The sequence below is a fragment of the Dipodomys spectabilis genome, unplaced genomic scaffold, assembly GCF_019054845.1.
Source record: "Dipodomys spectabilis isolate Male_0828 unplaced genomic scaffold, ASM1905484v1 ptg000499l, whole genome shotgun sequence".
Lineage (NCBI taxonomy): Eukaryota > Metazoa > Chordata > Mammalia > Rodentia > Heteromyidae > Dipodomys > Dipodomys spectabilis.
Window position 1 is genome coordinate 3,001,020 of NW_024871176.1, and position 141,764 is coordinate 3,142,783.

The 141,764-nt window shown below is 52.1% G+C and overlaps 2 protein-coding genes across 2 annotated transcripts; one reads left to right on the top strand and one right to left on the bottom strand.

The window, feature by feature from the left end:
- Positions 1 to 16,701: 16,701 nt before the first annotated feature.
- Positions 16,702 to 55,579, bottom strand: Rnft2 (ring finger protein, transmembrane 2). Its single transcript, XM_042669613.1, has 11 exons — positions 55,541 to 55,579; positions 53,814 to 53,982; positions 53,244 to 53,302; positions 48,806 to 49,272; positions 46,885 to 46,961; positions 45,081 to 45,181; positions 42,791 to 42,944; positions 21,920 to 22,069; positions 19,966 to 20,031; positions 19,745 to 19,846; positions 16,702 to 17,000 (listed from the first exon to the last, which is right to left on the bottom strand). The coding sequence occupies exons 2-11, from the start codon at positions 53,835 to 53,837 to the stop codon at positions 16,866 to 16,868; spliced, it is 1,335 nt and encodes a 444-aa protein (XP_042525547.1). The 5' UTR covers positions 53,838 to 53,982; positions 55,541 to 55,579; the 3' UTR covers positions 16,702 to 16,865.
- A 325-nt stretch (positions 55,580 to 55,904) lies between these two features.
- On the top strand, positions 55,905 to 70,502 carry Spring1 (SREBF pathway regulator in golgi 1). Its single transcript, XM_042669578.1, has 5 exons — positions 55,905 to 56,081; positions 65,758 to 65,914; positions 66,281 to 66,432; positions 66,677 to 66,790; positions 68,251 to 70,502. Exons 1-5 carry the CDS (start codon positions 55,971 to 55,973, stop codon positions 68,332 to 68,334), a joined length of 618 nt encoding a protein of 205 aa, XP_042525512.1. The 5' UTR covers positions 55,905 to 55,970; the 3' UTR covers positions 68,335 to 70,502.
- Positions 70,503 to 141,764: the final 71,262 nt, after the last annotated feature.

Consider the following 141,764-nt stretch of genomic DNA (forward strand, 5'->3'; position numbering starts at 1 on the left):
CCAACTCCAGAAGGCAGGCAGGAGAGAAGGGTAGACCACTGAAAAGTGTGTGTGGGGGGGGGCTCCGCTGGGTGCAGGGTGCTCCACACTTTGGGGGGGGATGGGACTGCTCCGGTGTCTCTAGGGAGGCTGGGTCCCCTCGGACATGTCCAGGGTGAGCTTAGCTATATGCAGAACTGGCAGCTCCAACCATGTTGTTGTCAGAAGTCATTATTCTAAAAAAAAATAAAAGAACTCCAAGCCCGAGACTCAGTTTTCCCTTACGTAAAATGGGGACAATGACCATAGGAAGTAACTGCGAGGTGCGGCTTACCGGTGTGACCGTGTTCCTGAGGCAGTTAACCTTCTACCACAGCCATGGCTGGCAACCCCACGCCGCTCCTTCCCGGCTGCCCACCTGCAGAGTGAGTGCCAGGCAGGTTAGCCTGGCGGAACGTGAGGTTAGGGATCCAAAGAAACCGATTTAAGGGCACAGCCATGGGCTGGGGAAGGGGGCTCAGTGGTAGGAGCTGGGGAGGCCCTGGTTCAAGTGGAGGGGGGGATATGTTCAGCATTTGGGGCTCTGTGAGCTGCAGGAGAAAGCAAAATCCCCCTGCCCGTGCCCTGTCTGGTTCTCAGGACCCTCCATTGTGAGAATTTAGGGTCATTCTTATGATTTGAAAGGGGAAACTGAGTCATCCCAAAATCAGAACTGGAATCCTTTCTAGCCCTGAGGATAGGAAGCATTCCATTCCCACTCCACACCCCTTCCTACCCCCCCCCCCCCAGGATTTGGGAGATGCAAGAATGGGGAGGGGGGGAAAGATTTGTGGTAGCCTGCCCAGGTGGTGGGGGCTGGGGGTATATAATAAATTCTTGCACTCCTGAGCTTCCCTTTCAAACACTGCCTGGGGGAAGGGGCAGGGTTGGTAACCAGTCACAGCTCCAAGATACCAGAGGGGAACAAAAGAGGCTTTATAGCTATCCCAGGCAGTTGGAGACGAGGGGAGGGAGGAGGGAGGAGGGTGACCTGGGAGGGGGTGGGGAAGAGAGAAAATGGAGCCTTGGAATCTCTCTGGGCCAGGGGGCCAGAGGGCCAGAGGTAGGAGGGGACCTTCCTTGGAAGCTGGAGGAGAGAAAGGGGGATGCTGTACACTCCCCCCCCCCCCCCCAGAGGACAGGCGGTCAGCATAAGGAAGATAATGGACCAGCAGGAGTCTGCTTTAATGAATTAATGACAGGCTGGCCCACCAGCCCGGCTTGCTAACTGGTTCTTGGTAGGTACTTGGGGGATTCAGTGGTTAAACCTGGAGGTGCATCTCCTCCTCCCCCCCCCCCCTCCAGGCTGCCCTTCCAGCCTGCTGCACTCGGGCCAGGCTTGCCGCGGAGCCCAACTTCAGCTTGGCAAGGGAGGGAGGCAGACAGCTGCTAGGGAGGAACTCTGGGAAGCAGCCTTCTGACACATGGCCTCTGTCTGGAGTCATCTCTCCTCTAGAGAGTGTGTGTGTGTGTGTGTGAGAGAGAGAGAGAGAGAGAGAGGCCACAAGTGCTCAAGTGGCTGAGCTGTGTGTGCAGGAACAGCTTCATGGAGAGATAATTAAGTGTATCCTAGAGGACCAGGCGCTGGTGGCTCACGCCTGTAATCCCAGCTACTCAAGAAGTCGAGATCTGAGGATAGTGGTTCAAAGCCAGCCCAGGCAGGAAAGTCCATGAGACCCTTATCTCCAATGAACTACCAAAAAAAACTGCAAGTGGAACTGTGGCTCAAAGTGGTAAAGCACCAGCCTTCAGCAAAAGAGCTTAGGGAATGAGCCCAGGCCCTGAATTCAAGTCCCAGGACCGATTTAAAAAAAAAAAAAAAAAATCCCAGAGGCTGGTCAGGAAGATCTGGGGATCACATCACCAGCCCTATTTTTTGCTGGTTAATTTGGAACTGAAGTCTCTTACAGACTTTTCTGCCTGGGCTGGCTTCAAACCATGGTCCTCTACATCTCAGCCTCCTGGGTGGCTAGGATTACAGGTGTGATCAATGGGTGCCTGGCTCTTGAATTCACCTGCTAATATTCCGTTATTATTAATAATACCCCATATGTCAGCTATTCATTGTTGAGTGCTACTCTGTGGAAGGTGCTGTAGATACCGGAAGTGCCAACAAAAGTCTTTGCTGTTGGAGAACCCGTATTTTACTGAGAAGAGAACCCCAGGATGAACGAAAGATTAATCACAGCTTGTTCTGGTTACTATACTTTACTCTGTGAGGAATTACTCCAAAACTTTCTGTGGTATTAGGGATTGAACTCAGAGCTTTGAACTGTACCACTTGAGCTATGCTCACGTTTTGAATGACTTCAAACCATAGTGGCTTCAGACAACTATTTCATTAATGCATACTATGGGTTGGGCATCTGGTCAGGGCTTAGTGGAGGTTGTGGGACTGGGGCTCTGGCTGAGGGTCTGACTTTGATGCGGGAGACATCCTTCAGAGCCTCCTCTTGTAGTTTGGGCTTCCTTACATGGCATGGCATCCCTGGGACTAGCTTCTGACATGGTGATTCAGAGCTCTGAGCAAGTGACCTGGGAACCCCATAGAAGCCGCATGGCCTTCCTGAGCTAGCTTTTGTAACAGCAAGTCACCAACCAGCCCAGATTCCAGGGGGACAAATTAGATGCCACCCCATGTGGAGTGACAAGGTGCTAGAAGATCATAGGAGGTAGCCCTTGGTGGCCCTATTCCCTGGTGACTTGCTTGTCATTTGGTGCCTAAGTATGTACTAGAAACCTGTTAGTTTTCAGCCTTGCTGGACACTCAGTGTCTGAACAGCAATGGGTTCAGTGCTAACTGTGATGAATGCTATATTTGACGGTGTTTGGCTAATTTAACTTAGCACAGAGATCATTTGAGAAAGGCTAATAGCATGCACATAGATAATGTGCAGAGTGCCTGTTTGCAGTGCAAAATGGCCAGAGAAGGCCATTTTGGCAAAAGGGCCCACATCTAAATATGTATTATTATTATTTCTTCTTCTTCCTCCTCTTCCCCTCCTCCTCCTCCTTCTCCTCCTCCTCCTCTTCCTACTCCTCTGTGTGCAAGGTGGGGAGTATGAGGGGGGTCCCCGGGCTTGAACTCAGTGCCTGGGCGTTATCCTTGAGCTTTTGCTCAAGACTAGTTAGTGCTCTACCACTTGACCAATCTTTACTGCTGACTTTTGGGTGGTTAACTGGAGATAATAGTCTCGCAGACTTTACTGCCTGGGCTTGGTTTGAACTGTGATCTTTAGATCTCACTCCTGAGTAGCAGAAACTATAGGGCTTTGAGACTGACTTTTCTCACACCCCAGGAAGGGAAGCAGGCTGAAGGCTGGCGTGCAGGGGCCTTCATTTTTCCATTTTCCTCTATTGAGTATCACTTCTGTGAATAACAAGAGCAAAAGAGGTTGGGTTTTTTTTTTCCACATTAAAAATGGGGTCTCTTAAAGGGAATGCTAAGATTCTTGTCCACCGGGGAAAAAGAGGAAGACTCTGGTGGGAGGTCCAAGCTGGCAGCTTCCCGCTTGCCTTGGGGCCTAGGCACCCCCTCCCTACTCCAGGACACAGTGCTCAGGTCTCACCCTCTGCCTGCATCCTCCCCCTATCCTCCTGCGCATTGTGGGTGGAGTGTGCAAACAGGACTTTTCCCAAGGCGGGTCAGGAACATCTCTAGTTGTGAGCTGCGGTGTGTGTCAGCATCTTGCTCTTTACCGCTTTGAGGCAGTTCATCCCAGCAGCTCTTGGCAGGTGGTAGACTTTGGGTTCTGAGTAATTTTAAATTTCTGCTTATAAAACAAGCAAAAAACAACAGCAACCTAAAACAAACAAGAAAATACTACAAGCCAGCCGGGCACGGGTGGCTCACGCCTGTAATCCTAGTTACTAAGGAGGCTGAGATCTGAGGATCAAGGTGCAAAGCCAGCCCAGCAAAGTCCCGGGAGACTCTTATCGCCAATAAACTACCAAAAAAAAGAAGAAGAAGAAGCAGCTGGAAGCAGAGCTGTGTCTCAAGTGATACAGCTCTAGCCTTGAGCAAAAGCAGCTCAGGGACAGTGCCCAGACCCAGAGTTCAAGCCCTAGGACCAACACCGAAACAACTACTACAACAAAAACTACATACACACCTGCTAAAAAATATTAAAAATTATGGAGAAGTATATAAAAACCGATGGTGCTCTATAATTCTGTCCCCATCCCCCAGAGCATAACAATAGCAACAGTAGTAACAAATGCACACCTAACCATGTGTCAGGGCTTCTACATGGCCCGCCTGTGGAAATACATCTTGTCTTTCCCTCAACACTAGAGAGTGGCACTGTTACTCCTTCTTTCCAAAGAAACCAAAGCCCAGAGAGGCTGAATACCTAACCCAAAGTCACACAGCTTTTAAGCGCTTGAATCAGAATTCCAATTTTGGCATGTAGCTTTGGAGTCGGCACTCATAACCATGCATGCTACATATCTTGTCTCTGCCTAAAAATATCATCTGCTGGTATTATCTATCTTTCATCTATCATCTATCCATTATCAATGCATTCATCTGTCATCTGAATTTATCGAGTCTGCCTATCCAGTCGATCTACCTACCTGACTACCTAAAATCTGTATCTATCATCCATTATCTCTATCATCAATCCATTCATCACCTATCATTCATATCTATTTACTGTCTGTTATCTATCATCAAACCATCCACTCACCCATCATCTGAATTTATCTAAATTTTATCATCCATCCATCATTAATATCTATCATCCATTCATCCAACCATCCACCATATCTATCCATCCATCCATCTATCGGTCCATCATTTATGTATTTGCTGGTACAGTTTGAACTAAGAGCCTTGTTCATGGCTTGCTCATGGCTGGTGCTCTACCATTTGAGCCATACTTCCAGTTCTGCTTTTTGCTGGGTTGTCTTAGAGATGGATTCTCATGGACTGTCTTGCTCCCTCTGGCTTCTGTGATTCTCTAGATCCCAGGATCAGTAATCAGCTAGTATTACAAGTAAGATTCCATTGGTATCTGGCTTAAGTGTAGCTCAAACTAATGCAGCTGGGTTCTCCACCAATGAAAATTTGTGGCCAGAGACTAATGAGGCGAGATTTTTATTTTAGTTGATTTTAGGGCTTGTGAATAACAGAACGGAGTGTGTTTCTCAATTATTGAATGAGGACTCAGTATTGTTTAGCAGCAGAGGCAGCCCCAGGGCGGTGCGGGACTCTCACTGAGCTGTGTGGGGTAGAGGCCGCAGGGAGGGCGGCAGGTTCTGGAGGGCTTTCTTTAGTCACTGGTTCTCATCCCCACGGCTGCCGGATACTGACGACAACAGGGACCTTGTGTCTGTGACTCATCTTTTTCGTGAAGTCAGAGGTTAGTGTCCCAGCTAGAGGCAGAGGGTGTCCTCAGGCTGAGTCACCAGAGGATAGTTTAGTGCAGGTGCCAGGACAGAGGTGTAAGCAGAGTCAGGACAGGAACTATGGGCAGGGAGCAGGGGCCAGGGGAAGGGGGCTGGGGTGGGAGTGGGGGGCAATCTGTGAGCAGCAGGAAGACAGACAGGAAGTAAATATTCAGGATCTTGCTTTCCATTGGCCAAACCCAACAGGAAGTTGGAGGCCAGAGGACTCAGGTGGCTTTTACTAGTTAGATCCTGGTCTTTTTCAAGCAGAAAGTAATAAAGTAACTTCTCTCCCACCTTCTCTCCCACACTTCGTTCTTATATCACCAGTCCAGTGGGGAATGTGTTTAATCTCCTGGTAACTTGTAACCATAAGATCTACCCTTCATGGTATACAACTCAATAGTTGTTGTTTTTTTTCTGTATACTTACAGAGTTGTTTGGTTTTTTTTTTTGTCTCATTATTAAATCTGGAACATTTTTGTTGCTGGAAAAGTAACTCTGGACCCATGAACAGTCTCTGCACTGTTCTGAGGAACTGTACTTTCTCTGAAGACTTAACTATGTAGAATTTCACACCCATGGAATCTGACAATATACATACAGCCTTCCCTACTGGCCTTCGATCACCTAGTATAATGTTGCCAAGGTTTAACCATCTTGGAACAAGAACCGTTAATAACATGGTTCTTTTTTTTTTCTTTTTTGGTCGGCCATGGGGCTTGAACTCTGGGCTTGAGTGCTATCCCTGTACTCTTCAGCTCAAGGAGAGTGCTCTACCGCTTGATCCATAGCACCACTTCCGGTTTTCTGGTGGTTCATTGGCGATAAGAATCTCATGGACTTTCCTGCCCAGGCTGGTTTTGAACCATGATCTTCAGATCTCAGCTTCCTGTGCAGCTAGGATTACAGGTGTGAGCCACCGGCCCCCAGCATACATGGTTCTTTTTTTTTTTTTGGTCGGTGGTGGGGCTTGAACTCTGGGCTTGGGCGCTGTCCCTGTGCTCTTCAGCTCAAGGCGAGCGCTTGAGCCACAGTGCCACTTCCACAGGGTTCTTTTTTATGGCCCAATAATATTCCATTGTATAGACAGACCACATTGCGTTTATCTCTTCATCTGGTGATGGACATTTGAAGCACTTCTGAGTCATGCTGTTGTGTGGCTGCATGTTTTCAGTGCTTTGGGGTGGGAGAGGGAAATTCTCTTTTCTATTCCCCATGGAGAGCCTCATCTCATCCTGGCCACCTTCCTGATAATCCTTCAGGAGCCTCTCCTGACTCCCGCCTGAGCTGCCTTTTCCCTAGATTGCACCTGCTCTTCATGCTAGATCTACTTTCAGTTTCTTCCCATCTCTCTTTCTTTGGTGGTCCCTGAGCCCCTCGAGGTCAAACTTCATGGCTTTGGCTCTGTAGCACCAAGTGCTGGTGCTTGTGCATGAATGAATGATGATTGATGAGTGATCAATGAGCAAATGAATGAGCAACCGAAAGCAAGCAGAGATGGCCAGCTCTGCTCCACACATCGACCCATAGGGTGAATTGATGAAGGCACTCCATCGCATGCCTGTCTGCTTAACCTATAATCTATCGATTGGTTGATCTATCTCGTCTATATGTGTACTTAGTCTACCTATTCTAGCTATCTATTCACCTGGTCCACCTAATCTATCTAATCCCTATGTATCTATCTCTAAAATAATCTATCCAGCCAGCCACCATCTGAACCTATCATCTTATCTATCCATCTCTTATCTCAATCTACCATCTATATCCACCATCTATATCTATCATCTTTTCTCTATTGTCTCTCTCTCTCTCTCTTCTATGCATCCATTCTTCATGTGTCTATCATCTATCTACTTACCAGTCTTATCTATCCCTTTGGTCTATCTAGTCTTATCTCCCTACCTGTCTGTCTAATCTAGCTTTGGTGTTGGAAAAGGCATCCCGTATTGAGAGCTCACTAGGCGAGCACTCTACCATTGAGCCACATCCTTCAGCCTTGAGTTTTGCTTTTGTTACTCTCAGGAGATACTGATGTAAACATTCAGATTTGCAAACAGAGTACTCCGTGTGTGTGTGTGCGCACACGCATGCACGTATGTGTGTGTGTGTGTGTGCATGCGTGCGCTTGTGCAGGTACAGAGCTTCTGGGGATGGGTGGGGAAGACCGCTGAGCCTAGCTTTGGGGAGAAGCTTTTGTCCAAATCTCAGAGCTTTGCCATAGCCCCTCCCTGCTCCCCCTCGTGCTCCCGCAGCCCCCAGCCCCTGCGCTGACGTCACCCCCGCAGCAGCTGTGTGCACTGACCGAAATACAAATCTCTATTTCTGCAGGTTGGCGAAACGCTGTGTCCTTGGAGAAAGCTGGTTCCCGTTTTCCTGAGGGGGAGCCCAGAGCTTGAAAAGGCCACGGCTGGCACTTCAGGAAGGAAGTGGAGTTAAGGACAAGCACTGGAGCTGACAGTAGAAACACAGCCGGGCCCCGGGGAAGCCCTCGGGCGCGCCAGCTGCAGAAACCGCCATCCCCAGGCGATTTCCATATAGCTCTATATATACAAAACAAGAACTAAAATGACGAATATTCCATATCAGTGCATGCTGCGGAGGACGCGGTCCCTGCCCTTCTACACCTTGTCATGTGGACTCTGGTACTCTCTAATGTGGGGGCTCCAGAAGACAGCTGCCCACTGCTGTGCACCCCGGAAACTCAGAGACAGCACCAAACAGCTGGGGCAGGAAGAGGTTAACACTACAAAAAGCAAGGTAGAAAGAAAAAGAAAGCAAGGACTTGGGGAGCCAATTTTGCAGGGGCTTTTGGGGATACCTCCAGTTCTTCTGGCCTCTCTCTCTCTCTCTCTCTCTGAGTCCCTGTCTAGATGAATCTCTAAATCCCACTGCCACAGCTGGAGAAATGGGATGGCTTTTCTTTTCTTCCTTTTCCTACCAATCTGGTGGTGTCTCTGGTGCTGTACTTCCATTTTGCCGGTGCTAAAGCAAGTCTCACCTGGCACTGCCGTGGTCTTGGGATGCCAGACATGACGTTCCAGAGGACCAGAGAGAATTTTCTGTGTTGCTGTTTTGGATCTTGTTTTAAAGCGACAAGTTACAAAAAAAAAGGAAAAAAAAGTGCCACTCCAAGAGTCTCTTCTCTTTCTCCATGTGGGGGGCAAATGCCTAGTTTGGGGAAGCAAACCTTGGGGCCTGGGAGAGAGGAGGTCAGGGCATAGCTTGCCATAGGTGGGGGTAGAAAGCTGGCCTCACTGGTGACTTGGCTGTGGTCTCCTCCACCCCACAGCAGTATCCTGGGGGTTCAGCCCCTGCCCCCCGCCACTCCCTTAGGGCATTTCAGGGTTTAGGTTTTATAGCTGAAGGGGCCAACAAATGGCGATTTATAAGCAAGGGGCTGTCCAGGGAGGAAGCAGGTCATTTACATGGAATGTACCAGCATCTCACTGATTGTAAGGATAAGCTACTATTTTCAGAAGTTTCTAGAAGGGCTAAAACTTAAAAAAAAAAAAAAAAAGATGTGTGTGCTGAACTGTGACTTAGCTGCAAAGATTGTACAAGGAGCAGCCATTATCATTTATTATTATTATTATTATTATTATTATTATTACTGTTACTATGATTGCTTTCCTTCTTAGAAACCCAATGAAACAGGTATTATTCCTAATTGGGCAGACAGAATGTCATGCCCACTCCCCATCCTCCTCCCATCCAAAAGAGAATCCTCCCTCCCTCTCTTCTTCCCTCCTTTCCTTCCTTCCTTCCTTCCTTCCTTCCTTCCTTCCTTCCTTCCTTCCTTCCTTCCTTCCTTCCTTCCCTCCTTCCCACCCTCCCTCCCTCCCTCCCTCCTTCCTGTGGTTAATTAGAGATGAGTCTCTTGGATTTGTCTGTATCGGCTGGCCTTGAACCATGATCCTCAGATCTCAGCCAGCTGAGTAACTAGGGTTATTAGCTTGAGCCACCAGCGCCTGGCTGGCTGCTTTTCTCAGTGGACTTTTAAAAGCAAAGCCCAACCCAGATGTGCTGAGGGCAAGGTAGTCTCTGGTTTTACACCCCTGGGGTGAAGCTCAGCAGAGCAGGTAAGAACCTTGAGACATCCCCTTCCCCCCACAGTTGAGGACGGTAGGGGCTGAGATGATGGTCACCCAGCCAGGAGCGCAGAGGGGCAGAGAGGCCACTGCCTTACCATAGTCTCTTGTACGTAGACCTTTCCCAGCCAGAGACAGGGTTGTGCTTGCTCCTGGGTCTTCCACTGGGGATGTTTTGTTTTTGAAATGTCTTAAAATGAGAGTTTCTGCTTCTTTAAGGATGCACCTTCAAGGTCCCAGTGGGGGATGCAAGGACCCTCCTGGGGCAGGGTTAAAGGTCTGCCTGGCCTTTCCCCTGGAGGATGCACACACCCCATGCTGGGGCTGCCATTTCAAAGCGTTTCCCATTGTGGAGAACATGGAGGGGGGTGCCCCTGGCTCCCCAGGAGGAGCTTTGCAGCCTAGTCCTATGTACATATTCTCATGTATTATTAGGAACAGTGAGTCTATCGACTCCTGGCCTTTCTGTACACGTCCTTGAGTGCAGTTCTCTAATGCCCCGATTTTTGATAGAAGGGGGTGTTTTTAATGCTTGGGTTTTTTTAAATATGAGATTTGACTTCTTGATGGACATTTTATTAGGAAATTGAAGCATGAGCTACGTGCATAAAGGGTCTCACCGTCTCCTGTTTCATTACTTGGATTGATTGCATGAGACAGTGGGAAGGAATCTTCATTGTTGTTACTTTTGAGAGAGAGAGAGAGCACGTACATGTGCGCTGGTCCTGAGACTTGAACTCAGGACTGGGACACTTTAGCTTTTGTGCTCAAGGCTGGTGCTCTACCACTTGAGCCACACCTCCACTTCTGGCAATTTGCTGGTTAATTAGAGATAGCAGTCCTTCAGATGTGTCTGCCAGGGCTAGGTTCAAACTGTGGTCCTCAGAGCTCAGCCTCCTGAGTAGCTATGATTACAGATGTGAGACAATGAAGCCTGACTATTGCTGTTTGTAATATTTCCACAGTGTGCCAGAGTCTGGCATTAGTCCTCACTTTATCCTTTGCTTTCTCCCCTCTGCAAGGGAGCACTGATTTTTTATTCCCTTCTCTGCAGAGCGTCTATGGTGTGTGTATGGGGAGATTTAGAGAAAGGCTTTGAAGTAAAGTTAAAAAATGACTTTGTATCAGGTTTCAGCAGACAGGCTGTGTGTGTGTGTGTGTGTGTGTGTGTGTGTGTGTGTGTGTGTGTGTGTGTGTCCGTCCGTGCAAAGCCAAGAGGCCTCTGAGATCACCACTTAGGTAGCTTGCTGCATAATGAGGTGAGAGGCGTCTGCCTCCTCCTGGTTCCTGATGGTGCTGTTTGCGGGGCGTAGGGGGTTTCCGGGAGCCAAAGAGACTGAGGTCCCATGGGCTTCCAGATGAGATCCATTTCCTTCTGGAAGCCTCTCCCTTTCCTTTCCTCCTCTCTCTGTCCCCTAGGAGCAAATAAGAGCTCCTTTGCAAATTTGGGGTTCCGTTTGTACTTCCTTTGTGATAGGTGGACAAGTTGGGGAGTCTGTGAGCGCTGCTGGCTGCTGTCCTTGGTCCTTAGACAACTCCTGTCTCCAGTCTGTCCTTCATTGTCATGCCAGATGCTCTTTTCTACTTCTTCCCCGGGTCTCATTTGATTTCCTTTCTATTTTGATGGGAGGAAAATGGTGATTTAAACAATATTGTTCTAGAATAATGAACAGTGCGTGGTTTATGCAATTTATACAGCTGAGCTCATGTGCTCCTAGGATCTTAGTGTATTTCTGGCAGCGACTAAATATTCCTCTCCTTCTCTGGGAAACTGGGGGCATCCTTGCATCCTTACTTCCTGCATTTTTGGGGGGGGACACTTAGGTCACCAGGGTGGACTTTGTCAGTGTCCACCTGGTGTTAGAAGCTGCAGGGAGCAGATCCTGGGTTTTGTCTTTTGGAGTGAATGCCACCCAAGAGATGATCCTTTCTCATGATTTTCTTTGTTCAGCTGGGGTCCGGAGTTGGTTTGGGAGGTGAGGGGGGGCAGGCTGATCCCTCTGTGGACAGAAGACGTTGATGTCAAAGTGTCATTTTTAAAGCTTAACCTGGAAGTTTAATTTTTGTCCTCCATTCCTTCACCACCGATTTGTTGAGTATGGTTTACCACGTGACAGGTTTAGAATCTCATCTCAGGAGAGACTCACTTATGGGTCATGGCGGGATACTACAGCTTGGAACCAGACAATGGGAAAGGACCCTCTCCAGTCATTTCTTAGATTTTTCTACCCCTGTGGCCCCCCAAACCTTGCTGGCAGAGGGTGTACAGTATTTACCACATGCCCTGTGATCAGGTGAAGATGGTTACACAGCTGATGCTCTCCACTTACTCTCAACATGAAGACTGGACCTCCTGGCTTTCTAGAGTGGTCAGAACTCTCTGGGATGGGGTGCTCACTGTCGCACAGCATTGTGGGAAGTGTCCTTTCTCTTCCCAACCGACTGACCACGCCCACTCACACTGGTAGTACTGTCTGGTCAGAAAACTGAGCCCAGAGAGGTCAAGCAGCCTCATGAGAGGTCACCTAGACCCAGAAGTGGCTACGTCCACGTTCGCATTCAACCCCACTGACTGCCAGGTGGGCATACTGAATCTCTCTGTGAGATGAACCCAGGGTAGTTCAAGGGCAAGCACCCCCTAGTTCATGCACTAAGTTCAGCAAGGGGATGGGAAGCCTGGTTGGCCCACTGGCAAGTTTCTTGTTTGGGGGTGCTTGAAAGCAGGCTGGTTTGAGGGTGGGGTGGGGATTTCATGGACTCATTTCTTATTCTTTGTCTTCCTGTTTTCCATAAGATCGGGGACAGGGTGCTTCATTTGCAAACGGCTTCCTAGGTTACAGGAAGCTGAAGTTTTTCTTTCTTCCCTCCCTTCGGCCCGGTCCCCTCCTCTGGGTGCCAGTGCATTCCCACCAAGGTCTTTTTGCATGATCACAACAGGGAACCGTGTGTGGGGCGCGACAGGATGTCTGGGGGGGAGGGGGGACTCAGGCTCCTCATGGCGAGGCAGGGTGTGAGGGGACATTTCTGGTCAGGGTTTCTACATTGTTGGTTCCTTGTGCTCTTTTGTAAATGGAATTTCATACCGTGGAGATGCTTTGTACATATTTGTAATGATTTTATTAAAAAAACAAACAAACTGGTTGTGCACTTCTAGCCAAAGGTGCCTGTGTGTTCATTTCCTTTTTGCAAGTTTGGGGTTCTGAGCCTGCCCCACAGAAGGTCCATGCTTCGGGGCCACACCCTTCTCTTTCTTCCTAAAATCCAAGGGGCCCTCCCAAGGAGTGGTATGGCTGAAGTAGGTTTGGGAAACCTGCCCAACAATTCAAATTCATCACATAGTGTACGCACAGCCTCCTGCAGCAGGCCAGCAGGGGTAGATCACAACTACAGACCAGTGGCCACTCTGGCTTGGGTTCTTGGGTGTTTGGTCAGAGATGTTTCAGGAATCCAGGTGCCAGGTTCTTCCAGAGAGTGGTGGTTTGCAGGGAAGATGCCTTTTTATGAGGCCTGGCCCTTCTCCACGCTCAGAAGTCCACATGGCTTAAAAGGGCTGACTCTATCCTGCCCGCTCAACTCAATCCCCAACTCCAGGGTTTAACACTTGGCCCAGGTCTGGCCAGTGCTCCATACCTCACAGGCTAAGATCAGGGACTAACGAATGTGATTCAGTCTTAGGACTCTTTGCTGAGGTTAAGCTGGTAAAGTTCGAGTTGCTAGGGCCATCTTAACCATTACATGAGCCCAACTGTATCACAGGGAAACAGAACTGAGGATAGAGATGTGGTTCTTTTATTTTTGCTGCTGTTGTTGGTTGTGGGGATTGAACTCAGGGCCCGGACACTATCCCTGAGCTCTTTTTGCTCAAGGCTACTGCCCTACCACTGAGTCACAGCTCCACTTCTGGTTTTTTGGTGGTTAAGAGTCTCATAGATTTTCCTACCCAGGCTGGCTTTGAAATGTGATCCTCAGATCTTAGCCTCCTGAGTAGCTAAGATTGTGCTACCAGTGCCCAGCTAGAGACATGGTTCTTTATCACCACTGCAGCTCCTGAATGTGCCCCTTCCTGAAGCCTTTTCCTAAAGTCCTTTTTATTATTTCGTTTTACTTTGACAGTCCTGAGGTTTGAACCCAAGACCCTGCATGTGTGAGACAGATGCACCTTCCCTCACTTGAGCTAAACCCTCCCTTTTGCTTTATTTTCTTATTTTGCTTTATTTTTACCCAGGACCAGCCTGCCTCAAGTCCCCCATGTATCTGGGATCACAGATATGTCTCACCAAACCTACCTTATTTGTTGAAAAGGGGTCTTGTGCCAGGTGTTGGTGGCTCACGCCTGTGACCCTAGCTTCTTAGAAGGCTGAGATCTGAGGATTGTGGTTCCCAGCCAGGGAAGTTCGTGAGACTCTTATCTCTAACCACCAAAATAAAAGCCAGAAGTGGCGCTGTGGCTCAAGGGGTAGAGTGCTAGCCTTGAGTAAGAGCAGCTGAGGGACAGGGCCCAGTCCCTGAATTCAAGCCACAGGACCAGCACACAAAAGAAAAAAGAAAAGCGGTCTTGTGAACTTTTCCCCCAGGGCTTGCCTCCAATAGTAACTCTTCCAATCTCCATTTTCTGAGGAGCTGAGACTACAGGTGTGAGTTAACCATGCCAGGTCTTAACATCTTTTATACGCTTACACCATATTTGAGTGCGTTATGTGGTTTTTGTGGCTGGTGTTATCATGTTACCCAGAGGTATAAACTGTGACCCTCCTCAGACTTCCGGTATAGCTGAGATGACATACATATGCCACCACATCTGTTTTTTGTTTTTTGCCAGTCCTGGGGCTTGAACTCAGGGCCTAGGCACTGTCCCTGAGCCTCTCTCTGCTCTAGGCTAGCACTCTACTGCCTGAGCCACAGTGTAACTTCTGGGTAATGAGGAATGGAACTCAGGCTAGGCAAGCCACCTTCCCAGCCCCACAGCTGGCTTGTCATTGATTCAGATGGGGCCAAGGCTGGCCTTGGCAAAAGTTCTCCTGATTTCTAACTCCAGAGAAGCTAGGATTATAGATGTAAGCCACCATGCTTAGCTGTCTGTTGTTTCCTAAGGCAGTGTCTTGCTATGTAGTCCAGGTTGGCCTGGCCTACTTTAGCCTCTCAAGGGCTGGGACACCTGGTGGCCACCAGGCTCGGCTTGGACAGGCCCAGTCCTGAGGACTTGTTGGAACGGAGATCATAAAACAGTGGGTTGGTTTATAACAGATGACCTGCACTGCACAGGAGACGGGAACCTTCTTCGTCAGGCCCCTGACTGCTTTTACACATAAGCAGCCTCACTGTTTGGAAAACTCTGCTTTAGCCACTGCTCCCAGTGGGGCAGATGTAAAATCTTCCCACCCAGCAGCAAATCTCCACGTGGGACATTCCCTAAGCACAGGGAAGAAAATAATCCACTCTTCACCTAAACCACCCCGCCTGTCTGCAGGGGCCCACAGTATCAGAAACATGGCACTCAACATTTCTGCAAAATGTTGGAAGAATTTTATGTTGGTAGCATGGGTACACCTGGCAGAGCTATGGTTGGATTCATCCGTAACATAGATTTTTAGTGTCCCCGATTCCCGCCCATAAGATGCTAGACTTTTTTTTTTCTACCCCTGTAGTGGTTGAGTGTAGGTAGAGTAGCTTCCTAAAGTTACTCAGAGTTTGGGATCAGGATTTCCAATGAACTGCTCTGGCCCCATCCCATAATGATACTTCCGAGCCTTTCCCAGCTTCCGTTTCTTAGGGCTCTGACATCACCTGCAATTACAGATGTTCCAGCTGCTTCCCTTTGGCTCTCTATCCCGGCAGAGAAGGAGCAGCCACACATTTCCCTCTGCTTCTCTTCCCGCTTGATTGGCCAGGCAAGTGGGGCTAACTCAGCTGTCGCCATGGTAACAGAGCTTTGGAGGATGCTGAGCTGCCTTAGATGATGTCTCGCTGGGTACCAGGAAACAGCCGCCGATGTCCAGCCAGGGATGGACTCTTGGAGTGGTGGCACCCTGAGTCTGTTGTGGGGGGAGTGTAGCAGCAAGCCTTCAAGCCCTCTGTTTCCCTCCAGGACTTTCACGCTGATTGGCTTATGAGTCTCCAGGATTGCTTTCACTGTGATGTCACCTGTACCAACCCATTGTGTGAGGCTGGCAGTAGAGCTGGGTGGGGGAGGGGAGGGCAGGCAGGATTCCAGTGGTTTCTCTGTGGTCACCTATGTGGTGTCAGCCCAGATGTCCAAGCCAAGAGTTTTACGGGCCCCAGGCTTCAGCTGTGTGCACACAGACGGTGCCTTTAGTTCTGAAGGCTGCCAGGGGGCACGGCCATGTCTAGAGGGCCCGGTGACCGGTCTGCGACTTGAGTGATGGGGAGGAACAAAATTCAAGCAGGAGAGCAGAGAGGACGAAGAGAGCCTGGGGAAGGCCCAGCAGAACACTCAACACTGGGCCCACACTGACTTAACTAGAGAAAAACGTCAAGATCGCCTTTTGCACTTTTCTTTTTTCTCTGCTGGTCTGGGGCTTGAATTCGGGGCCTGGGTGCTCTCCTTTAGGTTTTTCACTGAAGGTTAGTGCTTTACCACTTGCGCCACTTCCAGCATTTTGGTGGTTAGCTGCAGGTAAGAGTCTCACAGACTCTCCAGCCCAGGCTGACTGTGATCCACGATCAACACGTCTCAGCCTCCCGAGTCTCTAGGATTACAGGTGTGAGCCGCCAGTACTTTGAGCAAGCCAGGCCTGCTGGCCACAATGCTGGCATCAACAGCACGAAGTGGAAACTCCATCCGCAGTGCCAGCGGGGGGTGGTGGAGGGACCCCGACTGAGCTGCAGCATCACAAACTCTGTGCCTCAGTTTCCCCTCCCCTACAGACAGGAGATCCAGGACGTCTCCACCGCAGGGCTGCAGTGAAGATGGCTGCAAGTCCTCCAGGCAGGATGCTTGATGCCAGCCTGGCACACCCCGGGCCTTGGCACCTGCCGTTATCCTAGCTGGATGCGGGGGCCCAGTGTTTGTATGTTGGGGTATGTGGCAGTCACTGTCAGCTGCTGGGCAGGGCTGGGAGCCATCAACCTCTGGGCCATGCCTTGACTATAGTGCTGAGTACTTAGGTACTAGGTGCTAGCACCTAGCGCCTATGTGATAAGTCTGCATATTCCCGAGCCTGGACTTGGAGGGGAGGGGCGACCTACCTGGGGTGTCCGGTGAGGAAGGCTGGGTCATTGTGCCATGGATCCAGAGAGGGGCAGGTGAAGGCTAGCAGGTTGGGGGCCCGGAGGGCCGGGTGGTGTGAGGCTGGGGCCAGGGCGTGAGGGCTGGACGTCTGCCTAGATGGCTCGCGCGCATCAGCTCTAGTACACTTGGAAGTGTGCTGACGTGGCCCCGTCTTTCCAGCAGCGAAGTGTGTCCACGGCCACGGAGCGGCAGAGCGGGCAGGAGCGCTCGCGGTCCAGCCACAGGCACAGACACTCTTCACAGAACACGTGCTGAGGGGACAGCAGGGGGCGGGGCCCAATGGAGGAGCTGGGCACGGCAGCCACAAGACAGACACATTACCCCTGTCCTCTTGGAGCTGGGGAGACTCCTGGCCACAGCTGAGAGCCACAGTTAAGTGGCCCACTGAAAAGGCAGGGAAGGGCGCCTGGGAGAACAGCATGAGACAGTGGCATTTTGGATGTATCTGGAAGAAGTGTAGGAGGAAGAGTGTGACTGGCAGAGGGCATTGCACGTGCAAAGGCCCTGAGGCTGGTGTGTGCATGTGTGTGCGTGCTGCAGGACCAGCAGGGAGAACTCTCTTGAGCTGGAGGGGATGGAAAGAGGGCAGGTCAGAGGGCTGATGGGAGATGCTGATTTCAGGGCCTAGTGAGCCACTATGGGGTCTGGAGTCTCGTGAACAGTGGTGATGGGGTTTGGGGCCTTTGACAAAACCACCATCAAGGTCCCACTAGGGGAATCTGAGCCCGAATGAGGACTAAAGCAGGGATTTTCTCTTCCACCTTCACAACTGTTCTGTGAGCCCTAAAATCTTCCAAAATTAAAAGCTTATTTTCTATTTTTGAGGGGGTCTGGGCACAGTGGGTTACCCCCGTAATCCTTTCCCTTCCCTTTATCCCTCCTCCCTCCTTTCTTCCTCCCCTCCATTCTCCCCTCCAGACCCCATGTAGACTTCACCTAATTAATTTTTGTTGTTGTTGGTTGTGGGGCTTGAACGCTGGGCCTGGGCGCTGTCCCTCAGCCTCTTTGTGCTCAAGGCTAGTGCCCTACCACTTGAGCCACAGCACCACTTCTGGTTTTTGAGTGGCTAATTGGAGATAAGAGTCTCAGACACTTTTCTGCCCAGGCTGGCTTCGAACTGCAATCCTCAGATCTCAGCCTCCTGAGTAGCTAGGATGACAGGCGTGAGCCGCCAGTGCCCAGCTCTTATTCATTTTTCAAATGTCCTCTCCTTGTTTCAGGACCCAAACCAAGTCCACTCAGTATGTTTAACTGTCATAGATCCTTCCTCTCCTTTAGGAATTTTGACTCATGCAAATAGATTGTCAATTTAAAACAAATAAAATGGGGGGGGGGGAACCCAAATGATAGAGGAACTCCTCTAAACCCCCCTGGACAGCAATAGCAAGAATTTTTTTTTCTGATACTCCAAGAGGCCTCTACCTCCCGGCCTACCTTTGGAGGAGGGGAGAGGAGCCTTCTGCCTCTTCATCCCTTCTGGAATCCAGGCTGAGGCCTCCCCAGCCTGCAGCTCATCATCACGCTCCACCCGGTCCCTGGGGATGCCGGCATGACTCTCTCCCACCCAGCACTTAGCGGGCTGCCTTGTCTCATAGTTATTTATGTGTGTCTGTCTCCCCAGGAGACCAGGAGTTTGCACAGCATGTGTGTGTGTGTTCCTTGCCTCTCTGCCCTTCATAGGTGCTTTGACACAAGGAGCATTTTCTTAAATTGACACCTAGCCCCCAAGTCAGGAGGAAGAAGAGGGGGAGGAGGAGGAGGAGGAGGAGGAGGAAGTGCGTGTGTGTGTAGGTGTGTGTGTGATGGCATTAAGGAATGAAAAGGGATTGACTAGCAACAGTGCTACTCTGGATTGGTGAGACTCAGGACAATGAAAACACATGGTGTGCAGGGCACCCGTGGCTCACGCCTGTCATCCTAGCTACTCAGGAGGCTGAGATCTGAGGATCACGGTTCAAAGCCAGCCTGGGCAGGAAAGTCTGTGAGACTCTAATCTCCAATAAACCACCAGAAAACTGGAAGTGGTGCTGTGGCACAAGTGGTAGAGCGCTAACCTTGAGCTGAAGAGCTGAGGGACAGCGCCCAGGCCCAGAGTTCAGGACCCAGAACGGACCAAAAAAAAGGAAACAAAGAAAACACATAGTGATAATAAATAAACGGATAACAAGTATTACTCCAGCCAGGTCTTTGGTGAAAATGAGTTAAAACTAAATCCTAAAAAGATAAAAATTGCAGCCGGACGCTGGTGGCTCACGCCTGTCATCCTAGCTACTCAGGAGGCTGAGATCTGAGGATCGTGGTTCAAAGCCAGCCCGGGCAGGAGAGACCGTGAGACTCCTATCTCCAATAAACCACCAGAAAACCGGAAGTGGCGCTGTGGCTCAAGTGGTAGAGCGCTTGCCTTAGCTGAAGGACAGCGCCCAGGCCCAGAGTTCAAGCCCCACAGCCGACCAAAAAAAAAGATAAAAATTGCATCTTTCTAGGTCATCTCACTGAGCTGCCATTATAGCTCTGTGAAGTATGTAGGACTCTTTATCATATGTATTTTGTAGATTAGCGGTGGAGGATGGGTGATCCCCCCCACCCCACACACACACTAGGGACAAGCATGCTTCAGGGGCCTGGGGATGCTACTCAGAGGGTACAAAAATATTTTGCTCCTCCAAATAAAAGAATGGGATTCACACCCAGGAGGGTCTCACACCATAACTGAAGTTGGCATTTCTGCATTTTACTGATGACACTGAGGCTCAGAGACAGGAAGTTCCTTGCTCAACAACCCCCCACCCCATCCCAAGCTGGAAGAAGCCTTGAGCTGAGATGTGAAACCTGGGTCTGGCTGACTCCAGTCGTAACCCACACCACAGTCTGGAAGCTTGGTCATGGGAAAGGCTTCTTTCCTCGAGTGATCTCAGGGCCTCTGAGGGTCTTTCCTGAGGGCCTCCACCCATGCCGTGCCCCCCCAACCCCCGCACCCTCCCCTGCACCTGCTCACCTGACACAAGAGAATCAGAGGCTCTCGGAACTCCGCCTGGCAGATGGCGCAGATGTCCCCAGCTTCCGTGCACTGCTGCCCCGTGGCTCGGACCCCGTAGTTCTGTTTGGGAAGAGGGCAGGAGAGGAGAGCACAGGGATGAGCCATGCGGGGATTGGGAGGCTCAGGGATGCCTCCCGGAACAGTGGGATAAGGAAGGAGACCTCCTGAAGCCAACTCACCTGGGAGGTGCAGAGAAGCCTCAGCGCCTTCCTCACTCCGCCCACACGGCCACAGATGTCAAATGACTGGAAGGAGAGTGGAACGATGGCCGAAAGAAAGGTTGCTCAGCATCTGCTACCCCAGAACTATCTCTTTGATAGATTTCACCTCTTTGGGACTCAGAACATTTTCCAGGAAATTTTGCCCCCCTTTGCACTTCTTTTGCTTGGCTTTTGTCTTGCTTCCCAATTTCAACAGTCTCCCATGTTACCAAAGACAGGCAGCTGATAAATGGTATATATATGGCCTTCTCCTCTTTCCATGCCCCAGGTGGGCACTGCTAATTGATCGCAGCACCCACCCAGCATGCCAGTGGATCAGAAACATGGAGCAGGTCATCCAGTAGGATAAAACCTTCCTGGTGACCTGCTGGGAGGAAGGAAAGATAACACATGCACTCCCCCAGGATCCTCTAAAGAACAAATAAAAAAAGAAGAGAATGAGTTTGTTTTTTCTTTTTTTTAGGGGGGAAGGGAGAGTGACAAGATCTCTGCCTTGTTCTGATGATGAAAGGAAAGGTACTAATTACTGACTTGAGGTGTTAAAATGTAAGCTGGGTACCAGTGGCTCAAGCATGTAATCCTAGCTACTCAGGAAGCTGATTCAGAAAGGAAAGTCCATGAGACTCATCTCCAATAAACTACTCAGAAAAAAGCCAGAAGTGGCGCTGAGGCTCAAGTGGTAGAGCACTAGCCTTGAGTTCTATCACCACCACCACCAACAAAAAAAAAGCAATGATGTAGGGAACACAGTGGATGAACCTAAAGATGTTACGCTACATCAGAGAAGCCAGACACAAAAGAATTATCTCTTGCAAGGTTCCACTGACATGAGAGATTCAGACAGAGTATGTAAACACACAGGGACAGGAAGTAGATCTGTGGTATCTAGGGGCTGGGGTAGGGAAGTGTTGGAATGGGGGAGGGCTGCTTTTTGGTTACAAGGGTGCTCTCCCTCCCTCCCTCCATCCTCCCCTCCCTCTCTCCCTTCCTCCTTCCCTCCCTCCCTTCCTTCTTCCTTCCTTCCTTCCTTCCTTCCTCATCCTGGGACTTGAACCCAGGACCTAGGTGCTGTTCCTCAGCTTTTTTTTTTTTTTTTTGGTCCGGTAGTGGGGCCTGAACTCTGGGCCTGGGCGCTGTCCCTCAGCTCTTCAGCTCAAGGCTAGTGCTCTACCACTTGAGCCACAGCACCACTTCCAGCTTTTTTCTTTTTGCTTATGTGGTGCTGAGGAATCGAACCCAGGGCCTCAGGCATGCAAGGCAAGTGCTCTACCACTGAGCCACCTTCCCAGCCCTGTCCCTCAGCTTTTATGCACAAGGCTAATGCTCTACCACTGGAGCCACAGTTCTCCTTCCAGCTTTTTGTGGTTAATTAGAGATAAGAGTCCCAAGGATTTTCCTGTCCCTCCTGGGTTGGCTTTGAACCATGATCCTCAGACATCAGCCCCTTGGATAGCTAGGATTACAGGTGTGAACCATGCAGGCACAAGGTTTCTTTTGGGGGCCAGTGAAAAATGTCTTGAAACCAGATAGTGGTAGTAGTCCCCAAACTAAACTAGATCCACGAAATGCCACTGAATGGCACTTCAAGATCACCAGTGGTTAATTTTATGCTGTGTGATTTTCACCTCAATTTAAATATAGAAGAGAACCAGGCATGATGGCACACGTGTGTCATCCCAACTACTGGGGAGGCATAAATGGGAGGATGGAGATATGAGGCCAGTTTAGGCAAAAGTGAGAGACCCTATCTGAAAAACAAATGCAAAAAGAGCTGTGGTTGGATGTGGCTCAAGTGGCCGAGCACTTACTTGGCCTAGCTCGTATAAAGACCTGAGTTCAGCAACTTCTGCGTGCAACCAAAATTACTATCAGGGTTCATCCAAGTTCCCAGCACCCTCTGGGGCTGCCTCACCTTGCAGAGACTGTAGAGGACAATGAGGACACCTCCCAGGAAGTAGCTATTGGAGGAGTCATCGCCCATGATGTACTTGTACCACAGCTGGATGGGGACAAGTGAGCGGAACAGCTGGCTCAGCTCTTCAATGACCAGATAGAACTTTCCCTGTGGACACACAAAGAGCATCCATTATTATTAGCAGTAAAGACCCAAGGGACAGAGCTTGGGAGGGGGCAGGGGAGGGGCCGGGCAATAATGACATTCTAGGTCACAGGCAGGCCATTAATCAGCTTGGGAAAGCACTCAGGCCAGCTTTAATGGGGCCTGCTCTAGCCAGGGAGACACGGCCCCTGGCCAAGGCCCTCACCCCTAATGCCCACCAGCTGAGAAGATCAAGAAGCAAGGACTGGGTTATACAGAGAGAGGGAGACATGACACTCTGCCCTGGGGCTGGCATGTGGTTACAATCTGTTGTTTCTTCTTTGTTGGCACTAACATCTATCATCGTAGTGGGGTCTTCTTCCTTTTCCTCCTCCTTTTTATTTCTTTTTTGTGTGTGGTTCAAGGGTTTGAACTCCCTAAGCAGAAGCTCTACCACTTGGACCATGCCCCCCCCCCAGCCTTTTTTGCTTTAGTAGTTTCTCCGGTAGTGCCTCATGCTTTTGCCTGGACTACGATCCTCCTACTTTCACTTCCTGAGTAGCAGGATTACAGGTGAGTGCTTCTCCAAGTCACATGAGGTGAAGACCATCCCTACCTTCCCCATAGGGGCCTAGGTCGGAGGACACTGGAAGCAGGGGGGACCAGGCCTAGAGACTGATGGCAGGAAGATGCCCACACTGCTCTAGCTCCATCACCCACTGCCCAAGACAAGGCATGGTGATGCCATCACACTAACTTGGAGCTTCACCCAGACCAGAGCTTCACTCTTCTCAGGTGGCCTGATTGTGAGATCAGTGTCCTCGTCTACAGAAAGGAAACCCTATGGGGCTGTTCTGGGATTACTAAAGAAATTAGACAAGAAAAGCACCCAACATTGCGCTGAGCCTTTGTTGCCCTGGGCAACTAACGCCTATAAGCTTTGTTGGAAAGACAGAGCTGAAAGTAACACTGCCCGCTCCTGTAGTCTAATAAAAGTAGACAGAAGCCTACCTTGTAACCCCACAATTCCTCTCTGAGGAGCTGCCGCAGGAGAAATGAAAAAATATACATGTCCACATGGACCCAAAATGTTCTTAGCATCTTTACTCACAAAATCCCTCCACTGGAAACTGTGCAAATGCTGGTCTATGGGGGGATGAGTAAATGAAGGCTGGCCATATTGATAGACTACAGCACAGCTCAGCCATAACAACCAACAAATGGCTGAGATTTGCAACACGGGTGAATCTCACAGACATGACACTGAATCATGTAATTCTGGTTTGTATAAAGCTCCAAGGGTTGGTCACGCTGACCTGGAGTGCTGGAGACCAGATGGTGGAAAGAATTCTGGGAAATGATAGGGGCATTTCTATCATCAGTCGCAACAGTGGTTGTGTATATATGTGTGTATGTGAACAAACATTTATCCAAACTCACTGAAACATATGCTCCAAGCCTGAACATTTTGTTAAGACTTTATTATTAAATAAAGCTGATTAAAACAAACAAACTTACAATCTGATCTCAGGAATTCACAGACTTAAAAATGTGAATCGCAGCTGGATGCCTGTAATCTTAGCTACTCAGGAGGCTGAGATTTGAGGATTGCAGATCAAAGACAGCCCAGACAGGAAAAAATCTATAAGACTGGCCCTGGGTTTGATTCCTCAGCACCATATAAGCAGAAAAAAAAAACCCAGAAGTGGTGCTGTGGCTCAAATGGTAGAGCGTTAACCTTGAACTAAAGAGCTGAGGAACAGTGCCCAGGCCCAGAGTTCAGGCACCATGACCGACACCAAAAAATAAAATAAAATAAAAAAAAGGTTATACAAATATACACATTCATCAAACAGTTGGTGTGTGGCCCTGGAAGGAAATGGTATAACCATCCCTTCATATCCATTTTGGTGCCTGGGCTCAGGCCACTCTGATGACAACTGCTTGATGCACATGCATCCACAGCTGCTGAGCACCAAGGAAGGGTGTGCAGTCAGGCACTCACCTCCAACCTTGTAACTGCTGGGCTAACTCTCCATAGAGGTCATGGTTTCCCAAAGGGCCTTCTCTTCCCCTCCAGACCAATCAGTCCCTCAGCCCCAGTAAACATCCCCTGTAGGTACACTGTGGATTTCATTTAGAATTTGCAGAAGGCACAGGTGATGGCACAACGGAGATGTGGGAGATGGCTGCCATATTGGTTTCACTCCACTAGTGAGGTGATGGATATGGGCCCAATGGTTCAGCAGCTCTGTGGACAGCAACACTGTCCACATACTGGTGGCCAGCTCCCAAAAGCTCTGTAGAATACTTTCTTTACCTAGATCTCTCAGTCTCATGCTCTTTGCTTCCTTCATGTCTCCCAAATTGCTTTCACCCAGGATCTTCCAACATAAATGGGTTTTGTCACCCCTCCCAGAATTCAATGCACCTGAAAACCTTGCTTCATTTTCCCCTTTTCCATCCATTCCTCCACCCCCTTGTCCATCCACCTACCCATCCATCTATCCATCCATCCACCCACCCACCCACCATCCACTTTTCTATCCATCCATTCATCTCTCCATCCATCCATCCAACCATTCATCCACCCATCCATCCACCCAGCCATCCACTTATCCATCCATTCATCCATCCACGTATTTACTCATCCACTCACCCATTCACTCATCTACTTGTCTGTCCATCTATCCATCCATCTATCCACACACCCAACCACCCAGGTATCCACCTCTCTCTCTCTCTCTCTCTCTCTTCACCCATCTTTCCTTCCTTCCTCCCTCCCTTCCTTTTCATCCAGTCAGTCTGCCTCCCTCTCCTCCTTTCTCTTCCTTTAGAGCATTTCTCACAATATTTTAGAGCTACCTTAGCCTTTGTCTCTCCCACTGCATTGTGACTCTACACAGGCAAGGCCCTTTGGTTCTGGGTCCCTCTTTAGAAGACTCTGTCCTCATCACCCTTGCCAACGTCTTCAAGTTTGCTGACAGCAAAAGAGAGTCGGAACTCAGAAGAGAGAACTCCACTTGATAAGCAAGCACTGATGCCACAGAGAAGAAAAGAAAAGGAGTGAGTGCGATGGCACCGTGTTCAAAGTAGCAATTAGCTGCTGGGGCGGGGCTGGCCACTCAGGGGAGATGAAACCACTGGGGGAAAGCTGGGCATATCCCAGTGGAACCATCTCTCCCTAATTAAGCACTTTTATAATTCCAGGTTTCTTAAGCATGTTATTTCTGACGACCACCAAATGGAACGTGCGGTTCCTCTGGGGTGTCAGAAAACAAGGAAGCGATGGGAGCGGAGCCGCCCGGTTTCCCTGTCACTGCCAAGGGGGAACCATAGCAATTGTTATGAGCCTGGCTGGGGCACGGGAGGTGTCAGGGCTTGGATTCCAATAGAGGGGGTGGCACCAGGCAGATTCTATTCTGACTTCCTCTCTGCCAGGATGGGGGGGGGGGACAAAAAGCCTGGGAAACAATGGGCGGGCCAGGGGAGGGAGATGGGGATGCTAAGAAGAAGAAACAAGGGGGAGGAGGGGGGACTTTCTGAGTAGAATGCCCCCACCGTGGAGCGCCAAGCTCTGGGGTGGGGAGGGAGGAAGGACAGATAGAGCAGAATACTGGTTAGCAGCTCTTACGAATGAAGAAGATAGAGACGAAAGGACTTTTGCTCTGGGTCCAGATGGGCATTGCTGATTTAGTTCTCTGAGCTTCTGGTTCTTCATCTCAGCCTCCTGAGTAGCTAGGATTACAGGTGGAGCCACCAGTGTCCAGCCCTGATTATTCTTTTTGACATAGGTCTCACAAACTTCTGCCAGGACTGGTCCAAGTCTTTTAGCTTTAGGTTATTTTTCAGATAGGGTCTTATGCTTTTTGTCAAGATGATCCTTGAGCCATGATCATCTTATGGAGTTCTGCATAGCTTGGATGACAGGAATGTCCCCACCCAGCTTCTTGGTTGAGATGGAGTGTTCCTAAGTTTTTGCCTGGGCTGGCCCCTACTGATGATCTTCTTCCTAATTTCTGTCCCTAAGTAAGTTGACTGTAGGCATGAGCCACTGTGCACAGCCTCTTTATAATCTCCAAAAATGTAAGAGATGCTGAATCTAAAACACTTGAAAAAAAATTTTTTTGGGGGGGAATAATACTGGGATTTTGAACTTGGGATCTCACGAACAAGTGCTTTACCATTTGAACCACAACCCCAGCCTTTCTTGCTTTATTTTTCAGATAATGTCCTATACTTTTGTCAGGGCTGGCCTCAGACTATGCTCCTTCTATCTGTGCCTCCCAGTAGCTGGGATTATAGGTGGATGCTACCATGCCTGGCCTAGGTTTGAGTTCTGATTTCACTTCCTAGCTCCTTAGGGCAAGTTACTTGCTGTGGCCTTTTTTTTTTAATTTTGCCATGGGTAAAATGGCAATGGGAGTTTAAGTTCCCAGGGCTGCTGGGGGGTTGCGGGGCGGGGGGGGGGGGGGGGAGGGATGAATGAGCTAATGCCTGCAGAGCCTGGAGTTCAGCACCTGGCACATGGTAAGGACTCTGTAAGCACCAGCTGTGGCGCTGTGAGCAGTCTGGCAAGTATAAAATATCCTCCTGACGAATTGAATTAAGCTGCTTGGAGGGGATGGCAGAGACCCAAGGAGGCAGAGCAGGAGACAAGTGATTCTTATGTCATTGTGGATGATATAAAAATCATGTTCAAAATGTGGTCTTTGGGATCAGGGGTGGCTGTGCTTCCCTTGTGCTCTGTGGCCCTGGACATGCTGTTCTCCTTCTCTGGACCCCCGTGTTCCATTCTCAGGGCTGACCCACAGAGACAGGCTAGCCTAGGCTTCTACACACTCTACAACCACCCACGGGTGTCACTTTGGGGCTGTGAATGACAGAAGCTGGCTTGAAGCGGCTTTGGTGAAGAAGTAAATGTCTCTGGGTTGCACAACTAGAAAGACAAGGGGTCCAGGAGCTAGGACAAAGTAAACATCTCTGTTTCTCCTCTTCAACCCCTCTCAGCTCCCACTGTCTCTGCTCTTGCTTCTGGGTAAGTTTCATCACCCCAGCCAAGGAGAGCCGGTTCTCTGCGGACGATGTTGGTCATCACCAGAAGGATGGCTCAGCAGTTTGTGTGCTAGGCACTGACTTGTTTTCCTAGGGAGGTGGCCTGCGGGGCCTAGGGGGCCACAGCTGACAGTGCCCTTGGGATGAAACAGCCCCAGTATCGTATAGACCTCTGGGGGGTGGGGGGGGAAGACTGAGCCCTGAGCTAGGGGCCAGCAACCTAGAGCAGCTAGAGAATAAGGAAGCACCCCTGAGAGGAATCAGACATGAGAAGGCTGGGGAGGGCTACAGGGGAAAAGGGGAGGAAGAGACAACAGGGGGAAACTGGCCTGATAGAAAAGGGCCCCAGGAATGAAAGACCAGGAGAAAAGGGAAGAAAAGGGGGTGGAGGGGGGAAATAGAAGAAAGCAACTTAGTCCTTCTTTATCCTTTCCCTCCTTCCTTTCATCTTGAATGAAGGGTCTTGTCATGTGTCCCAGGCTGGCCTTGAACTTTCCATCCTCTTGCCTTAGCCTCCCAAGTGCTGGGATTACAAGTGTGCAGCACTATACTGGATGAAAGCAAGTTTCTTAAGCATATATTATGGGCCAGGGATTGTACATCCAGTATTCCTCTGGGTAGTGGGGGAGAGGTGGTTATGACCAATTCACACTTCTCAGATGAGAGCTAGAGGCAGGAAATGGAGGAACAGACTGGGAGAGACTAAGCCAATGAGGGGTCTGTGAATGGTAAGAGAAGAAACTAACAGAAAGAGAGAATAAGGGCTGTGTGGTGACATTTCTGTTGGACACCATGCTGTCCCTAACTCTGACCACCTAAGGAGATGAACACTTATTAGCACTATTCATGGGTTAGGAAAGAGATTCAGAGAGGCAAAGTTGTGAGAACTGGAGAGCTAGGATTAAAATCCTGTCTGATTTCTCATCTGGTTTGCAGCCAGTGTGAAGAAGAGAGAAAAGGAGACCCTGGGAGACACAGGTGAGATGCAAGGCAAGAGAAAGAAAAGATACTAAGGTATGGGGATAGAGGGAGAATTGAAGAGGGTTGATTTAAAAAAAATCACAGGTACCTTTTTGTGAGGATGTTGGAAAAGTGGCAGGAGGGGGAGGTGGGGGGAAGGAGTCTTGTGGGAAATGTTCCTCATCATTGATGCCTACCATAGTAGTAGCCCATTCTGTGTGATTTTTGTTGTTGTAGGGCTTGAACTTGGGGCCTGGGCACTGTCCCTGAGCTCTCTTGCTCAAGGCTTACAAGGTTTGAGCTCAAGGTCTTGCACTTTCAAGGTAACCATTTTCTACCACTTAAATCACACCCTCAGTCCTTTTGCTTTTTTTTTTTTTTTCCCCTCAGATAAGGGCTTGAGCTTTTACAAACTGGGGCCAGATTTGGATTCTGATCCTTCTATCTTCACTTCCTAAGTAGCTGGGATTGTAAACACACACTACCACACCAGGTGAGTTTTGGTCGGTTTCAGTTGTGGAGTTTGGATGCTGGGCCTGGATGCTGTCCCTGAGCTCTTTAGCTCAAGGTGAGCGCTCTACCACTTTGAGCCACAGCACCACTTCCAGTTTTCTGGTGGTTCATTGGAGATAAGAGTCTCACAGACTTTCTTGTCTGAGCTGGCCTTAAACCTCTGATCTCAGCCTCCAGAGTGGCAAGGATTACAGGCATGAACAACTGAAATGTGGCTAAATCAGAACTGAAAATCTAAAATACACAGGGAATTTCAAAGTCTTAGAAAAATGACAGCAATAAAGAAGATGCTCATTAAGTGTTTTATAAAAGAGAAGTTGAAATTATTTTGCACCTATTAGGCTTAGGTATACTGTTTTTTCTAAAAAAAAAAAATAACGTCACCTGTCTCCTGTCCACTTGTTTCCTGGGACGGTTAGAAAGTTGAAGCATGTCCACGTGGCTCTTAGGAAATTTGCTGGGACAGTGCTGTTGCTGCCTTGATCGGGGAGGGTGCGTACATACGTTGAACCAGAGCACTTTACAGTATATATACTGCAATTCCAGGATGGACAGGTCTGGATGGATCGGTGCGGCTTGGCAGGGACTTGGGCTGAGAGGGCGGCAGGGAGGCGGGGCTGGCGGCCGCGTGTTGCCAGGCAACGGGCGCTGTCGATGACGTCACCGGTCGGCGGCGGCCCATCGATCCCTCTCTGGGCGGCGCGGGAGGGCCGGGCCGCCTGCCTGCCTGCCTGCCTCCTCCTTCTTCCTCCTCCCTCCTCCCTCCTCCCCCGGGCCTGGATGAGATCACCGTGGCGGGCGGCCTGCTGTCCCCACGCTCCCGAACAAATCGACTCCTCGGCGAGCGCCGGTATGTCATGATCTCATGGCCCCGCGGGACGGCGCCGGCCGATGAGGTCATAGCTCCGCGCCCGGCCGCGCCGCGCCGCGCGCGGCTGAGTCCGGCCCTCGGGCCCCGCGCCCCGCGCCCCGCGCCCCGCGGTCGGCGTCCGCCACAGGCCGAGCTGCCGTGGCCGGTCCCCGGACGCGTCTCCGCCATCCCGTCCGCCCGCTCCGTGTCCTCCGGGTCACCCCGGACCGCGGGGCCCGTGGGACGTCACAGTCGCGGGGAAGAAGCGGGTTCGGAGCCCGACGTCACAGAGGAGGGAACCGAGGCTGGGGTGGGGCGCCACCCTCGGGAGGGCACCCCAGACCTCTCACCCGTTGGTTGGGGATCCCACAATCGTGGGAAAAGGTGAGGTTCCACGGGGCAAGGCCACCGGCCAGGCGTGACTGAGGCCACCTTCCCGTCCGTGCGGTTCAACGGCTCGCTGCAGAGCGGGGGTTCGAACCCAGCTCTACCTGATCAGACACAGGCTATTACTCCAGTCCACCTTCTTCAGGAAGGAACCGTCTATTCTCCTTTCTCTTCCCCTCCCTCAGACCAGCCATCCACAGCAGAGGGGTTTGCAGCTCTCCGCAGGTGCCAGCCCCAGGTGCTGCTAAGGAAGAGGCCAGGGCTCAGGAAGCACCGAATCGCTAGCCTGAGGCTGGAGTTATTACCAAGCCCCAAACGCATCGGTACAGGTTTCAGTCAACAAGTGTCCACACAGCAAGTCTTGGTGCAGGTGCAGCACGCAAGGGAGACCCCTCTGGTGCCTGCTCAGAGCCTTGCCCTTGTGTTGGTTACAGTGCCAACAGGCTTGACAGTTGCTTAGCCATCCTTGCTTGGGAACAGAAAAGGAGAAGGCAAGAAGAAGTTAAATATGGAGGGGAGAAGTTAAACAGGCCTATGCCTGCTCTGTTCTTGAAGCAGCAGGAGACATGAAAACTACAGAGGAACAGGAAAGAACAGTAGCCACATTCCCAGCTTTCTTTTGGGCATAGGGAGTTGGGAAAGGGATGGAACGTGTGTGTGTGTGTGTGTGTGTGTGTGCACGCAAGTGGTTTTGAAGGCATTAGTGCTGCTCTCCTTTTCAAGCTGGGTGCCTGAGTAATTATATACATCAATACCTTACACCTGTTATTTATAAAAAGCGACAAACTGGAAATATGCTCACCTACTTCCTAAACTGGCTATAAGAACCACAGGAGGAGCCGGGCGCTGGTGGCTCACGCCTGTAATCCTAGCTACTCAGGAGGCTGAGATCTGAGGATCGCGGTTCAAAGCCAGCCCAGGCAGGAGAGACCGTGAGACTCCTATCTCCAATAAACCACCACAAAACCGGAAGTGGCGCTGTAGCTCAAGTGGTAGAGTGCTCGCCTTGAGCTGAAGAGCTGAGGGACAGCGCCCAGGCCCAGAGTTCAAGCCCCACGACCGACCAAAAAAAAAAAAAAAAGAACCACAGGAGGCTGGGGTAAATGATGACCTCCATCTGTAGCTAACAGAAACAGATTCAGTTTTAGAGAAGTTCGTGGCACTGGCTAACGGCAAAGTTGGGATCTGAACCCACAGCCTCATGATAACTGGATCCCCAGTTATCAAGTCTTTAGCCGGTGTGTGACAAGCATGTCAACTCATCCCCCTCCTCACTTCCCTACAGAAGTCCTTATTCTGTTCTTCCATATTCCACACCAGCATGAGGAGATGGCCATAAAACAGGCCAACAGGTAATACTGGACCCTCGTGCTGTGCCCCTACCTCCACCCCAGGGACCAGCTGGCACCTCTGACTCCAAAGCTGAGCTGAGGCCCTGCAGGAGTTGCCAGGCTGTGCACCGCCTGTTCACTGGCCACAGCTCCCTGGATCTGAGAGCCTCAGCCCTGTGGCCAGGAATGGCAGCCCACGTGCCCCAGCAACTGCACCAGGAGCTTCCTCACCCCAGGGCCTTGTTCCGCATGACCCAGGGGAAGTGTAATTAGATGATGTTGATGATGAAGCCTGCGGTGGCCTGGGGCCTCTTCTCTTCCCTTTGTCCCTGTCCCAGCTGGGCGGATGCACCTACATGTCCCCATGCCAGCTACAAGCTTAGGAACAAATGCTCAGAGCTGGATCTTAAAGCGAGAGGACTCAAGGGGTAATGTTCAAGGGCTAGAGACAGGAGCACAGGAGCAGAGGTGGTCTGAAGCCCATGGCTTCGATCTAGATACCTGTAGCTCACATGTGGGCCAATTGCAGGTCTGTCTGCTGGAAAGGTGGCCTTGCCCAAGTCACATCACCTCTTGGCCTCAGTTTCCTCATCTGTATGGGGGAGGATACAGGAAGTTGTATCCTAACTACTGATCATACGCGTGTCCTGATCCCTAGAACCCATGAATGTGTGCAGACAGATGAGTTACATTACATGGAAAAATTGTATGCATGTGCAGATGTAAGTGTAGGGTCTTGAAATAGGAGGTGGTTCTCAATAATGCACAGAGGGAGGCAAGAGGCCAGAGCAAAAGAGATGATGTGAAAACAGGAACTTAGATGGATTTGAAGATGGAAGAAGGGCCCATTAGCCAAGGAATGGTGGCTAGCTATAGGAAATGGAGTGGCAAGACTAATTTTCCCCCAGAGCCTCTGGAAGGGACCATCCCACTGATTTTGGACTGGTGAACCCCAAAACTGTAAAAATACACCAGTGTTGTTTGAAAGCATGGAGTTTGTGTCATTTGGTATACAAGTCATGAGGAACCAACACAGAAGAAATGGTTTCCAGTGACAGTCTAATGTCCTGAATGGCCTGGACACACAACTACAGAAGACCAGAAGGTACTGCCAGGGGTGAGAGTAGCCCATGCTCCCCTACCACGAGAGAGAATTTGCAAAGCATAGTGCAAAACAAAAACATCCGGCCCTTGTTTAAAAATTCAAGATGGCGCCAGCAGAGCATTAAACCAAATGCACAGGTCAGCCCAGGCCTACACACAGCAGAACTGGAAGCTGTTGTCTCCAAATCAACAGACCCTGTCTGCTCTAGAACATCCCCTCCCCCAGACTTTTGCAATGCTCTCCTATTTGCAACATACATGGTTTGAGTTCCTACTATGTGCCTTACCCCATGCTAGGGAATACAATGAAGTATGTGAAATAATCTAGTTTGTGTTCTCACCACGTTTGAAGCTTAGTGAGGGAGACAAGTCATAACACAGTCACAACGGGAGAGGGGTGTGGGGGGGGGGGGGCACATGACATCATCCCATCCTGCCTGAGCCCAGGCCTCTCTAAACAGGAAGCTGAGGGCCATTGGGTGACTCGAGGCCAGCCAGATGGGGCTGGGGTAGGAAGATGGTGTTTCAGGCAGAGAAAACAGCTAGTACCAAGGCCCTGAGCCAAAGAATGAATAGATGATCTGGGGTGAGAGGAGGGGTAAGAGATTTTTCTTAGCATGTGGCAACTGGTAGATGGTAGGTCTGGTTGGAAAGAAGAGGCTAGGCAGGAGTTCAAAAGCTGCATAGATTGCTGGGCACCAGTGCCTCATGCCTGTAATCCTTGCTACTTGGGAGGCTAAGGACAGGAGGATGTGGTTCAACACCAGGCAGAAAAGTTAAGCCATAGCAGGGCACAGGGGCATACATTTGTCATCCTAAACTAAGTGGGAGGTGAGACTGGAAAATCGTGGGCAGAAAGTCTGTGCAGGGTGCATTATGGGTAGACCCAAGCCTTGGGGCCTGTGGCAACCAGGTCCAGTCTACAGATCACTAAAGAATCTCACCTGCTCCGCCCCCTGAGATGTATTGAACAATGTGACACTGTGGAGAATTTGGGGCTTTTTTCAGATGAGGGATACGTAACTGCTAAAGTCTACCTGTAAATAGTCCCAAACCTGAAAAAACAATGCGAAGAAGCTCTGGTCCCAGGAACTTTGGGCAGCAGATCTGTAGCCAGTTGATCAGCCACACAGAGACAGGAGTCAACAGAGGCCATGCCTGACTTCACTCAGCTCAGTGACAGCAGGATTCTGGCCAGGCTGCCCAAGGCCCTGGCCAGGACTGGGCACAGGGCGAGGTCTCTAGTGTGGCCACACTGGCCCCACCATAGCTAGGCCTGCTGCCCTTCCACATGGGCTAGCCACATACAATGGACTCTGCAATGGTCTCTGGCCCACTTCTGCAGGAGGGATTGTGGAAGATTCTAGAAGATCCTCAGGCTTTGCAGAAGCATTGCACCTCTAAGCAGCTCTAAGATACCTCAGAGTAGAAGTGGAAGGGCCTGGTCCCCTGCCCTGCGCCTCTCCGCTTTCCGGAGCACATGAACATTGAGTCTGGTTTCATGCAGGCTCAGGGGTAGCAGGGATGGGCCCTGGGCGCCATTCACTCCCCATGTCCAGTGCTGAGCTCTGACTGTGCCCAGCGCTGTGCCCCTGCATGCCTAGTTCAGGGTAGGTGGGGCTTGATCAGGTGCTGGCGATGGTCAGCAAAGAGAGGAGATGCACCCAGAGCAGCTGAGTTAGTCCTGCTCCCAGGTATCCAGCTATTCCTAAGGAGGAGAGGCCTTCCATGGGGAAGGAAGGCCACCGAGCCTGGGTGCTGAGCCTGGGTGACCACGGCCAGCACACAGCCCGGCCCACTCTCCTGACAGTGACCACTGGAGCTGGTAAAAGGTGTCATCTTTCAACCTGGAAATCCATTTCCAAAGGCCCTGTGTATGGGGTGGGGGGAGGTGCTGGGGAGGGGGCTATGCAGGAGAAAAAAACATAAATAGCTGCTGGGTTCCTAATTCCCCCCAAGGAGGCCTGGCTGCCCCTCCCTCATGCTGAGTAGTTGCCATTAAAAACAAACAGTATCATTTGGTTCAATATAAAATGAATTAAAGGAAATTAAACTGCAGGGGCCATGTGGTAGGCCTTGTCTTCCATTGTCTGGGGTCGCTTTTCATCTTCCCTAGCCAGGAACAAGGACTTGGGGGGGGGGGGTTGCGGTGGAGCAAGCAGGACTGGATAGATAAACAAAGCAACCAGGCAGGTCACCCCCCTCCCCACACACACACACACCAGCAGGGAGGCTGGGGTAACTCCCAGGTGCTGCTGGGCCCTGTCGCTGTTGTGTCCCTTGGTGGCAGAATGTAGCCTTTGACAGTCTCCAAGGGAACAGAGTAAAGGGAAAAAAAATACAACAAAGCAAAACAATAACAAAAATGGATGGGCAGGCCATGGAAACAGAAGAGTGGCTGCTGGCAGCAGAGGGAGGAGGCTGTGGATCCCAGGAGGCTAGGATGAGGGTTGGGGGTGCTTTCTGACTGCTCCCCCGGTTATACAGAGCCACAGTGGCTGGCAGGGGACAGGTGGGGACACGCAGTAGGGTGCAGGGGTGAGTGAACGCAGACCTGTCATCCTAGCTGCTCAGGAGGCTGAGATCTGAGGATCAAGGTTCGAAGCCAGCCTGAGCAGAAAAATCCTCGAGACTCTTATCTCCACTTAACAACAAAAAGAAGTAGATCTGTGGCTCAGGTGGTAGGGCCTTTAAGTGGAAAAAAGCTGAGTGAGAGCCCAAGACCCTGAGTTCAAGCCCCAGTACCAGAAAAAGAGTGTGGATTCAGGAACTTAGGTTATAAGAAGACTGACAGTTTCCTTGTGAAGGAAGGAATTCTGCTCACAAAATCACTTACCCAGGAACTACAGCCCCTGCCAGCCCCTGCAATCATATAAGTTTTTAAGTCCTTGAAATCCTTCTTCATGAACACACATCACAGGAATTCTCCCCCCGGAGAATCTGCCTGATCCAGGGACTCGGAGAGACATGCCCGCTGCCCATGCCGGGCATGCAAAAAGCCAACAGCCAAGGAGAGAGACGCTGGGCATTATGGGAACAGTGGAGGGGAGGACCAAACATCCATCCTGAGCCTTCGTCTTTATAATGTCCACCTGGGAGACAAAGGGCTTCAAAGGGATGCTAAGAACTGAAAGCAAGGCATGGGCAATGCGTAATAGCTCAATGTATTTGAAAAAGAAATGTCCGGGAGCACAAGAATGCTGGTGACATTCCATCCATGTCTGGATGGCTAGGTTGGAGGAACACTGGAGCAATGTGCACAGGTGTTTATTGTACTCTTCCTACTGGTAAAATGGTACAAACAGAAGCTGGGTCACACTTCACAGGGCTGGGCACTGGATGAATAAACCTTGGCGTCTTACATGGCACCTAACGAGCAAACTGAGAAGCGGAGCAAGGTGTATTAATAAAGATGAGTGTGTGCCTTCCAGTCTTACCCAGGGAACTCTTACTCAGGGCTGGGCGCCACCCGACCCTTCCTGGCTCACCAGGTTGGGGTAGGGGCTGAGTTGTGCATTTCTAACAGGTCACCAGCAGAGGTCGCCAGACCAGAGACCACTTTGGAGCATGGTGGATGCACACCAACCTCAAAACTACAGTTGTGTCACAAAATAGTGTACTGCCCATATCGTTCATTTGCTATACACAAAAAAAAGCAATTCCTTATCTTGTTTAAAGACATATATCTGTACTACAGAATACCTCTAGGCTGGGCAGGAAAGAACAAGCTTTGCCTCTAGGGTAGAAGAGAAGATTAATCCCCAAATCCCACTTTAATTTCCCCAGGCCCTAAAGGAGACAAGAGTTTCCTGGAATCCTTTGCTGTTGGGCAGAGCCTCCTGATCCAGTCTCAGCCAATGAGGAACAAGGATATACTCTTGTAATATTCCCTGCTACCCCAAACTTATCAAGCAAGTGTGAATAAAGTTTTATTGGCACACAGTCACAGGTGCTCTACTGCTGCTGAAACAAGCCTCTAGCCATGTTTTACATTGGTTATTTTTTGAGACAGTCTTACTTCCTGACAGGGTGTGCAAATGGAGAGAGATTTTTTTTTTTTTTTGCTTCCTGTTGCAGCTGGATGGCTGCACACCCAGCTTTTTTTTTTTTTTGGGGGGGGGGGTCTGGTCGTGGGGCCTGAAACTCTGGGCCTGGGCACTGTCCCTCAGCTCTTCAGCTCAAGGCTAGTGCTCTACCACTTGAGCCACAGCGCCACTTCCAGCTTTTTTTTTTTTCTTTTTGCGTATGTGGTGCTGAGGAATCGAACCGAGGGCCTCAGGCATGCAAGGCAAGCGCTCTACCACTGAGCCACCTTCCCAGCCCCATACACCCAGCTTTTTCCATTGACACGAAGCCCCCTCTTTCTCAGACTTCCATGTAGATAGGATTATAGGCATGCTGTGCCCAACTGTGGGTTGAGAAGGGGGTCTTGTTAACGCTTCTGAGCTGGCCTCAAATTACAATCCTCCCTATCTCAGCCTCCCAAGTAGCTAGGATTACAGATGTGAGTCACCAGTAGCTACTTGTTATCCTGTTTCTCATCAACCCATTGGGTTGGGTTTGAACTCTGCCATCCACACACACACGGTGGTCCTTAAGAAATGGCTCAGATGGCCAGCCGCTCACTTAGTTGGGCGATATGAGTGAACAAGACTTGCAAAATGCCTGATGAACTTCCGGGACACTACCTGGAGCCCCTGGGGACAGCAAGTGCAAAGGTCCCGAGAGAGTATAGGTGAGGAGAGGGGAGAGGGGGTATAGAAGACAGACCCACCAACCCCCAGGATGCAGGAACTGCATCGGAATGAAAGACCAGGCAGCTCAGGACGCTGGGCCAGGGTGACAGCTGGGGTTGAAGTTGAAGACCAGTGGCTGCCATCTTGAAGCTACTTGGATGTCCAGTAAGCTTTGACTTTCTCTCAGGTGACCTAGGCTCTGGAATTCCTAGCAGACCTTCCCAAGCCCAGATGATGCCGGTGGGAGGGATACTGAGAAAGGAAGGAAATGAAGAGATTCTCAAGAGTCCCCCGCCAAGATGGCTCACTTAGCCTCACCCGTCCACACCATCAAAAGTAGGCCAAATACCAAAGCTCTTCTAAGATCAGCATTAGAATATTAAAATCCAGCCCACCCACTCAGCGGGTGGTGTGCAAGCCCAGCAAGGAACATCTGTGCTGAGAGCCATTAAGAGCCCTGACAGATGTGCATCTTCCCCCTCCAGTCCTTCCCCAGTGGCCCATGAAAACCCATTCCTTTCTCTCTCCCAGACAAGGATGGATGAGGATGCCGAGGAGCCCTCAGACAGGCGAGGCACAGCTCTGGACCTTTCCCCAGCCTGTAATTTATCTTGGGGGGGGGGGGGTGGGGGTGGACTATTCACATCCCTTTTTTTCTGGCTGGATTACGTGCTGACCTGGCACATTAATCTCTCTGAATAAGATAATCATCAAAAGAAGGCGCTGGACGGTTGCCAGAGAGACATTAATAACTGTCACCCACACCTCCAAAGTGTTGGGAAGGGGTGTCAAGGCCCGCCTCTGCCTCCCCATCCCCAGTGCTGCCATTTAAAGATGGAAGATAAGGTCGCTCCAGCCTGGACTTGGGGATTTTGTATAGATGACATCGGGGGGGCTAGGAGGGGGAACTTGTCTCCTAAGTCACCTCTGTGAAGTTCTCTAAACACACTGAGGGAGCTCACCTGGGAAAGGGGATGGCCTAGGGACTCAGAAAAGGAATCTGATTCAGGAGTCTAACTTCCTGGGTTCAATTCCTGGCATGACCACTTGATAGCTGTGTGATCTGGAGTTACTTCCTTAACCTCTCAGTGCCTGGGATTCTCCTACTGAGACTGTAAAAGGTTTCAGCCTCTTTGGAAAGCACTTTGGCCATTCCTCCAAGCATTAAATAGAATTACCATGAGAACTGTTCTCAGAGAGACACTAGAACACAAAATGGCTGAGATCTGAGGATCAAGGTTCCAAACCAGCCCAGGCAGACAAACTTAAGAGATGCTTATCTCCAGTTAACCAGCAAAAAGTCAGAAATGGAGGTGTGGCTCAGTGGTAGGGCATCAGCTTTGAGCAAAAAAGCTAAGAAGGAGTGAAAGGCCCTGAGATCAAGCCGTAGTACCAACACACACACACACACACACAATAATACAGTTATGAGGTGCAAACAGTCCAAATGGCTACACAATAGTGGTCAGCCCACAGAATGGACTAGAAGTCACCACTGGAAGGAAGGAATGACAGGCCCATCCATGCCAGAGAATGGATAAACTTGAAGCCATTTATCCACAGGACTGGATGCCACGTGAGGGGCAGAAGGCTGATTGGTGGTTACCAGGGGCTGGTGGGTGGGGCCTGGGGGTGGGAGGGGATAGGGGTGGTGTGTATGTGTCAAAGTGGGTGGAACCTGTAGGGACTCCACATGTCCCATTTCCTTGGAGGTGATGGAACTCTGTAGAGGTGATGGCTGTCTAGGACTGTCAATGTACAAAATGCCATGGAACAATATGCTTTAAAATGATTAATGGCTCATTGTATATTCTATGACTTTTACCTCAATTAAAAAAAAAGATAAGTGCTCTTGCCTTTCAAGGCTGATACAGAAGGAAATGAGCTAGTGGGGGAGCCAAGCCCGCAGGCAGGGCTGGCACCGCTCAGGCTGATCCTGGCCGCCTGCGGTGGGCACCGCGTGGTCTGTATTCTGTGCCCCAACTTACTTTGGTCTCTTCTCTGTAGAGAGGTCAGCAGCATCCAGCCCCCAGTGACGGGTGAGATTAAAGCGGTCACACATACCACGGGGACAGGAACTTCTGTCTGCTCTGTTCACTGAGGCATCCCCAAGGCCTTCAGCACAGCTGGCCCATGGATGGCCGGTAGCAAATGTTTTCTTGAACATAGGACCTGGCTCCTGGCAGTTGCTCAGAAATATTCAGCTGTGGTTATTACTATTAGCTTGGCCACAAGCTATTTCTGGGAGTCCTACATGCACAGAGATGTGAGAGCTACTTTCTTTGTTTACACATTTCTGTTTTTTGGGGTTTTTTGTTGTTGTTGTTGTTGGGCCTGAGTCTTGAACTCAGCGGGCTGAGTGCTATCCCTGAGCCTCTTTGTGCTCAAGACTTAGGGCTCTACCACTTGAGCCACATCGCCACTTCTAGCTTTTTCTGAGTAGTTTATAAGAGTCTCATGGACTTTTTTGCCCAGACTAGCTTTGAACTGTCTTCCTCAGATCTCAGCCTCCCAGGTTAGGATTACAGGTGTGAGCTGCCAACATCTGGCCACACATTTCTATTTTTATGCTAGATTTGTTTGGACATTGGCACAGAAGAGGATTGACCTGAATTGATCATGGAATCTAAATGCTCACCCTGCTATAGGAGGAAGTAGGAGAGTCATTACCACTGGCTAGACCTTCCATCCATCCACCCATCCACCCACCCATCTTCTTACCATCCACCTATCCATCCATGCATCCACTTATCCATCTACCCATCCATCTATTCATCTTCCATCTATACATCCACCCATCGACCCATCCATCCATCCATCCACTGAGTTCTTCCTTCTGTCCCTCCCTCTCCATTCATTCATCCAGATACCCTCTTCAGGCTCTTTCTGCCTTCTACTTTGATGGACCCTAGGCTGACCAAGGTGTGAGTGGGTTTAAGAAGCTAGGGTGGCTTGGTGCCAGTAGCTCATGCCTATAATCCTAGCTGCTCACGAGGCTGAGATCTGAGGATCAAAGTTCCAAGCCAGCTGGGCAGCCAAGGCAGGAAAGTCCCTGAGATCCTTATCTCCAATTCACCACCACAAAAACCTGTGAGTGAGTAGAGTTGTGACTCCAATGGTAGAGCATCAACCTTGAGGGGGAAAAGCTGACAGTGCCCAGGTCCTGAATCTAAACCCCAGAAACACACACACACACACACACACACACACACACACACACACAGAGCTAGGGTGGTGTGGCCTGGAATGGGTGGGTAGGGTGTGGTTAACAGACCTGGATAGAAAACTGCTGAGATGGGACTCCTGTGCTCATAGAAACACGGCCCCTCAAGTCAGTGCTAACCTCAGGAACTGGGAACATACCCCACACCAGGCTAAAGAGGACTTTGCCAGCAAAGGGGAGAGAACCCAGAATCATCCAGGAGGCCTCGTATCCTCTCAGCCTCCATCAAAGTGAAAGGTCGGAGAGCCAGAGTCAGAGAAGGAGGAGCAAGGCCAGAAGCAGGGGAGAGAGCGGAGGGCCCAGGACGCAGCCTGCTGCTGCCTCTGCAGGTGGAGGACGGAACACAGTGCTGCAATACTCCAACCTGAATTCCGTGGAACTCCTGTGTGACTTCCCACCTCTAGAACTATAAGAAAATCAATCCCTCTTGCTTTAAACCGCTGAGGTTTGTCATCTGGTCACGGGCAACCACAGGAGTCAAATTCAGCAGAGGAATCAATAGCGGGTCTCCCTTCTCATTCTCTTCCCATGGGCTGGCGACCACCGGGCAGCATGGAGCCCACTGATGAAATCTCTCACAGGCCAGACAGGGGGAGGAAGACGGGCAGAAGGATGGGCAAGGTGGGGACCTCCAGCGGTGAAGATGTTGCCCCCATTGTATAGATGCAGCAGCCGAGGCTCAGACAGGCTAGATCGCTCATCCAAGGCTAGGAAGCGGGCCAGTGCCTGCTAGGCAGGATTAAATAGTGTCCATACTGGCTGAGCATCCCTATTCCAAACTCCTGAATGCTCTGACAGGAAGACACGGCGGGGCGGGAGGGGGCGGGGAAGAGGGGCGGTAAGGAGTCCATACCGGACCCAACCTCAAGCAACCAGGCACAATCGAAAAGCAGGTGTGCCCATATCTCTATTTTGAGTCACCTTCAGGCCATGAGTATGAGGTGCCTATCAAACACGAATGAATGAGTTCTGTATTTAGACTTGGGTCTCAGCCTTCCTACAGTCTCACCATGTATGTATAAGTATTCCAGACTCTGATACTCTTCTGGCCCATGCATTTTGGATCGGGGATACTCAACTTGTGCTATGAGAGTCACCCACTGTGGATGCTGTCTGGTTCCTACAAGGTTAGTATCTCACGGAAAGAGGGATTATTTCCATCTGTTGCCAGATGAGGGGAGATTTTGTTTGTCTATACACAGCCAGAAGGGAAAGCTAGCTGAGCTGAGAATGAGGGTAAAGCTTTGCCTTTGGGCTGTGGTTTCATCTAAGAAAGCCTCGACATTTTCAGATTTTTGAGCCAGGTGCTGGTGACTCATGCCTGCCATCCTAGCTATTCGGGAGGCTGAGATCTGAGGATCCCAGTTGAAAGCCAGCCTGGGCAAGGAAGGCCGAGAGACTCTTATCTCCAATTAACTACCTGAAAACAGGAAGCAGAACTATGTCTCAAAGTGCTAGCCTTGAGCAAGAATGCTTGGGGACAATGTCCAGGCCCTGTGTTCAAGCCCTAGGACTACCACTGTCACCACCACCAACAACAAACATTTGCCTCAGTCAGATCAGATCAAAGCACATAGGGAGGGGAGAAACCATTCCAGAGATGACCCTAGCTGATAGGCTGGGTCAGCCGTCACTCAAAACTGATGGTCAATTCCAACCTGCAATTTTGCCAAGCAAAGCCTGGGACAAAGGCTGAGATTTCTGGATTTGAAAGACAGCTGGTTTAGTTTGTTTGTTTGTTTGTTTTGTGCAATGGAATGTAGGGGTCTTTTTTTTTTTTTTTCCGGTCGTGGGGCCTGAACTCTGGGCCTGGGCACTGTCCCTCAGCTCTTCAGCTCAAGGCGAGCGCTCTACCACTTGAGCCACACCGCCACTTCCGGCTTTTTTCTTTTTGCTTATGTGGTGCTGAGGAATGGAACCCAGGGCCTCGAGCATGCAAGGCAAGCGCTCTACCACTGAGCCACCTTCCCAGCCCTGTAGGGGTCTTTACAAGTCCTTTAGTCCATCCACCTCTATCCAGGTTCCAGTCACGTTACTGCACAGGGGCACAGATGATCTTTATTCCAACCATATTCCCATAACTCCCCAAGATCTCTTTATCCCAACATACTTCCTTACTGTACACTGCAAAGCATGTCCGCTACCACTTCTCCTCCTGTGACCATGGCAGACAGCACTAGTCCATCACAGAGTCCTTTCCTGATGGGTCTCAAGACCCTTTTTACAAGATGAGTTCCTAGAAACCACTGAAAGTCAAAAGCTATGATGGCTACCCTTTCCTGTGAGAAGCAGGATGCAGGACATGCCACCTGCTTTTCTCCTCCCCCAGGTGACACTGAGATTAAAACCCCATCCAGGGAGGCTTTTGGATGGGGTAACTTAGGAAGTGTATCCAGAAGGTGAAGGTGTGAGCAGAGGTGGCAAAGACAAAGAGCCAAGCAAGGGATAAGAGAGGTGACCGGTGCTTGTGGCTGGGCCTCTGCTCTTGCTCATTCTTTCCTCCTCTAGAAGGCGCGCAGACTCCTCCCCCTCCCCACCCCCCACTCCCAAACCCCTGCACAATTGATGTGCTGGAGCTTGTCCTACCCTAGACTTGATGGCCAGGATGATCTTGGGTAGGGCCACCACGAGGCACTTCAGGGCGATGGTGAGGTACTTGAGCACAAAGTCCGCGATCCCCACGATCCACAGCAGGTCGAAGAAGTCCAGGGTCTCCAGGTTGGGCTTCAGGAAGATGAGGCTGGGGGGGGAGAATAGGGGGAGGGGAGTCAAATGGCTCACTTAGATCAGGGCCCACAGGTGAGGAGTTATTTCCATAGGGTCTTCTGCTAGACGGGGCTGGGGAGGGGAGGTGCTCGAAGGACCTCCATGAGACTGGAGACGAAGTGGAGACTCCCACTGGACAGTGGAAATGAAGCTACCAGCCACTCCACCCTGTCCTGCAAAGACAGGCAGGGAAGTGCAAGGGAATGTGTACAAAGCCCCACAGGTATGAAGGGAGGAGGGTGGATGCAAACTCAGGCTCCCAGAGTGCAATGCGCCCTGTCCATCAATCCCTGCCGAGCTGCAAGTCTATGACACCTGGCCGTCACAGGGAGAGTGGAAGGAAGTCCACACTCAACCTGTTTTCCTACCCACTGAGCAGTAGGTTCATTTCCATCTGAAGTACTCCGTGCTTTCACGGTCTGATATATTTTATTATTGGTTTTGCTTCGCGGGTGGCAACACCGCCAATAATTATAGTGATTAATCCTATAATAATACTCATTATGATACTACGATACGGTAAACGTGGGCTGTTTTCCCCAGTGTTTTCACGTATATTGTGACAATTAGCTTAACCTGTCCAGGTGGATGGGTAAGAATGAAGCTCAGGTTGGTTGTACCAGTGTGGTGCCAAGGGTGTGAAGCCAGCCAGTGCCATCAGGAAGGGACTCTGAATGGATGACCAAACTTCACATCCCGGGGAGATCAAGGTCATGGTTAATGGCTGCTTCCGTGTCTGAGTCACCTTAGGAAGGTGCAGTGGTTTAGATGTGGCTTTGTCTGTCACTCTTGGGTTCCTGAATTGGAAGCTTGCTCCTCCTCCCTGTGGTGCTGAGGGGGGCAGGGCTTAGTGGAGGTTATTTGCCCCTTCTCCCTCCTACCTCACCATGTGATCTCTCTCTTCTTCATGCTTCTCTTCCATGATGCCATCTGCAATACGGTCCTCACTAGAACTAGGCCAAGACCAGTGCCATGTTCTTGACTCTCTAGAACTGGGAGCTAGACAAACCCTTTTATCTTCCTAAAGTACCAAACCTCAGGTATTTCATTACGGTGTCAGGAAAACAGTCAGACAGATCCAAAGGGGACTTCTTGAAGTCTGATTCCAGAGCGTGAAGTGGGGCTAGCACTACCCTGCTGGTCCCCAGGAGGGCAAAGTAAGATAAAAGCTGTTGGCATCACCCACAGACCCACTGTGTACTAATGGCCTGAGAGAGGGGCAGAGCTCAGCTTGTTTGCATTTCTTTCACGTTGTTAGGTGTTCTCTTCTCTCTCTCTCTCTCTCTCTCTCTCTCACACACACTCTGTCTCTGTCTCTGTCTCCCTCCCTCCCCCCCCCCCCCCCCGTCTCTCTGCTGCCAATTTGAGTCAGCCCTGGTTTGCTGAGGGCACTGAGGTCTGAGCCTGGGAATATGATCATACCCAGAAAATGGCACAAGCGGGAAATTCACCCGAACTGCTGAGAAACTCCACCTCTTATGCCCTCTACCACGACCTTGATGTCTGGACCATGCGACTAATGTAGGGTGTGAGGTGTGTTGATGCTGTGGGCCAGCTCCCAAGACTGCTTTTATGGGGTAGCTGCAGAAAGCATCAGAACTACCGACTCCCCAAGTCCGCTGTCAAAACAGGCGGACGTGATATGAAAACCTGTCTCAAGATTTTCTTTCTTTCTTTATTTCCCTTCCTTCCTTCCTTCCTTCCTTCCTTCCTTCCTTCCTTCCTTCCTTCCTTCCTTCCTTCCTTCCTTCCTTCCTTCCCCCCCTCTTTCCTCCCTCCTTCCTTCCTTAATTCCTTCTTCAAAAAAAGCCTCAAAATCTAAAACACTTCCCTGGTCCACTGCTTTTTGGATAAGGGGCTGTGAGCTGTAGACTCTTGGGCCCAGCATCAATGACAGCTATTTTCGTTTTCTTCAATGTAACAATTAATCATGCATGCTTAGATAGGTGGCTTGCCCTGTGTTTCTCCTAGAGATGGCTATTGTAGGCATGTGGGTAGTAGCAGGAGGGTGGAATGGGAAGGTTACAACAGGACACTGCTGGTGCCTGGTCTTTGATAGATACCTTGTATACCCCAAGTTGAACCAGCACCCCATTCTGCCATTGCTCACCTATTATAGAGCTGTTGGGAGCTGAACGTGTAGAGCACGTACAGAGTGTTTCCTGCCAGAAAGGCCACGATCCACAGGATGACCAGCACAGACCTCTTCTCCTGGAGGCAAAGCAAGAGAAACATGAGATGCTGAGATGCTCAAGTGATCTAAGCTGGAACATTCTAGAATGTTCTGGAAACTTCACTGTCTCAGAGTTCTAGAGGAAGCAAGGCAGATGGTGAAGAGGAAGGCACTAGCGTCTTCTCATTCCTGTGGAACCTAAGAAGTGGGGGCTGTCACAAAAATACCCCCTAACCCACCCCAGTCCTGCTCCTTCTGGTTTGGAAAACCATCTAGAAAGGTAGAGAATTTGTGGTTTGGTGCTAGATGTCCTGGCTTTATATCCTTGATATGCACCTGACACAAGCTGGTAAATCTGTTTGCATTTCCCTTCCCTCATCTGTAAAATGGGTATGTTGTATATCTCTGTATAGACATAGTGGACACACAATGCTTTGAAGAGCACCTGACACTTGCTAAGTAAGTGTCAGCTTCTACCTGTAAGCAGTCTCTCCTGTCTTCTCTGCACTTCTGGCTGTTTTGGTAGTTAATTGGAGATAAGAGTGTCACAGACTTTCCTGTCCAGGGTTGGCTTCAAAGCATGCTCCTCAGATCTCAGCCTCCTGAGTAGCTAGGATGACAGGTGTGGGCCACTGGTGCCCAGCTCTTTTTTTGTTGTTGTTCTCCTCAGCAATCCTGGGATTATTTTCCTGGTCCCCCTGCTCAATGCTTGGCCACCCAGCCAGGATTAGAATCCAATGTAACGCATGGCTGAGAAAGCCCTGGGTGGGGACAGCCTGCATCCCATTCTCCAGCTCCGATCCTGTTGAATATAGAAACCTCAGCTTGCTGCTTTTCAGCAGCTTCTGGGCCCAAGAGCCATCCTAGGAGATGGCCCAGGTGGGTGCAGACAGGGTGTGTTCCTGTCTGGGTGCAGGGGGGGGGGGGGACACAGGGTGGGATTGGCAGACCCCTCTGCCATCCATTTTCCATAGCTCAGCCTCTTCCTGGACAGGGCTGGGTGCATTGCAGGAACAGGATGAGGTCATAATTTTCTCAGGAAAACATCCCTGAGGTTTCAGGAAGTGCTCCAGACCCTGTCTCAGAGGCAGCCTGGCACTGCTGCTAGGAGGTTTCCAGACAGTGGACGAAACCCTATGTATCTCCATTGCCCATTATTCCAGGAGGCCAATGACTGCAGGAATCATCTCCAACCAACAACTTCATTCACATGGCAGCCTTTCACACCATACATAATAGATCCCACTTTGATACCTCACAAATCCAAACCAAAGGTGGGACTGATAGAATGAGGCCAAGTGTGGTGGTACACATCTCTAATCCCAGCTAGGTGTGGGGGTGGAGATAGGAGGATCACAGTTCCAGGCCAGCCCAGGAAAAAATTAATAAGACCCTATTTCAAAAACAGATCGGAGGGCTGGGAAGGTGGCTTAGTGGTAGAGTGCTTGCCTAGCATGCATGCAGCCCTGGGTTCGATTCCTCAGTACCACATAAACAGGAAAAGCCGGAAGTGATGCTGTGGCTCAAGTGGTAGAGTGCTTGCCTTGAACACAGTCCTTAAGGACAGTACTCAGGCCCTGAGTTCAAGCCTCAGGACTGGCAAAAAATGAAAAAAAAAAAAAAAAAGACAAGGAAGCCGGTTCTCCCAGAGGGAGCATGGCCATGGCAGGCACCCTGATCTTTGTCTGGAGACCCCCTTCAGGCTGGGAAGTAATAAACAGCTAAGTGTGGAGTGACTCACCTTCAAAGAGACCTGCTCCCGGAGCGTGGAGTTGGCATAGGCGAAGGTGCTGGCCATCCCAATGCACACAGCGATGCCTGCGGACAGAAGAGCCCCCCAGGGCCCATCAGACACCCTCAGGTGCCCTCAGAGTGGGAGGGGAGGGAAGCATCTCAGCTCTGCAGGGTCTGGGGCCATGTGAGCCATTTAGACCCAGGGACAGGATTTAGGGTCCCTATAGAGATATTTTATAACACCAGATAAAGAGCATGCACTGTACAGTTGGGCAAGACCAGACTTTGAGTCCTGGCTCTGCCACCTCCACAGCGTGAGCCTGGGCACGTCGCCGCACCTCTCTGGGCCTCTTCCCTCGTCTATGAAGGGATGGAATCATAACAGCACTTATCTTGAATGCACAGTGGAAAGTAATCGCTAGCATTTAGGATGGCTGAGATTACAGGTATGCACCACCATGCCCAGCCAGATCCTTCTTGTGCCTTCGTGGTCGGTTTGGCCATAGAAGGTAGAGGCACGCCAGGATTTTTCTAGGTCTACTCCAGAAAGGTCTATGTGCAAATGTTTCAGAACTAGTAACCCCATAGTCCTTTTTCCTGCTTTTTTCTTTGGTGTAAAAAACAAACAAACAAAAAACAATGGGCTGGGAAGGTGGCTCAGTGGTAGAGCTCTTGCCTTGCACGCTTGAGGCCCTAGGTTCGATTCCTCAGCACCACATAAGCAGAATAAAAAGAAGCCAGAAGTGGTGTTGTGGCTCAAGTGGTAGAGTGCTAGCCTTGAGCTGAAGAGCTGAGAGTTCAGGCTCCACAACTGGACCCCCCCAAAAAATGAAAAAAAGCAAGAAAAACAAAAAAAGTATAAAAATAAAAAAACTGGAGCTGGTGACTCACACCTGTCATGCTAGTTACTCAGAGGCTGAGATCTGAGGCTCATAGTTCGAAGCCAGCCTGGGCAGGAAAGTCCATGAGACTCTTATCCCCAATAAACCATCAGAAGACTGGAAATGGAGCTGTGGCTCAAATAGTAGAGCACTAGCCTTGAGCACAAAAGCTCAAGGACAGCGACCAGGCCATGGGTTCAAGACCCTCGACTGACAAAAAATTTAAAAAAAAAATCAATATACTAAAACTAACAGTGCACACTTGAACTGGCACTTTGCTGTTTCAGACACTGACCTAGATGTACATGAGCTCACGTTTAACCTTGCTATGATCCATGACAAACAACTTCATCTGCATGGAGGGCCAGTTCTAGAACCCCCTTTGGATACTAAAACACTGCAGCTGGATGCCCAAGCCCCAGATGAAGGTCCTGGATGTCAGATGGGTGGTATTTGCATGGATCCTACACACACTTGGCCTTCAATCACCTCTGGGTAACTTTGAGTGCTGAGTTATGCAAATGTTATGCAAATCATCATTACTACACTGTGGAGAAAGCAAGGAAAGCAAACAAGAGTCTGTGCATCCTTAGAACTGTAGTAATTTTTTTTCACACTGTATTTTCCCCCAGTGGCGAGTTCGATTCACAAAGGCTGAAACCTGCAGATAAGGCGAGCTGACTCGTGCGCTATCTGAACCCCCAATTTGCAGGTGCTGGCACAAGAGTCTAGAGCGGGGACAGCCTGCAGGCAGCCAGCATCCGTCAGCTAGGAAGGGCAGAGTGGGCTCAATCCCAGCCTAGCAGCTGGAGCTCCTCCCCAGCCCACCTCCCAGACTGGATGGACAAGAATGCAAGGGACCAGAGAAGCAAAGTCACTTGCCTCAAGTCACACAGCTCCTGGTGCAGAGTTTCAACAGGGAATCACCTAGGATCCCACAGCTTTGGGTATTTTGCAAGTGACCTTCCGGGGAGGCCCGTGGGAGGAGACCCTCCTCCTTCCCCTACCTCCCCCGTGCCCCCCCCCCCCAATGTCCCAGGGACTCACCGAGCTTATGCTGGAAGCACAGCTTGGCCAGCAGGATGAGGATGAAGGGCAGGCCCTTCTGCAGCCAGCACACCATGGCCTTCAGCTCGGATAGCGCCGGGGCGGGTGTGCCGGGCTGCTCGTCGGCCCCCTCGTCCCCGTGTCCGCGGGTGTCCCCCACGCGCTGCAGCAGGGAGCTGCGGTGCCCGTGGTGGAAGTGGAGGGGCTGGCGGTGGTGGTAGGGGCCGCCCTCCCCTGCGCGGCCACCCCCGTCCTCCCGGTCCCGGGGCGCGGGCATCGGGATGAACACGTCCCCGCCACCTGTGGCCGAGCCCAGCACCAGGCCGGCCGGGAAGGGTCCGGCGGGGAGGCCACCACCGGCCAGGCCGGAGAAGAGAGCAGGAGGGGAGGCCGGCTCTGCCTTCAGGCCCTCGAACACACCTCCCTCATCCACGCTGGCCTCCGGGCTGAGCGGCTGGCTGCGGCCTCTGTGGGAGACAAGGCCGCAGGGTTGGGGTCGGTGGGGGGAGGCAGGGGCTTTGACACTGGACAAGGTCATCCCCAGCCTCCACGGGACAGGGGGATCGGAAAGGACAAATGGACACATGTGCCTGGCATGGGAGGGCCTTGCCAAGACAGCCCGTTCACCACCAGGCCTTCGTCACCCTTCACCCAGCTTGTGAGACTGTGTTTAGGTAACAGAGAATGGATGAATGGCCAGGCGCTGGTGGCTGGCGTCTGCAATCTTAGCTAACTCAGGAACTGAGATCCAGAGGATCATAGCTCCAAGCCAGCCAGGGCAGAAAAGGCCAAGAGACTTGCTTCCATGCTCCACCCGCCCCAGGATGCCATCCACTTGGCACCCAGAACATGCTCACTAGAAGCTGTCTGAAAGAAGGAAAGAATGGCTACGTTAATGCTCTGATAAGGACTGCAACTGGCAAGCAGGAATGGTTTCACCTGGTATTTTCCAAACTTGTTTGACCACAGAATTCTCTTCCTTCCCTCCCTCCCTCTCTCCCTCCCTCCCTCCCTCTCTCTTTCTTTTTGCCATGCCTGGGCACTATCCCTGAGGTTTTTCTGTTCAAGGCTAGTGCTGTATCACTTTGAGCCACAGCGCCACTTCTGCTTTGTTAGTGGTTCATTGGAGAAAATAGTTTTATGGATTTTCCTGCCTGGGCTGGCTTTGAACCACGATCCTCAGCTCTCAGCCTCCTGAACAGCTAGGATTACAGGCGTGAGCCACCAGTGCACAGTGGTGCAGAGAGGGAAGACCCTCTCAACACAGCAAGGAGACATATTGCTCTGAAGAACCCCAGGGTTGTTTTCCCACTGGGCCCCAGAGTGTGTGATCATAAACCTGGTGAATGTGGATGGGACCCTGGCTTCCCTGTCCCCGCACTGAGCCCCACCTCTGCTAACTCCAAAAGCCTAGGATATGTGTGGTCTTCCTCCCTGGGGTTCTGGGGTTACTGACTGATCACAGCAAAGGTATTGACAATAGATACCAGGGCTAGGAGCTTCCAGGGCCCTTGCTTTTTCTGTCCTGGGGGGCAGAGGCCTAAGCTGGAAAGCAGAAGTCCTGCCCATGCAGTTCACATGCACAACCCCCACCTCCCTATGGAACCCTGGAAAGCCACCAGCCCCCCCCCCCCCCCCCCCGCCAGGAGTACATTAGTACTCCAAGTTCACAGGCCTCTGAGGCAATCCAGTGTGACTAGGGAAAATCCAACCCACCAATGGCTTTTTATAGCTGTCCCTGAGTGTCTCCCATACATACACAGCAGGACTTTAGCCTAAATAAGGAGTATTCCTTGGAGGTGGGGGTGGGGGGTGGGTAGATGCCGTACTTCCCATTTAACCACTTCAGGGCTACAGCGGACGCAGCCCAGTAGATCTGCCCAGAGAAGAGGCAGCTAAAATGTGCTGTGTAAATGGACAGCTTTGGTGTGACGGATGAATGGGTGCTCAAATCTCTGCTTTGCCACTGCCTGTCTGTGTGACTTTGGGTAAGTGTCTTCCCCTCTCTGAACCTGTTTGTCATTTGTAAAATGGGGTTAAAAACAGTCCTGATCTCAGCCTGGTGCCTCAGTAGCTCAGGCCTGTAATCCTAGCTATTCAGGAGGCTAAAATCCAAGGATGGCAATTAACTACCAAAAAATGGAAATGGCATTGTGGCTTAAAGTGGTAGAGCGCTAGTTTTGAGCACAAAGGCTCAGGAACAGTGCCCAGACCCTGAGATCAAGCCCGAGGATGGGGGAGGGGAGGAGGGGGGATAAAAAGCATGGTGCTGCATTTGGTGAGGGCTTCTTGTTGAGTCGTAACATGGCAAAGGGAATCCCATGGCAAGATAAAGCAAGTGCTAGCTTGGTTCTCTTCTTAGAAAGCCACTAATAGGTCTGCACCCAGCCCGAGAGCTGCTGGACACCCTGAACAGGAGGTGTGGGGGTCACACCTGCACTGTGGAGGAGGTTCTGGGGTGGGAGATATGCAGGACCTGAGAACAAGGACTCCAGGGTTTAAATACATAGAGACAAAACCTAGCTCCTGACTGCTTCACTGCAGGTCTTTTTAAATTCTATGTTTGTCTATTTGGCATCCATCCATCCATCCATCCATCCATCCATCCATCCGTCCATCATGGGTCTAAATGTGTAGCCAAACTTGTCTAACCACTCACCGCACAATCCAGGGTTTATTATTATTATTATTGTTATTAATTTCTGTCAGTCATGGGGCTTGAACTTAGGGCCTGAGCACTGTCCCTGAGCTCTTTTGCTCAAGGCTAGTGCTGTACCACTTTGAGCCACAGCGCCACTTCTGGTTTTTGAGTGGTTAATTGGTCTTTTCTGCCCAGGCTAGCTTTGAATCTTGATCCTCAAATCTCAGCCTCCTAGGTAGCTAGGATTACAGGGATGGGCCACTGGTGCCTGGCTTATTATTTTTAAATTATTTTATTTGCGTGGTACTGAGGAATTGAACCCAGGGTTTCATGCATGTTAGGCAAGCACTCTGCCACTAAGCCACCTTCCCAGTCCAACCCAGGGTTTTATGTAACCCCTACATAAGCATCATCCACGTAGCCAATGTCTCCTGGGCCTTCAATCTCCCAGGGCTAGGAACCAAACAGCTAGGGATGACTCAGAGAGCTTAACAGGCATTGTTCAAACCAGCCAATCCTCAGCTACTTCCTGCCTGGTCTTTCCATGAAAGATGGTGGTCTAGGTTCTCCTCCCTTCTTTCTCCAAGTGGCTCTGTGCTGGGTGATGCCACACTCCCCTTGCCACATGGACACAGCAAGAAAATAGTCTACAAACCAAGAACATGGTTAAGGGCATGGCTCCAGTGGTCGAACGCCTGGCTTAGCAAGTGCAAAGCTCTGAGTTCAAATCCCAGTATCACCGAATCATAACAATAAAAATCAGAAAGAGCTCTGGCTAGACTCTGAATCTGCGAGGATCTTGACCTCGGATTTTCCATCCTCCAGAATGGCAAGAAATAAATGTTCATTAGGTCAATGAACATTTATGGCATTTTTGTTATAGCAGCAAACACAGACTAAGACATGCCTGTAAATTAAAATCCCACAGGCTGGTCCTGGGGCTTGAACTCAGGGCCTGGGCACTGTCCCTGAGCTCAAGGCTAGCACTTTGCTCAAGGCTAGCGCTCTACCACTTGAGCCACAGTGCTACTTCTGGCTTTTTCTGAGTAGTTTATTGGAGATAAGAGTCTCATGGACTCTTCTGCTTAGGTTGGTTTCAAACTACGATCCTCAGATTTCAGCCTTCTGAGTAGCTAGGATTACAGGCATGAGCCACCGGTTCTTGATACAATGAGTCAGGCTGATCACCCAGCCCAGGAGGCTTGAGGACAATGTATACAAGCACTAGCTGGCTACTCCATGCATGCTGAGCATTTCATTCCAGGCCTATACTTTGTGCTATGGGTAGGCTGTACTCTGAGTGCCCTGCCCATCAGTAAAGGTCCACCAGTAAAGGCTCTTTCCCTGGGTGGTGGTATTGGGAGGTGCCATGGGCCTTTAAGAGACGGGACCTCATGGGACATCCTTAGGTCTTTAGGGACACACCCTCCAGGCTTTCCTCTTTCTTTCTGCCCGGTTTTGAGATGCAGTCACTTCTTTCCAAACATGCATCTGCCATTGTCATCCACGTCAGAAGAGGATACCACTGCTGAGCCTGTGCTATGCCTTTCAGACTCTTGGCCTTCCCAACTTTGAGCTAAGTAAAACTTCTCTCTCTATAAAGTCAGCTGCCTCCAGTATTCTTTTGTAGGAACACAAAGTTGACTAATACACTCTACAGATTGTACAGTCTCTAACTGGATCTTAGTGATCCCAACCATGTAATGGAGAGGCAGGTATTTGTGGAGATCAGTTTGGGGCTGCCCTTCACCACCCAGAGTCCAGGGCTCTCAGCTGACCACATGGAGAGACGCCTACCTTTCAGGAGGGATGTTGTCCGTGTTACTGCTGTGCCGCCTCTGCATTTTCCTCAACACCTGAAAGCCAACACATGCCTAAGTCACATCTCCCAACACTCCCACTGCCTGTCACATTACCACAGCAACCCAAAACAAGCCCCGCACCTGCCTTACATCCCTAGTGCTTGGTGGCATTTTCCAAACCATGGTTCTATCTCTTCTGCCACTCAATCCTCAATTCTCTCATTTACAAAGAGTTGTCACTCCCTTTCATAGATCATGATGCTGGGGCCTAGAGGTAGAAGAGGGCCTCGTGAAGAAGGCCCAGGCAATGAACTAGGGAGCAGGGAGGTGCTGGGTGTGAGGCAATGTGCAGTAGACTAGTAATTAGGAGACACAGAGTCTGGACAGATGCTATTGCTCACTTGCTGTGTGTCTTTGGACAAGTCAGCAACCTCTCAGTGGCATCCACTTCCTCCATGTGTTTCATGAAAGGGAATGCAGGGGTGAAGCCCAAAGTTTGCTTCCTCCATCTCTCAGATTCAATCACGTGAGAATGAAAGTGTGAATTCTCATGGAGACACATTACCTGGTTCACTGTTAGGAGCCACATGGGTTTCAGCACTCCATGTTGCTGATACCTCAAGCAGACATGACGTTCAGGGCTCTACTGGATCCCAAAGACAGCAGGCCTTCCAGCCTCTTCCTCGGTGCAGGGAGCTTACCAGAGACCCCAAGCTGTGTGTGGTACAGACCACCTGGGTCAATAGAGCACGGCATGTCAAGAATCTCATTAATACATCCGAAGAATCACTGTAATTACAAATAGATCATTCCATCTGCTCAACGTCTCTGGGTGGCCTTGTAGTGATCCTTCTTAGATGTTCTTTTGAAGGATTATGATCTGAATGGATTTCGTTCTATTACCAAACTGGGAAATATGGAAAATATGTTTTAGACTTTCCAATGGCTCCCCACGGAAACCAGAGTAAAACCCAAACTCTGTCCACAGCCCACAGCTTCTGCCTGATGGTGCATCACCCACTTTACCCTCATTTTCATCCACTCTCCTTCTATGACTCCCCTCCAGCCACAATGGCCTCTCTGTTTCTTTAACACGTCAGTATGTCTCTGCTCAGGACCTTTGCATTTGTTTGTTCCTGCTCCCTGTAATGTTTTTTTCCCTTCTGAATCAGGTCAAATGTTACCTCCTCCTAGAGGCCTTTTTCCCAGTCAAGCTCTTGATGTCTTCTCCTATAGCCCTTTTTTTATTCCTTCACAACACTTATGGGTTATTCACAAGTATGCTTATTTATTTGTGACCTACCCTACCACTGAATACAAATGACAAATTAAAAACAAGGATTCTGTCTATCCAGTTCCTCCATGTCTGAGCATACAGAACCTTGCCTTGCACAGACAGCAAGTATTCAACGATTCAATAAGGAAACACATCTATGCATCTCCCAATTTCCTTTCCCTAGATCTCTTGTTCTCTCCCCCAGAAAGAAATAAAGGCCATATATTTCTCGTGAATGGGTCTGGCCACCTGGAATATTTTCTGTACAGGACCACCAATGTTATCTGGTAGCTCAAGACACCACAACTGACCATTGAACAGCTTACTAATCCTGACTAGTCTTAGGGCCATCGAATGGAGACAACTTGCCAGCTGAGAGTCTTTTCTCTTCCAGAAAATTAGCTAAGAAATGAGTCTGAGGCATTGTCTTCATCATTAGGCATGTGGGTGGTGTGTGGGTGTGTCTCATCCCCTTCCTATATAAAAGCAAACCCATTGCCTGGATATTTTTCAAAGAACTCACAATCTGGCTTAATAATCCCTCTCTCCACGGTCTCCATCATTTACAATTCTTTGGGGGAAACAAAATGCAGGATCCTGACATTTCCATCCACAAACCGGACACAATGACCTGAATCAAATGCCCACGACTCTGTCGCAGGCCCTGCATTATTCTTCCAATATAAAATCCTGGGATATATACATAATATATATATATATATAACATATTATATATACAATGCAGAATGCATCTGGATAATTGCATGGGCCGTCTTTCAACCCTAGTCTCCCCACGGAGGACCACAGGGAGACCCGTGGTCCGGGGTCCCCGGGCCGCTACGTGATGGCAGCGCAAAGCCCGCGGGGAGCATCTCCCGCAGACAGGTGCACTTGGGATCCGACGCCGCGAGCGCTTCCCGTCCGTGCAACCAGCACAGCATGCAAAACGCCTTAGAACGGCCACGACAGGACCCTGAGGGGCCACACCGAGGGGGGATACCGCGTTCTCATTTTACCTGCCGGGACAATCCAGCAATCACAGCCGCATCATTCACCTCCGGCCTAGCCAATCACCGGCCGGGCCGCGACAGCACGTGACTCCCGAGTACTTCCGGCCTCCCGCTGGGTTGAGGTCAGGTTTGCCCTGCCGGAGGCTGGGACCCGGCCACGCTCCGTCCCGCCCCTTTTCTCAAGATTCAACCAATAGGAAGTCGCCTCTTTTGAAGACCCAATCGAGAAGAGGTCTGGAGGTAAGAGCGGGGGGAGGGAGTGATGACGCAACCGGAGCGGAGGCGGGGCTGGGGCTCGAGGCGCGTCACGTGGGGCGGCGCGCGCCGGCTGCCGGGAGCTGGCGGGGCTGCGCGTCGTCCGTCCGGGCGCGGCGTGGAGGGCTGAGGCGCGGCGCGCGGGAGGCGTGCGGGGCCATGCCGCGGGGTGGGCGCCGGGATGGTGAACCTGGCGGCCATGGTGTGGCGCCGGCTGCTGCGGAAGCGGTGGGTGCTCGCGCTGGTCTTCGGGCTCTCGCTCGTCTACTTCCTCAGCAGCACCTTCAAGCAGGTCAGTGAATGGCCGCCGGGGGTCGGGACGCGCCGGGGGACCCTGCCCGACCCGCTGGGCCCGGGCCTGGAAGGCGTTGCTAGGCCCAGGCACAGCTGGGACTCGAACCCGCGACCTCGGGCCCTCCGGGAGCGCTCATCCTGAGTCTCGGAGCCGCCCGCTGTTTACCTTGGCGGGGCGCTCGGGTGTTCCCGTCCGCCCGGGCCGCTCGCATCTCCGCTCTCCCCGCCCTGCGGTTCTCCTGCACCTGGACGTTGGCACCCCGAAGTTGGTTCAGAAGCCCCGACTTCAGGAAAAGGGAGCGCCGAAACTCCCCGACCCGTTCCGGGGAGCCCCAGGGGAAGCCTTGGTGTTACCGTTGGGCGGATGGCGTTTTCGGAGGTTTTCATCCTCGAGGTCAAGTTTGCAAATACATGAGCCTGGCGCCGGTGGCTCGCTCACACCCGTGATCCTAACTTCTCCGGAGGCTGAGATCGTAGGATCGCGGTTCGAAGTCAGCCCCGGGCAGAAAAGTCCCGGTGAGACTCTTCCCATCAGTAAACCACCAGAAAACCAGAAGTGGAGCTGTGGCGCAAAGTGGTAGAGCGCTAGCATTGAATAGAGCTCAGGGACGGTGCCCAGGCCCTGAGTGCAAACTCCATACTAACCAAGAGAGAGAGAGAGAGAGAATCGAGAAGAATGCAAATAAAAACACCCTTAGTTGAAGCAGATTGTGGGGGACTTTATGGGAAGGAGACTGGATTGTGTCCGCCTTGGACAGACGGAGGCCCAGTGTTGATGAGCGAGAGGGGGAGGGAATGTGAACAATCATGTGACGTCTGCTCTGAGTCCTGGGCACCACTTCTGGATCATGACATGGGCTGGACCTCCATCCTCTGGCCTCCTCTCTGCCTTCTCTGTGTGACCTCTAGCAGGGTCAATAACCAGCACAAGCTGTTCATTTCCCAATTTGTATCTCAGGCCTAACCTGGCTAGAATGCCTCCGATTCTCCTACTTACTTACTTGATTTTCTGTTCCTCAAAACTTTTTGAGGGTGAACTTGTGCGATTTGCTTTCTTACCTGTGATGATAAGTGTATTCCTCATGTTGTGCAACCATCACTCTCACCTCAGCAGCTCCGAGATTTCTTCTTCATGCCAGACCTCACCCAGTTCACAGCCACTCCCAGTTCCTTCCCTCCCCAGCCCCTGGCAGCCAGCCAGCCAGCCTTCTGCTATCTCTTGATGTGTTTGGGTTTCATTCTTGGTCAAAACACAACCCCTGCCTCGGTGCACCCTCTTTGTGGTGCTGCAGATGGGATGGGACCCAGGGCCTTGTGCAGTCTGGACAAGTGCGCTAGCATTTTCATCCCCAGCATTTAAGTGTGTGTGTGTGTGTGTGTGTGTGTGTGTGTGTGTGTGTGTGTTGTTTTGTTTTTTTGTTGTTTATGTCAGTCCTGAGGCTTGAACTCAGGGCCTGGGCACTGTTGTTGAGCTACTTTTGCTAAGGCTAGCGCTCTACCACTTGAGGCACAGCGCCACTTCTGGCTTTTTCTGCTTATGTGGTACTGAGGAATCGAACCCAGGGCTTCATGCATGCTAGGCCCCACTTGAAATTTTTTGAGATGAGGTTTCACTATGTATCTCAGGCTGGTGTGGAACTTAACCATGTAGCCTAGGCTGGTGTTGGGCTCTCCTACCTTTGCCTCCTTAGTGCTGGGATTGCAGGTGAGCACCACGATGCTGGGTGAAAGCAGAGTTCTTGATTCTCCTTTGGCTTGTTCTTTCCTAGTCTGCCCAGTCTAAGTGGCACTATTACTTGTCACTGGATAGTTCAAATCACAGGTATGTAATTCTTTTCTTTGTATCATTCCATTTACAAAACATTGGCTGAGTCTCTGCAGGGTATCCTGTTATCTGTTCATTTCTCCTGCGTGTCTCCTGCTGTCCCCCTGGGCCAGGCCAGTGTCATCTCTTGTCTGGACTGTTGCCATAGCCCAACAGATCTCTGGTTTCCTTTCTTGTCCCACAGCCTGTTTCCTACCTACCAGCAGCATCTGATTAGGAGCATGGTACTGCCCCAGGTATAATTCTTTGCTTATTGGGTACTCAGATAAAACTCCAGATTGCATTCTGATATCTGTTTGTTTTGGTTTTTTTGTCAGTTTAGGTCAGGCTAACTGACCGTAACTGTTGACTCAGCCATACTTAGTGACTCGATGCACATTCCTTGCCCATAAACTTGCTTTATAGTAGGAACCACTAACTGAACACATTTCTTGTTTATTTGTCTCGCTCACCCCATTTTTTAATTTTCTTGAAAACAGAAACCTGTGTGTCTTATTCATAGACCCTCCCGGCCCCTGAGTACTGCCAGGACCTTCCCAGGGACCAAAGGAGTGTCTTTTCATGGGTTGACTTTTCTCTTTTTCTCCTCAATCTGCCATGCTCCAGTGAATTTTCCATTCCTGGCTCTGACACTACCAACTCTGCCCTGTGCTACAATCATGTTTTAAGAACTTCAGCACACCACCTTTATGTTATGACTGTCTTTTTCCACTCATGATCCATAACTAATGTTTCTGGGTGATGGTGGTAGAATGATTGGGAGGCCCCTAAAACTGTTGTCAAAATTCTTGCTTTGTAAATTTCTCTGGATCTAATTCCTCTCCAGCAGGAAGCAGTGGTCTGTGACCCTACTGTGTGTATCATTGCTCAGACAGGTCGTTTTCCTCATTAGATGACTGAATTCAATCATGACAGCATTGAAGCAAATGCAGGGCTCTTTTAAAAGTCCTTGAGACTTTATCTCAGTGCAAGAACTGGGTGTGGTGTTTACACACCTGTAATCCCAGCTATAGCAGGAAGCAGAAAATAGGTGGACTGTGGTCTAGGAATGCATCTGGGCAAGAAGCGGGTCCCTATCTCAAAAATATTCAGGACAAAAAAAAGTACTGGAGGTGTGATTCAAATGGTAGAATACTTGCCTAAGCAAGCATGAAGCCCTGAGCTTGTACTTTAGTACCGCTACCACAAAAGAAGACGGAGGAGGAGGGAGAGGAGGAAGGAAGGAAGGAAAAGAAGGACGGAAGAAAAGCAAAATTAAATGTGATATTGACTTGAGCAAGAAGAGCACTTGGCGGTTTCAAGCTGACCTGGCAGCTTTTCCAGGGAGTACCACAGAAACCTGAGAGAATAGGCCAGAAACTATAGTTGTTCAGATTTGGCCACATGGAAGATAATTGCCTGGAGACTACTGAAGAGAGCTTGTTGCTTTACAGAAACATCTGACATTACTTGTTGGCAAAGGTAAAATTCAAGCTTTCAAGTGAAAATTAGAATTTTGAAAAAAGTACTTGCTATTCCAAGTGTGTTAACTTTCCAACACACAAAGGCTTTTTCATTAGATCCCTGGTGGTATTAACAAATGTGACTTTTTTTTTTTTATAATATGTAATGAAAAGGTGTCCACATGTGGCTAATTTGCATAAGACCTGTTCACAGTGTAAGACAAATTCGTGGATTTTACTGTAACAGTGCAGGGAAAAGTCAATGACATGGTTTCAGGTCTACATTCTGAACTGTTTGGTAAGCTTTATTGAGACAATTCATACTTGTATAATTGTATTAACTCACCTGTTGTTTACCACTCGTTAGTTTTAAGAAATTCACAGTTGGCTGGCTACCTCCACAGTCAAGCATTAGATAGAACACCATGATGGGCTTTCTAACTCTCCCCCCCTCCCCCCCCCCAGCTCTAAACAGTTGCACCTGTTGCTGGTGGTTTGTGCATTTCAGGTATTGGATATAGAGTGGAGTCATGTATTTGTGGTCTTTAATGACTGATTAGTTTCTCATGCTTTGGGGATTCAACCAGGCATTGAATAATCAGAACTATTGTTTGTCTGTCTGTTGTGAGGCTTGAACTGGGGGCCAGGTGTTGTTCCTGAGCTATTTCACTCAAGGCTAGTGCTCTACCGCTTTAAGCCACAGATCCACTTCTAGTTTTCTGGTGTAATTGGAGGTAAGAGTCTCGTGGACTTTCCTGCTTGGACTGGCTTCCAGTTGCCTTCAGATCTCAGCCTCATGAGTAGCTAAGATTACAGATGTGAGTCACTGGCACCCCCAGATCAGAACTTTTACGTCTGGCCCAGTTGTGAGCATCTACCGTGTTCTGTGCACTCATCACAATGAACGTTTGGTGGGTTCCAGGTTCTGTGTGCCCACATTTTTGTTCCTCTTGAGTCCATAACTGAAGGTGGACTTGCTAGGTCAGTAGTTAAAGCTCCTTAGCTTTTTGAGGAACTGCGGAACTGTTTTCTCTAGGCTTTCATTGTTTGTAGTGACCGTGTAAGAATTCACATCTGTAGCTTTTGGTGTTCAATGTAGCGAATATCATTCACCACTATGGATGTTACAGTGTCTCCCTACCCAGCCCCATCGCTGCAGGACTGGGGCTTCCGCCCCTGTCTCAACCCAGACAGCAGAGAGGACAGACCGAGTGCAAGGCCACCCGCCTTTTCTCACTAAGTTGTTTTTGGAAAGCCATATATATATATTTTCACACACAAAAAAATGTGCTAACAGCCTGTGCTGGTGGCTAAAGCCTATAATCCTAGCTATTCAAGAGGCTGAGATCTGAGGGTCCTGGTTCAAAGCCAGCCCAGACAAGAAAGGCCTCCAATTAACCACCAGGAAATCAGAAGTGGCACTGTGGCTCAAAGTGGTAGAGCACTAGCATTGAGTGACAGAGCTTAGGGACAGCGCCCAGTTCCTGAGTTCAAGCCCCACAACCAACCAAAAAAAAGGGGTAACATAGCAGAAGTTCAGTATCATTTTTCAGTGAACAAAAGCTTGATTTAAGGTACTTTTAACAATTGATGTTTTGATTTTTTTCATAGGGTAAACATCTAACATCTATAGTCCTAAGTCACCTAAGCACACATAAGGGTCAGTAGTGTGCAAGCTTAAGAAGGCTGGGTCCAAAGTGTGGCCTGTGCTGACTGAGGGCTCATGCCTGCCCTTGTCTTTGCCAGAGACTGTTAGACTTCAGTCTTGGTCATCTGCCACCCCAATTACCCCCAGCTTCGTGCCTTCCCAGCTTGGGTCACCTGCGTGGGAGTTGGGGGTTGGAGCACACCAGTAGGGCGGGGGAGGGGGGGGGGAGTGTTGTCCTTGGTGGAGAAGAGACCATAAGAGCTTGGAAGCTGCCTTAGTTCTGTTTCCTTTAGAGGAGACAGGAGTTCATGCTGCAGCTTTTGCCTTGGGAATAGTTGCTTAGCCTCTGCTGCCTGGATTCCTTTTTCTTTGGTTTTCCTGTTAATGAATGCATTAGGGGATAATTGGGATTGTTAGAGGTGGAGCAGGAGAGGTGAGGCTGGTGGGAATGCCTTTGGGGAAAGGGCTGGGCTTGGGGAATGGCGCTGGTACCTAGGGTGTGGAGGGACACCTGTAGGCCAGGCAGGGTGCTAGATGTTGAATGTTGGAGACAGAGTCTGGAAACAAGCCTGCCCTCTTGCGTGCCTGGGAAGAAGACAATAAAAACAAGGTGATTTCAGATATGATTTATGATACAAACGGAACAACCCAGGATGACGTCATGGAGTGAGACCTCCAGGGTTGAAGAGGGAGAGTCCTGGCTAGCCTCTCCTCTCCTTTAGCCAGTGTCTTCCAGCACTCCCCTGGGGGCAGCTCAGGGCTGTTTGCATATCTCCGGAAAGCTTGAAAGTCATTATGTATGTAAATTGGTGCCCACTTAGATCTTGCCTCAAGTGAATTGTTGTAAATCCTGAGAGAGAGTTGCTAATCTGACTTGTTGCTTTATTTTTGCTCTGATTTCCAGGGGAAGCATGTGAAGGAGGCCAGGGACTGGTCACCCTGCTAGATTCCTCCAGCCAGCTTTCCTTCTGTGTGTCTTCACATAGTTGAGCCATGGTGCTTCTTCCCTGTCACTGAGAGTGCTTTGATTTTCCTACCTAGAATTGTCTAGCATCAGGCCAGCGCTTTTATTGCCTCCATATTTGGGGCGGGGGGGTGGAAGCGGAGAGGCTGGGGGACTTATAGTACTTTGAGTGGCGGCCGTGTCTGGTGCTTTTCTGCTCACACACCACACAAGGACGTTTATTGCCTTTGAACCTGATAGTGACCCTGGAAAATATACAGCCTGGTTACCAATGCACCTCTATAAATCTAGGTCCTTGGGCAAGCATCATTCCAGTGTCTCCTCACAGAGTTCTGCTCCTTTGTCCCCCACTGCCCCTTCCATGTGGGTGCCCCCCAGCATCTGCCAACACTGATTTGTGTGCATGCATCCTGGCTGCAGCTGCTGAGTGCTCTTGACCTGGCCAAGAGAACCAGACCACCTTTGTCTCTGTCCTTAGCACTTTGCAAAAATCCCATGCCGTTGAATGCACACACTTCACCTGGATGGTAAAAAAGGGAACATTTAGAGGTCCCCTCTGGTGGAGGAATATCCTCAGCTTTCCCTATACTCTGCCAGCCAGGTGGGTACATCAGAGGCACCTAGGCCTTGTGCCCTTGGGGAGGCGCATTTTAACCTCTTTCTGAGAGCCAGCGTACTGTCCTCTGATGATCTCTGTACCTAGTAGTCTATAGGTATTAATTTGTCCACAGTAGCATTCACAGCTCAGCTGAGTTCACAGCTCAGCTTGATTCTGCAGTTAGCTGATCCAATCCCAGTGGAGCAGTGAGGAGGCATTTACAGGTAGTTAGGCAGTGGACACCTAAGTGATTTGTCTCCATTTCCCAGATGGTGTGTTCAGCGCCTCTCCTGGCGCTGAGGACCGACTGCACATGTTGTTTTTGAATCACTGTCCTATGCCAGCTAGTGCCACTCTGTCTTGAAGAGAGACGGAAAGAGGGCAGAGTAGAAATTAAAGGATGGTTTTGCATTTAGCAAAGAAGGGGTTGTGATAGATTTGTAATCATTGTTACTTAAGTGCTGATAGTAATACAAATGCTAAGTAAAACTTTCGGGAAGTTATCTGGTATTATCTGGCATTTAACTCTTTCTTACAAATTGTCTAAGAGAATTTTTTAAAGGCGTACATTTAGTTGCAGTCCCACCTATGGTGCGGAAACCTGGGGCCTACTGTTGCTGAGTGGGGTATGCTTATTAAGTCATGGCCCATCAGCCCCACAGGCTAGTCTGCAGTCCTGAAAACATGAGGATCTAGGTCATGGGAGTGTCAAGAAGGACTGAATGTAACAACACCTTTAATTTGTGGTATAAACATGAGAAGTTAATATGCAAAAGCGTTTGTAGGTAATTTCTGTCTTCAGTGTTAGTAATCATGCTTCTTATTTTAAATAAACTTTCTTTGTTGTTGTTTTTTAACACTGGGACTCAAACTTTTTGACTCTTTACTCTCATTGGTGCTTACCCCTGAGCTACATTTCTAACCCCTGTATTTTGGGACAATTATAATTTTACAGAAATGTTACAAGGATGGTAGATTACCTGTAGAGTCTACAGTATAGACCCTTCACTTCGTTTCTCCTATTGATAATAGCAAGCATGGCTTTTTGTTGTTGTTGCATTTATGCTAAATTAAGGATATTTAGAAAATGATTAAAGATAATTTTTTCTTTTGGTGGGGCTGGGGTTTGAGCTCAGGACCTGTGCTTGCCAAGCATATGTTTTACTGCTGAATCGTGCCTCCAGCTCTCTTTTTATGCTGGTTATTATTGAGATAGGGTTTTGCTTCCTACCTGGGCACCCACCTGGGCTGCTGTAATCTATTTTAGGCTTCCCGTCATGGCTAGGATAGCAGGTATGTGTCACCAGGCCCTGCTCTGGTATGAGATGGATTCTCAGGAACTTTTTTCTGCCTTTGAACTATGATACTGTCAGTCTCAAGATTACAGATGTAATCTGCTGGCACGAGGCCTTGGAGATGATTTCAGTAATCATTTGTCACTCTCAGGGTGTAGTCACAGCCTGTCATTTCCTCCTTTTTCAGCTGGGTATATAGATTACTGTAACTAGCCGTATATATAGTATGTACACGTCATTCCACACTTGGCTCTCCTGCTTAGCACACAACAGACATCTAGTGGTGTCAGCCCGGCTGTTGATTGAAGTCAGGGACTTGCAGCATCCTGGCCTGCAGGCCTCATCCACAGAGGTTTTGGCAAGTGGAGGTGGCCTCCGGAGGCCATTGGTTTTCAGCCCTGCGTGTAGATGAGTTTGTTTGTGGTCAGGCCCTGCTCGTCTAGAGGAATGGTATCCGGTGGATCAAGGACTGGCACCACCAGCGGTCTGTGCTGTATCTAGTTATTTCCCTGTCATCAGTGTCCTGGTTTTTTTCCTCCCAGGTAACATTGCCGTGCTGAACGTTCCTGGGCATGGTGTAAGCCAGTGCTCATGTGGCTTTGCTGGGCAGGGTGCAGCTCTATTTGTATATTTTAAATATTAGTCGCTCTTCCCTGATTACTTTCTTAAACCTCAGGAACTGTAAAGATCATGTCTAATTTTTTTTTTTTTTTTTGAGTATAAAAACATTGTCATGACTAGGAAGGTGGCTCAGTGGTAGAGCACTTGCCTTGCATGCATGAAGTCCCGGGTTCGATTCCTCATCACCACATAAGCAAAAAAAAGCCGGAAGTGGTGCTGTGGCTCAAGTGGTAGAGTGCCAGCCTTGAGCTGAAGAGCTGAGGGACAGCACCCAGGCCCAGAGTTCAGGCCTCACGACTGGCAAAACAACAACAACAAAAACATTGTCTTAGATTTCTTTGGCTTTAAAACAGAAGTTTTTTAAAAAAAAAAAGTGGCACGGCAGGCCGTTCTCAGTGATGAACTGCCTAGAACTCTGTTGGAACGGGGGACGTTTCGCCCGCAGGAAAGCCTTTGGGATGGTGTTGTATAATTGGGTTGTTTTCCTGGAATAATTGGAAGCAGAGGTGGCTGTCCCATGTGGGGCTTGTTTTCTGGCTCCTTTCTAGAAAGGTAGTTTGAGAGCTTGCTGGCCACTTGGCCTGGCTTCCAGGCTGCGAGGGGTAAGGTCTTGCCCAGGGCAGTCCTCCCTGGACCCTTGTGTAGACGGATTTGTGAGCTGACAGTCCTGTCTCCCAGGAGACCCTGGTGACTGGGCGGGCTCCATGCGGCTCCAGCCATCGTCAGCCCTGCTGCAGTTCCCCATATGCTGGCCACCAGAGCGGCTGGTAGTAATATACGGTGGCCCCCTTGTGCCTGATTACCATCCTGCTGACAGCCTCGAAGCAGTTTCCTCTTCCATTTTGCAAGTTCTTAAGTTCAGTGTCATGTTTTAGAGTGCAGGGGTGGCTGGTCTGGAACTGTGATCCTCCCGTTTTCCCCTTCTCAAGTAGCTAGGATTAACAGTGTGAGCCTCTGTGCCTGGCTGCGAATGTTTGAATAGAAAGACATTTTTAAAAGGTCAAAACTTTTTCCTCCAAATTAAAAACAATCTTTTGTACATATTAGCACATGAATACATATTGATAAGTACCACCGGCCGAGCCTGTCATACCCAGGGAGAGCACAACCCTGTTCTCCTACTTTATTCCACAAGTTTGTGTGTGACTTTGCTCCAGCGTTGCTGGTGTCAGGAGAGCACAAGCTTCTGGGTGAATATTGTCTTGCTGTGATTTTGTAGAGACTAGGTGAGGTGGTAAGGAAAGCCGTGTTCACCTCGTCAACCTTCTCATTGTATTGTAGGAGGAGCGGGCTGTGAGAGATCGGAGCCTCCTCCAGGTTCAAGACCACGAACAGCCCATTCCATGGAAGGTACAGTTTAACCTGGGCAACAGCAGTCGGCCGAGCAATCAGTGCCGGAACTCCATTCAAGGCAAGCACCTCATCACAGATGAGCTGGGTACGTCGGCCCTTCCTCCCAATCTGCTGGTGCAGCACTGTGGGCTGTCTGTGGAGCTTGGGTTTGATCAGGGTTCATCCACAGTGCGGTCCCCTTCCTACCTCTCCCCAGCACTTCTTGGGTCTGCCTCTCCATTGCAGGTTCTCTTCCACCACAGAGGGTCAGAGTGACGACCTGACTGACCCCCAGCTCTGACAATCCCTGCCGGCAATTCACGGGGCTGATTTAGCCCTGCCCCTAAGCCCTGCCCAGCCCCAGACTTCTGCCATTCTGACAGTCTTCCTCTCATCCTGTCTCTTGTGTTTAGCCCTGCGGTATGGCTGCCCTGGGCTGCTAGTTTCATGCCGAGGTTCCGTCTGCTTTCAGGCTACGTCTGTGAGAGGAAGGACCTGCTGGCAAACGGCTGCTGTGACACCAGTGTCCCCAGCACGAAGCAGTACTGCTGCGACAGCTGCCTGGCCAGCGGCTGCTGCGGCGCCTATGAGCACTGTGTCTCATGCTGCCTGCAGCCCAGCAAGGTGTGATCCCTTGTGCCCCTGCCCCGGCTCTTCCGTGACACCGTCCTCATTGTAGAACTCAGAAAGGAGCTTTGTAGACAGCAGGCCACTGCTTCAGGGCCTGGCTGAATGGCCACTGCGTGCTGAGCATGTCCAGAGAATTAACGATGGTCGCCCCCTCACACTCCCCCTTCGGGAGCAGGGATACCCCAGCATGCCTTGTGCTGCCTTGGCCTGGAATTCTTCCTAACTTTTGTTTCCATAGCAACTTCTCCTGGAGCGCTTCCTCAACCGGGCCGCAGTGGCCTTCCAGAACCTCTTCATGGCCGTGGAAGACCATTTTGAATTGTGCTTGGCCAAGTGTAGGACCTCATCCCAGGTAAGAAATGGTGGGCGCCATCACTAGCTAGGGAGGCTGGTGCGGGTGGCGGAAGTACCCAGTGGGCGCGGTGTTGGACGCAGTGCAGGGGTAAAACCCTGCCGTGCTTTGGTAGAGTGACAGTTTTCTCGCTAGCAGCATGGCATTTGCCAAGTTTGGGCAGGTGAGGTGTTTACACTGGGTCAGGACCTAGCTAGCTGCATCTCTCCTGTCTAATGGACATACTGGCCCTCTAACTACAAGTGTAAAATTACCTTTCCAAATCCAAATGGACCCTGGTAGTCTGATTCCTAAGCGGTACTTTCTTCTCGTCTGCCTGGAATCTGATGGAGGCTTTCCAGCAACTGTGCTTACAATAAGCAGTGATTTGTAGTGGGACAGAGTTGTGGTTTACTTTAGGATCCAGAGGGTTGTACGTTGTAGGGGTTGCATTCACTACGCTGCACCTGCCACCAAGAGCGCCTGCCTGAGTCTTTCTGGCATATCCAGGGTTTTTTTGGCCTTGTCTGAGATACACCATTCCTTTGTCATTCCTTGGAGCGCCTGTGTTCGCTGCTTTGTCTCGAGGTTGCCGTGAGCACCTAGGTTCCTTGAAGACGTGTTTCAGGGATGCAGTAGATAGCTGCTGAGAGCATCGAGAAGCTCCTAATGGTCTCAGTTGTCTGAGGAGCTTCCGGCCTGGTGCGCTTCAGAGGAAGCGTGGGGAAGGCTGGCGCCGCACTCGCTCACACGCTGTCCGCCCCCGACAAGTGCCAGAAAAGGCTGACAGCATCCAGGACTTCTTCGAGGTCTTAAGCAGAACTACTCTCCTTTTCAACTTTGTCTTTTTATTGTGAATGGAGAGTTCCCAATTGCCATTCCGTTTGGCCACCAGTACCCAAGGAGAAGATTTGGTTGGGTTAATACTTACACTTCAATTACTTGGCATTAGTTCTAGGCCACTTAATGACTCCTCACTAGCCAAAAAGTCAAGTTGCTTGTCTGAAAACAAGATGCTGGAAAATTTGCCCATTTTGGTGTCTCCTGATGCTGGCCTTGAGGTCTGTGTGAACATCCTGGAAGGGATCTGAAGTGCATCTCTGTAGTCTCTGAAGGACTCCTTCCCAGGAACTGAATATGTCTGAAACTCTCGGCCAAGTGCAAACACCCATTGGATCTTAGTCTATTTTGGATAATTTGAAAAGAAGTAGTTATCTTGAGCTGCCTAGGTGACCTGCAGGCTGTTAGAAAGCTTCTTGCCGGATGGAGGAAGCGGCACCCACTGGGAGCTAGAAGGCCATGTTTATGCTCCTAGTTGGCATTCTCTGTGGAGCATCATCCCTCTTTGTTCTAGAAAGTTCCTGGGCAGTTGCAGGCACATTTGGAGGTGGAGTGGAGTGGGCAGCCTCCTGCAGGGAGTGTGGTGGGGACCTGGCTGCCCTGCCCTCCCTCACCATGCTCCTGCCTTCCTTTGCCAACAGAGCGTGCAGCATGAGAACACGTACCGGGACCCCATAGCCAAGTACTGCTACGGAGAGAGCCCGCCCGAGCTCTTCCCTGCCTGATGGGCTGTGGGCACACGGAGCCTGCTGCAGAATTCACGCCTGGAGCCAGACTTCCCAGCCCAGGCCCGTCCACTGCCCGAGGACACAGTGGACGGTAGCACGAGGGTCGTGTCCTGTGGCGTCCTGTGGCTGAGCTTAGCGCCTGGCTAGGCCAGATGTTGGAGCTCTTCTGTGAAGCAGTGGGAGCCTGCAGTGGTGCCCATCAGGGAAGGAGCGCCAGCTGGCCTGGGATCCCGCTGCCCTTGACACCTGCGGGGGCCTGTGACCATCATTGGGGCCGGCTCACTCGGGCCACCACTGTACAGTTATTTATTGGACGTCTTTGGAGTTGTGGGGGAAATACAGTGTTTGTGTGTTTGTGTAGGGAATGCCTCGTTCTAGCTCAGTGTACTGCAGGGGTCATGTAACCACTTTCCTTGTATTCTGTTGTTGCATGAGTGAAGTCCATTCCCCTCCGACCCTATGAAAGGCTTGCTCCAAGAGTGTGGATCTTCTCTTGTGGTAGTTCTTTTTGGTGGTATTTTAACATTTTGAGTCAGCCTTGAGCACAATCCCATAACCATATCCCAGCACCTACATTTATCCAGACCTCAGGGTGCTGTTCCATTTGGAATCCTGGCAGAATGACCTGCAATCCTCCCCGCCTCTGAAGACTACAGTGCTTTGCTTGGTGTCTGGCCTGGCTTATGTACTTGGGGTGAGACACCACATCTCCAGGGTCCCCATCTTCCTTGGCTGCCCTGGTGCACATGGCCTGCCCCCTGCTCCTGCCATGGTCCATGGGAACCATTGCCTGGCGTGGGGCATCAAGCGCCTGCTTATACACTTATCTTCTGTGCTGCCCGCCTCCTGGGGCAGTACCCTGAAAGGCTTGTGAAGGCATTATGTCTCCCCTGCATAGTGTGTGACCTCCAGGATCCCCACTGAGGGATAATGAGGGAACCCAGACAAGGGCTTCCTCTGACACTTGGGTCGCAGCCCAGGTCCACTCTCTCCGCCCTGGAAGCATGGATGGAAGAGGGAAACGCTATACACCTAGTCAAATCAGTTCCACAGCCCAAACGTCCTTCCATTGGGCCATGAAATAAGGGTTTTTGTACTTGACTCGGGCATGGGCACCATTTTGGGAATTGACCACATCCTGGGCCACACCACAAGCCACCTCTAGCACCTGGCCCAGCCTCCCTGGTGTGCCGACCCAGGATTCCTCACTGCCTTCCACTTCCTGCATGGTGTCCAGAATCTAGGGCCTTTCATTGTGCTGTGTGACCCATGCTGGCAGTTTAGGGAAAGGTCCTGGAACGACTGGACACACCTTTGGGTACATTAGATGTGGCATGTTGGAAGGGTGATCCAGTGGTCCTCTCAAACATGACCTCCATTTGTGAGTGTCATACATGATGCTGTGGCACGAGCTGTAAGCATGCAGAGCAGGGAAGGGGCCTGAGACAGGTGTGAAGAAGGTCAGCTGACCCCAAACACACGTAGGCCACTTTCCCTTCCCCTGAGACCTTTTCTGGACAGCAGCTTGTAAGCATACGTGACAATTCGGCCCCTACCTGGTGTCACCAGTATAGTACTGTCATGGAATCCTCCAAGCCATTGTTTCCTGAATTTGTGGTTTTTCTATAGGCAACACGTGACATGTGCTTTCACGTGTGTGTGTGTGTGTGTGTGTGTGTGTGTGTGTGTGTGTGTGTGTGTGTGTGTGTGTGTGTGTTGTGTGTCAGGCTTCCCTGGACCATTTTCACTAATCCAACGTGTGTGGGCAGAGCACCAGTTCCACCATTCCTGTGTTGATTGTTTTTAAACTCTTTCCTAACGTTTCAGTGTTGAAATTTGTATTTGTGTCTATGTTATTGTTAACGTTGTTACTTTCCTAGTACTGGGGGTTGAATCCAGGGCCACATGAGCCATGCCCCCCAGATTTTTATAATCTTTTAATCATAATATTCCTCCTGTGTATCAAACCAATTTACTTTTTGCACCTTGTCTGTAAGTCTGTCCACAAGTTGAGCAATAATACACAAGTGCTTTTCATTTCTATTTGATTATTTTTTGCATGTTTTGGTTGGCTAATTACCAGTTTTCTATGGTGAGTCACTTCATGATGTAGCCTGTCTTTTTCTCCCTTTCCTAAGGGTTAGTAAAGAGCATTTTTACATGAATGAAGCCTTAGATCCTTGACTTTTCAATCCTGACATTTTGGAGTAGCTTGTATTTTCTCAAACTCTTCCAAAAATGTCTGGAGACATTCTTGTCACAGCTAGAGGTGGGAAGTGTTACTGGCACCCGCAGATGGAGAGCAAGAGGCTACCCCCCTCCACTGTGCCCAGGACACTCCACAACCCAGGAAGCGCTGGCCTCAGCCCTAAGAGAGTAGCTGGAGTTCGGGTTCTTGTCTGTCCCCAAGGCTGAAATGAGAGCTCGGGTTCTGACTGCTGACTTCATTACTGCCTGGCCCGGCGTTCCGCGCTGAAGAGCCGCTGATTAAATTACCCGCAATCCCCACAGGACTCGAGTCTTTCTCACAGGTCTGTGCAGCTCAGTGCTGCCTGGAGGCTCAGCATCCTCACCCTGCCACAGAGTTCTTCCTCGCTGCGCTCCTGACCCCACCTGTCTTCAGCATGCGGCCCAGACATAGCCCCTGCCTTCCTCCTTGACCCTCGGACTCCTAGCAAAAGGAGTGGCGTGGGGTGGTGGTGGGGAAGTGGGGCGGGGTGGGGGGCAGTTGGGAAAGCAGATGGGGCCACCACTGCGGGAGTCTGTTCAGCAAACTGGTCATTCTACGAAGAAAGGTATCAGTAAAAGCTAAGAAAAACAAGTTTCAGTTCAAGTTTCATCAGATCGTGAGCTTTCTCCCTAATGGTGGTTCTTCCATCCTAATGGTGTGTGGATTTCCAGGCAGGTTCTTCTAGCTGTGGTTTATGCCTAGTTTATCAGAGTGACCACAGCTTTGGGGAGCCAGCTTTGTCCTGAGTCATGTGTCTGCAACTTTGCTTGGCCATCTGTTTTCAGGACATGAAGGGGAGCGAGTGGCTGAGTGAGTGGGCTGGGACCCCACACGCTTCTCAGCCAAACCCCAGCAGTTCTTTACAACTTGATTTGTCTCTGCTATTAGAGTTGGACACCTGCATTGTCTGCAGACCCAAAGTAGAGCTGTTCATACTGCAGCAAAACAACAGCTCTCCAGGTAAACAACCGGCGAAGCAGTTGGGCAGACAACACTAGCTCAGTCATGCTGTTTCTCAGGCTGCTCCTGTGCCGCCCAAGAGATCAGACATCACTGGTAGAATGTATCCTTGCTAAGTGAGTGCTTCAGAGTTTCAGCGGAAATAACGTCTTCAGCCCATTGGAGTTTTAAAAGAACTCATTAACTTCTAATGCAGTCTGATCAGAGTACATACAAGTAATCCTGAAATTAAAAATGGAGTTGCTGAGTGAAAAAACACTATTGTCAGTAATTCAAGGTTCTAGACCATGCTGCCCACATCTGACTTTTACAAAGGGGAAGTGTGTGTGTGTGCATACATGCATGTGTATGTACATGTGTGCCCATGTGTGTGTCATCCTGTGTGGATAATTAGCTTATTAGGAGATGTCAAAATAGAAATGGTGCCTAAAAACTTGTGGAGTGGATCTTTGTCTAGTTGATGCAGGTGTGGATAGAAACATGTGGTAAGGTTCCCTCTGTGTTCCGGGTGTGCTCCAGATGTTTTGGCGAAGTGTGCACGTGCATTCATGTGTATATGTGTGTACACGTGCATGTGTGTAGGTAATCGTGCAGCCATGATGTTTCTGTGTGTAGCATCCCAGTTTTATTGGCAGGCTCAGGCATTAATGACCTCGAAGGAACTAGCTTTTGGACTTTGCTTTTTCTCATTTGTCCATGGAGGGTGATTTCTAAGAAATCATGCAGATCCAAAATTCTTTCTCGAGTAACCAGCACTGATCAAAGCAAGATGAGCCCGTGTCCAGCCGCCACCTTCATGGCGCATGGAGACCGGCTACCTTGAGCCCATTTCCTCCCATCAGGCCTTCTCTTCCCCACCACCCCCACCCCCGTTGGCAACTTTGACTGGGCCGATCATTTTCTGTGGGTTCTTCCTTAGATTTTTTCCATAGGTCTTGTGGCTCCCTATGCTGGGACCAGCTTCTTCCGTTGCTGCCCTGCACCTGTGAAGCTGTGCTCTGTCATAGAAGGAGCTGTGTTTTGTGGGGAGAAGTATTCTTACCGAAAACATTAAATTGGGCCCAGTTCAATCCTTGCCCTCTGATTAAAGTTCCCGTAAAAAGTGATGCCGGTATTTTGTAACTGAGTATTTTGTATCTATAAGTTAAATAAATGGATCCTGCTGGGGAATTGGCCTAATCCAATTTTAGCTAATTCATTCCCAGGCAGGAAGTGCACACCCTGTTTCTGTATCCTGCCTTGGAAACGGTTAAAGCCCTGTGCACTTGCACATTGCACAGGGTTTTGCCTTCACATTTCTGCCTCCTTTTCCCTGCTCTGATTTTTACACAGTGGGGAGGAATTCTAGGCATTTATGTGGCCAGAGCTGTCAGAACCTGACCAACCTCAAGGGGATCGGGGAAACCCTACCCCTAAGTGCATCTCCTAAGTGTGTTTATTCTATCACTACTGCTATCATCAGAATAAAAAGATCAGGGAGGCTCATGGATACACAGCACCGTGAAAGATGGTTGGAGTCCAGCACGGCCCTGCCTGCTCCAGTGTTTGGTCCACATAGTGCTTTTTGCTTTCATTTTTTTAATTTTAGTTTTGTGTCATTTATGGTGTTTGAACTCAGGGCTTGGGTGCTGCCTATGAGCTTTTGTGTTCAAGGCTAGCACTCTACCACTTGGAGCCACAACTACATTTCTGGTTTTCTGGTGGTTAACTGGAGATAAGCATCTTAGGGGCTTTTCTGCTGGGGCTGGCTTCGAACTGTGATCTTCAGATCTCAGCCTCCTGAGTAGCTAGAATTATAGCTGTGAGTCAGTGTCACTCAGCAGGACGTCTGTTTGTAAAGGTGTTCTGGGCATCGTCCCGGCAGGTGCTGTTTGGAGCTGGGTGCTGCAATGTTTCCCTCCAGAGGCACATCCATGTGGGACTCAATTTCCCCTGAGACGTATGTCTCTGCAGCCCTTTAAGATGAGCCCCTCAGCTTTGTCCCTGATATCTGGACCTGCGTGGCTTTGCCCACAGCCTGCTCAGTGGCAGTTCGGAGTCAGAGATAAATAACCTTGCCACAGCATTGCAGTTGGCCAGGCTAATTTATTTGACACAAATAAGCTCATTGACCTGATTTAGCACCAGGAAGAACTGCAGAGCGAGTCAGATGCGATCCTCAAGCCCTTCTTTCTCAGCAACTCCTGCGAGCTGGAAGGATGGCAGCAGAGAGGACACTTGTGGGTGCTGTTTCCGGGGAAGAGGGAGAGGGAGAGGACAAGGGAGGGAGGCCGCGCTGGAGCCACACGCAGGCAGTTGCTCTCTCTGCCGCTTGGTGGCACCAGTTCCCCAGCTTTCCGTCTTCAGCCTGGGCCTGTCCGAAAACAATGGGACTGTTTAGTAGCTAGAAGCCATGAGATGATGACAGACCAGGTCGTGGCACCCTGAGGGCAGGGATTCAGGAAAGGGGTTCTCCGGAGATGCTGGTGGGTCTGCTGCCGCCGCCAGGCCACCCCTTTCTCTTCCTCTGCCATCTACCAAGACAAAACATGGGCAAGGCCTGCTGGCCATCTTCACTCTGACAAAGGGTGCTTCCCGGACACTGCGCTCTATATGTGGAGCTGCCCGTGCAGTCAGAGGAATTGTGAACGGCTGCTCAGTGCCACGCCATTAGTGGGAGCCGCGTGAGAACTCCAGCCTGAATGGCATGGCGCTAAGGTGTAGCTGGCCCCAGGGGCAGAGAAAACATAGCTAACTGCCTCATGCCTGAGGCTGTCAGTCATCTAGAACATTCTTACGGTGAAGCAAACTCAGAGCATAAGTGTTTCGCCCATCTCATACGGCCCTTTTTGCTCAAACCTCGGCAGTGATTGGAAGGCAGGTTCCTTGCTCCCGAACATGGTCACGGTGTCTACAGCGTAGGAAGTTCCAGCGAGGCTAAACGCTAAGCGAGCATCCTCATTGGAGGATGGCTGACTTGGCCTTCACCCTGAAGTTTGGCTCTGGGTTCGAGTCATCCTTGGTTTAAGCAAGGCAATGGCAACCGAGCTAAGTACTGTGGTCCTTGGTCCTCAGTCCTCAGTCCTCCAAGGTGCTGAGCTCCCGGTTGATATTTGGGTCCTAAGGCCAGCAAGGCAGGGAGAGCTGCTGGACTGGGGGTCTGTGTGTAACAGTGTGAACAGGACACGTGCAGGCCCCTTACGGTTCTGGAAGTGCTGGTCTAAAGCGGAGGTGGAGGAGGCCCAACCCCCTCCACAACTCTCCAGCCACCTGCTTGGGTGCTGGTCGGGGGTGGCAGGTGGTTTCTGGGGCGCCGCTGCATCTCACCATGTCAGTATGCTGAGGTTGACAGACACTGGGTGATGCTTTGCGACCCCCTGGAGGGGGTAGCACTGATGTGTGGCTCTGGTCACTCATTGGACAGGTGTTTATTTAGCACTGAATGTGTGCCTAGCTCGGAGCTAGATGCTGGAAGCAAGGTCTGCAGCTTCATATTGACTTGATCCCAAGATTCTGGTTTTGAGAACTGCTTGAAAGGCCCTAGATGCCAGTGCCGCCACAGCCCTCTTAGGATCTACCTCGCCAGATCTCTGCACTGGATCTCTGTGCCGGCTCTCCACCGTGCTGTTTCTCTAGACAGTCTTCTGTTTAGCAACAGAGAAGTCATTCATTTCTTCCTTTCCCATGTGCAGAACTGCCGTGGTTGGGTTTGAGGAACCTCCTATCAAATTGGGTCAATTAAGTAGAAACAAGAGGCAGATTCTCAGTCATTAGACAGCAGCACAGTTGATACAAGTTAGCTTCTTGGCAGCAAGGGTGAAAAGCGAAATAATCCTTTATGATGACAAGAAGCACTAAAGGGATTATCCTACTGTCTCCTCAAAGGCTGCAAGAGAGTCATTCCCATGTGGGCCTTGGACAGAGGAGACTGCTTAGCATTCTTTGATGACATTTGTTTTTCCAATTACAAAATAATTATAGAAAATTAGAACAAAATAAAATACAGAGAAGAAAAATGTTTCCATCATCCTTGGGTGTGGGGACATCCACCACACACACACACACACACACACACACAGCTCCTGAGTGGGGCTTTGGCATATGATCTAGAGCTCATCAGGCATAGGAAGGAGGAGGCACACAGGCCAGCCTTGGAGTTGGCAACTGGGGTCACTGTCATGTCTCACACTGCAACTGTGGGGACCCCACGTTTGGAAACTATGCAGGAGCCTGAGTTCCCTGTGACGTGGAGAATGTGAAGGTGCCGCGGAACTGAGACCCAGTCCTGCATTTTCTCTTCCACCCGGTGGCCTCTCAGACCACGTGCACCAGACAGTTATGCATGGAAGGGCTTGAAATTGTGCAACCTCTGCTCTTTCTCAGGCTTGCAGTTCCCCAAGACATGGCTGGGAACTCCCTATGAGCTCTGCCAATCAGACAGGTGCAGGGAGAGCTTAGTCTAGTGCAGAAGCCAGCATTTTTTTTCCCCTGTATTTACAAGTCTCTACTTGAGAGCTGAGAGACACTGTAATAAGCAAATGTGCCTGGTTGTGTATCAATAAAACTTTATTTACAAAGACAAGCTGAGGGCCAGGTGTAGTTGCCACCTTCAGATCAGAGTTAGTCAACCACTGGCTTAATGGATCAGCATGAATATTCAGACGTCTTTCCTCATTGTCCCTTGTCTTAGATCCTAAGTGCTATGGGATCTTTTCCCACGTTCTTCCTGGCAGGTTTCTAAACGCCATGAGGAGTTGCTTCTGGAGAGGACCTTGACCACGAGGGAACAGCAGGAACTTAGACTTCCAACCTCCAGCAGATGCCCAGAAATGACAGTTCCACTGTCTTCCCACTGCCCCCCAGTGAAAAGCTGGGTGTTTTAATTAGCTAATGTTGGCAAATTGCTTTGTAGAAAATCGTGAAATGTTTCATGTTCCATGTGCCAAGAGTCCTAATTAGCTTTCCTCAAAGACACCAGTGGAAGTGTGATATTCTGTTGCTTGAGGCCAAACCTGCAAGAATAACCTGGAGATAAAAAACAAAAACAACAACCCAAAACAGGTTTCTCAATGCTTGATAAGAAATGTACTCATTATCATGCCCATGTAATTGTAACCCCTCTGTACAGTATGTTCACAAAAAAAAAAAAAAGCAGGTTTCTAAGCAAACACCACCCAATAACTGGACGTGGCAGGGACACCTCCTTTTCTTCCTTCTGCCCATCCCAGTCCCTGGCACCTGGGAAGATGAACCCACCAATGGACCCAGTGGATCTTTTGGCATGTATGTGCACCTGGCAGTGACCAGGCAGGAAACAAATTAACCCATCCATTTGTCATCACCGGCCCTGCCATCTGGATGTTCAGCCGGGACGCAGGTGGCCCTGATGGAGGGTACTGAGAGGAGGGCTCAAAGTCACATTGTCAGCCCACAGGGCTAGCCCGCAGGTAGCCAGTGGTGGAGGTGGGTGCATGGTTTGTTCTCCAACACCTGTTCCACGTGACAGTAGCAGCCAATCCGCATTACCCTCAGGAGCTAGTGAGATGTGCCCGTGACAGACACTGGCCACTGAGAAATCCCTTGGGGGCTCCGCCCTCAGACAGAGTTCCTGGACAAGCTGGCAGGGCAGGGCAGAGAGGGAGAGGAGGGCAGGGGCTGGACATCAGTGGGTCTTTGTGGTTGGGGCAGCCTCCAGGGCCACCACTCGGTGTCAGCACCAGCCTTTGGCTGTGGCTGCAGCATCGCCCGTATCTCCAGGGATGCGGAGACTCATCAGGTAAGAAGTGAGGTGACACGCTTGGCAGAGGCACCCTGAGGAGAGTTGTCTCCGAAGGTTCCTGTGGACACTCCTCTGTCCCACACCCCCAGGTCAGCCTTCCCCGAGCCCCAGAGGCAGGAAGCCCCTGCCCTGAATCAGACCACGTCTTCTCTGGCTCCTGGACTCTGTCCAGCCCTGCCAGTTGACTGGACGAAGCCAGCAGCCACGGGGCCGAGGGATCCTTCGAAGGCTTAGTGAAAACCAGGAACTTCCCTGCTGGGACTTGAGGCGCCAGGTGGCTGAAGCCCCTTTTCCCTGCCTGTGCCCCCCCCCCCAGTCTACCTGCTGCAGGATCCCTCCACTCCCACCACAGACATCTTCCCACCCCAGGTGTCCGCCCCTGGGCTGCGAGAAGCATCCTCTCCCCGAATCCTTCCCATCTCCCTGGGCCCATGGATGGCTCAGGCTGACAAGCAGGGCACCCAGCTCGCGCTCTTCCATCACTCCCATCGGCCAGCTTCCTCATTTGTCTTTCTCACTGGTGTAAACTTTTCTAAAAGCGAGGCTTAGATCTGTGCCCGTTTTCAGGACACAGAGTAGAGCTTGGTATGTTGTAGGCGCTCAGCCATCAAATGCAGGGACTTGCTTCGTTCCCTAGTGGGGAGATGAGGGCGTGGGTTTGGGCAGGCCTGGCCAGCCGATTGCTGCTTTTAGGCATCTAGATTCTGTGCCTTCAACCTCTGTGGATTCTTACACACACACACACAGACATCTGGAGACACAGAAGCTTGGGGTGTACCCCAAAGGGCAGCTTCTGGTCAAGGGCTTCTTGGGAAGATCTGGGGCAGAGCCCTGGGCGCTGATGTTGTGTGGTGTGTGCAGATGAGTATGGATTGTGTGTGCGTGTGTGATACCTGTGTGTTTTCTACACTACTGGGGGGTCCAACCCAGAGCCTCTTGCAAGTTAAGCATACGTTCTCCCACCAAGCTGGACCACCAGTCCCTCCCAGCCACCTGGGGACATGGGGGGGGCAGTGCAGCACACACTGGCACGCATACCAGACTTGGGGCAAATGACTAAACGTCTGTCCAACTCCACTTGTGCATCTGTCCGGCTGGCCAGTGGCGTAACCGTGAGGACTCAGCCGGCCAGGCAGCGCCCCTCCCAGCTCATGACTGCGAGCTGTCCCAGGGGGCTTGCAGGGGCTCAGCCCTGGCCACAGTTCACCCCCCTGTCCCTCTGCCTTGTGCCTGCTGCCCCTTCCTTGTTAGGTGTCCCCAGCCCGCCGCCCGGGCTCCGGTCCCCTGCCCTCTGCTCCCAGCAGGCGGAGCTCATCACAGTGATTGCCACAGTGATTGTTCCACGCCCGGCACCTCATTACTGAAATGAAGTTAACGTTAATGGGAGTCCTGCAGCTAATGCCTCTGCTCGCCTCTCCTGAAGATGCATTCCGGTGATTAGAGAAGAGACACATGCATATATTCATTTAAAATCTCTGCCCTCCTCCCAGCCCTCCTTCCCCTTCCAGAAATGGGTGTGTGTGTTGGGGGGCGGGGGGTTGTCACTTGAGGTGCTGAGACTGTTTGTACTCCAGGCTGGATGGCCTGGGGGAGGGGTGACATGGCCCCCTCTTCCTTTGTGAGAGGTTCCAGGAAAATCAGAATGGAAGGTGTGGAGTAGGACAGACTCGGGGAGGGGGGGAGGGGGGTCCTGGTGACCCTGCCACCCACTACAGAGCAATGCTGGGTGGGCCTTTCTGGTCCTCAGTTTCCCTTTCTGTGAGAGGGGGGTGCTAAGTGATTCCTGATACACAATCACTCATAAGACCTTCAGTCCCAGGGGAATTGGCAGGCAAATACTCCATCCCCACCGCCCCCTCCCCCCCAGGACCCAGCCCCCTGCCCCCAGGTAACCCGCACAGCACCCTGGGAGCCTTTCCTCTAAGATGAGTCAAAGTGAGGTGGTGGGCAGGGGGGGGGGGAGAGCAGGGGGGGAGGGGTAACAGGCCAGAAAGGCTTGGCACAGTGTCCTCGAACTGCCAAAACCCAAGGCGGAGGCCCCCAGAGAACTCTAAGCTGGTTTCTGTTAAACAGAGCAGTCCGCATGCATATTATAATCACGCCTCTCCAGAGCCCGTTAAGCAGCTGTTCTCACAAAGAGGGACAATAGCCCAGCCCCACCCCTCACCGAGCCGGCCCCCCCTCCCGGCCCCCTCCCGCCCCCCCCTCCCGTCTCGGGCTGCCAGGCCTTTGATCAGTTTTCACTTAGGATCGGGAGGGCATGTTACAAAGTGCTTTGGGCATTCTGCCAACCGGCACCTCACCCAAACGTGACAACAGGCAGACGTGTCAGCGTAGGGAGGGTGACAGGGCTTGCAGGACGCCTTTTAAAAAAATAATTATATTTGAATTTGAAAAGCAAATCTTCATATATGTGAGGAGATTCATTGATATGGAAAACTATGCTGATTTCTCCTACCCTTTTAATATTTGATGGCACACACAGCGCCCTTCACAGCTGGGGTGAGCCTGCTGGGATTTCTGGGGACTCCTAGACTCCTGGGCTAAGAAAAACCCACCAGGACTGGGTCCTGTTGTTACGTCTCATTCTGCCCCTCAGCCACGAGTGTTCTTGCTAAGTGGACGAGAATTCAGTAGGGTGAGGTGGGAAATGGAAGATGGAAAGATAAAGTCTTTCTGCTGTTGTCATGAATAGTGTCACTGCCTTTATCATCTCTTTGTTTTTGTGCTGCTTGTGGGGCTTGAACTCTGGGCTGCTCACTTTTTTTCCCCACTCTGGGTTTGTGCTCTACCACTTCAGCTACGCTTCTAGTTCCAGCCTTTTGCTGTTTAATGGGTGATAAGAGTCTCACAAACTTTCCTGCCCAGGCTGCCTTGAACTGTGATCCTTAGATCTCAGCTTCCTGAGAAGCTAGGATTACAGGTGTGAGCCACCAGTGCCGGGCTTTCTACATTGTTCTATTGTGGTAAAATACACATGCTGTTCCCATTGGAATCATTTTAAGCTATTTTTTTGAGGGGGGGGCATTCAGTACTCCCACATTGTTGTGTGGGGAGTTCACCATCTGTGCATGGAAGGTTTTAACTTCAGCGTGCAATGTTAACCCCACCCCCCTCCGCTTGCCCACTTCCTCTGAGACTTGGACTACTGCAGGGCCCTTCCCTAGCTGCACTCATGCAGGGGCAGTGTCTAACTTCTTGCACTGAGAATAATGTCCTCAAGGCTCATACAGGTGATAGCAGGTGTGAGAATTTCCTCAAACCTCCACCCCACCTTTTTGTTCTTTGACTGTCCTGGGATTTGAACTCAGGGCCTCAAACTTGCTCAGCAGGTATTCTACTACCCGGGACAGGACCTCAAGCAACTTTTGGCCTTCTTCAGACTGCAAGCCTCCTTTATGTTCAGTGAAATAAGTCAGGCACATAAAGATAAATATCGGGGGCTGGGAAGGTAGCTCAGTGGTAGAGCGCTTGCCTTGCATGCATGAGGCCCTGGGTTTGATTCCTCAGCACCACATAAGCAGAAAAAGCCAAAGTGGCACTGTGGCTCAAGTGGTAGAGCGTTAACCTTGAGCTGAAGAGCTGAGGGACAGTGCTCAGACCCTGAGTTCAGGGTCCATGACAGACAAACACACACACACATGCACACACACACACACAACCAACAAATATTGATTAAATGTTTGCATTTGTGAAAGCTAAAAGAAGTTTGGTCTTAAAGTAGAAGAGCAGAGGAGTGTTAACTAGAGGAGAGGAAAGGGTGGAAGGCGGACAGGCAGTGGCTTCCAAAAGTATAGAGATGAAAGGGATAGATAGATGGATAGATAGATAGATAAGATAGCTGATAGATGAAAGGAATCATATCTCTTCTTCTTTGGCCTGGTGCAGTGTCTCTACTTCACAATGATCTAAGCTTTTGTAGAAGTTGTCTTATTTGTGAGATCACTGTGTAATCTATGCTGGCCACAACTCAGGATCCTCCACCCTCAGTCTCCTGAGGGAAGAGGCTACAGGCATGCACCACTTTACCCAGATACACAGTAACTTACAGTAATTCTATTTTATGATGAACTAGAAGAGACAAGGTGATGGAGATGTTGACTGCTCTGACTTGCTCTTCATACTTCATATGCGTGCATCGAAATAGCACACTGTCCCCACAAACGTGTTATTTATCATCCTCTCCCCCAAGCACAGCAATCCCCGTGTGTTCCGAGCTGAGGGCTCCTTGAGTAGTCACAGAGGGCACAAGTCACAGACTACTAGCCAAAGCTAAGATGGGGCAGGGCACCTGTGGCTCCTGCCTGTAATCCCAGCTACTCAGGAGGCTGAGATCTGAAGATGGAGGATTGCAGCCAGCTCAGGAGGGAGAAAGTCTTTGAGACTCTTATCTCCAATTAAGCATAAAAACAGCTGGAAGCAGAGGTATGGCTCAAGTAGTAGAGCACCAGACCTGAGCTAAGAAGCTCAGGGACAGTGCACAGGCCCTGAGTTCAAGCGCAGGGACCAGCACACACAAAAACATTAAGCACAGATGGGGAGAGGCTGAGCCGCTGGCCTTCCAGCTCTTGTGTGTGCGGGGCATAATAGAGTTAGTTTTGCATGTGGCCTGCCTCAGTTTCTCCTCTCAGTTTTCTCAGTTTCTCTCGAGCATGGACTCCTCCTGTACTCTAGAAACAGGAGCCTGGTGGGCGGGGGGGGGGGGGGGAGAGGGATAAGGGTAGGAGGGCTTTTCTTTACTGACAAGGAACCACTGGCCAGTTTGGCCCTTCTTCCTTCAGCATGCAAGAAAAGCCGCTGTCTGGTTGAGTGAGCTCTGCTATAAATCAAAGTGTCACCACTTAGCCAGTCGAAGTGATTTAATTAATCCGCCGCGTTGTCCCCTGAGTGTCACCCCACCTGACTGCTAATCAACTTCCAGGAGCAGGAAGAATATACAAGCCCCCTGTTTCTGAGCTACACTGCATGCCATGGAGGAGGAGAGGGAGGGGAGAAATTCGCAGCGGCTGCAGGGGCCCAGCAGAAAGTCTTTGGTCTGGCATCTGCACACTGCCTCTTTCTACACCGGCACTTCGTCTGGGGTGAGCTGTGGGACAGTGACACTTTAGAGATGAATATAGACATGATCTATTGTCCATATCTATCTATCAGAAATAATAGCTTGCATGGAAACCTGTGGCGGGCGGCATATTGTAAACTAAGGAGTTTTTGTTTGCTCAAGAGCTTTGTATTTAGACTTCACACACACATACACACACACACACACACACACACACACACACGAATGCTTACAGCCTTCATTGATAATTAGAGATGACTGAGAGTTTAAGCATCAATCTCAGGGCCCCAGGAATATTTTTGACAGATGGCCACCCCAATTTCTGTCACATTCCAGCAAAATAAATGCCAGCTACTTCCTGTAATGTAGTTAGGAGGGTTGAGTTATAGACTGTGAGCTCTGGCTGATGGGAATTTCCAAGTCAGAGTATTTGGTTTCTCTGAACCTTCCACAGGTGGTAGGTTGCCTGGCTCCACCTTACAGAGAGGAGAAACTGAGGCAGGCAAGGGTGAGAGAAACTTATGGAAAGTTATGGCGCTAGCAAGGGCCATCTGAGGAGAGTGTATCCCTTGCTGGCAAAAGGGGCACTGCCCAGAATACTGTTAAAAATGTGGGCTGAGCTGGGTGGCTCACGCCTGTAATCCTAGCTACTCAGGAGGCTGAGATCTGAGGATCGAGGTTCAAAGCCAGCCTGGGCAGGAAAGTCCGTGAGACTTATCTCCAATTAACCACCAGAAAACTGGACACGGTGCTGTAGATCAAGTGGTAGAGCATTAGCCTTGAGCTGAAATGCTGAGGGACAGCGCCCAGCCCAGCGTTCAAGCCTTACAACTGACAAAATAAAAAAAACAAAAAGCGCTTATCTAAAACTCTGGAGCCTATGCTGATCTTGAACTGACAATTTACCTGCCTTTCATCTCCTCTGTGCGCCAGCCATACTTGGTATGGAATTACTTTCCTGAATACAATCGTATGAACTGTTAAGAAGAATCTTGTAGAACATTTCTAGTAGAAAGAAGCCCAGAACATCTTTTATCTGATCCAGAAGACAACATCTTGCATCGATTATATGAACATTTTGGCTTTCCCTTCCCCCTCCCCCCCCTCCCTTGCTGATGTGGGAGGGTCTTACATCTGTCAGGACAGATGGGGCAGTGTTGTCTGTCCGGAGCACATCCCAGCACACACCGCAGGGTTTCTGCTGAACTCTGCCCATATACATCTCCCCTGCTCCCCCAGGACTGGGACTGGAACTCAGGGACCTCAAGTTCTTGCTCAGCCTGCCTGCTCACGGCTGGCACTCTACCACTGGGCCATGCCTCTAGCCTAGCTTTTTGCTCGTCTATCGTGGATGAAGTCCAGTGGACTTGTCTGCCTGGGCCAGTTGAGAACTGCAGTCTTTCCGCTCTGAGCCTCCTCAGTAGCTAGTATGACAGGTGTGAGCCACATGCGCCCGGCCATTCACAGGTCTTTCAAAGGAAAGGATCTATTTCCACGGCTTGAAGCCTCCCTCTGAGGCAGGCCTGGTGAGTCCTCTCCACGCATGACTGGGCCAGGGACCGGTCCTGGGTGGGGGCAGGATGGGTGGCACAGCTCTTCTGCATTGTGAAGGAATCCGGGACTAGGGCAGTGATGGACAGGACTGTCCTAAGAGCGTGCGCGCTTCAGCACGAGGCAGGTGTGTGCTGGCTCTCCACCACTAGGGGGAAGCACCACCTCTTCTCCTGCTTGAGCAGAGGCGAGAAAGAGAAAGCGCCGCCGCCTCCCCTCTCTCCCTGCCACAGGAAGAAAGAGAGCAAGATGTCCCCTTGTAGGGGGATCTTTCCCTGCCCATTGCTGCCTCATGGGGCATAGTGTCTAACGGGCTGAGACTGGAGATAAAGCAGGATGGGATCCTGACACTGTATGGACTGCATGCGGGCCTCCCCTTGCCTCAGTTTCCCTCTCTGTCCATCTCCCAGCACGGGCATCAGGATGAAAAGAGATACAGGTATCCAGCAGGGCACTGGGCACAGGAGACCTGCTGGAGGAAGGCAGTCTCCTCCCGTCCTTCACCCTGTGACTCCGCCTCTGTCCCCAGCCTGTCATCTGTGCGGTCACCGGTGCCATTGGGGTCATCGGTAGCATTTGATTATCCTGTGCCAAGCAGAGGGCACTGGCTGTATTACGTTCTCTAGAATTATCTCTATTTCACAGGTAGAGAAATTCGTGATACTGGGAGGGGCTCAAGGTCACAGGCTGCCTGGGCGTCCTGCTTGGTATGGCTACAGTGTAGACAGGCAGGGATGCTGAAGGGCTGAAGGGCTGGCGGGCTGGGAGGGCTGGGAGGGCTGGGAGGGCTGGGAGGGCTGGCGGGCTGGCGGGCTGGGAGGGCTGGAGGGCTGGGAGGGCTGGGAGGGCTGGGAGGGCTGGAGGGCTGGCGGGCTGGAGGGCTGGGAGGCCTGGGAGGGCTGGGAGGGCTGGCGGGCTGGAGGGCTGGAGGCCTGGGAGGGCTGGCGGGCTGGAGGGCTGGGAGGGCTGGGAGGGCTGGAGGGCTGGGAGGGCTGGGAGGGCTGGGAGGGCTGGGAGGGCTGGAGGGCTGGCGGGCTGGAGGGCTGGGAGGGCTGGGAGGGCTGGGAGGGCTGGCGGGCTGGAGGGCTGGAGGCCTGGGAGGGCTGGCGGGCTGGAGGGCTGGGAGGGCTGGGAGGGCTGGAGGGCTGGGAGGGCTGGGAGGGCTGGGAGGGCTGGGAGGGCTGGGAGTGCTGGGCCACAAGGACTCTCCCTGCTGTGGAGCAGAGTCTGGACTTTTCCTGTAGGCAGTGGGAAGCTAGCGGAGGTTTTTAAGTGGATATTGATTCTGTGACCAATAGGAGATGGATGAGAGAAATCGCCTGTGTTGAGCCAGCTGGCTTCTCTGAGAAACACAGGCTGTTTTCTTTTCGGTGTCTCTCTCTTTTTTTGGACTTGGACAGGTGGTTTTATCTTTGGCTATCAAGCTCACGGGCATAGCTAGTTACACACACGCACAGGTGCTCACACACAGTTTGTGGAATGGGAAGGAAGGCAACAGGAAAAGTGTCCCCAGGTGTGACCTCCTGTTGATTTCATGTATTTGTTCGTTGATTTTTGTTGGTTGTGGGGCTTGAACTCAGGGCCTGGGTGCCGTCTCTGAACTCTTTTCACTCAAGACTAGTGTTCTACCACTTTGACCCACAGTGCCACTTCCAATTTTCTGGTTTAGAGATAAGAGTCTCACAGAAGCTGGGTGCTGGTGGCTCACGCCTGTAATCCTAGCTACTTGGGATGCTGAGATCTGAGGATCACGGTTCAGAACCAGCCCAAGTCTGTGAGATTCTTTTTTTTTTTTTTTTTTTTAAATTTAATTTAATTTTATTTGTGAACATACTGTACAGAGGAGTTACAGTTACATGGGCAGGATAATGCGTACATTTCTTACCAAGCATTGCAGCCTCCTCCTTTGTTTACCCTTCACCTCCCTTCCCAGCCTCCCCTCTCCCCCCCCTGTGAGATTCTTATCTCCAATAAACCACCAGAAAACCAGAAGTGGCACTGTAAAAGTGGTAGAGCTCTAGCCTTGAGCAAAAGAGCTCAAATGCCAGGGGATTGAAACCTAGGCCTAGCACGTGCCAGACAAGTGCTCCGCCACTGCACTGTATTTGCATTTTGGACATAGGGTCTGGCCAGAGAGCGCAGGCTGGACTCGAACTTGCAATCCTCCCAGCACTAGGATTACAGGTATGCATCACTCTGACGTTTTACAGATCATCATGTGCTGGGCATCTCTCCATATCAGCACATATTATAAATGTCCTTGTTCTGTCCCACGGCTGGGCACCTGACTGCCATCCATCATTGCGTATGGGTGCATAGTCAGCCAGTGCTAACACTGCTTCAACTTAGCCTGTGATAACCCACCCTTACCGCCCGTAGCAGAGGGCTTGGCCCATGCACATGGAAGAGAAAGCTCTAGAAGTGATGTCCAGCCACGGGATGTGCATGCTCTAGATTTGGGTTGGTTTTTGCAGTCATACCGGGAAAAGCTGTACCACTTTACCCGAAGATTGAGGGGAGCTGTTGGCTCTGTGCATTCACCAACCCTGGCCCTTATCAACCTGTTTCTTCTTTGCCTATCTGACTGCTGTAAAAAATGTCCTCATTGTAATTTGCATGCAGTATGGGGGCATTTTATTCATGAGTTTGATGGCCACTTATCTTCCAGAAACTAGTTTTGTTGTGGTTTTGTTATTGTTATTGTTATTTGTTTGTTTGTTGCTGGTCCTGGGGCTTGAACTTGCCCTGGGCTCCGTCCCTGAGAATTTCTGCTCGAGGATAGTGCTCTATCACTAGAGTCAGAGCTCCATTTCCAGCTTTTTTTGGTGGTTAATTAGAGATAAGAGAATCGTGGACTTTCCTGCCTGGGCTGGCTTCAGACTTTAATCCTCAGATCTCACCCTCCTCAGTAGCTAGGATTTTAGGTATGAGGCACCAGCACGCAGCTCAACTAATTTTTTAATGTGTCCTATGTGCATTTTGTATTTCAATTTTATCTTTTTCATAGAGATATAGAAGAGCTCTCCAAATACTAAAGAAATGTGTTATGGATATTTTTCAGACTTATTGTTTATATTTGTATGTTTTTACTACCTAGAGGACTGTAGATCTAGTAGATCTATTCATCTTCTCTTTTACAGCTTTTGCATTTTGTACATATATATATTTAATGACCTTTTATTTCTTAGCCTTTCTATGGCTTTAATGTTTAAATTCTAATCCATTTGGAATTTATTTGGCTGTAAATACTGATACAGGGCTCCAGCTTAATTTGGAGCTGGAGGCTTTTTTTTTTTTGTCAGTCATGGGGCCTGAACTCAGGGCCTTGGCGCTGTCCCTCAGCTCTTCAGCTCAAGGCTAGCTCTTTACCACCTGGGCCACAGCAAGACTTCTGGCTTTTTCTGCTTATGTGGTGCTGAGGAATCGAACCCAGGGCCTCATGCATGCAAGGCAAGCGCTCTACCACTGAGCCACCGTTCCAGCCTGGGGGTGGGGGCTTTGAGGGGAGCCTCCTTTGATTCCCCTGTACTTGGGCCTTGCCATGCTGGCATGATGGTGAGAACGAGGCCGGAGCTGGGGCCAGCAGGGAGGTCCCAAAAGGAAGGCCAAGACCATGGTGCCCAGAGGCTGCTGGGTCTCAGAGCAGCCAGTCGGCCCCGCCCAGTCTGCCGGGGCCTGGGAGCCCATGGCGGCCAGCTTTTCCTAAGTCAAGCACAGGTCAGAGGCCTAAGTCAAGCACAGGTCAGAGGCCCGGCCGGGAGGGGGTGCGTTGCGTGTTCCCCAGCACAAGGCGGCTGCCCCGTCTGCAGCGCAGAATGAAGCCATTCCAGCCCCGGTTCTGCTGTTCAGGTGAGTTCTTTTCAGGCATTTTCTGCACAGCCCCTTTTCTCTCAGAGCCACACTTTCCCAGTACCTCTCCCGCCAGGGACTGTTTCCGTGTGTCTACTAAAGGGTGTGATGGCACTTGGTGGCCGGTGTGAGTGTGTGTGTGTGTGTGTGTGTGTGCACGTGCGTGCGCTTGAGCGCCGCCCCCCTCCTGTGAACACGTGGCCCACGAGCCCAGCCTCCCACACTTAGCGTCTTTAAAAGCAGGACCCTCTCCTTAGGAGATGTCTTCTATTCCGTCAAGTAATTGAGGTGTAAAAATGATAGCTTATCTTGTGAGACGTAGCGTTTTCTTTTCCATTCAAAATTCGTCATGGAGAAGGCAGCTTCTCTAAACATGTTTTCTTTCTTAACGGACTCTCGTACAGTCGCGCAGTGGGCGCTGCCGCTGGGAGCTGTGAACTTGGGGCGGGAAGCACTGTGTGCGGGGCGGGAAGCACTGTGTGCGGGAGATTCTGGTCCCTGCTCCAGAGCGAGGAGGGAGCTTGCTCACTCACTGGTCCATTCCCCAGGAAGCCGGGGGCCACGCAGGCTGCACCTGATCCTGGTGAGACTTGCATCTCTTCCGTGCCTCAGTTTCCCCTTCTGGGTGAACAAAGACCTCTCACACCAAAGGATCGTAGATCTAGACTAGCCAAGTACCCCAGCAGGTGAGACAGTGAGTTCCAGAACTTTGCCAGCTAAGTTCCTGGTGCACGTGCCTTGTCCAGGCCTCCCAAGGAAGGAGTCTGGGTCTGCCTCAAGCGCTGGCACCACGGCGTTCCTAAAGAGCTTAGAGCAGAGCCGGCAGGCAGCGAGGGCTCAGTAGCTGCGCTCTGTGATCAGTGTATGACAGCCTGCTTGTGTATCCAGCCATCTTTGGCTGATGGAGCCATAGGAGGCCTATGGGAAACCAGATGAAGTGGGGACTGAAAAAAATTGGAGGGGCTGGGCGTGGTGGTGCATACCTGTAGTCCCAGCTACTTGGCAGATGGAAGTAGGAGGAGGTATACTGAAGGCCAGGGAAAAAGCATGAGGCACTATCTGAAAAACAGCAAAGGGGCTGGAGGTGTGGCTCAAGTGACCTCCCTACCAAGTGCAAGTCCTTGAGTTCAATTCCTAGCTAAAAGAAAGAGAGAGGAGAAAAGGGAAGGAGAAAGGAGGAGGACAGGAAGGGAAAAGACAGGAGAAGGGGGAGGGCAAGGAAGAGAAGGGAAGGGAAAGGAGAGCATGGCTGGGCACCTGGTCCGTGGTTTTCAACCTCTCTGTGTGCGCAGGCTTGTCGGAGCACACGTGTAAATGATCATATATGGCAGAGGTGGCACGCAGCAGTTTTGCCAAGTTAAGGTCTGCTATCGTTTTCAAATCACTAAAGTATCATCTGTAAACGCTACAGTGTTGGCTCGCTGCACAACACTGCCTTTTATGCAAAGATAAATGTAGGCATGGTATGGTGTCGCTGGAATCCCACGCCCCAGAGGCCAGTTTAGGCTACATAGGAAGACCTTATCTCAAAACAAAAGCAAAAAAGAAATGGACAGAATATGGTATTGGATGAAAGATCTTCAAGGTCATATAGGATGCAGAACAAACCCTTAAGTCTATGTTGATTGATTTTTTTTTTTAAAGAGCCACTTTATTGAGGTTTGATTGACACTCAAAAAAACTGTACATATTTAATGCCTACAACTTGATGAGCTTGGAGATAAGTGCACACGCATGAAGCCCTGGCCACAATCAATACCTGACATGTCCATCTCCTCCAGAGGCTTTCTCCCACCCTCTTTATTATTATGATTATTTTGCAATAAACACACTTAACCTAAGATCTACCGTTAGTGAGCTGTCCATCAAATACTGAGATAAGTCAGTTAACAAAGAAGAAAAGCGTTATCTGGTTCATAGCTGTGTGTGTGTGTGTGTGTGTGTGTGTGTGTATGTGTGCGTGTGTGTGTGATGCTGGGGGTGGAGCCTATCCTTCGCACATTCTGGGCAAGCTCTCCTCCAGGCCACACCCCCAGTTCGTGATTGGCTGACCCCTTGCATTCACCAGAGCAACGCTGCTTGCCTCATAACCAAAGAGAAAAGGGGAAAGGGCTGGGGTCCACACTAGCCCCTTGAGGGGCTGACCTCTGCCGTCACACAAAGCCCCTCTTAACCTTTCCCCACCTCCCCCCAAATGGTGAACCTCCAGCCAGGCAGCTGTGCCGGGCAGTTACCATCAGCAGGACGCTTGAGGTAGCTCTGTTTCAGGACTGGTTCAGCTTGTGGAGTTCAAGTTTGTGTTCTTTGGCGAGCAGCTCCCCGTTTCCCCTGCCCCTGCCCTCACATCCACGCTACTCCTTGCTTCTGTGAGTTTGAATGTTTTAGATCGCTCTCATAAAGGGGGATCATGTTGTATTTGTCCTTTGGTGTCTGGCTTGTTTTAATTAGCGTCACATCCCCTGGGTTCATCTATGTTTTTACACGTGGCAGGATTTCCTTCTGTTTAAGCATTCTACTGAATGTACATACCGCACTTCCTCTCCCCCCCTTCCTCTCCCCTCCCGTCTCTGCTCTTCTCTTTCCCCCTCTTCTGCCTTATAGTCATTGCCAAAGACAAATGCATGCTAGCAGGAGGGCTCTGATAAGACAAGTGGGCAGCCCTTCACCTGTGACAAACCAGTAGAAGAAGGAAAGATTCACTTTGGCCCATGGTTCCTCCCTAGTCAGCTGGCTCTGTGTTGCCTTGACGATGGTGGTGTGACAGTAACATGGCAGAGAGGAAAGCGGCTCACCTCCTGGTGGCAGGAAGCGGGGAGAGGACAAGCAACCCTCCCCCACCATGCCACATTTCTTTATGTGTTCATCTGTGGATATGTACTTAGCTGCTTCTCCCTCAACCACTATGAGAAACGCTGTGGCAGGCATGGAGAGAACTGAGCACAGGATCCTCATCCCAATTCCTTTGGACAACTGGACCTCTCATCTGTCATGATTTCTGTGTGTGCACATGTGCTAGTCCTGGGGTGTGAACTCACGGCCTGGGTGCTGTCCCTGAACTTTGCTGTTCAAGGCTGGTGCTCTACCGCCACAGCTTCCCTTCCAGCTTTTCTGCAGTGAATTGAACATAGGAATCACACATACTTTCCTTCCTGAGCAGTTAGATGGCTCATGCCTCTAATCCTAACTACTCGAAGAGGAAAAGGGCCAGCCCTGCGGAGGCCCTGTGAAACCTGGAGTGGTCTGGGAAATCGCTGTGGTCATGACAGAAACCAGCCCTGCAGAATGCTTGCTTACCCAGGCCGTTCTGACCAAAGTGCTTAGCACAGACCAGCGCTTGTCCCCAGCCTCAAACCGACACACACGCCACACAAAGCTGAGTCCTTGCCAGGACCACATCTCGGCTACCACTGCTGCTACAGGCCCAGGATCAGCTCTGGGGCCACCTGTGTGGAGATGGTGAGCTTCTTCCCATGGGACCACAAGGCAAAACCCAACTCAACCCACTTTCTCTCCACAACTGGAGTTGATCCTCTCCGATGCTGGCCATGTCACTGTGAAGGATCTGCAGCTCATTACCAAGCGAACCTGGAGAAGTGGGGGTCGGATGGGGGCACTTGCATCTTATCTGTGATGATTTGGCAATGCAAGAAAGAGACACAGACTTCCTGCAAGTGTAAATTCTTTTTTTTTTTTTTTTCTGGTTGTGGGGCTTGAACTCTGGGCCTGGGCACTGTCCCTCAGCTCTTCAGCTCAAGGCTAGCGCTCTACCACTTGAGCTACAGTGCCATGTCTGGCTTTTTCTGCTTATGGGGTGCCGAGGAATCGAACCCAGGGCCGGCCTCACGCATGCAAGGCAAGCGCTCTACCACGGAGCCACCTTCCCAGCCTGTGTAAATTCATTTTAAGGAAGGAAGAAAGAGAAAGTGAAGAGAGCCAGGACAAGATGGTAAGGCAAGGGGAAGTATGGGTTGGTTCTTCTCGGGATCTGACCTTTGCACTTGCTCACCGGGCTGCAGAAATCCTGCAGACTTTGAGTCTTGGGGAAAACACTTGTCCTCCAAGCCTGTGGGTTTCCTGCGGAGCCCTGTGTCCCCGGCTCTGGGCCAGACTCGGCACTTTCCGGGCGAACCCAGGGCGTGTCCTCCCAGCTCCGTCCCCCCCCCCCCCTCCTCCCTGTCCCCCATTGCCTGCCCTGCTTCTGTGGCTGTGAGGTCAACCGCGGTCTGGGCCGCGGGTGGGGCTGAGTTTCCCCTGTGCACCCGTTTGTGATGATGAGCTCTTTTTCCAGAGCAGCTGCGCCTACAGTGTTTACTTTGTACAGTGGCCAGAGGAGGGAGAGACAGACAGACAGAGACAGACAGCGAGAGGCACACAGAGAGACTGGGAGCCTACCCCATTCCAAAATGTGTCTGACTAGATCTGGCACTCTCGATTCTAATCAAAATACTAAACTTTGGAACAAATTAGCATTCCACAGCCCTGGCTGGGAAGATTTCAGTGGAGACGACTTCAGTTCACAACCACAACAAAAATAGCTTCTCCCAGGGAGACAGTTCTGCTCACAGGGCCACTTTTGTTTCGCTTCCCCTGCCATCTGGCCGAGTGGCACCAGGGGCTGGCTCTGGGACCGGTTCATTCTGCACCGGGGGCTGGGAACCGGGTGGTGCTCTAGAAAGCTCCTCAGCCTCCTCCTGGCAAAGGGTAAGGCACAAAGTTACCTTCAGACAGCCCCCAGAAATCAGAGCGGCAGGCAGATGGAGCCCTACCCCCACCCAGCTGGGTGTGCAGGGGGGGAAATACCAGCAGACAGCCGCAGGCCGGTGGGAGGGGCGGGGTGGGGGGTGGGGGGAGCGAGCGGGAGGCCACGGGATGGGAAAGCTAGCTCCACAAAATGCATTCCAGAACTGCTTGGTAATGCCGGTTCCTGGGAGTTGGGAGCCTGAGATCCTCAAGGGGAACAAAGAAATGTGATCCTCCTCCTTCTCCTCCCCTCCTCTTCCTCCTCTTCCTCCTCTTCCTCCTCCCTCCCTGGGAGGCCTCTTAGCTCACAGACTCAGCGATTACTAGGAGGTTGCTATGGTTTCAAGGTGGCCCCCCTGGAAAGCACTTGTTGGAAAGTGTCCAATGCCACTGTGTTGGGAGGCGGGGCCTCGGGGGAGGTCTTTAGGTCTTGGGAATGGATGAATGCCTGTGGCTGGCCCTTTTCTGCCTTCAGGACTGGAATGCGGCCCCTCAGGTTCCCTCACCATATGTGGGGCCCTCACCCTTGGGCTCCCCAGCCTCTAGAACTGTAGAAACAGATCTCTTACCTTTATAAATCACCCAGTCTCATGTATTTTACTACAGCAAGACAAAACTGAGATCAAGGTCTCCTAGAAAAGAGCTGTTTCTGGTACATGCACCTAGCTGAGAAGCAAGAACCCCAACACCGGTCCTCTCTGGGCCTCCTGTGGGTGGCCATGGTGGACGTTTAACACAGGGCCTCAACTCTTCCTAGAGAGAGGCTGTGCAAAGTGGCCCCTGGTTCACAGTGGCCTCCTTTCGCAGGTACATGACACGTTTTTCAGTCTCTGCGTGTGGAAGAAGAAGAACATTGGGAGTGTCAGGCAGCTTCCTGCCCAGAGCCAGGAGATGGGGATGGATCTCAAGCCTCCTGCTGCCATGAGCACAAGAGCCCCAGAAAAGCCCAGAGCATGCTCCACAGCTGCGCGTCCGCAAAGGAGTCACGCAGGCAGCCAGATCTGACAGAAGAAACCCCCTTTCCCCTAGTCCTGCAGTCCTGAGGCTGCGAAGGAGAAGGAAATCTTTGTTCACCCTTTATAACCCCTCTCCCCCACAGCCAGCTTTAAAGAGTAAGCTATGAGACAGGTGACACCCATTTCAAATGCCTGGTTTAGGGTGGTTTGGGGTTGGGCTTGGTAGGGATTGAACCTGTACATGCTGTCTCAGCATCCTTGAGTCTCAGCCTCCAGCCAGGAACTCAGGATACCAGACATCTCCGCCCAGGTGAAAAGGAGCCCAGGAACAAAGAGAGCGGACGGCATTTCTGAGGCATGCAGAATTGGGTACAATTACTACTCACATGACTCGTTCCATTGCTAGAGACTCTGTATATTAACACAAATATAAAGCCTTCGGGGTTGCCAAGAATAGAAAATGATTCCCCAACAGGTATACTCCCCAAGGAAACCATTCTTATTTACTAAGTGCATGAAAGTGAGCGCTGGAGGAAGGGGGGCGGGGGGGGGGGAGGGATTTATGGAGACGAAATTCACCCGCCATTTGATTTAACTGTGTGAAGTGTGTAGGTATGTCTCTTCGTGTGTTTTTGGAGTTGTGTAGCCACATCCAGAAGGAATTGCATCCACACTGGCAGTCTCCCCTACCTCCAGCCTCCTGCCTCAGGATCTGCTCCTTGCCTTTCTTAGACAGAGTCCTGAATACTATGCCCCGGACACCTCTCCCTCCCTGCCCCGGCCTTGGGGCTAATATTTGAACGTCTGTGTTATGAACAGAAGTTTTTTTTTCCACCCAGAATTTGAAGGCTGATGTGTGTATCCGTCTGCTTTTTGTTTCTAACAGCACAAGACCAGAGATGAGGTGAGTTATGAAGAACAGAGGTTCAATTCTGCTCATTGTCTGGTCCCAGACTGGGGGGCCACACGTGGCTATGACTTTCCTACAGGCAGAGTCCAGGCATCAGGTGACAGGAGACAGGGAATATGTAAGCGTGTGCCTGTGTGCATGTGTGCACCTGTGTGTGCGTTCTGGTCTCTCCTCCTCCTCATTCTCCTCCCCTTCCTCCTCCTCTCTTTCCTCCTCCTCTTCCTTCTCCTCTTCTTCCTTCTTTGATGGAGCCGGGATTTGAACTCAGGATCTCACACTTGCTAGGAAGGTACTCTATCACTTGAGCCTCACCCCCAGTTCTATTTCCTGGTTCTTTTCAAGTCAAGTCACCAGTGAGTCAGTCAAGAAGACCCCACCCTGGTGACATTATCTGATCCTAATCACCTCCAAACCTCCAAGGTTGAGCTAAGTTTTCACCCTCTTCCCTCTCTCTCTGTCTCTCTTTTTGTAAGAGGTGAGGCTTGAACTCAGGGCGTGGGCGCTGTCCCTGAGCTCTTCAGCTCAAGGCTAGTTCTCTACCACTTTGAGCCACAGTGACACTTCCAGTTTCCTGGTGGTTCATTGGAGATAAGAGTCTCATGGACTTTTCTGCCTGCGTTGGCTTTGAACCCTGATCCTCAGGTCTCAGCCTCCTGAGTAACTGGGATTTCAGGCGTGAGCTGCCAGTGACTGGCTGGCAGTTTTTACCCTCTTAATGCTTCATAATGGGGTTTAAACTCCAGCATGCGGTTCACAGGGACAAACCAAATGTAAACCACAGCACAGCACAGGGCAGAGATGACACTGTGGCCAGCCAGCTGAAAAGAAAGAAGAAGGTAACTAGGGAGAGGCAGCTGAGAAACGATCCTCTGATGGCGTTTGCAGGACTCATGTCTCTCAGCAGAAGCAGCTGTCCTGGAGATTGGTGGCTCACACCTGTAACTAGCTACTCAGAGGACTGAGATCTGAGGATGGTGGTTCACAGCTAGCCCAGGCAGGAAGTTTCATGAGACTCTTATCTCCAGTTAACCACCAAAAAGCCAGAGGTAGAGCTTCAATTGGTAGAGTGCTAGCCTCGAGCACAAAAGCTCAGGGACAGTGCTCAGGCTCTGAGTTCAAGCCCCAGGATCAGCACACGGGTCAGATCCCCATTGCAGAAATGTCCGTCTTCTCGATTGCCCGAGCTGCTTGTGAACATTGTGAACGTGGAGCCAGGTGGTCAGCCTCCAGTTCCTCAGTTCCTCCGACATTTGCAAGGAAAGTGATGAACGCTATCCAAGATTCCCCCTCCTGGCATCCTCTGTGAGCTGAGGGCTCGGTGCGTTGCAGGCTCCTAGATGTGTCCACAGCTCCACTGGGAATAAGTGTCTTGTTTCAATGCACCATTTGATTACTGATGACTAAATCAAGCCATCCATTGGAGGGTTTTCTGCCCTCTGATGGTTGAGTCCGAGCGCTCAGGGGCTCTTTGGTCGGCAGACGATGGCTTGGTGTCCCCATCGTAAACCTGGAACCTAAGACTGCGTCATATGTGTGTGAGTGCATGTGCGTATGTGCGCACGCGTGTGCTCCGTGCCCTCATGTACGTATGGAGAGCGTGTGCTCTCTGGGTGGCATGGATATGCATGTGCCTGCCAGGAGGCAGTCCTGGAGGATTTAGGCAGGAGAGTGAGCCCAGACCCTAGCTCACTTTCCATTGTGACCTTCTGGTGTTCCAGCACCCTCTAATGGAGCAAGAGGTGAGCATAATTAAGGGTCTCCATTCATGGCCTGCCCTTCCTCACACTGAGCGCCCCGATTCCTGCCTCCCATAACTGACTGGTCCCGCCTCTGTTTTCCTGTGCCTTCCTCTGTTACCGCCTCAGAGCGTTTCTCTCTGATACGGTTGTGATCTCTGACCCCAGCCCCAGCACCAACAGGTCTGGGCCCAAATGCCTGTGATGTTGGCTGGTGCCCCCTCTGGGAGCCGCGGCTGGGGCAGCTGGCTGTTTGCAGAGTGCAGTTGAAGGGCACAACATGTCTTCCTGCTGGTGTGGTAAGCTGGTGTGGCTCTGTCCCCTGGTTAGGGTGCGTCCCTCCGCGGCCTGGGGTTTCTCATCTCTAAGCTGGGCTTCATGATAGCATTTGCTCAAATCGAGTACTAAGTGAGGACCCTAAATAGAGCACGCACCACCAATTCATTCATTCTCATCCTCTTTTCTTTTTATGAAAAAAAAAAAAAGGAAACTTACTTCTATTTCTTCACCAAGTGAGAAGAGATCTGGTGTTACGTATTAAGGATTCTGTAGTCTTGGCATCGGATAGGACAGGTACACGGAAACACCCACTCCACGTGGAGAAGTTCTTCTGGTCATCTATTGCTGGTAACAAACAGTTCCACGGCGCATGAGTCAAACAGTTTCTTACCGTGGGATTTCTGATGTTCTGAGGGTTGATTGGGAGCCAGAGGGTCTCACCTGGGGCCTGGCTGTGGCAGCCAGGGTGTGGCTGGACACGGGTCTATGCCAGCACATGGCTCTCGGCCACCCACCACCTCTCCTCTGTAGGTGTCAGCTCTCCCTTCTCTCCTTCAAAGGTGGGTGTTGGGTTGGGGGGCCTTTCAGGATGCCGAGGACTTGGAAACTAAGAGACATGGCCTAACACAGCTGGAAGTACGATGCTCAGCTGGGCTCTCCTGTCCCACATCATTCTACATTTCCCAGAAACTGGGAATGTCCAAACTGTCTATGTCCAAAGAGAATCGCACTCTTCCTGACCTAGGCCTGAAAAAACCAGACAGTGTGCATGCAAATTCTTTGAACAATACTGTGTGTTCTGTCGACGCAGTGGGTTATTTTTATCTAGACTGGGTTTGTCAGAAAGTCTTCAGGTAAGAAAAGAGATGACTTGGCTGAATGTCGTAAATGAAATGCCAAAATATTTCTAGAAGTCATCAAATGGCTCAGAGCTCCAAATCTTCACTCTAAGATAGCGAATGAAATTGTGATGTTCATATGTTTTTAAACTATTCCCTGTGTGAGGAATTATACCTGGAAGTTACTTCCCAAGGAAAGGCAGCAAGAAATGTTGAAGTATTTCAAGCTGGAGGGGAAAAGGGAGGCATGATCTATCCTGCGTGATTCAGATCTCCTTTGTACCCTTCCAGCCGCTGGTAACTGATGTGTGAGTTTGACTGTGACTACGCCAGTGTTGACGCTGGCTTTGTCTAACTTTCCACAGTTGATGTCATCTTGATAATAGACAAAGGATGGGGTGGGTAGAGAATGGAGTGAGCAAAAGTTTGCAGAGGTAAGCAGGAAAATGGCTCCAGGAAGAAAAGTCAGGCACATTTAGGAGGAACCTAGACGTCTTCATCAAAATTGATTTTTGGCTGGACAGGTCTCTACTCTGCATGCATGCTGTATTTATAAATCTGGATCACCTGGTCTATTCAGAAAATAGCCCATCCAGTGCCACGAAAGACATCACTAATCAATCAGAGAGACCCCGTACCTCAGGCAGCCACTACCAGTCAATGAACTCTAACACCTCTGCACTCCTTGATAAGCCTAGAACATAAATTTCATGGCACTAATTAACTTACTTAACTCAGAAGACTTCACCTGCTGTTTTTACCCAGGCTTAAGCTGCTTACTATTTTAGCAATGTCTGGTGTGAGTATTTGCAATCCAACAACAATACTGCCTGCTATGCGCAAAAGTTAGTTTTCTAAGTGACTGGTTTCCCATGGAGAGCTGGGAGCCGTGGGTCACACCTGTAATCCTAGCTATGCAGGAGGCTGAGATCTGAAGATTGCAATTCAAAGCCAGCCAGGCCAGAAAAGTCTGAGACTTGTATATTCAAAAGCACAGGTAGGTACCACTGGGTAAAAGCAAAATCAAGACTCTTATCTCAAAAGGAGCCAGAGACGGGGTGCTGGTCGCTCCCGGTGGCTGCGGGCCATCTTAGCTTGCAGATCAGGATGTCACTGAACCTCAACCAAGTGATAAATTGCACACTTAGTTCTCCTCGTGATTCTGTGGCCCTTTTGAAGACATGAGGTTCTGGGGGGAGGGTTCTATGAACTTGTGAGCCCCAAAGTTCCTACGTGCAAGTACTTGGGCGGGATACGGTGTGTGTGGGGGGGGATCTTTTTCAGGTTTACTTCTTAGGGCCTCTCCGCTGCGCTGTTGAATGGAAGTTACCAGAAGTGACATCCAGCGCGGGGCCCGCGGCCATCCAGGGAAGGTGGCCCTGGCGGCCGGTGTGGGGCCTGCTCTTTCGGTTCCTGATCGGATCTGATCGGCGGGATTCCGTGGTGCTCGGCCCAGGAGCGGACTGGCGAGCGGGCCTGGGTCTCGCCCGGCCCCGCGCTTGGCCTGGCCGGGCCGATTGGCTGGAGCCGTGGCTGTTTACAGAAGCATGCGGGTTCGACCTGCCGCGGCACACCAGAGGAGCAGGCTTGGTTCCCGTCCCCCAGAGGGAGTGTGGCTCCTGGAAGCAAGTGGGAGAGGAACGGGTCCGGCCGGACCGAGAGCAAAGCCCAGCCGGTGCTCGCGACTGGGCCGGCCGGCTCTGGCCTTCCGCCGCGGGGGACAGAATGGACCTGCAGGGCGAGTCACTGGTGTGGGCGATCCCAGGCAACTGTGCACGCGCGTGAGCGCACACGCACCCACGAGCCTCCGGTTCGGAATCCTCCGCTGTCTGGTCCTCGGCGAGAGGAGGAGCAAAGCTCTGCGGCCTCGCTGCCTTGGCCCCGCCCTCGCGGTCCTGGCCCCGCCCTCACTGCCTTGGCCCCGCCTTCACGCATTGGCCCCTCCCTCGCTGTCTTGGCTACGCCTCATGCATTGGCCCTGCCCTTGCTGCCTTGACCCCTCCCTCGCTACCTTGGCCCCGCCCTCACCATCTTGGCTACGCCCTCATGCCTTGGCCCCGCCTTCACGCCTTGGCCCCTCCCTCACTGTCTTGGCTACGCCCTCATGCATTGGCCCTGCCCTTGCTGCCTTGGCCCCGCCCCTGCGGTCCTGGCCCCGCCTTCACGCATTGGCCCCGCCCCATGCGTTGGCCCCGCCCCCGCTGCATGCACCTTTAGTGACACTGAACCCCGGGGAGGACTGGGAGCCGCACCCCCATCTCTGTTGTCCTTTGGCACGCACCCCCCAAATTGTGTCCTCATTCACAGGAAACTGCCCAGAGCCCTCAGGGGCCGGCCAGGCTGTGGGGGAGCACTCGCATCAGGCCCCCTAGGAAGGGGCAGCCCAGGCCCTCAGCGGTAACTGACTCACAGGGCGACTGGGAGGAATCCCCCCAGTCAGGGCGGGGCAGGGGCCACAGCCCCTCCTGCACGGTGTGGAAACAAGTCAGGAGGGCACTGGCAGTCCCTGGGAACACAGCTCTAGTTCCTCTGAGATGATGATGATGGTGATGATGATGATGATGGTGATGATGGTGATGCTGATGGTGGTGGTGGTGGTGGTGGTGGTAAAATATCCATTCCAGCTCCCACTTTAATTATTTAAGTGTCCCGTCCCCTGGTGTCTCGTATGTTCCTATTGTAGTGCTCCTTTTGCCACCAACTAATCCTGCAAAACTGAAACCCGAGCTCAAGGAACAACATACCAACTCCTCCGACCCTTTCTTCTTCCCTACCACCTCATTCTTTCTGTCTTGTGAATTCAGCCTGGTTCCTAGTCGGACTCTTTAATATCTTCCATGATGGAATCATATAGGATCTTCCCTCCCTCCTGTGATTGTCTGATCTCACTTATGTGTCAAGGCTCATCCATGAGGTACCCGAGTCAGAACGCCTTTGCTTTCCAGGGCTGAGTCACGTTCCACTGCACAGCTAGATCCTATTTTGTTTATCCATTGTCAGGTAGGTTGTTCCTACTTTTCATTGATTGTGCTAATGGACCTCCTTGGGGAGCCCCTCGGTGAGACTTTTGGCACAGGGGCAGCTTGCCCATCCCTCCTAAGAGGCGGCGTTAGGGTGATCGCACGTGTGTTTGTGTGTGTGTGTGTGTGTGTGTGTGTGTCCACAGTCATCTCAGGTCACACCTGTGTCTCAGTGTGACAAGACACGGGTACTTTGCCCACAGAAGGATCTGGGGCTGCATAGGAAATGTTGCAGCCACACGACTTATGGAGGAAGAAGATCACCACCTTCTGAGCCTTCTGGGGGCAGGGGAGCAGCCCCCACCCAGCCAAACCCCAGAGGTGGGAGGCAGAGGGAGGGGAGAAAGAGGGCGGTGTGCAGAGGACAGCTTGCAAATGTATTTCAGCTCCCACTAAGACCACCACACCATGCATCCCCAAGGGACTCAGCCACGATGCTCCACGAGTGTCATTTCCGCGTCGCGCTGTCTGCTCTTGAGGTCATTCCGGGTCAGTGACTGAGTGTAGAGAAGACCCAGAAAAGTCCCCTTCTGTCCTCCTTGTCACTTGGAATATCATCATGTGTGCGCACATCCGGCAGCGCATGACGTCATTGTCTCGGTTGGGAGTGCTCACCTGTCTGGTCAGAACTCAATTAGCGATTGCTCCCTACTGGCTCTCCATAAATATTCATTAATGATGAGATCAGGCCGGGATCATGATTAACACAAGCCTCAGGCTTCTCCGCACCGGGGAGACAGCCATGGGACAAGGGCCGGCACAGAATCACAGGGCCGGGGCCAAGAAGAAACCAGACAGAGCCAAAGTGAAATCGGACGTAAGATCCAAGGTGCCTGGGGTGAGGTGGGGGTGGGGGATCCAGAGACAAAACCTCACTGCTCACAAGTCCCAAAGCGGGGAGGGGCCTGGGGACTGATGAGCAGTGTGTGAGAAGCAGGCTCTTCCATCTGAACTGGCTTACATATCAATAAGCTGGACAGTCACAACCATCGCTGACCTTGTCTGCCAACACAGGTCGGGGAAGAGATCTTTGGAGGGGAGGGGCGTGGAAAGCAAGAATTGTTTCTGTTATTCTGAGGGCCATACATGCACGTTTTCCAGGGCTCCTGCTCACCATTTATCAGTCCCGGCCAGGGGCTTTGGCTTCTGGAGGAACTGCCTCAGTTATAGACAAAATAGATGACTAGCCCAGAGCCAATTAACCTTCCCTTTAATTGATAATTAATTTTAAAACAGCTGAGACATTAAAGAGACCATGGCGGAAGTAAACAGATCTAAATTCTTCTCTTGGGAAATGATTGGGTGACAAAAGGATTGGGCTTTCTTCTTCTTCTTTTGGTGAGGATACTGGGGCTTGAACTCAAGACCTCATACTCTTGCTTAACCTTTTTGCACAAGGCTGGGGCTCTACCATTTGAGATGCAGCTCCACTTCCAGCTTTTTGCTGTGTAATTGGAGATGAGTCTCACAGACTTTCCTGCCCAGGCTGGCTTTGAACCATAATCCTCAGATCTCAGCCTCCTGTGTAGCTAGGCTGACAGGCATGAGCCATCAACATCCATCCTCATTTTTTAAAGTTGTACAAAATAACATGTTTTATAATATTTTCTTCACATATACAATATACTTGGATCATATTCACCCCATGAGCCTTTCTCTTTCCCCTCATCCCTCCCTCATGCCCCTATTTACACTTGCTGTGGCTTAAATCTAGATTCTGCATCTGAGGCTAAAAAAAGTCCACTTGATGTTTGTCTGTCACTGTCTGGCTTATTTACTTAACATTATGATCTCCAGTTCCAACCAGTTTCCTGCAAACAGGACTTCATACTTCTTTATGGCTGAATAATGCTCCATTTTGTACATGTAACACATTTTCTTACCCACTCATCCCCCCATGGGTGCCGAGGCTCATCCATAACCTACCAGTTGTGAACTGCACATGGGTGTGTGATGAGCTTGGGTTTGTAGACAAAGCTACCAACGCTCTGCCGACAAATCTACCAACCCTGTGCCGAAGGTTGGTTTCTCATGATGTGCAGTTTCCCGAGGAGCCGGCATACTGACTTCCATAGTGGCAGCACTAGTTTGCATTCCCACCAGCAGTGCATGGGGATTCTTTTCCCTCTGCTTCTTACCAGCGGTGGTTGTTGCCTGTGTTCTTGGTGGTGGATGTTCTGTGCTGTTTTATTTGCATTCCTTTACAGTTAAGGACACTGGGCGCTTCTTTATGCACATTGGCCGTTTGCACACAGTCTTTTGAAAACCGCACGTTCCGTTCACTGGTCCTTTCACTGACTGGATTATTTGTACTCTTGGTGTTTGACTTACGGAGCTCTTCATCTATTCTGCATATCAGTTACTTGTCAGATGAATAGCTGGCCATTCTATGAGTTACCTCTTCACGTTGGCAATTGTTTCTTGTGCCATGCAGAAGTTTTTCCAAGATGGAGGTAATTCCATCTGCCAATTCTTGCTCTTATTTCTTGAGCTTTTCTGGAACCCTCTCCAGATAGTCTAGGGCCCCAGTCTAGAGTGCCAGCAAACACAGAAATACTAGATGACTCACCTGAAGCCCCACCCTTTTCTCTGGACACCAACCCTATATTGTGATCCTGGATCCCAGTAGGCTGCAGAGGGAGGGCGGGGTGCTGGGGAGCTGGGCAGGCTTGGCTGGAAGCTGGAAGAAATTTCCCTGGGCTGGAAGTTGAGTGAGGACTGGGCCAGGCAACCTGGGATTGCCCATGATCCTCCTTGATTATTTTCCTGTGTAGGTTTTTTTTCATGCTCTGTCTCCCTACTGGACTATCACTCGTGACCACAGCTGTCTGGTGTAAATGGCCGCACAGTGCCAGGCACCCACTACACATCAGCTTTAGAGCTTACAGCCCACGAGCGCGGGCGGGCATCACCGAGGTATGGAAATCGCATTCCCTGGGGACACTGCCACACAAACGAGGCCTGGATTCCAGTCCTGCCTGCAAGCTGACCACGGTCCAAGTTCCCTTAGGCTCAGGAAGGCTGCTCTGAGCTAGGACGCACAGTAAGTCTCCAGGAACAGGGGCTCTGGCTTTGAACGCGCCTCGTCTGCCCTGCCTCCCAGTCCCCCTATGAAGGTTTATGGTCAGCTCTGTGTTTTCACGATCGCAGCCAGTGAAGTGTCTTAACCACAGCCAAACGCTCCAAAGCCCCAGTCCTGAGGCCTTGCCCACCTCCATCCTGTGTGGCGGGAGGTCTGCCACTGAACCCGTCTGTGCCTCATGCACGTGAGTCTTGGTCCAGCTCCGAGGACCCCAGGGGGCCTCACAGGGTGCTGGAAATATGTTTCTCTTCCCTGCTTTTCCCCTTCTTGGAGGAGTTCAATCAATGCATCACACGGGAGCTTGTCTCCCATGGCAGGAGAAAGACTTGCTCTACAGGTCGAGAGAAGTCTACTTGCTCTCAAGACAAGGCTGTGTGTGTGTGGGGGGGGGTGGCGGGGGGCTGCGCAGGAGCACCAGCTCAGCTCAGCCCTGGGCATCACAGAGCAGATGATCAGCCAGCTCCTCCCTGCCTGCCCAGGGTGCAGCCCTATATCCCAGTGGTGACCTTGCTGATACTTTAACAGGGGACACGGGGCTGGCAGAGCCAAGATGCACGAGATCCGAGACCTAGAGATGCTGGGAGGGAGGAGCTCCCAGCCCGGTAGGGCCCAGGGACTGACATCCAGTCTTTAGGAATGAGAGGCAAACTATCTCTCTGGATTGAAATGAGGAGCCCCGTTCTGGCTGGCCCAGGGTCAGGCCGCTGCTCCAGGGCGGGCCTTGGCTCCGAGCCGCTTCCTCTGACCAGCTGCTGGCGCCTCGGACGCCCCACCTGTGCCCCGTCCAAAGTAGATGATGAAGCGAGGCGGCTGCGCGGCCTGGAGAGCCTGTCTGCCGGTGCCATCTGATTCCTCAGCACGCAGCGCCGCTCAGCCCCGGCACTCCACGGCCCGCCTCGGGGAGGATTGATGGTTTCCAGGTGGGAGATGCCACCGTGCCCTTCACACAGGAAAACAACCCACAAAGCGGGGTGCTGTGCCACCCCTCCATTCCCAAAACTCACACCGGGAATGCTCCTGGTCCTCCAGGGCCCTGCCCGCCTGACCTTGAGGAAGGCACAGCCCCTCTCTGAGCCGGATTTTCCTACCTCAGTGCAAGGCATCATTCCCATCACCCCTGCTTCTTTCCTTTCTCTGCAGTACTGGGGTTCGAACTCAGGGCTTGGCACGCACACATTCTACCACTTAAGCCTCACCCCACACCCCCCGGCCCGTTAGCTTTTAGTTATTTTTATTTTTCAGATAAGGTCTTCCATCTGATACTGCTTGGGTTTGCCTGGGACTGGGTTCTTCCTATACCTCCTCCTGCCGAGATAGCTGGGATTACAGGTGTGCACTGCCACGCCCTTATCCTTGTCAAGTTGGCGGTTCTCACCAGCCATTCTCCCATCACCTCCACTCCCCCTGTGGCTGGCAAACCGGCCTTGTTTTGTAGATAAGGAATTGCTACTCAGCGAGGTTATGTTAATTACCCAGAGCATGTCCATAACGCAGCCAGACTACAGGCAAACAAGGTGCCCCAGGCTAGGCAACACCCAAATGGAGTCCTAGGATTTGAACCTAAGACTGCCAGCGTGTGGAAAATAAGCTGGTACACTCCTCATCATTCATTCTCTCCCTAGCCCAAGCCAACCTATGCTCTGGCCATCTGGTCTACCTCCTCTATAAACACTCTGCATCGTTTAAACAGGCTGCCTCCTTCCCCTGCCTGCTGGTCAGATTCCTTATGGTCATCTGACAAAGTCAGCTCAGAGGTCACCTCTTCCACAGCACCACTGTGTCTGTGCCCTCCACCTGCTCTGCAGGCAGAAGTTATTGGATGACAGCAGTGGCTGTCGCCATCATCATCATCATCATCATCATCATCATCATCACTATCTTTAGGATGTCTGCAGCCTCTGCTGATTCCTGACCAGTCCTGACCTGTTCCCAATCTGTCAACCCCCAGCTAACTGACAGGGGATCCTGGTGCCCAGAGAACTTGGGGAAAATGATGACGGTAGTGACCCTTATCCTTGAGAGTTGTGATCCGAGACACCCAGCAGACACCAGAAACTGTGACTAGTGCTAAACCCCAGACACCCTGCTTTCCCCTGCACACTCACAGTGACTGTAAGGTGACCTCAGTAAGAGGAAACAATCACCAAAACTACATAACACCACTGTCACCGCTGAACTGCAGTTACAAAGATACTTATGAATTGCGGACTTCTGGAACGTTCTGTGGAATGTTTTGTGGACTTCTGGAATGTTCTGTGGAGTGTTTCTGAGGGCTTGCATTTCGCCTGGGGAAGTGAAGCTATGGAAGAGAAGATAATCGGAGGTGGCTCTGCCCCTCGCCGGCCCCTTGGCGCGTGGATGCCTGCCTGGACCACCGCCAGTAGTGGAGCCACAGGCAGGAATGAGGGCAGGATGGAGGGAGTGGCCACAAGCCAAAGGATGCCGGAGACCTCAGAAGCAGAAAAAGGCCGGGAGATGAGGACGCTCGGCCCCAGATGTGAAGTCCGACTACACTCCCTCCTCCCCCGTCCCCTGCAGGCAGGAGAGTAAATCTGTCCAGTTTGATACTCAGCACCTAGACCAGGGCAGAAGGGCCCGGAAGGTGCTCACTCAGGAAGTCTGTGGCTGGGCCTGCCTGGTGGCCAGCACCATGACAGTAAGTCTGGAGCCTCCCTCTGGAATGCAGTCGTGTTAATCCCCCCCCCCCCCCTGTCACCCACTCTCTCTTCACATCACATTTGGGTGAATGGCTCCCTTCTGTCCAGATAAGGAGTAGTTGTCTCCAATTATTTGTGCATCGCCATGGAAACGTTTCTTACAAACTGCCGTGGCTGGCTTACACCGGGCGGGGAGGGGCTTCATTGACCATCTGGGAGCCTTGGGGCTGCAGGAAGCCGGAGCTCCAGGTCCTCCAGGCGCCCCTAGGCCTCCCATGACCTTGAACCAGAACAAACCATCCCCGCCACTTTGCCATCTCCGTACAGAGACCAGGACAGTGTGGCCACGTGATGGCAGATGCTTCTCTTGCCCCAGAGTTCAATATTGTCCAAGAGTCAACGTCAGGATCCTGCACGCTGCTCTGCCAAGTCTGCCAGGGTCCCTTGGGATTTTATGTTTAAGGACCCACAGAACTGTCCACAGTTGACTACAGGTAGAATAATAAAAATGATAACACCAATAGCCACCTCCTTATTAAAAAACACTATACGCACAATCCCAGGGGTAGGTGTTTTAAATTTGCTTTGTATATAAGTAACATTAGGCTCAGAGAAGTTAAGTAACTTCTCTAATGTCACAAAGTTCGTGTGCACCCGGAGAATCGGGGTCATCCAAGCAGGGGCGCAGAGGCCTCTGGAGAGAGCTGGGGTCTCACACCTGCTGAGACTGGTGCAGTGAACTGCTGTGCACAGACCTTGGCTAGACACAGAGTCTTTGCTGGTGCAGTCATGGGGAAAGGGGGAAATCCAGGTTGTGGAGCTGATTGATGGTTGCCTCTGCCTTGCATCTGCCGTCCGCCCTTGCTTAATGCCCGTCTTCCCCTCGGAGCTGAACGCCGGGAACGACCTGCCCCGGGTGGTGGTTGGCACCAGGCCAGGCCGTTAGCGTGACAGTTGCCAGGGGGGAGGCCCACTAGTGACACCACTAGGACCCCGGGCCTGGGCAGAGGCCCCAGGGGAGCCGGGGAGACTCACTGTGCTGTTCCAGTATCCCGCCCAGGCTCACGCAGCCTGGGGACAGATCGCCGGGAGAGAATGCTTGCGGCTGAGCGCGTTCCCCATACCTGGTGGTTAGTTAATTTATTTTAATAAGCCACCTGTTCTTTAATGTCTATACATTCCAGCCCTCACCTCCCCCCTCCCCTCCTCCCCCACCTGCATACGTGCAGTCACACATGATCATGGCATGTTCACCTATGCACAAACACACACACCCCAACAACACACAGCCTAGACACACATTCACAGCATAGTCATGCTTGCACTCACAGGACCACAGTGTTTGTGCATGTGCAAAGATGAACACGTGCTCACGCATACACACGCACACAGGCGAACACGCATGCACAGCCCGCGGACACACATGCTCACTGCACACCGCACTCACGCGCCCCAGTTCACACACAGGAATCTTGCACACGTAGACATGCTTGCACGTGCTCACACATGCGCTGCAATCCGCTCTTGCACACACACGTACATGCACACACGTGTGTGCCCATACGTCCTACACGGTGCCTCTGCCCGGAGCTAATCCGCCTCCAGCTGCGTGGCGTTCCCAGGCGTTGAAGGAGCCCTGCGGGGTCAGGGGCGGGGAGGGGGGCGTCCTCTTGGCTGGCGAGGCGCCCGGGCCGCCCCCCCTCCCCGGGCCGCCCCCCCTCCCCGTCCTCCCCGGGCCGCCCTCTCCCGGGTCGCCCCCCCACCCCCGCCGCCCGTCCCCGCCCTCCCAGTTGGCGCGTCACCTGGACGACCCAGCCAAATGAGTTATGTGAGATGGAAGCGTTCGTTTATTCGAGCAGATGGTGGAAGGAGGCGGCTGGAGCGCAGCCCGCGACGCGCTGGCCGCCGGCCCCGCAGCCCCGCCGAGGGCGCGGGGAGCCGTCCACGCCGCCCCGCAGCCCCGCCGAGGGCGCGGGGAGCCGTCCACGCCGCCCCGCAGCCCCGCCGAGGGCGCGGGGAGCCGGCCCCGCCCCGCAGCCCCGCCCGGATTCTCGTGTTCAGTCTGGAGACGCCGCGTCTCGGGGGGCCGCGGGTCTGCAAACCCTCGCACCCGCGCGCGGACCCCGACCCCGAAGTGCCACCGTCGGGCGGCGGGAAGCGCTTCCAAGCCGCGCGTGCGCACACACTCCCCCCGTAATGGGGGATGGGAGAGGACGCGTGGCTTATTTCTATTCCCTTTTCCAGACTTGGTGCAAAAGAAAACGATTTTACAACTGGGAATAAATCATAAGCACCCGGGCCGCCCGCCACAGGGTCTCTGTCTGCCCTCCCCCTCCCGCGTCCCCCTGCGGCCCCGCCCCGCCCCGCCCCCGCCCCCCGCCCCGCCCCGCCCCACCCCCGCCACCGCCACGCCACGCCCCACGCCACGCCCCCGGACCACGAGGTAAGGTCAGAACGTCCGCGCAGTGCGCGTGCAGGAGCCCGGGACTCAGATCACTACCGAGGATGGGGGGGAGCCCGGGACTCAGATCACTACCAAGGATGGGGGGGGGGAGCCCGGGACTCAGATCACTACCGGGGATGGGGGGGGAGCCCGGGACTCAGATCACTACCGGGGATGGGGGGGAGGAGCCCGGGACGCAGATCACTACCGGGGATGGGGGGGGAGCCCGGGACTCAGATCACTACCAAGGATGGGGGGGAGGAGCCCGGGACGCAGATCACTACCGGGGATGGGGGGGGAGCCCGGGACTCAGATCACTACCGGGGATGGGGGAGGAGGAGCCCGGGACGCAGATCACTACCGAGGATGGGGGGGGGGGAGCCCGGGACTCAGATCACTACCGGGGATGGGGGGGGAGGAGCCCGGGACTCAGATCACTACCGAGGATGGGGGGGGGAGGAGCCCGGGACTCAGATCACTACCGAGGGGGAGAGCCCCGGACGCAGATCACTACCGAGGATGGGGGGGGAGGAGCCCGGGACGCAGATCACTACCGGGGATGGGGGAGGAGGAGCCCGGGACGCAGATCACTACCGAGGATGGGGGGGAGGAGCCCGGGACTCAGATCACTACCAAGGATGGCGGGGGGGGAGGAGCCCGGGACGCAGATCACTACCGGGGATGGGGGGGGGAGCCCGGGACGCAGATCACTACCGGGGATGGGGGGGGAGCCCGGGACGCAGATCACTACCGAGGATGGGGGGGGGAGCCCGGGACGCAGATCACTACCGGGGATGGGGGGGGGGGGGAAGAGCCCGGGACTCAGATCACTACCGGGGATGGGGGAGGGGAGCCCGGGACGCAGATCACTACCGGGGATGGGGGGGGGGGGGGAAAGAGCCCGGGACTCAGATCACTACCGGGGATGGGGGGGAAAGAGCCCGGGACTCAGATCACTACCAAGGATGGGGGGGGGGGAGCCCGGGACGCAGATCACTACCAAGGATGGGGGGGGGGGAGCCCGGGACTCAGATCACTACCAAGGATGGGGGGGGGAGCCCGGGACGCCGATCACTACCAAGGATGGGGGGGGAGCCCGGGACTCAGATCACTACCAAGGATGGGGGGGGAGCCCGGGACTCAGATCACTACCAAGGATGGGGGGGGGGGGGGAGCTCTGGACGCAGATCACTACCAAGGATGGGGGGGGGGGGAGCTCGGGACTCAGATCACTACCAAGGATGGGGGGGGAGCCCGGGACTCAGATCACTACCAAGGATGGGGGGGAGGGGAGCCCGGGACTCAGATCACTACCGAGGATGGGGAGGCGGGGAGCCCGGGACTCAGATCACTACCAAGGATGGGGGGGAGGGGGGAGCCCGGGACTCAGATCACTACCAAGGATGGGGGGGAGAGCCCGGGACTCAGATCACTACCAAGGATGGGGGGGAGGGGGGAGCCCGGGACTCAGATCACTACCAAGGATGGGGGGGAGGGGGGAGCCCGGGACTCAGATCACTACCAAGGATGGGGGGGGAGCCCGGGACTCAGATCACTACCAAGGATGGGGGGGAGGGGAGCCCGGGACTCAGATCACTACCAAGGATGGGGGGGGGGGGAAGAGCCCGGGACGCAGATCACTACCGAGGATGGGGGGGGGGAGCCCGGGACTCAGATCACTACCGGGGATGGGGGGGAGGGGAGAGCCCGGGACTCAGATCACTACCAAGGATGGGGGGGGGCAGTTTCTTACCAGTCAGTTTCATAAGCATTTTTTTTTCACATTAATTACTCTTTTCCCCCTTTGTTAGGAATTCTTGGCACAGACACAAGCCCTGGAGAGGGAAACACTGCCTACGGGCTGAACTGTCAGGGTTTTTCACCCAAACCTCCCGAGGGGAGGCCGGATTTCCTGCCTTTCCCGCCTTGGGGCGCCTTTGTCATTGCAGAAGAGAGGAGGAATGATGAGCGACGCCGCTGTCTCCTCCTCCAGCGGCCTTCACGCCACCCATACCTGTCGCCCTGCGTTGCAGGGCAGCCTCTGGGGATGGAGCCAGGTGTCCGCCCCCAAATCCTGGGTGCCCGCGCCATCCCCAGCTGGAGGAGGAGGGGCATGTGGGCTCTGCCTCCTGCATCTGTTACTGATTCATACTGCTGGAGAGGGGGGTAGACAACGTGCGAACTGGGAGTTCTCAGTTGGGAGTCGATTGGCTTCTTCTGGCCTCTCTCCCTCTCCCAGGGGGACATCTAAGGATGTCTGGAGGCAGTTTTGATTGTCACTCAGTAGAGGGAGGGGTTGCTCGTGTCACCTAGAGTCTACAAGGCCGGGATGTGGCTCAGTGGGAGAAGGTGGCTGTTAAGAGTTGCCCAGCGTTGGCCAGGCACCAGGGGCCCACACCTGTAATCCCAGCTCCTCAGGAGGCTGCCATCCGAGGATCACCAGGGCAGAAAAGTCCCCTCGAGACTCTTATCTCCAATTAACCACTCAAATACTGGAAGTGGTGCTGTGGCTCAAGTGGTAGAGTGCTAGCCTTGAACACATACAGGTTCAGGGACAGTGCCCAGGCTCTGAGTTCAAGTCCCACAACCAAAAAACAAACAAACAAAAAAGAGTTGCCTAGCTGATGTGCTGATGTAGAGCTCATGCCCAGCGAACCATTGGTTATTAGGAGGTAATAGGAAAGGAATATGGAGAAAGGAAAGCCAAAAAGACACTCAATAAGCCTTAGCAACAAATTAGTAGATCACAGATCATCAGTAGCTCTACTCTGGAGCACCTTGAAGGATGCAAAGGCTGCAAAGGAGCTCAGGGAGACGCTGTCATGATTGATTAGTGATGTCTGCCTTGGGCCCGGCAGGGGGAAGTGGCAGCCCGGGTGCTTGTGTATTTTCTGACCCTGGACTGTGTGATGTCTAGCATCTGTTTCTGCTCTGACATTCCGTGGTTCTGTTGCTGTGTCTCTGTGAGCCTTCAAAGTTCCGTAGTCAGCATTATTTACAGAATACTTTAGCAGCACAGGCTCCTGCAGGCCTGGCTGAGCTGAGACTGAGGAACACAGGACCAGGGAGGGGTAGTGGGGGCCGGGAATGTGAAGATTGTGGCACCCCCTCTCTGCACCCCAGATCTTCCCCCTGTCTCCTTTCTTGGAGCCTAACCTGTTGCTGTTGGAGTCACTCTGTGGGATTAAAACATCATTTCCAGGAGGCTTTTGTTTAAATGCATAATATTACCACCCAGGGGTTGGCAGGCGCCCGGCTCTGATGTGTTCATTGGTGAAACAAGCTGGGGCTCAGTAGAAGAGAACCAGAGGAACAACGGGATGTTTTCCAGAGCGGCTCAGAGGAGGCGCGCAGGCTCAGAGCCCTGGGGTGGACCCCCTGTAGAACATGAGTGCTCCACCCCAGGTAAGGGTGATCCACCCACCTCATTAGCTTTAATACTCAGCCCAAGACCCAGGCGCCCACCCTTTCCCACCCCAACCAGGACAGTTGGTCTCGGCCTGAGTCCCGGCCACATGCTGCAGATTTTTTCACATACCTCCAGACAGACGCACCTGGCTGCATCTCTGAGCGACAGACCAGACCATGCTGAGACACTGAAGTACCAGTTGGAGGGCCTCCACCCTAGCTACTCAAGAGGCTGAGATCTGAGGATTGTGCTTCAAAGCCAGCCGGGGCAGGAAAGTCCATGAGACTCATCCTCCCCTTACTCAGAAAAAAAAAAAAAGCCAGAAGTGGCGCTGTGGTTCAAGTGATAGAGCGCTAGCCTTGAGCAAAAGAAGCTCAGGGACAGTGCTCAGGCCCTGAGTTCAAGCCCCAGGACTGGCAAAAGAAAAAAGCTAGGGTCATCCTGCAGTCCGCCCGTTCTGCCCGGTGAGCCCTCTGTCATTGCTTGTCCTTAGCCTTTGACGTCTGGCTGCCGCGGCTGCTCTCTGAATCCGGTGCTCAAGGAAATTCTGCATTAAGGAAGAGCCACCTTGCCCAGTGCAGGTTGTAGCATGAGGACTGGGAGCCGGAGCGCTGGTGTGTACTCTGCCTCTTGGTGTTTACATCCTCTCCTGCCCTCTTGAGTTTGCATCCCCCACCTCCTCTCCCCAGCCCTTCCTCTTTTTGGTGACACGAAGACTTGAACTCAAGGCCTTGCCCTTGTTAGGTAAATTGAGCCTTTTCACGTTAACTTTTTGCTTGAGTTTATGTTTTTAGGCAGGGTCTTGTGGGTTTTTTTCCCCGCCTAGGGCCAACTTTGGCACCCTGATTCTCCAACTCTGCCTCTCAAGTAGCTGGTATTACAGGTATGCACTACCTCACCCTGCCCCTGATTTGCATTCCTGTACATAGATCTGCCCTTTTTTCAGAGGTCCAGCCTTTTGCCTCTAAGGCCCTTCAAGGAGTTCTTACCAAATGAGCAACCATTTCAGCAGGAGAAAGGGGTTTGCTATTGATGGAGTATCTTCTGTGGAACACACACACACACACACACACACACACACACACACACGCTTTGGGCATGGCGGGCACAGCTGGTACTCAGGAAACCTGGCCTTTCTTCTTCCACCATTGGGCAGTCCCCATGGGCAGTCCCAGAGGATGAGCAATGGGGAAGAGTTTGCTTTGAATCTTCAGGTCACTGCAGTACTTGTGTGGCTCAGTACGTGATGCTAAGTACAAAACTTCAGACAGGAACCTGGGAGCCCCTCTCCCACCCTTAGGGTTGGTGGGGAGAGGACCCAGGACCCCACCCCCACTGAGTCCTGCGGCCTACGCCGGGCAGCAGGTGGCGCCATGGCCCCGGCTTAGTAAGGACAGCGGGAAGGTGGAAAGGAGCTAGATCCCGGAGCAAAACTAGTGGAAAACAAGGAATTAAAAGAAGAACAAGTTGTTCCAAAACATTTGCCTTGTAATGGGGTCATCTATAAATTGTGGGATTTCCTGTTTGCTGTGGGGCAGGCTGGCCAGCAGGCGGCCCATCCTCTTTCCTGTCTTAGGAGAGAAGCATTTGAAGCTCAACCCAGAGCCCTGGCCTCCCCCTGGCCTGGGTTGGCTCTGAAATTCCCCCAGCTTCTGTGCCTTCAAGCAGATCTGGTGACAGCAGAGGCCCTGGGAAGCCAAGCGAGCCCTGCCCCACTTTCCACTGGCCGGAAGGAGGGGTGAACCCGCGGTTGTTTGCAAAGGAGAAGCTGTTTCTTGATCTCCCTGTCCCCCTCTGCCGCTGGGCTGTGCCAACATCATAAAAATAAGTAAAAACAGTAACACCAAAGAATGGAGGGAGCGGTTGCCGTCAAGATGAACACCGAGGGGGAGGAAAGTCTTTTACCAGACCAATAGAACTTGGACAAAACCCCGTGCTGGCTCTCTGGCTGAGAGAGGGAGCCCAGCATTTGTTTAGCTAAATTAACTTATCATGGCTTGGAGCAGCCAGGCGTGGTAGAGGGCAGGGGCTATGAATCAGCCCTTCATTAGCTGCATGAACTCCAATAAGCACTTAATGTCTGAACACTAGCTTTTCCTCCCCATAAGTGGCCAGAAGCAATACCTGCTATGCTAGGACATTAAGGCTCATAGGTCCTGGACAGAGGAGCAGACAGATGGATGGACTGATGGACAGATGGTTGGATGGGATGGGAGGGATGAGTGGCTAGATGGATAGGTAGGTGGATAAACGTGTGGATGGGTGGATGATGGGTGGATGGATGGGTAATAAATGGATAGATATGGATAGATGCCTGATGGGTGTCAGGTGGATGGATGAATAGATGGATGGGTGTCGCTGGATGGGTAGGTAGATGGATGTATGGGTGGATGATGGATGGATGTATGGGTGGATGATGGATGGATGGGCAATAAATGGGTAGATGAATGATAGGTTGATGATAGATGGATGGATGGGTGGATGAGTTATTTATTCATTCATTTTTTATTGTCGGTTGCAGGGCTTGAACTCTGGGCCTGGGCACTGTCCCTCAGCTCTTCAGCTCAAGGCAAACGCTCTACCACATGAGCCACAGCACCACTTCTGGTTTTCTGGTGGTTCGTTGGAGATAAGAGTCTCATGGACTTTTCTTCCTGGGCTGGCTTTGAACCATGATCCTCAGATCTCAGCCTCCTGAGTGGCTAGGTTGACAGGCGAGAGCCACCGGCGCCCAGGTTAAACCATTCATTAATCCTCTGCCTAGGACATTTCCTTAAATACATAATCTAAAGTATAGTTACAAGGAAAGTTAATGCAATGGTATTTCTTAGAAAGAGAAGGAAATGACCTTCTGTTCAACTGAATTATGATCAAGACAGATATCCATCAACTTACCCATCCATCATCCACCCATCCATCCATTCATTCATCATCTATCTCTCCATCATCCATCCATCCATCCATCCATTCGTCAACCTATCCATTTCACCATACATTCATTCAGCAAATAGTTATTGATTACCTATTATATGTTTGGCCCTATACGTGATTACCAATTCCATGATTGGATAATATAGGATGGACCTATGTAATAAATTATTTTCCAGCCAATAAAAATGAATTTTTACAAATTATTAAATGTCTTGGAAAAATGCTCAAAAGACAATGTTAAGGGCAATATAAAATTACATAGACAATCTGAACCTACTGTTTAAATGTCTACTGTGTATGCACAGGTGCACACACACACGTGCACACGTGCACACGTGCAGAGACACACAGGGAAACACACTGACAGTTTGCCATAGTGACCAGCATTTTGGTGATTTTTGCTTTCTTTTCTTTTTCTGTCATTTATAACTTTTGTACATGAACACATCAGAAATAAGCTATCAGAGCTTTTTTTTTTCTTTCTGGATTATTGCAGTTTTTCTTACAATGAACACAGAAGACATAATTAGAAAAGAATAAAGATAGCTTCATTAAGAAAATGGTAAAGCCAGAAAAATCACTGGAGCTGCTCACTCCCCCAGCAAGCACTTGCTAAGAACCAACTGAGTACTGGACATTGCGTAAAAGATGCCAAAGGTTTGGGGGTGATCCCAGAAAGCAGGAGGGGGTTGGACCCCAAGCCTTCCTGAACTGACTATTCTCTATACCTCAGGAATCATCTACACTTGAGAACCAGATGTAGCCCACAGACCTGATTTGCTAGACCTCCATTGCTTTGGAACTCGAACCCATAACCCCCCAGATTCCAGGTTTCTTAAAATCTAGCAACACTGACCCAACACCTTCTGGGACATGAGCGGCTAGAGTGGGGAGCAGCTGCAACCCCACGTCGGCCCCGTCTCGTTTATCTGCACCCTGCTCCTCCTCATCTCCATCACCCACTACTCTTGTGCAGATGAGGAGTGTGGAGCCCACAGAGATTCGTGGCTCATCCAGGGTCACCCAGCTGAGATGCCCCCCAGCCAGCGCCCACGATCTCACCCCACCCCGGAGCCAGAGCCACAGCTGTCTCCTGGCCCTCGGTAGTCTCAGCAGAAGTTCTACCCTGTGTTCTCCATGACCGAGTCAATGTAATTCCCAGTACCCTCCGTTCTCTGTGATCAAGAAAGCAATTCCTAGCACCCTCGTGGCTGAAGGGCAATGTCTCACACTGCTTAATGGTGGGGCTGTGATCTGAGAAATGCCTTGTTTGGCATCCATCCATTCATCCATCAGTCATCTATCCCTCCCTCCCTGTCTCCCTCCCTCCCTCCCTCCCTCCCTTGCTTCCTTCCTTCTTTCTCTCACTCCACCCTTGTACTCATCCATCCATCTATCCATCCATCCATTATCCATCTATTCACCAATCCATTCATCCACCCATCCACTCACCCATCCATCCATCCATCCATCCATCCATCCATTAATCCATCCATCTGTGTCCCATCAGATGCTCACTCATTCATGTGGAAGGACTATGGAGGAGCCTGTGGCTTGTCTTGTGTTACTGGGGTACCACCCAGACTGGCTCCAAGGTCTTCATTCAGGGTGGTTCCTCTGGGGGCCAAGGACTCGAGGCTGGCAGGGAGGAGCAGATGGAGATGAGCCTCACAGGCTGAGTTTGGGATTTCTGGACAATCTCTGTCACAACTTATTTGGCTGGTGCAGGGCACAGCCTATGGCTGTGGGTTTTTCTCTGAATAACTCAGAGTAGCCAGTCTGGGATCAAATCCACAAGGGCTGGGCAGTCTGGTCCCAACAAATTAGACAAAGAAACACATGATCAACAGCCAGCCACATTTTTGAAAATGGTGTTTTTGTTGTTTTAATCAAGGACTTACACCTGCTTCAATAACAAATTCTGAATGGGAAAGGGGGAGAATTTATAAGAAAATGAAAGGATTCTCAGGGGTTCAGACACAAACTCTTTTTTTCTTTTTGTGGGTGCCGTAGTAGACATGCACTTCTGCTGCTCACTCCATTGTCTGTCTGTCTGTAGGCTGGTGAGGAATGATGAACCCAGGCCAAGAGTATCTAAAATGACAGAATAGAGGTGTCCTTTCCAATCTCTAGGGTTCTTCTTGGGCTCTCTCTCTCTCTCTCTTTCTCTCTCTGGTGTCCTGTAGTTTGGACTCAGGGCCTTGCACCTGCTAGACAAGCACTCTATCACTTGAACCACACCCCCAAGCCCTTCTTTACCTTAGCTCATTTTTGTTGTTGTTGCATTTATTTGCCCAGGCCAGCCTTGGATTTGGATCCTCCTGTCTCTGCCTCCTGGGTAGCTGGGATGACAGGTGTGTGCCCCCATGCCCCCCCTGTTCTTTTCCTTTTTTCCTCTCCTTCTGTCTCTCTCTTTTGAGATGGGGTCTCACAAAGTCGCTCAGGCTAGCTTGAAACCCACACTCTTCTACTTCAGCCTCCTGAATGCTCGACTTTAGGTGTGTGCTGCCAAGCCCGGACTGTTCAATGCACGAGTTCTGTCCTTCACTGAGGCAGGTCACTGGGCTGTGTGAGCTGCCCTCTGGGGACTAAAGAGAGCCACAGAAGAGTCATGTCCCTCTCTCCCTGCAGGCAGGCCGTCCGTCCGTCTGGTAGAGATGTCCAGGGAATCCTTTGAGTCACATCCTTCCAGCGGTGTGGACAAACACAGCTCTCTTATCCTGGCCTGTTCAAACCAGGAGAAGAAATAGAGCCCTGCTCAGGGCACTTGCTCAGGGACCAGCCCTGGGGTCCCTTCCTGTATATGTTCCCTCTGGGGAGAGGGGGCTGAGTTCCTTGGCCTGCCTGTACTTTTCCACAGAAGGGATCTTACGGGGAGAGCGTTCCACAGATCTCCAAGGAGCCCTACCTTCCTCTGACACTCCCATGTCTCCCAGAAAAGGGGCCAACGCAGCGGGTCCGTCCCAGGACAGCCCCTAGGGGGCTCAGTGCTTGGGGACCCCTGCCCTGCTGCTGCTACTGTGGGGGTGATGGGTAGCAAGCAGGCCTCGGGAGTGCAGCTTGCAGGGTGGACATGCTCAGCACCCATGCCGCCCTCCCCTTTAGGTGTTAAACTCGGCAGTCTGCAGGGTGCTGAAAAGTTAGCCCAGTTCCTCTGCCAGACTCCCCGCGGGGGGGCCCCCAGAAACAGCGGCCAATGAACAGAGCGTTAGTTCTTCTTACCAGCCCCGGCTGGGAGACAGCTGTTAATCCTTCCCACTTCACAGAAGAGGCAGGAGGTGTGTGGAGGTCGGGAGTTCACTCAGGACTCAAGCCCGAGGCTCCCTGCCCAATCACGGCCGCCTCCGTGGACTGGGGCGGGCCAGCACCCCACGGCTGCTTCTCTGGGTGCATTTCAGAGTGCGTTTGAATGACTCCCCGCCCCCGCCGCTCCCTCTCCTCCCTCCAGGAGTTTCCAGCTCCCTATGAGTAATTTGTGGACCAACGTAACATAAGAAGGGGAGAAACAGCCCTGGGAGACAAGGACAGATGCGGCGATCCTGGGAATCTCCGTGGGAGCCCTTGGGGGCTGTTTTTGTTTCAGCTGCTGGGATGCTAGAGGTGGAGTACCCCAGAGACAGGACTTGAGGAACCCCAGTGTCCCCCCCCCCCCGTCACCTCCCTTCATTTCTTAGAGTATAAAAATCCTTTCTGATTTTCAAGAGGCCTTAACAAAAAGGACAGTATTAGCCAGGCACCGGTGGCTCACACCTGTCATCCTAGCTTCTCAGGAGGCTGAGATCTGAGGATTGTGGTTCAAAGCCAGCCTGGGCAGGAAAAGTCCATGAGGCTCTTATCTCCAATGAACCACCAGAAAACCGGAAGAGGTGCTGTGGCTCAAGTGATAGAGAGCTAACCTTGAGCTGAAGAGCTGAAGGACAGCGCCAGGCCCAGAGTTCAAGCCCCATGATTGACAATAAATAAATAAAATAACAGTATCTCTGAGAGTGGGCATATTAGATAGAGGTCAGCAGGTGCTGGGCACTGAGGTCACACCCCTACTTCTAGCAATGCAGGATCCGAGTTCACAGACAGCCTGGGCAGACAAATCCAAGGGACCCTTATCTCCAATTAACCAGCAAAAAGCCAGAAGTGGAGCTGTGGCTCATGTGGTGGTGCCTTAGTCTTGAGCAACAAGCTAAGGGGCAGCATTCAGGTTCTGAGTTCAAGCCTCAAGACCAGCACAAAGAAAAAGAAGACAAGAAATCTTTGGAGAGCAGGGATGGACAAGCAGAGTGGGCATGGGTGAGCCCCCGCACCCTTCCCCTCTGCAACTTGCATTTGTATGGCCGATTGTTCAATGTGCCCTCTGTATCTTTAAGAGCAGGCTGTGTGGCTGAAGGTGGTGTGTGTGTGTGTGTGTGTGTGTGTGTGTGTGTGTGTGTGTGTGTAGTCCTTGGGGAGAATCCCCTCCCCCTTGTATGATAAAAGGGTCACTTTGATTGAAATAGAGTTATAACTGGTTGCTAGATTTAATCGTAAAGCCACTCATATGTCAAAACCTTAGAGCAGGGAGATGGTACATACATTGTACATATATATATATATATATATATATATATATATATATATATATATATATATATATATATATATATAATTTATGCGATTTTTCTCCTGTTCTCGCTCTTTACTTAAGCTATCCATTAAAGCCCATTACATTAATTTAATTGAAAAAATTCTGGGGGAATTGTATTAGCTTCTCCCCCCCCTCCTTAAATTAACATTACAGCTCTTAACTAGATGCCCTGGATGCCTATTGAGGCTAACAAAATGATTATGCAAATGGAAATGTGGCTTTTCTGGATGTGGCTCCCGGGGGCCCCACCCTCCTCCTCTTCCCTTGACCCCTTTAATTGAATTGCTCTAAGCCCCGGCACCCAGGCCACCACTAGGAAGGGCAGCGTGGGCTGAGGCCGGGGGCGCTGGGCAGGCTCTGCCGCTGCCCTGGGTCTGGTCTGGAGGAGCAGCTGCGAGTTGGGCTGTGATGTTCGAAGTACTTGGAAATGTTACACTCTTGCCTTATCGCTAGAAAGAAGCCACGGAACTCCTCGCAGACTAAGCGTGTGCTGAGAGCAAAGAGTCTGTGGGCCCAAGAGTCTGTCCTGCGGCCTTCCAGCAAGTTTCCAAACATGGGGAAAAGCAGGAAGCCATCCTGCTATCCCAGCATAAGCCAGCCCTCCCAGCAGGCTGAAGGAGGGGAGGAAATCAATCAGGTATGCCTTCATCTATTCTTGTACCTAGGACTTCATTCATTCATTCATTCATTCACCTAGGGCATAATGCCAGAGCCCACTCTGGTGGCAGCCACAAGGCTAGGTACCAAGGAGACAGCAAGGACTTAGTGTCCCTATACAGGGTGAGGTGGGGGTAGGGAATAAAACAGGCAAATAAAGCCAGGCACTGGTGGCTCACACCTATCATCCTAGCTACTCAAGAGACTGAGATCTGAGGATCGCCATTTGAAACCAGCCTGGGCAGAAAAGTCCCTTCGAGATTCTTTTTTTTTTTTTTTATTGTCAGTCATGGGTCTTGAACTCTGGGCCTGGGCACTGTCCCTCAGCTCTTCAGCTCAAGAGGAGCGCTCTACCACTTGAGCTACAGCACCACTTCCGGTTTTCTGGTGGTTTATTGGAGATGAGTCTCACGGACTTTCCTGCCCAGGCTGGCTTTGAACCTTGATCCTCAGATCTGAGCCTCCTGAGTAGCTAGGATTACAGGCATGAGCCACCAGCACCTGGCCTTGTGAGACTGTTATCTCCAAGAAACCACTCAAAAACTGTGAGTAGAGCTGTGGATCAAGTAGTAGAGTGCTATCCTTGAACACAAGGAAGCTCAGGACAATACCTAGGCCCTGAGTCCAAGTCCCACAACCGACACCTCCCCTTCCCCGCCCCCCCCCCCCCCCCCCCCCGCAAAAAAAGCCAGGCATCAATGGCTCACTCCTGTAATCTTAGCTGCTCAGGAGGCTCAGAGCTGAGGATCAAGTTCTGCCCAGGCAGAAAAGGCCCTGAGACTTTTATCCCCAATAAGCCAGCAAAAGTAATCTAGAAACATGCAGGATTACCTTATTTTTCTTTTGTCTTTCTTCTTTTCTTTTCTCATTTGCCGGCCCTGAGTTTGAACTCTTACCAAAGATGCAGTGATGAATGTCTTTATGTATTTATGTCTTCCATCCATGTAGCCTCATAGCTGGTGGATTTAGTCCCAGATGTGGGAGTTTGGAGCCAGTTTAAATGTTGAAAATGCCCAGTGCTGACTTTCCCACAGTGTGTAGTCTATAGGCTTCCTGCCAGCGAGCTGGGAGAACTAGGTTTCTTCGGCCCCTGCCACTCCCCCCACCCCCATCCGCACCATCTCCAGTTCTGCCATTCTGATGGGTGCAAAGCAGGCTCTCATTGTTTGCATTTGCATTGCCTCACAAGTGAGGCTGACATCTGTTCAGGGGACGTTTGCATTTCTACCTCTACGACCGACCTGCACAGTCTTGGCCTAGGTGTTCCTGGAAGCCAGGTCTTTCCTCATTCATTTGCAGGTTCCTTCTATAAGTTCAGAGTAGCTGCCAAGCCAGGCACCAGTGGCTCAGGCCTGTCATCCTAGCTACTCAAGAGGCTGAGATCTGAGGATCACAGTTCAAAGCCAGCCTGGGCAGGAAAGTCCGTGAAACTCTTATCTGTACCAGATAAGAACCACCAGAGAGAAGTTGCGCTGAGGCTCAAAGTGATAGAACGCTAGCCTTGAGCCAAAAGGGCTCAGGGACGCTATCCGGGTCCTGAGTTCAAACCCCACAACAAGCCCCCTGCCAAAAAAATCTAACCTTGATCACCAGTATTTTACTTGTCTGTGGTATGGCTCATGTGGTTTTGCTTTTGAGTAAAAATGATCGACCATAAGATTTTTTTTTTTTTGGGTCCGGTCGTGGGGCCTGAACTCTGGGCCTGGGCGCTGTCCCTCAGCTCTTCAGCTCAAGGCTAGCGCTCTACCACTTGAGCCACAGCGCCACTTACAGCTTTTTGCTTATGTGGTGCTGAGGAATCGAACCCAGGGCCTCAGGCATGCAAGGCAAGTGCTCTACCACTGAGCCACCTTCCCAGCCCCAACCATCAGATTTCTGACCCCAGGTTCAAGCTAGGCATCCCACTCACATGCTCTGTGCCTTTTGATGCTTTCTAAAAATCTCCATGGTGAAGGGGAAGGTATATGGAAGTGTGTTTTACCCAACGGCTCATAAACATTTTCTAGTAATAAGACAATATTGTATTCTGCCAAAAAGTTTTTGAGACTTCGATCCGCTTTGAATCTTTTGTGCTGAAAATAGCAGTGTATGAGTCCGTTGCTGGACAGAGTAGCAGACATCCCCTCTTCCTTCGAGCAAGGGGTGCCAGAAAGACAGACAGACCCCTTCTGCCCTGGATGCTTCTAGCATCTGACAATGTGACTCTTGGCTAGGGGCTGTGGATGACAGAGGTGGCCAGCCATGGGTGGTCACAACTCAGTGTTCCATGCACTGGGCCTCAGCTTTTACACACACACACACACACACCCCAATACCAGCCTCTGGATGCAGTAGAAAGAGCAGAATTCCTCAGAACCTCCGGGCAGTGTGAGCAAACGCCATTTCCTCCCTGGGCTGCTGGCACTGTACCTGGCTTTTGAGTGGAACCAGGCTGCCAGTTACTAAAGTAGCTTGCAGTGCCCTCCACCAGCAGCAGCAGCAGCAGCAGCAGCAGCGACTCTGGAAACATGGCATTCTTTCCTGTGAGGGGTCTCCAGTGCCCCGTGGTTAGGAGCTGTGGGAGGGGACCAGACATGTTTTTGCATTGTGTTCTGCATCTGGGCCACAGGCTCAAGCCTGCCCCTCACCCCAAGCCGGTTCCATCCTCTGGTAACCTTCCTTGTGCTTTGAGCAGATCCTGAGGAGCTGTTCTGGCTGAGTCTGAAATCTGTGCTTCTAGCATGATGAAAAGCTCCTTTTGTCTCTGTGTGGTCCTCAGAGGTGGGTGTGGGGAAGGGCTGCCTGGCAGGAGTGGCCAGGTCCAGGTGGAGAAGGAATCTGTGGGAGCAAAATCCTCAGGAGCCCAGTGCTGGTGGCTAAAGCCTGTAATCTTAGCTACTCAGGAGGCTGAGAGCTTGAGGATTGTGGTTTAAAGACAGCCCGGGCAGGAAAGTTCATGAGACTCTTATCTCCAATGAAACACCAAAAAGTTGGAGGTGCAGCTGTGGCTCAAGTGGTCGAGTGCTAGCCTGGAGAAAAAAGAAAAAAGGAAAAAAAAAAAGATCAGGAATGGCTCAAGCCCCAGGACTGGCCCAAAAATAAATAAATAAGTAAATGGTAAGTGAATGAATGAAAAGAAACCCCAGGGCTCTGAGTTCAAAACCACCCACTTTGTTCTAGCTGGCATCCTGAAGTGCGCCAGTGGTTTCTGCCTAGTGCATGCAGCCCCCTTCTTCTGAACGAGACACCAGCTAGTTCCAAGGACTCATGGCCGCCATTGCATGCCACCACGGTAGTGACCCCAACCAGAGTGCTCTACCCTCTTCTGGCCAAAGGAAAGTTCACGGTCATGGCTACATCAGACGTGGTCTTCCACAAATGTGGAGGCTCGAGACATTGAGAGGTGCTTCATCTGGGTGGGGGTCTGCACCCCAAAGATGGTGTCGCTTAGTCTCTAGATCTCTAGGACTGCCTCAGTCTCTATCCATTTTGAGGACTCTCCTTTTGTGTCTAGTTTATGACGTCTGAGATCTTTCTAATACATTCTTTCCTTCCCCCTCTCCTCTCCCCTCCCCTCCATTTCCCTCCCTCCCTTTCTTTTTCCTTCTTTCCCTCCCTTGTTTGCTCTTTTTTGTTGTTGTTCATGTACTTACTGCTCAAGTCCATCACCCTCGATCTCTGGCTGTGAAGGAGCTGGTCCAGAGCTGCTTTTCAGCTGACCCCAGCTAGAAAGATGAATAGACTCTGGGAAAGGCACAGGGGGAATGGCAGAGCAGGGCTGTGAGCCCTGGGGGAGGGGTGGGTACGCCGAATCTCGAGCTGCCACTTTCTGTCTGGAAGGTATCTTTAGTTGTGGCCCAGTGAGGAGAACCCCAAGTGGAGCCTGGTGGCCTCTCCGGGTGGGGATGGACTGTAACAGGCGGGTGTTGAAGAGGCTGGAATTTCTGGGGTCAAGTCCCAGTCAAGAAAGTGTTAGATGAGTAAGACCAGCCAGAAACCTGTGCAGAGACCACTTGAGTCAGTGGCTGAGTGCTGAGCTGCTCAGTCATGGGCTGGAAAGCCACCAGGCTGGCAAGGAGCAGACACAAGGAGGACTGAGCTGTACAGTTCCCAAGGGCTCATGGGACAGGGGACATTCAAGTTTTGGCAAGTCAGAATGGGAATGGTTTGGAGAACTTTCAAGGTCCTCATGAGAGCCTGCAGCATGGCCACACCTTAAACGTAGGGATGAATAACCTTGGGGAAAGACTTCTCTAGATCCAACACCACCAAGCTTAAAAACAAGCCTCAAAAAGTCAACCTGGCTGGGTGCGGTGACTCACACCTGCCATCCTAGCTACTCACAAGGCTGAGATCTGAGGATCTCAGTTTGAAGCTAGCCCAGACAGAAAAGTCCTTGAAACTCTCATTTCCAATTAATCACCCCCAAATCAGAAGTGGAGCTGTGGTACAGCACTAGTCTTGAGCACAAAAGCTCAGGGACAGTGTCCAGGCCCTCAGTTCAAGCCCCATGACTGACAAAACAAAAAACAAAACTAACCCCATAAAGCTTCAAATCTCAGGCAAGGTAAGTATAGAGGCAAGATCCTCTAGGGTCACAAAGTTTCTTGAAACTAACAATAAAAATATTTGCAGTATGTTTGTGTGGAAATATCCCAATGAAACCTCCTCATACTTCAAATGTATGTGAATTCCAAAATAAAAGTATTTTAAAAAATGAGAAAAATATTGAAAGCAGCCAAGGTAAAAAAGACACATTGCAAAGAAAAACAGGGCCACTGATTTTTCCTGAGAAACAATGCAATCTAGGAGACAATGGAATAACCTCCTTAATACTCTACACACAACTCCCTCCCCACAACAGTGCCAACCACAGGTCTATGTCCAGTGAAAATACAAAATAAAAGTGGGGAGGGAGAAACAACCTCAACCTGTTCTGCAGGCAAACAAAAGATGGTGGCATTTGTTCCCAGTAGACTTGCATAATACGATATATTAAAAGAAATTCTTTTTCAGGCTGAGAAAAGACAATACCAGATGGAAACTCATGTCTACGCAAGAAATCAGGAATGCTTGAAGTCATGAATCTGCATGCAAATAGAAGAGACTTTAGTGTTCTTGGGTTTTTTGTTTGGTTTTGTTTTGTTTTTTGGTTGGGTTGGTTGTGGGGCTTGAACTCAGGGCTTGAGCGCTATCTCTGAGCTTTTGTGCTCAAGGCTAGCACTCTACCACTTTGAGCCACAGCGCCACTTCCAATTTCTTGGTGGCTAACTGGAGGTGGATTTTCCTGCCGGGGCTGGCAGATTTCAGCCTCCTGAGTTGCTAGGATTATAGATGTGAAGCACTAACACCTAGCACAAAGGCGGTTTTCTTCGTTTTTATTTTTGTTTTTGTTTTGCGTGTCTATGTTGGGGTTACTGGTTTGCTTGGATTTTTTTTTTGTCTTGTCTTTTCTTTTTAGGTACTGAAGATTGAACCCAGGATGCTGCACTTGCTAGGCAAGTGCTTTGCTACTGAGCTACATCCCAGCCCAGTATTCTCGTTGATTAAAATATTTTCATGGCTTTTGGAGTCAGATTCAGAATCTGGAATCAAGATATGGAAACAAGATGTTACCTGACATTTCAAGCACCATTTCCTCTGTGAATTGGGCATGACAAGATGCTCACACCTGTTAGCCATGGTCAGCAGCTAAACGGCTGGACCCCCTGTGCGTCAACTTAACATCTGCAAAGGTTTATTTTTAAGGTCACATTCACAGGTTCCAGGGTGTTAGAGTATGGACATATTGTCAGAGGATCTGGGGAGTTGGGCTACCCTGCTACACCTGCCGAAGGGGAAAAAACAGATCAAGTTTGTTCCAGTTTTGGAGCTGTGGCTATGCACGAACCAAAAGAGAGGCAACAGCTTGGTCATTTTTATCTTTTCCTTCCCTCCCTCCCTCCTTCCCTCCCTCCCTTCCTCCCTCCCTTCCTTCCTTCCTTCCTTCCTCCCTCCCTTCCTTCCCTTATGTGTACTAGAATAGGACTTGAACTCAGTACCTCAAGCTCCCACTCACAGCTGGCACTCTACCACTTGAGCCACACCTCCCAATCCAGCTATGTTGCTAGTTAATGGAAGACAGAGTCTTGCTTGCAGGTCTCTCTGCCCAGACTGGCTTAGAACTGCGAAACCTCTGAATCTTAGCTTCCTGAATAGCTAAGATTATAGGTGTGAGACACCAGCACTTGACTTCTTTTTCTTTTCTTTCTCTTCCTTTTTTTTTTCTCTCTTGCTTCCTTTTTCTTTTTCTTTCTTTAATTTTTTTTTTGACAGTGTCTCTTATTGCTTTCTGTTTTCTCTTTGTTTGGGGGGTTTCCTGCCCTGGCCTCTGGAAGGTGTGCGTTGCTGGGTGAGGCTGGGTGGTGCTGGGCTCTGGTTATTTTCGCCTAACAGCTGTGTTTCCGGAGAACAGCTGAGGGATTGTTCTGACTCAGCGCAGTAACTGTCAAGAAGCCATTGAAGCGGCTCGAAATAAAGAAGCCATTTCTTCCTGCCCCTCCTCCCTCGCTTCCCTCCCTGTGGTACCTTTGAAACTCTCACAAAGCACTTTCTACAAACCCTTCCTCCACCGTCTGTTGGGGTGGGGGTGGGGGGCTGGAGATGGCCCCAGGCTGGCCTTTGCACTAACCGACAATTCTGGAAGAGGGCTCTGCTTGGGGAAACTTCCCCTAACTTCCCCGGCCTTGGGTGTTTAGCTCCGGTAGCCTCTGCGAATGTGAAATGCGGGCACAATGAGGTTTGTTGTGGTTTCTGGGGGGGGGGGGGGTAGGGGACCCGGGCCCCAGGCCCCAGGCCAGGCCTATCTCCCAGGCACTTACAAGGGTCTAAAGGTCATGATCTCATTTCACTTGGGGTAGAGGGGGTGTGGGGGGGCCCAGCGGGAGGCAGCTCCACCTTCGCACTCACTGAGCCCCAGGATCTTACCCAGGCCATGGGGAGCAGAAAGAGAGCGTGGGAAAGGAACCGTGGCTGCTAGAAAGCCAGCCTCTGACTCCGGAGCCTGCAAAGGCCCGCAGCGCATCAGCCAGGTGCACCCCCCTCGTCCCCCCCCTGCCAGTCCCCACCGCCCCACCCCCACCCCACCCCCCACCCAGCCCCGTTGCGCCAGCACCTTTCTAAGGAAGAAGGACACAAAGTCAGCCCCTTCCCGCGCATCCTTGGCAGCTGCTGACTGACCAAACCAAAAGGGGCCCCGCGCCCCGGCTTGCTACCACCCTTTGCAAGGAACTTCTGCTGCTGTTGATGATCGTGGGACTCGCACTCAGGGGCTGGGTGCTGTCTCCGAGGTTTAGGCTAAGAGCTCTACCACTTTGAGCCACAACTCCACTTCTGGCTTTCTGGTAGTTCAGAAAGAGATAAGGGTCTCGCAGACGTTCTTACCCAGGGCTGGCTTTGAACCATGATCTTCAGATCTCAGCCTCCTGAGTAGCTAGGATGACAGGTGTGAGCCACCTTGCTCAGCAGCAAGGGCCTTTTTTGACGGAGGCACCGGGGCTCTGTTCTTAGCAGAGCGATGGGCTCGTGGCCGCACACAGGCGGCAAGTTCACGGTGTGCGTTGATTTTCTTGCCATCCTCAGGCAAGATGGCGTCGGTCAGGATTTCCAAACAGGCTCCCGGGAGTCTCGAGAGGCAGGGATTTTGGAAGCCAGAATGGGGTTGTGGGGAGGGGAGGCAGGAGAGGCGAGGGAGATGCGGCCAGCCTGTCGTTCCCAAAGCCATTAGTTTAATGGCACCATTTGTGGAAATAAAGAACACGCTGATGGGGCTTGAAGTTCAAGGACCGGAACCGAGTGCTGAGGAGGCTCCCTGAGGGAGGGGGCCGGGAGGCTGAGGGGTCCGAGCAGAGCTGGGTTCCAGTCCTGCTCCACCACCTGCGCGCCGGGTGCCTGTAGGATAAAGGAACTGTGCGCCTGAACTCTCCGAGCCTGGGACCCTTCCTGAGAGCCCGCAGACGCCGTCCAATGCCATCTGGACTCTAAATGACACCATCGGCTGAGCATACGTCTCCAGGTGGCGGCACCGTGATCGCGTCTCCTGATTCCAGAATCCCGATCTGCAGTGCCCCTTACTCTTAACTCTGCAAATAAGCAGGTGGCCCAGGCCTGGTCCAGAGAATGCCCTCACCCCAGGGGGGAAGAGCATAGAGATCACTTCCTGTCTGTCCGTGGGCCTCAAGCTGGACCGGTCAGGGCCAACTTCAGGAAGTCCTAGAAGGGAAGAAATCGTTCTCCGTTTCCAGGAATCAAGTTTCAAACTTGGTACAGCTCTTTTTATATTCTGGAGGGAGAGGCCGTTGGGGGACGAGGGGTTGATAACACAAATGGAGAAACTACTTTCAATGGCCTCTTGATCCAGCCACGCCTGAGGTCATCCGCCTTTGATCTTGCCACTTTTATTTCTTTGTGTGTGTGTGAAGGCAATGGAAGTCTCTTGCCGTTGGAAGGATGCTAGAAATACTCCACTCTGAGTCTACCTGTGGCCTCTCTGAGAACCAAGAGGCAGACAGGTGACTGACTGCTCAGGAGCCACCTCTAATGATGGGATTGGAGATGAGTCTCATAGACTTTCCTGCCCCAGCTTCAAACCACATTCCTCAAGTCTCAGCCTCCCTCCTGATTACAGACGGGGAGCCACCCATGCCCAGCTTGGAAACAGAATTTCTTCTTCAGCCTTCCATAGCTCTGAGACCTTGAAAAGGTAGGAATTCATCAGACCATGCCTTGAATCACACTGCATGTGGGTACTGAGTTCTGAACCCAGAGCAGAGGCAAAACATCAGTGAAATCATCCCTGCCCCATGGGTGACATGCCACGCACCAGCCATCACTGGTGGCAGCACAGCCTGTGGCCCCCACAGCCACTGACCCTGCTCCGGTGGGTGACACAGCTGCTTAGACTTCAGAACTGTATCCTACAAACCGCGTTCCAGGGAATGGGCGGAGCTCAAAACAGAGCGCCTGCTGGGCCTGCGTGAGACCTGGGTCCCATCCCCAGCACTGGAAAAATAAAAACACAGGGCTGGGAAGGTGGCTCAGTGGTACAGTGTTTGCCTAGCATGCACGAGGCCCTGGGTTCAATTCCTCAGCATCACATACACAGAAAAAGCCGGAAGTGGCGCCGTGGCTCCAGTGATAGAGCGCTAGCCTTGAGCAAAAGAAGCTCAGGGACAGTGCCCAGGCTCTGAGTTCAAGCCCCAGAACTGGCAAAAAAACCCCCAACAAAACAACGCCACCACCACCAAAAACACATTACATTGAGACCCAGCAATTCTCTATTATAAATGAGGGTGGTGAAGAGAGACCTGTGGGGTTTGAGGCTATAAGAGGCCCCCAAGAATTTGGGGGCCTGTGCTCCCGTGGCTCATGCCACCTGCATGCTTTCTTCAGGGGTGGCCTGGGGGCTGTGCCCTTCTGCCCAGGATTCTCCCCAGCTTGTGCACCGGCCCATCTTCCTCTCACCTGCACAGCTCCAGGTCCTGCTGTTTGCGTGGATCGTGTGGCGTTTGTCCATTTCCCTATGCCGTGACCACGCAGCTCGCCTCTGGCTCCTGGCTATGTTGAACTTGGCCAGCACCGACATCCTCACACATTTCCGTCTGGTCCTCTGCAGGGGTTCTCTCGGTGCACACCTGGGGAGGGGAGGCAGGGCGCCTTCCGGGAGACAGCTAGTGAGGACCGCTGCCAGCCAAGGAGGGCCGAGGAGAGGCAAGGCAGCGTTCCACCCGGAGACAGCGCCCACGTGACCCCCACTCGGATCCCTCTGAACACTGGGACTTAGGACTTTCCCTCAATGATGAATTCTGATGCTTTCCTTCATGCTCATATAGGTACATCCAGTCTCCATCCATCACCCACCCCTCCTCCTTCCCTCCATCCGCCCATCCATCCGTCCATCATCAGCCTACCACCTATAGGTCATCTACCCATCCATCCATCCATCCATCCATCCATCCGAACATTATCCATCTACTATCTATCCATCTGTATACCAGCTACCCATACCTACTCAGCACAGTGGCTCAAGTGGTAGAGCACTAGCTTTGAGCTGAGGAGCTGAGGCCAGGTGTTCAAGCCCCATGACCAACAGCAAAACACTGTGCATCTGACCCGTAAGATCTATTTAGGCCTTCACCACACAGTCCGCCATCAGTGAGAGAGGACAGACATTAAGACTAAGAATGCTTTGGGCAGAAGTGTGAGGAGCTCCCTGGCTGAGAGCCGCAGTGCTCAGGTGCACACAGAACGGAGCGATCCGTCAGCGGGGCTTCTGGGGGCCATGGGAGACCGCGGTGCACCGGCGAGGCCCTGGCGGCGAGGCCTGGGCGGCGAGGCCTGGGCTGGGCAGGGCTGGTGGGGGGAAGCACACACACACACACACACACACACACACACACACACACACACAGGGGGTGGTACAGGTGACAGCGTGACGTGAGAAAGCTCGTGGTGCCGACGAGGATGCTGAGATCCGCCTCCCTGCACTGCGGGCAGACAGCGGTCACTCGGCATTTATCTGTGACCAGATTGTTGTTTTTGTTTTTAAATGCCAGTTCTGGGGCTTGAACTCAGGGACTGGGCACTGTCCCTGAGCTTCTTTGTACTCAAGGCCAGCTCTCTACTACTGGAGCCACAGCACCACTTCCAGCCTTTTCTGAGTAGTTTAATGGAGATAAGAGTCTGGACTCTCCTGCCTGGGCTGGCTTTGAACTGCGATCCTCAGATCTCAGCCTCCCGAGTAGCTAGGATGACAGGCCGGAGCCACCAATGCTGGGCTCCTGAACCCATTCTTTGGGGGAACTGGAGGCTGTGGGGGCCTTGTGTCACTCGGGAGCAGGGCTAGGCAGTCATCAAGTGCATCCACAGAGACGCCAGGCTCTCTGACCTCTTCCAAGGTCACATGGTGTCTAGTAGGAGAAGTGGGGGACATCACCCCCACCCTGCCCAGCCCCCCACTGCTGAGCGTGGCATAGCCAGATCAGGGAGGAAAATCAGGCCTCCCTATAATTGGGAATAGCACCAAGAGCAATTTCTCTTGGAGGAAGCGAGGGGAGTTGAAAGCTGGACTTGGAGAGGCGTCTGCTGAAGGCTGTCAATAATTGGGGTTTATAGACGGCTGGATTCATGGGCCGGGTCTGAGTGCCTCCGCATCGATTTAACTATCATTTCAGCTCCGTAGCTCACAGCTAGAAACCAGCCCAGAGAAACCCACGCGAGGTCGCTTCCCTACTTGTTTAGGGCACCGCGTTCCATTAAGAAAACTGAAGTGCTTAGCGGAGAGGTTGATGGATGACCCTGACGTTACAATCGCACCAAGCAATTACGGGGCTGAGAGGGAGACACGCCAGTCTCCCCCGGCTGCGTCTGCGAGGAATGTGGTGAGGTCCGCCGGGCCGGAGGGACTGACTGGCTTTTTGGTGGTTCATAGGAGATAGAAGTCTCACGGACTTTCCTGCCCAGGCTGGCTTTGAACTGTGAGCATCAGATCTCAGCCTCCTGAGTAGCGAGCATTACAGGCGTAAGCCACCGGTGCCTGCCACTGGCACCTAGCTAGATGATGGGTTTTTGGCTGTGATCATAGAGTTTCTGATACAATTAAGAAGGCCGATTGGTAGGTGGGGATGGTAAACTGCATAGTAGGTGATACCTGTTGGTTGATGGTCTTACTGTGCTTGCTTTCAACTAAAACCCAAATGAAATGCACTGAGGTTGGGTTTAATCAACAGGTAGCTCTTTCCTCACTTGGGAGGGGTAATCCTAATCCCTAATTTCCCATGGTTCTGAGTCCCCCAAGAGGTACATTAAACCTCAGGAGTCTGAGATCTGAGGATCAAGCAAAGTTCAAAGCCAGCAGGAGCAGGAAAGTCCATGAGACTCTATCTCCAAATTAATGGCAAAACAAAAGAGCTGAAAGTGGACGTGTGGCTTAAGTGGTAGAACACCTGCGTTGTGGACACAGCTAAGGGACAGTGCTCAGGCCCTGAGTTCAAGTCCCAGTGTCACCACCACCCCACCTCAGGAGAACAGGGGAGAGAGAGAGAGAGAGATTACACCTTACCCCACCTTACCCCCCCTCCACGGGTGTGGTCTTCAAAGGTATGAACAAATGAAGTCCCAGGCCCTTGTTTAGTGTAAGGGGAAGGCCCCCTTGTGCACCTGGGAGGACAGACTCCGAGACTCTGAGGCTGATGGGCTGTGGTCCAAAGCCCCAGAGCCCCAGAGGCCGCACAAGGGGATACCTTCCCTAAAGACCCTGTCTACACCTGGATTTCAGGTGTGTCTTCAGGACAGACAGATTTCCATTGCTTCCTGACACCAGGCAGGTGGGATTTTTGTTAGGGCCTACTAATACAGCCTCATCCACTCAGTCCACTGCATCTTAGGGGACACACTGACCCCCCGTCCCCGCCCCCTTAGGCACTGGCAAGGTCACCTTTGCTGGAGGGCCAGATCTGTCGACCCCCACACACAGACATGGAGTACACACAGGCAGAGTGTGTCTATTCTAGGCATGCTCCTTTAGCAGCTAACTTTAATCACGCTTAGCACGTGTATCTCAAATCCCAAGTACGTTGGTGTGTGCTGTCTATGAACGTGCGCCAAAAATAGTTGTGGGGAAAGAATCACAGGAGCCCAGAGGTGGGTGGGCTGCAGTCTGGACCCAGTGAAGTCGGCACTACCCCAGGCCCTCCACACAATCCAGTCGGAAGCCTAAGATGAGCCCTCAAGAGCTCTTCAGTTGAACCGCCTGACACGCACGCACATGCACGCATGCACACACACATGCACGCGTGCGCACACACACACAGCTGGACACTTGGGAAAGTGAAGATGCTTTGTCCCCAAACCCTTGACAGGATGTGTCTGCCCGAGCCGCCCCCTCCCCCACCCCCCTCCCCCACCCCAGAGGCAGCGGCCTGCAGTTTGCTTCCATGGCTGCCACCACTTGAGTGGCAGTAATGCCACAGGAAAGCAGCGGACAAGCCTGCTGTCGGTCTCCTTCTCTTGGTTCAGCCATCCGTGGGACTGGCATCTCTCAGCCAGCTTGAGGTCTTGTCCACTGAGACTCAGAAGGTAATTCTTCTGAACACAGCACAATCTGGGTCCCCTAGTCGGGTGCATTTCCATCTTCCACTGCTACGCACGCATAGTCGTTGTGGAGATTCTTCATATTTTGCAGTAGTTTATACCCCGGTGGGGGGGGGGGGGTGAAGGTGTTTCCCAAAGCGTTACTCTGGGGAACACCAGGGAGGTAGTATGTCCTGTGGAGAAGCTATTTCCTGGGCAGAGGTTTGGAGAAGCCCTGGGCCTGAACTCCCTCCCTGCACCGACTGGAAAAACATCTGGGTGGCTGGATGGAAGGCTGCTCTGGCCAAATCCCTGTGCCCGTGAGAATCTCTGCAAGGGAACAAGGACACAACAGAGGGTACAGAAGCGCCACCCAGAGTCCTGGGTCCCAGGGCTCGCTGAGCTGAGCATGGAGGGCCCAGGGAGATGTCCTCAACTGCCCCATCCTGGCCCAGCCAAGGAGCCAGAAAGCGTAAGCTCTTCCTTCACGTATCACTGAGGGCAGACGTAGGATTGGAAGGCAGGCCCAGCTACGCCCAGAGCTCTTTCTGACTCCATCTGAGAAAGATCCTGCAATGACTGAGTCTACACAGGTGGACACTCCATTTCCAATATCGGGATCTATTTTGTCATGTATGGGAAAAGCACAGGTCTCCTCTGCACAATACAGATGTAAATGTCTCCTTTAAAATACACCAATTCGGGCTGGGAGTGTGGCTCAGTGGTAGAGCGCTTGCCTAGCATACATGAAGCCCTGGGTTCGATTCCTCAGTACCACATGAACTGAAAAAGCCAGAAGTGGTGCTGTGCCTCCCGTGGTAGAGTGCTAGCCTTGAGCAAAAGCAGCTCAGGGATGGTGCTCAGGCCCTGAGTTCAAGCCCGAGACTAGCAAAAATAAATAAAGAATAAGATACACCAATTCTGCTGCAACTGCTCACAAAAGCTAAAGGACAGAAACAGGCCAATGTCCGTCTATGTCTGGATGGAGAAACAAAGCAAGGTTTTTCCCATCCCACAGGACATATCCAGCCATCAGATCATCAAACCAAGTGAAAGACCCACTCGGGTAAGTCCCGTGTGCCTCTGCCCAGAAAGGAGGCTGGAGGCTCAGGGTGGGGGGGTGTGGGAGACTGGAAGTGAGAGGCGGGGTTAGGTGACTTGTTTCCTGGTGGTGGAATTTCATTGGGGACCAAGGCGGTATTTTAGAAAACACGGTAGCCGTACCGCATTACCCACCAAGGCGCAAACAACAACTCCTGAAGGGCCCAAGTCAGTGTGGTGATTTTTTTTTTCCCCCTGCAGCCAGCTCAGTGCTTAAGAAATACTTGTTGAGTTCGGCTCAGCGGCTCAGCCGGCTTAGTTAATTGAGTTAAGGGGAGCGGAGGCCTACCAAAAGCTCCAGCTGGCTGGCCTGGAGGCCATCCAAGCAGAGGATGTGAAGAATCACACTAATTCAATAAGCGGCTGTAACAGAGGCTAAGTAATGAGGCCGCGTGCCTCTCTTTACCTGACTTGCAGGTTCAGCTGGTGTTGGGCGCCAGGCGGGCTAGGTAATTGAGCCACATAGAGGAGGGGAGGGAGGGGGAGGGGAGGGAAGGGGAGGGGAGGAGAGGGGAGGACAGCATGGGAAAGCCCCGGGGGAGGTGGGAAGACTCCTTGAAGACAGCACAGAACTCTGAGCTCAGATTCCACCCACAGCCCACTCCTGTCTTCCTTCCCCAGAGCCTCCACGCAGCACCTGGCAGATGTGGGTGGTGCATGGCTCCAGGAGCCTGGCCCACCTGTGAGTGAAGGGCGTGGCATGGACGCCCAGGGTGGGGCGGGATGGCCGCGGAGCAGCCCACAGCTGGGCATCGGTCAGTCAAGCTGTGTGGGAAGTTCATGGCCAGGCCTGTGCTGTTGTTTGTAAACATCGCTCTGAATGGAAACACATGGTTCTCCTGAATATAAGAGGGAGCTGCAGAACTCCGGTGGATCCTCGGGCAGCAGGAGCCTTCCTAAGAGAGGCCCAGCAGCTACCTGCGGGGTTCAGGGACCCCAAGACTGGGAGGGACTAGCAAAAGTTTTTTTCTTCTTCTTCCTCCAGCTCTGCTCAGGGGCTGCTGTGCTGGGGAAGGGCAGGGCTGCAAGCCGGGATGATGGGCAGAGGGGGATTTCTCAGCCTCTCGCTGTTCTCCTGGGTGACTGACACGCTCCAGAGAAACCGCCAACTCCCAAGCTCAGACAATCAGAGGAAGCCCGTGCGCACACAGGAGTCTGCAAGGGTCCTGAGAACCCAAGGAGCCTCGGGACTTTTGGCTGCAGGAACTAGAAAGGGATCCCGGTCCCAGAGGTCATAGGGCACTCAGGGTTTCCCAAGGTGCACTCTTGGAAAAATACTAGTTAATGTAGCAGGGGGGCAGAGGCACAGGACCAGGGGCAGAGGACCGCCATGATCTCCATGAGATGGCAGTCCGTGCACAGCTCTGCGGCCCGTGTGAGATGTGATGGTGGCTGTCTGCGGGCCTGGAGTCCCTTCCTCTGCCTCACTCTGACCCCGCCCCCTGGTTTGGTGAGGCTTTGGTGGGACAGAGTCTGGGGGTCCCCCCCCACTCCATCAAGGCTCAGCAGCAAAATGGATGGATCCAGTCCTAGGAGTGGTAAACAACTAAGAGAATGGTTGGATTTAACTGGAAAGATGAAAAGGAATCAGTCTAAACAGGAAACCTGAACAGGCAAAAAGCAGCATCGGAGAGCTAGAGAGAGGCATATTCTTGAAGCCTGACGTTGAAGGCCTGGGTATAGCCATACCTGAAGCTTTTACAACCCTTATACCTTGGGTACCTGACCCAATACATTTTCTTTCCGACCGACGTCCATTTGTATAAGGAGTTTGCCATTCTGCAACGTTACAACTAATACAGGTGCACGGCATTTAACCATCTAAAGTTTTCCTTTCCCCTCCTGCTACCAAGTGTCTCTCAAATCTACAAACTTTACCTCTCAGGTGATCTATAAACACACACACAATTGCCAACGGCAGTGATGCTCCATTAGCTCTAGTGAGTGGTTTTGAGTGTGAATTTGAAAAGAAAGCCAAAGAAGGAGTGGTTTATATATAATAAAGCTATTTTCCAAGCGAGGGCAGAAAGGTATCACAGACTAAATAAACGCTCATTCCAACTGGCAATGGACACAGTAGGAGGAAAACCTGTGTTCCCGGACACAGAGCAGGGAATGCCCATGCCACCCCTCCCCGACACTGCGTATCTCAATAAGGATCTGGAGGTACCAGAGGGTGGAAGAAGTCCCACTGGTGCTGGTGAGGCTGGGCTGGAAGGGAGCCTCCTCCCCTCAGGCTCTGCAGGCCAGAAAAACCTGAGGGAGAAGTTGAGGATTTGTTTCTAAGGACAGAAGGAAGGCCTTGCCTGACCTTGCAAACGTCCTATGCAAAGCTGCTGCTTTTGCCAACTTCGTGTGCGTGGCTGCCTCTTCCCTGGATGGACAGCTGGCCCTTGATGACCCCGCTCTTGAGACCTGCTCTTCCCGAAAGCCACTGTGGTCCGCTCAAGAACACCCCCCACGCTCTCCTGGTCAGGGCCTCACACCTGCCACTCAACAGTGTCCTTTCCCCTTGTCTTCCCGCCCCTCTCAGTCCAGCCCACAAAAGCAGCAGCAGACAAGGACCACTGCCCGCCCAGGATTCCACAGCACCCGCTCTTCCCGCCTCCATGTTGGAAGGCTGGCAGGGTAAAGCCACCAGGGAATAAGGTCTGTTAGCCAACTAGTGGAGCGGGGCAGTGCGGGGGGGGGGGGGGGTGCTGTGCACAGCCTGGCTGCTGTCACCGCGACACTTGTTATAATCACAACCACTCACACTGAGGGAAGGAAATCCCTTCCGCACACCTGAAGCATGTCATTGAAGTACACAGCCCAGCATCTGTGCTTCCGGTTATTTCTTGTCCTGCTGGGATTTGAATCCAGAGCCTAGGACAAACTAGGAAACTAGCAATTGCTCTACCACCGAGTGACATCCCAAACCTTTAACATTTTGTTTTTAAATTAGATACTTGAACTATTTCATTTTCTGCAATGGGGTGTTATGAGAGAACCCAAGATTATATTTTATATACCTATATTCAGAAAAAGAATCACTCAAGCTGGGTGCCGGTGGCTCACGCCTGTAATCCTAGCTACTCACCAGGAGGCTGAGAGCTGAGGATTGTGGTTCAAAGCCAGCCCGGGCAGGAAAGTCCATGAGACACTTATTTCCAATTTCCAATTAACCACCACATAAACTGGAAGTAGAGCTATGGCTCAAGTGGCAGAGCACTAGCCTTGAACTATAGAGCTCAGGGTTAGCACCCAGGCCCAGAGTTCAAGCCCCACAAAAAAGAAAAGAAAAAGAATCACTCGGTGATTGTTTGGAACCAAGTGAGGTGGCTCATGCCTGGAATCTCAGCTGAGCGGAAGGCATGGGAGGATCGTGGTCCTGATCATCACAGGCATAAACAAGAGACTGTAGAAAAATAACTACAGCAAGAGGGATGGGGTACAGTGACTGGCTAGCAACCCTGGGCCCTGCATCCAAATCCAAGGAAGGAAGGAAAGAAGGAAAAAGGAATGAAGGAAGCTGTTTAAAGACAAGCAGGACACTGGGCAATTTGAGGATCCAGATGTGAAACACAGCTGTCTATGCCTAGGGGCCTAAGTCTGGGTTTGCAGAGACTGTCAGAGGTGGAGAGGCACTGGGAATTGTTCTGGGGATGTGGATCTGGGGTTGACAAGTCACCAGGCAGACACACAGGGTCTGTCACCCTGGTCTGAGCATGGGGAGCAAGCTGGGTGCACGGAGGAAGGCCTGTTTTTGTGGGGATTCCTGCATAGCAATGATGATCATGAACAGCCATTCACCAGGGCCTGTGCTCTGCCCCCAAGGGTCCCCTGTAATGAGTGTTCTTCTGTAGCCATTCATCCACTCACTCATTCAAGTCACAAATATTTACCGAGTACTTGGATGTGCCAAGTGCGAGGCCCAGCCCTGGGACACAGAGGGCCTCGCAGCTCTCCCTTGGGGCAGAGTCCCGATGCCAGTGCAGGTGTAAAACACTAGAGACAGAGGGCACAGTGGCTCACACCTGTCATCCTAGCTACTCAGGAGGCTGAGATCTGAGGATTGTGGTTTGAAGCCAGCCCAGGCAGCAAAGTCGGAGAGACTCTCCAATTAATCACAGAAAAAAGCAGGAAGTGGCACCATGGCTCAAATCGTACAGTGCTTACCTTTGAGCAAAAAAGAGGTCAGGGACAGTGCCCAGGCCCTGAGCTCAAGCCCCAGGGTTAGTGGGGGGACCACTGGAGACAACACAGTGCCACGCACAGAGCCCCTGATGCCAGACGCCCTAGGGGGACAAACTGGGGTGAGGGCTGTGGACAGCCGCACTCCAGGGACCAGCGGGAACTCCTGAAAACACAGCCCTGCGGACCTCGCAGGGGCACTTCCTGCCTGCCTGTGCGTCGGGCGGCAGAGGCCATGAAGACAAGAGGCCGGGGCAGAGCCAGGGGCTGCTTCAAACAATAGGAGAAAGGAGGTGGGGGGATGTGAATAACAGCATGAATCCCAAGCACAGCACTTCCACTGGGACCCCGTTCTGTTCCGGAGGTTCATCAACACTTCACCCCCCCCCCCAAAAAAAAGGGGGCCGGGGCGTGGCTCCAGCGGGACAACAGCTGCCTAGCAAACAGAAGGCCCTGAGTTCAACTCCCAACACGGAAGGAAGGGAGGGGGGGAAGGAAGGAAGGAGAGAGGGAGGGAGGGGGAAGGGCCTGCCCCCTTCTCTGCTCGGTGCGGCCCCTCGTCCTCGCTCCGCACCTTGGCACCTTGGCCCCGGCCCGCACACAGACCGCAGCCGCCCGGCCCGGCCCGGCCCGGGAGGAAGACATTTGGCAAATGCGATTCCATTTCCGCAGGCGCTCGCGCCGAGCCCGTCCGTTCCCGCGGCGGCCGGCGGCGGGAGTGAAATTGATCGCGGCCTCCTCGGACACAGCCGTGACAGGGTCGTTCATCACACGGCCCGGGGAGGCCCGGCTTCCCCACGCCCGGCCGGCGGGGAGGGGCGCGGGACCCGCACCGCGCCGGGACCCGCACCGCGCCGGAGCAAGGGCTGCGATTCGCCTGATTACCTAATTTGTTCTTCCCGGCCTTCGCCACGCGCCCTCCCCCACGGGGGAGGGGAGGGGAGGCCCCCCTCCCCCGCACGGGAGTCCCCCACGGGGGAGGGGAGGGGAAGGGGCCTCCCCCGCACGGGAGTCCCCCACGGGGGAGGGGAGGGGCCTCCCCCGCACGGGAGTCCCCCACGGGGGAGGGGAGGGGAGGGGCCTCCCCCGCACGGGAGTCCCCCACGGGGGAGGGGACGGGGCCTCCCCCGCACGGGAGTCCCCACGGGGGAGGGGAAGGGGGAGGGGACGGGGCCTCCCCCGCACGGGAGTCTCCACGGGGGAGGGGAGCAGCTGCCTTCCGAGTGGAAAACCGCAAGGGGTGCGCGCGCGTGCTCCCGTGCGTGCGCGCGTGCGGGCGCCCACGACGCCGCCTCCAATCGGATGCGCAGACCCCGGCTCTGTAAATCACAAGAAGAGGAGGCCGCTTGCGGGCCGACGCCGCGAAGTTCGCTCCGGTCCGGGGACGCCGGGCTCCGCGCGCTCGACCTACGCCCCGCCCCCTCCCGGAGGCCCCGCCCCTCCGGGAGTCCCCGCCCCCTTCCCGAGTCCCCGCCCCCGGAGTCCCGCCCCCTCCCCTCCCCACCGAGTACTCACCCCCCCACCCCCGCGGAGGCCCCCTCCCCCGCTCCCGCCCCCCTCAGCCAGCCCCGTCCCGATCCCGGGTCGGCAGGGCCGCCGCCAGCCCCGCAGACCCCGGCCGGCAGACGCGCACTGGAGGGAAGGCCGCAGACCAATGGGGTCCCGCCAGTATTCACGGCCGCCTCCGAGGCCTCCGGGGGCGGGGCCGGGACCTGTTCCAGACTAGCTTCCCGGTTCTCACCCCGCCAACTTCCAGCCCGGCTCCTCCCGCCTACCGAGCCCCCGTTCCTCGGCTCCCCAGAACCCAGAGCCGAGCGCGGGCGGGCGCCTCTAACCCCGACCCAGAGAGCCGGGGGCGGGGCCACGCTGCAGGGGGCGGGACCTCCGCTACCGCCGGGACGCGGATAGGGCGGGACCTGGAGGGGCGGAGCCCTGCTAACTCTGAGGGCGGTCCTGGGCGGGGCTTGCTCGGGGGCGGTACATGTGTATGAGTGGACGTGGTCACGCCCACATGGGCGTGGCTTAGCGAGGGGTGTGGCCCACGATTGGGGCGGGGCGGGGCTTAGCCAGGGCGGGCCCGGGAACCGGGAAATTAGAAAGCCGGGGTCGGGGGTAGATTCCGGTTACTTCCCGGGGTCCTCCGCCCGCCACGGCCTCGCCGCCCGTGCCCTGTGGCCTGCGAGGTGCTTGTTAAGAGGATCTGCTCAGAGACCGGCCTCCTCGAAGCCGGGTGGCCTGCCCTCCGTGCGCGCGGCGTGGTCCTGGAGGGGTCCGCCGCTCTCTGTGTGCCCAGGATCCCGGGGTCAGCCCGGGCGGCGGCCGCCCCGCGTCCCGCCTCCGCCTGCGCCCACCGCCGCACAGGCCCGCGACCCCAGGGCCCCGATATCTCAGGGAAAGACAGTGAGGCGCAAAGAGATCGAGTTATGGGCCGGACGGCAAAGTCAGGAATGGGCACCGGGGGCCTCGGCCCGCGCGCTGAGCGCGCCTGCCGGGCGCCACGGCGCCTTCCGCAGCCCCGGCCGGCCGTGGGAGCCCGCGGCAGACCCCCGCCGCCTGCCCCCGCATCCTCCCCCGGCCCTGCCTGCCCCTGCGCAGGCTCCCGCATCCCCCCCACGCCCTGCCCATGCGCAGACCCCCAGCATCCCCCCCCACCCGGCCCGGCCTGCCCCTGCGCAGACCCCCAGCATCCCCCCCCCCCCCGCACCCTGCCCCTGCGCAGGCCCCCAGCATCCCCCCCGCCCTGCCCCTGCGCAGGCCCCCAGCATACCCCCCCCCCCCCGCCCTGCCCCTGCGCAGACTCCCAGCATCCCGCCCCACACCCGGCCCGGCCTGCCCCTGCACAGACCCCCAGCATCCCCCGCCCCCCCCCAGACCCAGCCTGCCCCTGCGCAGACCTCCAGCATCCCCCCCCCCCCCACACACCCGGCCTGCCCCTGCGCAGACCTCCAGCATCCCCCCCCCCACACCCGGCCTGCCCCTGCGCAGACCCCCAGCATCCCCCGCCCCTCCCACACACCTGGCCTGGTCTGCCCCTGCGCAGACCTCCAGCATCCCCCCCCTGCTCTGCCCCTGCGCAGACCCCCAGCATTCCCCGCCCCCCCCCCACACCCGGCCTGCCCCTGCGCAGGACCCCAGCATCCCCCCCCCACCCGGCCCGGCCTGCCCCTGCGCAGACCCCCAGCATGCCCCCCCCGCCCTGCCCCTGGCAGACCCCCAGCATGCCCCCCCGCCCTGCCCCTGCGCAGACCCCACACACACCAGGCCCGGCCTGCCCCTGCGCAGGACCCCAGCATCCCCCCCCCACACCCGGCCCCTGCGCAGACCCCCAGCATCCCCCCCCCGCCCTGCCCCTGCACAGACCCCCAGCATCCCCCCCCCGCCCT

What these genes read in the sequence shown, in the direction of transcription:
- Rnft2 (XM_042669613.1), bottom strand. Translation starts at nt 53,837, where the DNA reads ATGTGGCTCCTAACAGTGAACCAG. An exon ending in GACAACATCCCTCCTGAAAG is followed by an intron (nt 49,273 to 53,243) that starts GTAGGCGTCTCT and finishes TGTCTCCCACAG; the next exon opens with AGGCCGCAGCCAGCCGCTCA. An exon ending in CTCTGATTCTCTTGTGTCAG is followed by an intron (nt 17,001 to 19,744) that starts GTGAGCAGGTGC and finishes CTGTCCCCTCAG; the next exon opens with CACGTGTTCTGTGAAGAGTG.
- Spring1 (XM_042669578.1), top strand. Translation starts at nt 55,971, where the DNA reads ATGGTGAACCTGGCGGCCATGGTGTGGCGCCGGCTGCTGCGGAAGCGG. An exon ending in TCAGCAGCACCTTCAAGCAG is followed by an intron (nt 56,082 to 65,757) that starts GTCAGTGAATGG and finishes ATTGTATTGTAG; the next exon opens with GAGGAGCGGGCTGTGAGAGA. An exon ending in CCTCATCACAGATGAGCTGG is followed by an intron (nt 65,915 to 66,280) that starts GTACGTCGGCCC and finishes GTCTGCTTTCAG; the next exon opens with GCTACGTCTGTGAGAGGAAG.